Source organism: Castor canadensis, chromosome 7 (assembly GCF_047511655.1).
Source record: "Castor canadensis chromosome 7, mCasCan1.hap1v2, whole genome shotgun sequence".
Lineage (NCBI taxonomy): Eukaryota > Metazoa > Chordata > Mammalia > Rodentia > Castoridae > Castor > Castor canadensis.
The window spans coordinates 4,119,922-4,264,100 of record NC_133392.1 but is presented as its reverse complement, the minus strand read 5'-3'; positions in this window follow the sequence as shown (position 1 = coordinate 4,264,100).

Genomic DNA, 144,179 nt, shown 5'->3' with positions numbered 1-144,179 from the left:
CATGTGTTTTGTAGGAAGCAAAGACCCCATTTTTAAGCTCCAGGCTTGTGAGGGGTGTGTTATGTAAGGAGACAGAGGCATAGCACTGTCCAGCTGGTATCTACACATACAGGAGCCGAAGAGTGACAAGCTCCATCCTGCAATTCCCCGGCACAATGGTTGAGACAAAGAAGAGCCTTTCTCTAGCAGCGTATCAAAGGGAAAGCTTCCTGGTTGATGAAACGGAGTCTTGTCAAAAGAAGGAAAAGTTCCTGGATTGCAATTCCAGTTAGAGCAGCAGCCCAACTGCAAGTTCACTTGTGGACAAACACTGTTTGACTTCCTTGATTTTCTGCCTCAAGCTCAAAAGTTCACAAGAATTTTTTCTCTAGGCTGCCCAGAGCACACTGGTGTCATGCCTTGTGGCTGGCACATTTAGGACTTGGGCAGTCCATGGCTGACTTACCAGATTGAGGGAACAGTTTTTTGGGGAGGGAAGTGGTAGCAAGTAGCAGGAGACGTTAATACCAAATGAGTTCATGCAACATTTGCAGAAATAAACCAGTCAGCATGGTTCATAAAAGCAAGGGCTACCTAAGACATCAGATGGAATTGGTTCCAGGAGAGCAGGCAGAAGGCAGCGCCCACGTGGCCGTGGCCTTCTCCAGCTTGGCTTGCCTTTCCCATCCCAAGTGACATTTAGTATGGGTCTGATGAGCAAAATGACTTCCCGGTAGTCACAGACTGTCAAGCCACCTTCAGGCGGCTTGCCGGAGATGGGAGGGAACCAGCAGACTAAATCCCCTTCCCAGAGAAGCTGCAGATGGGGAGAGTAGGCTGGGCCTCAGGCTTGGGACCACTGAAGAATGGAAAAATCCAGGCCTTCATAACACCTACCAATGACCAGTGGTCAGGGATCTTGTCATGTCAGGTCACAGACACTCAAGTCAAATAACTTACGTAAAACATGAATGCATTAGTTTGTGGGCCAGGGAAGGTAGTCCTGGCTACCTTTAAAGATTTAGAATCTAGGGTCCCATGATTGGCACAAAGGACTTGGGGTCACCCTGGCCCACTCCATCTATCTTCATATGCATTTTTTCATCTCTTCTTTGGGCTCCATTTGGCTTCATTTTGCAGACATACAGACTCTGTGCAGCAGGTGAAGTGGCCAAGTAAAGGGTTGAATTCATAGCCCCAGACCTCAGCAGAGCTGGACATTTTCTTCTGTAACGCACAGGTATCAATGTCCACAGGACTCTGACTGGTCCTCTCTGTATCACATGTGCACTGTTTACATTGATTGCTTCACTCAGGGTTGGAGTGGAGATGGGGATTGATAGTCCCAAGAGAGCTAAGGATTGAAGTAAGAATAGTCCAGAGGAGGGTGGATGGGCCGAACATTGAATCACAAGAAGCATTACAAGTTCACCACCATTTTCACCGAGCCCCTGTACCAGGTTTTCCAGGTTCTGAAGGTATTCAAATTTTGAAAGTGTTCTCACGTCAATTACCAGTAAATAAACATTTAATATAAAAATGATTTAATAGGGTCTCACTTTATGCCCTGGCTGTCCTGGCCTGAGACCCTCCTCTTTAGGCATACACCACCATTCCCAAGTTTTTATTGCTTAAGATGAGATCTTGTGAACTTTTTGCCTAGGCTGGTTTTGAATTCAATCCTCCCTCTCTAGGCCACCAGAGTACCTAGGATGACAGACCTCAGCCACTGTACCCAACATAAAACAAATTCTTGCTAGACAACTTTGAGTTCACTTCTATTTTGGCTAAAAGGAGAGGAACACTGCTGTATTTTCGCTCTTGTTTTGAATTGCAGTGGCATCGCATATGAGAGCAAAGACCTCATGGACATCACCGTGGTCACTGTTGGATGATCTATATGGAGATCTCCCTTGTTTGTTAGGAAAAATGGTTCACACTGCATGGATGCTGGGCTTGGGTCAATAGTCATCAAATGCCCCACAGAGCCTTGGCAGCCAAGAGCACCAGGTGTCCTCCCTTGCTGAAAAGGACTGGAAAATGCACTGGTCACTCCAGCACTCAAGAGCCACCCTTTGCCCCAAGTTCTGGGCTGGGGGCATGTGGGGACAGGACTTCAGTTAAAGGTGTTGGGGAGTAAATGAATGAGAAATGGAGCCCGGTGGCTGACAGGACCAAGCACAGTGAGCACAGTGTTCCTGCTGAACTGTGTCTAGTCTTCACATTCTTGGTTTAAACTATCAGCAAGTCCCACGCAGAGGCCAACATATACTGATCACTGGGGACATTAGAATTGCTGTCTTCCTTGTTCTGAGGCTGGCAGGTGCATATGACTTTGTTGGATATCATTCCAGGTGGGCACCAAGAGCATGCTTTGGTAGTTTTTGTTGTCTTGTGAGCAATGACACTCTTTGAGGGCTGAAGAAGACACTTTCTTTCTTTTCTTAAGGAATTCATGCATCTCTCTAGACAGAGCTCTAGAACTGTTTATTGAATAAATGATTGAATACATAGTACTCAGGGTTATTGTCCAGAGTAGAAGCTCATTATTTTATTTGGTAAATAATTGAAATATGAATAACAAAGTATAAATCGATCACCTTCTGAGGTTGACAGTTAAAAATGTGATCTCTAAATTAGTCCCTGGAGAGAGAAGACTTAACCAAACCTCACGTGTTTCCCCCTTTTCACCCATACAGTTAAACTTCTTCCGTGAAGGATCACAGCACACATGCCTCATCAGGAAGCTGCAGACAGCAAGTTGAAAGGCAAGGGCCCATATGCTGGGGTAGCTTGCAAATGAAAATGATCAGCACCAACAATGAGCCAGTGTTGCCAACTATTTCACTCAATCAACCCATTGCACCACACTTCACTTCTGAATAAGGTCACTGCAAATGGTGGACTTTCCTTGTCTTCACCATGCAAACCCATTCGTATGGATGAATCTACTATCCTTGCCATGCATTTAAAAGTCCTGTAGATTGATATGGCTGTAGAGAGAATCATAGTCACTCTACCCATCTGGTGACAGCTGCTCACAAAGGTCAAGGTGGTTCTCAACAGGAGATGCTCAGCACACACACACGCACACACATGTGCACACACATGAGTGCAAATGTGTGCACACAAAGATCTATTCTGCAGTCAGCAAATAATCAGTCTGAGATGGCACCAAAGTCAAGAGTGAATGCCCTGATGGGATTAGCATACAAACTGCAATTAGTCTGTTGTGGAGCTATTCATCCCTCTGCACACCATGAGAAGGCTGACTGACTGAGGTCAAGGTCCCATAAGTGAGGGTATTAGCCACGGATGTGACACGGGGTGTTTTTCCAACCTGCTCACTCAAGAACTAATTGGTAGGTCAGGAAATTGCAGGCACTCGTCTGAATGAGCTAAGAAAGGAGTGCCAGGAAAGGGCAAAGTTTCAGCATGAATATAGGAATTCTCTTGCTTTAAATGCTACATTCTTGTTGCTTGACATATTTGTGTTATCCCAGAGGCCATTTTAGTTGGTCTCCAGCTGTGAAAAAGACAACATCACATCTGTGGTGTCAGGTGGAGGCAAACACAACAGGAAAAAATTAATTGAAAAATCTAGTTCAGATATTTTGTGAAGAAATTAATAATGTACTTGCCTTGTGGATAGGCAGCTCATTTCAGTGTCGTGTGAAGATATTTGGTACATATTTGAACAGCTTTTGGGTTGAGTGTACTGATAAAGAGAAGACTTAATTCATAAAGTGTGAAAAAGTAGAAATCATTCAGTAGCTTTAACAGATTCAAAGTGTCAAGTTCTGATGGACTAGAAGATCTGTTCTGATTACATAATGGATTTGTTGCACTTTACTTATATTACAGAAGTGAAATGTTTTCTGAGTGGCAAACCCACTCATCTGCTGGTAAAGGAGACAGAGCAATTCTGAGGCTGAGAGAGTGGACCTGAGGTTCAGCTCCCTGGAACTGGGGGCATCCCACCCATCAGGTGGTGTGCACTAGACTCTGGGCACTAACATATAGGTACCTTTGCTGTCTGACGCTTGGCTGATGTTGGAGAAGTGGCAGAAGAGGTAGGCAGAAAAGTCCTCTTGAGACAATTAAAATAATCAATTTTTCTATGAGACCATGTGAGTATCACATCAATTACCTTCACATTTTTGTTCAACGGACTCCAAGCCACTTGTAATACACTATTTGCCAGTCTTTTAATTGTATCAGTAAAAATGAATTTCCACCTGATATGGTAATTAAGCTAAATATGTGATAATGCATTTGATTAGGGAAGGGAAAACATAAGAGACAATTATGATGGAAGGATGCTGGTGAGTCCCTTGCCGCCTGGGGTCCCTCCCCAGGGCTCCCGCTTCCTGAAGGTCTTCACACCTTGCTTTGCAATCTGAGTCTCTTGGACACAGAAGCTCAACTAAGAAACATTTCCCATAGGCTTTGTTAACACCCAGGTGTGATTTCCAGGTAGATCCACTGAAAGAAATCTACCTTTTGACCATCTTTGGGGTGACTGGGGGAGCTTCTGAGGACCTTACTTCTCCCTGAACCCCAGAGGTGAATAGGTCAAAACCATGTGACCACTCAGGAGAGCTTCCTGTCTCCTGCCTTCTGGGGTGGGACAGCAGTCCAGGATGACCTTGGCATCCAACAGAGACTTGTCTATTTAAACTCTAACTCTGCTGCTGTCTGCCAGGATAAGATGCTTAGTTTTTCTTAGCCTCACATTTCCCAGCTCTGAAGAAGAAATAGCAATTTCCATCTCAAGATTCTTGAGCATATGGGATTACTAACAGGAGAGGCATCGCCAAGCCCTGCACCAGAAAATACAAGGCTGCTCCATTCCTCATCTTGTCATCCATAAACACTCTAGCTGATTTTTATTCAAACTTCTAGAATTACATAACTACTCATCATATTCAACACAAAGCTAACACAGATGCATCCTGAAGTTGTATGGCAATGAATTGAGAACTGGACTCCCGAATGGTAGGTTCTTGTCACAGACAAGTGGTTGAAGGAAAAGAATAGAGGCACACCTTGCTTTCCTTGTCCTGAAGATGAAATGGGCTGAGCATGCCCAGTCCAGAGAATTCCTGGTATGTATTCAAAGGCTCTAAAATTCAATCAATATTTAGGGAGTGCGATGCTCAATGAGCCAACTGGTGTTCTGGAGAGAGACCAGGGGATCATGAACTTCAGGGGTTTACATGATTCTGGATAGGTGTGAATCTGTGAGGTGCAAGATGTGCCTTGTATCAGACTTCTTCCTAAGCACCTTAGCGGATTAGAGACAATGCCCCCGATATGTGGAAGACACCACTTCCTGGAGTCTGCAAAATCAGATTAGATGGAATAGTTGGCGTCATACAAAGGCCTGTAGCCAACGGAAGGCTGCATTACAAAAGTATCTTTATGCAAGTGCATATGACAGCCACATGAATACCAAATGAATTCATTATGATCACTGCTAGTTCCATGAATACCAGCTGAATGGATAATGACTGGATTCTTACCGTGTTGCCATTTTTTTTTAGAAAAAAAAAGCTAGACATAATGGGGAATTAATCTCATTACATGCTGAAGGGGTCATGTTTTAGAAAACGTGTTTGGAAATACTTCAGTGGTTGTGACTGAGTTTTCAGATACTGCGTCAGCTCATTTATTTTTTCAGCTTTGTCCAGAATCCATTTCAATTGCAAAGCATCCTCAAAATGCCCAGCAGACAGGAGGCCGCATCTGCTCTCTGAATGAACGAGCATGGGTTTCCTTTATTCCTCTCCTTCACAGCTCTGAGCCTTCGTGACATTGGGAAGTCTGTCTCACCCGAAGAAGAAGACTCGGCCAACAAAGCCCCTTTCCAGGTGTCATTCCCTAGGTCTCCAAGGTACCGAAAGCTACCATGCAGAGGTGATGCCTGAGCTCAGCTCACGGTCAGACCCCAAAACACAACTGCTTGAAGGCCTGCTTCCTTCTGCTGAGAGCCATTTTCCAACAGCATGTTCATTGAATGTGGGTGGAGTGGAATTAGGGAAGGATCCCAAGGACTCCTCATGTACCCCCAAATAGATGCACACACTTGACAAACACACATGGACAGACATACACACACACATAGACACACATGCACATGTGCACCCATACACATGCCTACACACACACACTTAGACACACATTCTCACCTACACACAAACAGAAGCACACATGCATGCACATAGATGTTCACGCATACCACCCACACACTCCCACATAGACATCCATCCACACATCGACACGCACATAGGCACATATACACACCCTCCCCACACGCACACACACACACACACACACAGACACACATACACAAACATCCACCCGCACACTTGGAATATATACATAGGTGCAATTGTAATGTACTTATACCTACATGTTTATTTAGTCAATTTTCAATCATCTTGATGGTTAGGTGGCCTGAGCCTGCCTGGAACCTCCACAAATCAGTGTCTAAACAGTGAATTATTCAGTGACTAGGGTTTGCTGTGGAATTCTTTACTTGAACCAAAGAATACAACAAGCGGTACACTGATGGCTCTGTTGTATCTAAGTTTTACTTTCTCCCATCCTTTACTCTGTTACTTGAATGGTGTAAAATCCAGAAGTTCCCAAATGTGACCAGAGCCAAGTCTAATTCACAAGAGGGGCCTTTCACAGGCAGTACTGAACATCCCCTTGGGGCTCTGGACTCAGCAGGTGCAGAGCGCAGCTCAGGGCTGAGTGTTATGATCCCCAACCCAGAAGCTACGATGTGCAGCCTCTCCAGAAGCCACACGTTAGATGTTCTGCTCCTTTCCCACCTCATCTGGCAATTGCCAACCCCTTATCCTGCACTGGCCAGTCTGCTGGTCACACAGAGAGGAGGAGGTATAGGGAGAAACTGGTAAGTGTTCAAAATTCAAAGGAGATTTTGTCAGCATTTTCTCTCTGAAATAGTCAAAAAGAAGGGGTCAAATCCAGGCTAGTCTGCTGAGAATAACTCTGAGGGAGAAGGAAGACACTGGCAGAGTAAACGACTGGCCCACAGAGCACAGCTCACATCTCTGGAAGACTGAGAGCACCTTGGCTGCACGAGACAGAAGCTGCCCACCATTAGGCTTTACAAGGTCCAGGTTGTGCAAAGAGTGAAGGAACAGTTAAAACAACCGGAGCTCCCTGGGACCGGCATCCCAGCTCCCCCTCATCATCTGTCGATCGTGCCAGACCATCCCATGCCACATCACATAATCTTACTACCTTCTCATCTTCAGAACATAAAATCTCAAGGAATAGTCCCGAATGGCCAGGTGGAGTCACATGCCAAGGCAAAGGTGTGAGTTGGGAGAAGTGGATGGTCCCTCACCTCTCTAGAACCCCATGGTCAGGTGGAGTGAAAGTCAAGAAAGTCCCAGGAAGTCAAAAGGAATCATTACTTGTCTTTGTTCATTTAGTGATTTAATTAACTTTAATTCTGCCTGTTTCTGAGGCACATTTCTGCAGAAGCAAAGAGAATAGTTGAGTGTATACAAATGTCTTGAACTATATCCTTTGTCAGATAAAGAGACAGTGCTTTGCCACATCTTTAAGAGCAGGAGTGGGACCCTGGGCTGCCCACCTGCCCTGGAAGGAGATGGCATCTCTAGCAGTTACACACCTGGGAAGAGACTCAGACGAGTCTCTGGGCTGGCTCACCTCTCTGGGCTGGGGGCCTTGGGGCCAGTCAGGTAACACTCAAAGCCTTCAGTCTCCTTATTAATAATTTAAAAATTAACAATTTAGAACACTGAATCCAACATGTCATCCTGGGTCACAGCCTGGAACAAAAAAAGGACACTATTAGGGAAACTGGTGAAATATGAAGAAAGTTTATAGTTTAACTCATCTTACTGAACCAACATTAATTCTACATGGCTATCTCATTAACATTAGTGAAAATGGGATGATGGTATGTGGACAAGCCCTATAAGGATTTCAAATTAAAATGTTTGTAACCAAAACATTGGGATGAGAAAGGCCCTTGATTAATATTAGGATGATTGCACTTTAAGGATTAAATGAGGTTATGTCTCCAGAGTACCAGGGGGTTCTCAGTGGATGTAGTCAGCTCCTTACCAGGGTATGAAAACCCCTCTCAGTCCTGCGTCCCTCTTACCGTTCTACCTCCTAAGCCTACCACAAAATCATTTAGTCACTCCTCTATGGTTATCACTGTGCCATACAGTCCTGTGCTCTGGGACAGCACACATTGTCCCCAACAACTCTTTCCATCTTCTTGTCTGGCCCTCTCCTACTTGGCCTCACTCAGTTTAAATGCTGCTTCTTCTAAGAAGTCAGTCCTGATCCCCTAAAACCTGTAGACGATGGAGCTTTCATCTTGACACTTCCCAATCTCCATGACAATCCTTCCCTATTTGTCAATCGCCCACTGGACTAATGGCCTGGCAGTGTGCTGGCTCATGCCACACACTGGACAGATATGTGTAGAGTAAATGAGAGACTAGTAATTGTGTCTCTCCAAGTAGTGGACTGTAAGCACTCACAGGAATGGTCTTGAGTTCAGCGTTCTCTCAAAGTCTCCTTCCATGATTAGTACTACTCAAGTATGGCCACCAAAAAACCCCTAGCTTAAAGAAAGATACAGAAAAAAAATCTCAAGAAAAATGTGTTTGTGTGAAATTCAACCAGGAAACAAGTAAGCAAAAGGTCAACCATCGCCTCTAGGAAAGCCTGCTATCCTCAGCAGTGATTTAGGGATGTCCTTTGCTATTCGTTGGTATCCCAAGGGTCTACCACAGGATTTCCTTCCTAAAAATAAAACATGGGTTCCACAATCTTCATTAACCACTGAAGATTCTAACCTCTGGGAGAAAATCAGTGAAGGAATAAAGTTCATATATGCACCTAAATAAAAGAGAAAATGAAACCCAGAGAAATTAAAGAGATACAAAATAAGCCCTCAACAACACAGTTTAAAGAGACACTTGCCAAGTGAGGCCAGGAAGGCAGAAACACCTCACCTCCAACATCAGCTGTAGGTGGGTGTAAGTTGAGACAAAAGAGTAAGGAGACTGTTTTAGCAATTAACCATTCTGAGATGTATAATGACGGACACAGACTCTAAGCAAAGAACATCCAAAAAAATGAAGTACGCACGTTTCAAGATGTTTGCAGCAAGTTGTAATATTAAAATGCTGACTCTCTTACACATTGTGCTGGAAAACATGATTTATGTGTGGATGAGAATGCTCAGAAACTGACTTGCATGTCTCTTTTTGGCAACCTTTAATGAGAATACACTAAATCTTTCTAAAAAAACAGTTAATCAAAGGAAATGAGCTCAGGGGAAGACTCCCCATTATCCCACAGTCTCTCACTTTTGTTGAGACAGTCAGACAGTGTTAAAGCCTATTTATCTAAACTGGAAAGCAGCGAGGCAGAAGAGGAGCTAGCAGCTGATGCTTGGTGGCCTGGGGAGGGGACACCAGAGCTGCCACCCTCCACCTGGTCACCTGTGAGCCAGGCCTTTGGGTGAGACACAACCAGGCCCCACTCATACTTCCTGCTTCCAGAACTGAGCATACAAGCATCATGGAAGACTCTGGGGGGCTCTAAGAGTCTAGCATGACTTCTAGATGTTTCCAGAACAAGTCATGGGCATTACCATCTTATACTCAGTACATTCCACCACGTTATTTTGGTGGGACTAGGGTTTGAATTTAGGGCTTTGTGCTTGCAAGCAGGAACTCCATCACTTCTGCCACATCTCCAGTCCATTTTGGTCTGGTTATTTTGTACATGGAGTTTCATGAACTATTTGCCTGGGCTGTCCTCAAACTGTAATCCTCCTGATTTTAGCCTCCCTAGGAGCTAGGATTATAGGCATGAGCCACCAGCACCCAGCCTCAACCTTGTTTTTAACTTCTAAGAAATAGTAGTACTTGCACAATCAAATGTGTAGAAACCACAAGTAGATTTCTCAGGGCAGTCTCAAATTCAGGTATTATTACCTGTAGCCCCCAAGTCCTTTCATGTTTGCTGGGTTACAAATCTTTATTTTATCATCATTGTTACTACCGTTGCAGAGATGGTCTTTTCGTGGTACAGAAGAATTCCAACTGAATCAGAAGACTTTTCTGCCTTAGAAATGTTAGGATGAGAATTTAGCTGCTCTTGTCAGGTTCTATCCTTTGAGGTCTCAGATATGCTGTGACTTTGTGATTTGTGCTGTTCTCAACTGAAATACAGGAGGCCCTGGCTGGCCATCCAGCCTTTGCTGCCTTTTCTGTTGGCAACAGGGACCCTCCTTCCACTGGGTTAACAAGGCTGTGCCTCAGTTGCCTGTCACAGAAATAGCCCTACAGGGGCTGTTTGCAGCTCCCATCTCAAGTGACTTCTTATTCACATTATATTAAATTAATACACATATTATACCAATGAACATTTTATATTTCTTCAATTAAAATTCCCTGCTCAAATATACTGCTTTAATTGCAAGGAACACCAGTACCAAGTGAACATCTCTTTGTAACACAGGGCTAGATATTTTTCTCTCCGATTCTTTATAACCACACCTTTCACATATTTCCTGGGTGAAAAACTCTTACTTGCAAGCATAAGAGGTTAGGAAATTACCAGCCTCATGTTGTATGGGCTTTTTATGTACTATGGTTAATAACTGGCTCCTGGCTATTTTCAGAAGAAAAAAAAAAGAACCGAAAAAGTTATTGGGTACTAAGAATACTAGAACTAGAAGAGACCCCAGACTTTATCTGCTGCATCCTGGCAGGTGGTAGTTTGCCACAGGTTTCTGGTAGCAGCAGCCAGGCTCTTCTCTCTTCACCAAACATAGCATGCTTCTTTGTAGACAACTTCCTTCCCACTTGCCACCTCAGCAAGCTATTTATTCCCCTTTCTCTTTCCTGAAGATCTTGTACTTAACCCTCAGAGTCTGTTTGGCAAGCCACTGTCCTGTACTCATTCAACAAAGATGTACCCTTCCTGTGCCTTGTTCTAGCTTTGTTCTAAATGTCCATGGGAAAGAGGCAGGGAAACCAAGTCACCGCCCCTGCCCTGGGAGAGCTTGTGGTGATCTGAATCTCCTCAGGACAGAGAGGAGGCTCAGGGAGGGAGGAATAGCCCGTGAGGATGGCCTTTGCCGGGGAAGAGCAAAACTCCTCCAAACGCATCAATGAAGAAAGAAATCAAACAAGACGGAACACAAACACAGAAAAAAAAGAAAAAGCAAAAAAAAAGGCCACAGATTCTATCCAGTGGTGTCACTTTTATCTGGTTGGCAAACAGGTACTTATTTCATCAGCAGATGAAACTGGGTATCAGAAAGCAAAAACAACTGTGAGAAATACTGAGTTTCTGTCAATATGGTGCCCCAAACCCACGCAGACGCCATACCTCATATCCTGTGTGCCTTCAGCTCCTCTCCATACATAATTCAAACAGCTCACATCTTTTTACATTTTCCCATCGAATATTAGAAAGTCGATAAAATGCAAAACCCTGCTCTCCCACCACATATGCAAAATAGAAAATAAACGTTTATAAGCCAGCGAGGTAGAGTTCCATTTTGAAAAGCGAATTTGGTGCTACTGAGGCATGTGGGGTTCACAGCTTATGGGGAGAATGGCTCAGAGTCAGGGGCCTCACAGAATGGAGAGTCAGGCAGGCATGTGGGAAGGGTTGTGAGGGACAGCCCCAGCAGAGTCCTCCTCTGTGTGCAGGAATGGGTGCCACCCTGCCCCATTACAACCTCCCCAAAGTCAGACATAATGAATTCACTGCAGCCTCACAAATTGTCAAAGTCACCTACAGTTTCCTCTGCACTTCCTCTCCTGTGGGCTCACGTGGACTCTTTGAGCTGGAACCAAGCGAACATGGCAGAGATGAATGTGATATAATGAGCTGCTCAGGACTCACTTTTTTACCTGGTGGTAGGAGGATCCCAAACCACGCACAGACCATCACTCACCAGGAGCCTGGCCGTGGTGTACACCATCTGGTACAGGTGACTTCCCCAGGAAATGGGTGGGCTGAGGAGTCAGGCCAGAGTAAGCCAGAGCTCCCTGTGGTACTATGACTGTGACAGGTGTCAGAGGAACAGATCAGGGGAGCCGAGCCATCACCCTTCCAGCTCTGCAGCTCCACAGAGGCTCAGACCAGAAGAGGAGCATGGATGAATGGCTGGGCAGAGATAGGAGAGCAGAAAACCAGTCAAACAGGCCATGGCCAAGGACTGGTGAGTCCTGTGGAAGTGTTAAAGGGACCATGACAAGCCAGCGGTCCTGGTCAAGATGGGTCCCAGGGACATAGCTGTGCCAACAGGGCCTGGAGCATGGTCAGTTTTTCACACTTTAAGTCTAAGACTACACCTACCTGGCAGCACTGAGGGTTGGCTCTGTGCCAGGTACCAGGTTTGGTTCTAACACCTGCACCTTTCCAGGACCCCTGGTAGGACAGAAGCGATCTGTGGTCAACTTGGATGTATTTGTGACACACTCATGTTTTTTTTCTTAACTATGTTACAGTCGTATTTCCTCCCTGGTCAGTTCTGGTCATTTCCTCGGGGAGGAAAAATGAACACTTAGGAGTCAGTCCCAGGGACAGAAGTCACGAGATGATGTGTGGGCCACACTGACAGGTGACCTCTACTGGCCAGTGTCTTCACCTATAGCCATCCTTGGAAACATCAGCACCAGCTCCATCTCCCAGAGCATTTCCTTGGTTTTAGAAGTAACCCATAGCACCCCATACTTTAACATTTCTCAAATGAGTCTTGTGGTAAATTGCACATTTAATGTGAGGCTAGTACATTGCCATTCCCATTGACAGCTGTTAAGTCAGGGAACACACCAACATGTGTTCCATAAATGCAGACATCCTCAGATTACTTGAGGAATTCTCTCAGGAAGTAGTGAGCTGCCAGCTCTCTGGCAGAGACTACCAAGACTCTCCAGGTCCCTGGCTGTGACCTAGCTGACCTCTACTGGAGGGCCAGGGCACCAACTGGTCCTCTTGGGGAAAAAAAAAAAATCACCATTATTTCAAGTTATAGCTCTTGCCTGTTTTTTCAGACTTTCACTCTCCATGACCCCAGCTGACAAACACACTCTCTCAGCTTCCACAACTGGGGTGACCAACTCTCCTGCTGTGTCCCTTTGCTGGAAAACTGACCAGCCTGTCTGCAACCCTCAGCCCTTCTAGCCCTTCTGTATGGGCTGCTCTGATCTAAACTGTTGAGAATGTTAACTTGCTTGATTCTCTTAACAACTGTCCCAGAATGTCCCTCTCATCATTCCCATGTTACAGGTAAGGAAACTAGGTCACAAGTTGATGTGCCCAAGGTTACACAGCTCCTAACTAGTAGTCTGAGGTTGGAGAACATCGGGGTCCTCTTCTCTATTCTAGTCCTCCCAGGTCGTGAAGTGATCAGGACCACGGCTTAGGATTTTGCTTGCTTCTGAAGGCTCTGTGCTCTTGCTGCTCTGCTGTCTGCTGTCTGTCCACTTCCTCGGGTGTAGGAAGGGAGGCAGTGGGCAGAAGATGCATCACAGAAAGGTTTCCCTTTCTGTGCTGGTCTAAGAGCCCATCTGTCATGAAACTAACTCGGATTTGCATTTATATCAGGGTTCATTTCCTTCATTCTTTTGGGTTCACCATATTAAACGAGGTTAGACTATATTTGGATAAAAACTACCTTTTCACAAATGAACAGACTACACAAAACATGACATAGATGACATTTAATGTCAACACCACATCCTGTATCGAGGAGGACCTGGGCCATGCCAGAGTTCCCAGATTTGGGTTTCATATTCATTTGATTTTTAAAATTTCTCCACTCCTTTTGCAATGCCAGGAAACTCATTAATTTCTTCACCTAATATTTTAATGGGACCTTTTTAAATGTAAATTTTCTTCAGCAACTAAAATAGAAAATGTTTCTCAATTTTTGTTCTAATTTGGGAGCTGAAATTGGTGAGGCAGGTTTTAGAGTGCTTGTTGAAGATGTTTTGTATTGGCGACGGTAACCTTGGTGTTGAGGCTTTCAGTTTTCAATTGAAGGTCGCCATGGTGGCAAAGATGCTTCGTTTTGGTGAAGGTCACATCCAGGAATTCTGTATGCTCTTGATAAAGACTTGGAGGTGCTAGAGAGACACTAAACAATAAAAGACAACTTTCGCTACACAAACAGACGAAGTCCCAGGATTCATGAAAGGAGGTAAACCATGGCAAGTACTCCAAGGGCTTTTTCAAATAGACCCCATGTGAGGAGAAAAGTCACTTGCTTCTCTTCCTCATTTGCATGGAGAGGGATCCAAATAGAGACTTGCGTTTCTTGGTGACACACGGCAAAATAACGCAAGTGCTAAGATGCAACCGTGTGGCAAATTTATCAAAATAATTGCTACAGACAGATAACTTGACAGGCTCTGTGCAGACTTCCCAAACAATCCCGCCCACGGTGGGCCATTTTGGAATCCTTTTGGCTTCTGTCTTCTGCAGGGTCCCCTCTGATTATATTTTTTCATCCTAAAAGTTTCCCCCTGGGAAGCAGGGCTGTCTTGGCCAATCAAGAGTGGTTAACAACCATAGTAGAAGCTGCCTACATGTTGACAGGCGAGCCGGTCAAACATCTCGGCGCAATCTCTCAGGTAATTTGGTGTCATCCCTTTAATAATTTCTACAAATGTCTTCATGCAAGGCTGCAGGAGTTACTTTCATTTTCTGACAATATGTAAAATAAAATAGGACAATTTTAAAGATCAAGTAGGCCACATAAGTGGTCGCATCTTCTAGTTTTTGTGCCTTTATTTTAATCAAATAATTTAAGAGGATTAAAAATGACAGCATTAATAGCCAGTTGGTTTCTATTTGTTCTAGAAGCAGACACTAATTGCTCGTGTCAGTTTACCTCACCGTTACCCAGTGCTAAACTTCCTCGTCAGGCAAAGCCAGCAACCCCCAGCGTTGGGCAAAGGAGAAGCCAGATGAGCCACAGATAAGGAGTGAGGAGCTGAGAGGGAATTAATTAGCTCTCCTGTACTACACTGTAGTTTAATTAATCTGACAGAGTTTTCAAAAATGGAATTGACTTTTTGCCATCTCTTTACCATGTGAGTGCTTTTCCTTGTCACTGAACAGGTCAATTGTCCCTGTGTTTTTGGCTCTTTTCTGCATCGATCCTACATCCTTCCACTATGGTACTGTGCTCACAACGCATGGAGCCGGGACCTGTTCCCAGGCTCTGCTCACCTCCAGAACCCTCTGTCCAGAGGCCAAATGCTTGCATGTTGCCCAGCCGAACCTCAGTCCATGCCCCAGCCACCTGAACTGCTCCCAGGAGCACATTCATGCATGCTCCATGGTCACTGCAGCATTTGTCACAACAGCCAAACTATGAAATCAACCTCTTGTGGAAGCATGCACGCACACTACAGAATGTTCTCCAGTCTTAAAAAGGAAGAAAACTGCCATTTGCCACCACATGGATGAACTTGGAGGACATTTTGCTAAGTGAAATAAGCCAGATGCAGAAAAAAGTACTACATGATCTCAGAGATATGTGGAATCTAAAAAAAAAGATTAACACATAAACAAGACAGAGGTTATTGGTGGGTGGGAGGGAATGACAGAAGTAGGTCAAGGGGTACAAAGGCGCACTTTTGTGGGATGGGAAAGGCTACAGCTCTCACAGCAGGAGGACTACGTTAGAAGAATGTATTGCATACTGGACTTTTGCCAAGAGAGTGTATTTTAGGTGCTTTTGCACACACATGTAACTACATGAAGAAAAGGATATGCTAACTTACTGGGCTGTAGTAATCATTTCACTACGTACATGCATCTTAAAATATCTCATTGCATCCTAAACACAGACAATAAAAAAGAAAGATGTTCCCAGAGCCCTCACATTAGGACGCCCTTTCCCCTTCCCTGAGGCTCCCATATTATCTGGAAGCTGAAAGCTTCCTTCAATGAATGCCTATAGCATCACTGGCCACTTCAGCACTTGTTGACAGTTATAAGAAGCCTCAGAGAGGTTCTGGCATTGAGGATGACTGAAAAGCACGGCTGAGTTTCTGAACTCCACCATCTAATAATGCAGCAAATATGACCTCACTTATGTTGGCCAACCAGAGATGAGCTTTTGACTCCAAGTGCCCAAACCTCAGCAAGACAGATTTCCGTCTTCCCATCCTCTACGCTGTTCCAGGCCAAGAGCCAAGATCAGCCACAAGTCCATCTCCCTGTGAGAGGCTGGGCCAGGAATGCCAGGACTTGCTCAACCCATCAGCTTTCAGATTGCCCAAGTATAAGCTCAGCTGTGGGCCTGAGTCCTCACTGTTCTCATGGCCACCTTGCCTTAGTAGCCCAAATCAAGCTGAGCGATATGTGCTGCTTCACTGTTTCTGTCTTGAACGTGACTTGAGCCCCAGTTCTAAGGAGGATCAAGTTTTAAGGTGTAGTATCTGGGATTGCCAGACAAGCCTTGTGATCCCTTCCTCTAACCTGAAGAAATGGGCCTGTGACAAAGCACATTCCCTTCCAGACGTAGAGCAGACAGCTGGTTCACTTTCTCCAGCCAAGTGCTGGCCACTCACCCAACCAGATATAGACAGTGGGGTGGGCAGAGCAGACAGCTGCAATGCAGGGTGCAGGCCATGTCACCTGTCCCACCCACGCCCCACAGTGGAGTCCCTGATCACTCCCCTAACTCTGTTTCCTCCCTGCTGCTCCTCGTGGTGCCTCACGGCCAAGACTGTGGCCATGACTGCTGCTTCCTCTGCTCCTCATCCAGGAGGCCTGGCTTGTGGGTAACAGCCATCTTGGACAACAGTCCTTGTCTTTTGCTTTCTCAGGTTTCTGGGATGAGGTAAGAAAATGTAACACCCGGGTCACTCCATGTTACCCAAAGAGAGAACATCTTAAAATAGTGAGAAAAAAATTGTTCGTGATAAAGTGAGAAAAAAATTGTGCATGATAAAGTTACTTTCAGAAACATGCATGCTAGATTTTGAACTGAGGATTCAGCCCAAGACACAGGCCTGATGTGCTGGCTCATACTTGAAAGGATGGCTGCTCTGGAGACCACCAATTTGAGTAAGGCCAAACTGCAACCAGATGCCAGGAAAGATAAAGTAGATTAAAATGTATTGCCTGGCACTCAGCGACACCCTTCAGTCCATACATGTGTGTGACAGCCTTTGCCCTAGGCCTAGCCCACACTTCTGGTGATGCCTCATGCTGCATCACAAAAGTCACGTGTCAAATTTTCAAGAATTTTGTGAGCCCTGGCTGGTGGAGTGACTCAAGTGGTAAGAGCACCTGCTTAGAAAGAGTGAGGCCCTGAGTTCAAGCCCCAGTGCTGCCAAAAGAAAAAGAATTTCGTGAGCCGTTATTAGACACGGCCATTATCAAATACTAAATTGTATAACATTCAAATTCAATAAACTGTATTTTAAAAAAGTAATAAGTGCCCCCAAACAAATCACTTTCTAATAATTTTATAACATTTGCCTACTGTCTGTGCTCTTGAGGTAAATTATGGCAATTTTATCTGTTTAATGAAAATACTGTAGATTCGTGCGGTTCCAGGTAGGAGTTTTAACACAGTGGAAACTGGCAAACACTATAAACCAGGGCCTTCCCCCTTGATGAACTGGCTATTCAGTGTTAACTAGTATCCCACTACTCCACACCCACATCTGTTCAACAGCTTGTGTCCAGTGGATTTTTGGAAAGTTCCCAGGAGCTGTTTCATCATTCATATGCTTCATGAACTCTGTGGCCCGTCCACTTTGTCAGCTCACATTCCTTCACTCATTTGTGGGACGCAGGAGCCTCTTCTTTTTGATTTTTTTCCTCCTTAAGTATATTCAGCCATGTCCAGAATTATCCCATGTAATGGGCTTCGTCTTCATCCTGCAGTTATTAATATCAGGCAGAGGTCCTGGTCTTCTTGGCAGGTCCTACGTTCCCACGAATAAATCATGATAAAGGAGGTTAGCTCTGGAGGGTGGACTGATGTTTTCAATTTGGCCAGTGTAGAGATGGAGTTGGATTTCAACAAGGGCTTTAACAAATCTAAGTCCAGTTGTACAGACAGGACGCAAGCTGAATCCATTTGCAAGCTTCACCACCAGTGGCCATCAGTCACTGGTGGACCAACGGCAGCCACCATGCCAGCACCGGGTCCTTGCTTGCAGCTGGGATACCAGAAAGTCTGTGCTGGACATCCCTTTAAGATTTGTTATGAAGACATATCATGTCACTCAGCAGAGGGGAGCTTGCAATCCCCATCTCCCCTCAGTGAGCATGAGTCACGCATGGTTTCTCTGATTATCATTTAAGAGAAATAGCCTGACCTGAAGAAGACACTGAGTCTTCTCACTAGGATATTGCACCCCCCACACACATACCCCACTGTATGGATTTTTGGTGCTGTGTGTCAGAAAAGATTTACCAGGACAAGCAAGTAGAAGAAGCAAGAGGTTATTAGGTCACTGCTGAGAGAAGCAAAGGGTAAGCAACCACAGGGAATTGCTGCTGCATGACATGAGGCAGGTGGTTCATCAATGCAGAGCAAAACAAAAGCAAAGACAACGTGCACCCTCTTGTGGGAGGGGGTCAGACTCAAGAAGGAGCACTGCACTTGGGTCCCAAGACCTCAAGCTTTTATTGGGGTCTGCAGAGATGGGGGTGGTCAGGAAGACTTGGTTTTGAGTCATTGGCTCTCAGAGAATGGATTATATATCATCAACTCCTCCCACATGTCAGGCATGATGGGGAGGGGTTGCCTTGGGTGTTCAGACTGGGGTTGTTATTTTCTGTGGGCTTGGGGCTCCAGGTCAGCAAGACTCTGCTGTATGTCAAAGCCATTCTGGTCCAGGATGGGATTTCTTATCAACATTCAAGCTGTGGTTCTCATCCATTAGGTGTCCTGACTCCTTGCCTCACCCTACACACACCACATGTTCCAGTTTTAGGCAAGCACATTAAGGTTTGTGTCTCCCAGACATCATGTCCCACTGCTGCTCCATCCTCTGCTCCCACCTCTGTCCCAGCACCTGCTCCTCGAGGTTAGTCACAGCTTACATTTCCATGTCTCCTTCTTCATGGTTTAAGGCTCCAGAATTAAGAAAATACAAAGACCAGATGGCACCTGTCTTCTTACTCCATGGTGGGGATCTCGCAGGAACGGCCTTTGCTGTGTACCTCCAGTCCAATGTGATCAGAGAGCCAGGCTTCTTCTTGGCAACTCCCCATGTCAGGCTTTATGTACTCAGTTTCCCTTCAGTGAACATTCCTTGAGCATGTATGAGAAGCCAAAAAAAAAAAAAAAAAAAGGATGACATACAGAAAGACAAGCTGAGGGGACATCATGGAGTGCTGTGTTCCTGAAGGAGCACCTTTAGGAAACAGCAGAAAATGGGGTCCTGTGAACGTGGCCAGAGCTTTCATGAGAGGAAGGCTGTAAATGATTTGGACTCAGTGTATATAAACATATACACATGTCATGTGCACAGACAGCATATTTAAGGTTAGGAGAAACCAAAGTTGAAAGCATTTTGTGTCCACAGTCACAAAGCTGCACCCCGTCTGTATCTCTGCTAGTGAAGATTTCATGGAGGTGTCAAGCCACTCTCACAAGGTCTTCCCAGTTTGGTATTATATTTTGCTCCAAAAGCTAGCTGATGAAAAATTTCTGGTTTTGTCCATATTTAGTTCTGAGTTGACCAGAACAATACTCTGAAGTATTTTTATTCTTGGGGCTTTTCAATAAAGGGTGTTTTGTGTGTGTGTGTGTGTGTGTGTGTGTGTGTGTGTGTAACAGTCCAGCCAGCACAGTCCATCCCTGACTTAGCTGATGTGAAGACTGGCGATTGTAGGCCAGTCTGTAATCGCTGCAGGTGCACTGGTCACATGACCTGCTTGGGCCAATGAAGTGCAAGCAGACACTAAGCCTCTGGGTCCCTGGCAGATACTAATAGATAAGCAAGGTGTCCAGTGATTTTCTTTTTCCTTCTTCCAGGAGCCCAGTGGCATTGGGACACTGGCATCCCATGTGGGCTGCTCTGTTGGGCGGGGTTCTGTGGCGAAGAGAGCCTGCAGAATGCCACACAGCCCCACAAAACCTGATGGTGGTGTGAGCAGTGAAACTTTGCAATCATTGTGTCTACATTTGCTCCATCGTGTAGCTTTTTGTATCCGGATGGGATAATGTTAATTTTCTGCTTGGAGTTTCAGGCAAGCCATAGAGAATGAAAGGTTTTATTCCATGGGGAACATTGATCTCACATCTATGTATTACCACACTGAAAGGTAGCTCCCAGGGTGTGTACTGTGGACTCCAGAAATTCCAGGTGCTGGGGTGCTGGGAAGTGGGCCCAGTTTTTGCGACAATAAATGTGAGACTTGAGCTAAATACCACACGCCGTGTGATTGTGTAATGGGGAGTAACAGGACATAAATCAGCAGATGCAAGCCAGCTCAAAGTGCCCAACTCCACCTGCTTCACCCAAGCTCATCGGATTGACCCTGTTCTTTTTGGCAACTAAAGTATCATAAAAAAGCTATTGTTTATTAAGGTAACCACCAAAATTCATGCTCACTCTTTTCAGTACATTTCTCTTTGTGATCACTTCTTTTGACTTCACATTGGCCCATTGTCCTATGTAGTTTGCAAGCAGGCAGACTCCTAGCACCCCACTTTAAGCATCTGCCCCTCATTTTTAACTGAAATTCTAGCAGAGAGTTCTAGGCTGTTCTTTATTTCTCACGTATCTTTCCTTATTTTCTTATTTTCTAGTTACCAAAATTTTTAATGGACTGAAACTCATAAAAATCATATTATACAGATCATATTGAGTCAAAAATAGTTTCATTTCACTGGCTTTCCCAAATCCACATGCCCTTTCAAAGATAACTACTAAAAGCAACATGGTATGCACCATTCATCCACATGCACACACGCAAGTTTGTTCTCAGTAACTAGCCTTCGTATATGTCTGCACACTTTTTCCCCACTCGTCAATACATCGTGCATCATTTTTAGTATTACTTAATTCTAAAATTATTATTTGTATTCCAGGATAGTATTTGATAGAATGGATGCACCATAATTCAGTTAACCACAGTCCAACTGACAAACACTCAAAGTAGCTCCAGGATTTAGCTATTATGAACAACTCAGCCATTAATATCTGTGCACTCTCAGCTTTACGTAGTTGTGCAAACATTTCAAGAGGAAAGTTCTCTAGAAATGTCTTGGTGCTTTATAGCCTTGCACAGATGCTGCAGCAGACCCTTCACTAACCAACAGTGACCCTCAGTAATGGAAGGCATGTGCCCCTCCCACCCTGCCTTTGCGCTCACTCAGCATCACACTAATTTTAATTAGCAAATGTGGCATCTCTTCATTGTGGTAACATGCAATATATTCCCTACTAAAGAGCCATTTTTTTGTTCAAATGAGTTTGGGAGTTGGAGGAAGTAGCTCATTGGGAGAATGCTTGCTCAGTTATGGCCCTGGGTTTGATTCTCTGCACCACCAAAAAAAAGTATGCAGGAAATATTCAAATGTTTGTGGATGTTTGTGTACCTTCTTCCTTTTCTAAATTTTCTTTGTTTTCTTCTTTCTCTTTTCATCTCTTTTCTCTTCATTTTTGATATTTCTTACCAAGTGTATTGCAATGTATTCTTTTACTTTCAACCTTTTAATGGTCCAATTTTCTATGTTATGTTACATTCTGGGTATTTTGGTACATAGCACACTACTATTTTCTCAATCTGCTCTTTCTTCTTTAATGTGCAAAATTATTGCATGCACATGTGCTGTGTTAATTGATATGTTTGTGTTCTTACTATTTCTTGTCTCCCCTACTTTAGCTGGATGGATAACATTAGAAATGAAAGAGGCCTGGAAAAGGCAGAGAGATGCTCAAACACCAGCACAGGGTATATTGTTCGGGCAGGAGCCCTGTGGAGGGGGAACCTAGCAAGAGAGTTAGAGCCCATTGCCACTCACAGGCTTGGACTAGATAGAGGGGGCTAGTGCAAAAGTACCAGGAAGGTACTAAGGGATATTGCTGCTGGGCAACCAAGAAAGATAACTTGTAGTTAGGTTACTGTATGCTCAACTGTCCTTGGCACCCATCTGGGAGATAATTTTAAAACTCTCCCTTTTTCAGTCTTTGGGGTGGGTGGGGAGTTTCTAGTAAGCCATCTGCCAAGCAGTCTGGTCCTACCATGTCCTCACTGTTAATGAGGACATTATCATTAATGTCTTAATGATACTATAATATACTATCTGTATTTTTCTGATGCTACTACAAATGTCTTTTATATAAATTCTGAGAATTCTTAATTATGATTGATACTTTCCCCAAAATATGGCAAAAGATATTATACATGTCTTAGCTTTCTCTCCATATCCAACTTTAAATGAAACTGCCTCTATTTTTTCAAATATTATTTTACTCTACTTTCATAGTAATCAGTTATTAATAATTGCATGAAAGTTTTTGAATCATGCCAAAAATTGATTAAAATTGATGATACAGATGCCTTACAGAATTTTGCTCATTATTCGCTCTTATCTCATATTTTTGTCTATCAAAGTTATGCTTTCATTTTGCTGGAATGCATCCTTGAGGATCCTTTTCTGAATGATACACTCACACGGATGCTTCCATTCATAAATTTTTCAATGTTAGTCCATATTGGAATAAACTCAATTTGATTAGAAAACCAAAGAATGTGTAGTAACATTTTGAGTGCCTGGAAATCTAAAAAGGCATTAATGTTGCTCTCAAGTTTGAATAATAATTCAGATAAGCATGGAATTATTGTTCTAAATGACCTATTTGGAGACATTCCTCCACTAACTTTCAGTATCCTATGTTGACGTTAGTATTTTAACACCAGTCTCATCTAAATTTTGTTGGTGAGGTTGGTCTGTTTTCTCCTTCTCTGTAAGTTGTTTTGTATTTTCTCATTTTCCATGTACATCAGTTAGGGTTCTATTAGAAACCTAGATTATTTTTTAATTGTTTTATGTAGGAAGAGATTTGATGAGTGGATGTGTGTGTTCTTTAATTTACCTATATTGACTATTTCCTTAATGACCATAACTTGACTCAACTGCTTGTATGTTGGTGCTAATCTATGTGAGGTCATGCCAACAGTGTTTATCTTTTCTAAGTCTATGTTCAAAGCCAAATCATGGCATCCATTTTGCACCACTCCCTAACTTATTCAAGGAAGGTGTCTTTGGAGAGCCCTCGTCATGTTCAGTTCTGTGCTAATCTCTCTCAAACGCAACTCCTCCCCATGCCCCCAGCACCCTGGGAGACCAGCACCACCACCACCGCGCCCACTCACAGATGAGAAGACTGAATGCACAGCTGGGAGTTGATTTAAGGTTCTTTTTGACACCAAACATTTGTTCCTGTGGTTAATTTATGCATGTGGAAATGAAAAACTTTAGACTAACATTTTGTTCGAGTATATTGATGTTTGAGCAATGATCCCTTGTGCTGTCCTTCTCACAGCAAGTCTCTGAGACACAGGTGGATGATACAGTACGAGTTGCTCTCAGTTAGGTGACACTGCTCCACACCACATGTCCCATGTGGGAGGGTGGAGAGTGTGAGTGGAAGGTGCACCAGGGCCAGACACACACATGAGGTGGCTGGGCACAGCAAGAGCACCTTAACTTGGCACATCCTGTCTCACCCTTGCTGAGCTCCGGTTCCCAACATCATATTTCACCAAGCTGGGGCGAGTTCTCGGATGGCATTTCCTTTGCCAATACCACGTTTCTTTCTTTCTTAAAAATGGGTGAGACTTGCCCCAGTGGTACAGCAGTAATCATGGGATACAAAAAGAGTAGGTTTCACAGGTCAAGCCTCTGCTGTGAACTCTATAGGACTGGTCTCCACTTGTGCACCCACACAGCACTGGACACCGGCCGCACCCTGCTTCCCTCTTAGGACTGCAGTATAGCTGCAGGCTTCTGGCTTTGACATCCTTCCCCAGTATAGATGGAAGGTGGCTATTTGTGTGTGTGTGTGTGTGTGTGTGTGTGTGTGTGTGTGTGTGTATGGGGGAGCAGTGCAGGTCCTCTGAAAAACGATTTTTATTGAAGCATTTCACCACATGGATTAAAATTCAGTTTTATTACAAATAGAAAACAAAACAAAGGAATGAGGACACTAATAAAGCAAAACATATTAGTGATGATAATAACTGTGACAGGCTCACATTTTTCTATTAAAAGACTTGCAGATTATATAAACACCAACACAGTGGTTGTAGTGGTTGTGGGAGACTTTAACACCCCATTATCATCAATAGATAGGTCATCCAAACAAAAAATCAATAAAGAAATCCAAGATCTAAAATATGCAATAGATCAAATGGACCTAGTAGATGTCTACAGAACATTTCATCCAACCTCTACACAATATACATTCTTCTCAGCAGCCCATGGAACCTTCTCCAAAATAGATCATATCCTAGGGCACAAAGCAAGTCTCAGCAAATACAAGAAAATAGAAATTATACCGTGCATACTATCTGATCACAATGCAGTAAAACTAGAACTCAACAACAAAAGTAAAGACAAAAAACATGCAAACTGCTGGAAACTAAATAACTCATTACTTAATGAAGAATGGATCATTGATGAAACAAAAGAGGAAATTAAAAAGTTCCTGAAAGTCGATGAAAATGAAAACACAACCTACCGGAACCTATGGGACACAGCTAAGGCAGTCCTGGGAGGAAAGTTTATAGCCATGAGTGCATATATTAAAAAGACTGAAAGATCCCAAATCAATGACTTAATGATACATCTCAAAGTCCTAGAAAAACAAGAACAAGCAAATCCCAAAACAAATAGAAGGAGAGAAATAATAAAAATAAGAGTTGAAATCAACGAAATAGAAACCAAAAAAACCATACAAAGAATTAATGAAACAAAAAGTTGGTTCTTTGAAAAAATAAACAAGATCGATAGACCCCTGGCAAACCTGACTAAAATGAGGAGAGAAAAAACCCAAATTAGTAGAATTAGGAATGCAAAAGGGGAGATAACAACAAACACCATGGAAGTCCAGGAAATCATCAGAGACTACTTTGAGAACCTTTATTCAAATAAATTTGAAAATTTTAATGAAATGGACAGATTTCTAGATACATATGATCATCCAAAACTGAACCAAGAGGAAATTAATCACCTGAATAGATCTATAACACAAAATGAAATTGAAGCAGCAATCAAGAGTCTCCCCAAAAAGAAAAGTCCAGGGCCTGATGGATTTTCTGCTGAATTCTATCAGACCTTTAAAGAAGAACTGATACCAACCCTCCTTAAACTGTTCCACAGAATAGAAAGGGAAGGAAAACTGCCAAACACATTTTATGAAGCCAGTATTACACTTATCCCAAAACCAGGCAAAGACACCTCCAAAAAGGAAAACTATAGGCCAATCTCCTTAATGAACATTGACGCAAAAATCCTCAACAAAATAATGGCAAACCAAATTCAACAACACATCAAAAAGATTATTCACCACGACCAAGTAGGCTTCATCCCAGGGATGCAGGGGTGGTTCAACATACGAAAATCAATAAATGTAATAAACCACATTAACAGAAGCAAAGACAAAAACCACTTGATCATCTCAATAGATGCAGAAAAAGCCTTTGATAAGATCCAACACCATTTCATGATAAAAGCTTTAAGAAAACTAGGAATAGAAGGAAAGTACCTCAACATTATAAAAGCTATATATGACAAACTTACAGCCCGCATTATACTTAACGGAGAAAAACTGAAACCATTCCCTCTAAAATCAGGAACCAGACAAGGATGCCCACTCTCTCCACTCCTATTCAACATAGTACTGGAATTCCTAGCCAGAGCAATTAGGCAAGAAGAAGGAATAAAAGGAATACAAATAGGTAAAGAAACTGTCAAAATATCCCTATTTGTAGATGACATAATCCTATACCTTAAAGACCCAAAAAACTCTACTCAGAAGCTTCTAGACATCATCAATAGCTATAGCAAGGTAGCAGGATATAAAATCAACATAGAAAAATCATTAGCATTTCTTTACACTAATAATGAGCAAACTGAAAAAGAATACATGAAAATAATTCCATTTACAATAGCCTCAAAAAAAATCAAATACCTAGGTGTAAACCTAACAAAAGATGTGAAAGACCTCTACAAGGAAAACTATACACTTCTGAAGAAAGAGATTGAGGAAGACTATAGAAAGTGGAGAGATCTCCCATGCTCATGGATTGGTAGAATCAACATAGTAAAAATGTCGATACTCCCAAAAGCAATCTACATGTTTAATGCAATTCCCATCAAAATTCCAATGACATTCATTAAAGAGATTGAAAACTCTACCGTTAAATTTATATGGAAACACAAGAGGCCACGAATAGCCAAGGCAATACTCAGTCAAAAGAACAATGCAGGAGGTATCACAATACCTGACTTGAAACTATACTACAAAGCAATAACAATAAAAACAGCATGGTACTGGCACAAAAACAGACATGAAGACCAGTGGAACAGAACAGAGGACCCAGATATGAAGCCACACAACTATAACCAACTTGTCTTTGACAAAGGAGCTAAAAATATACGATGGAGAAAAAGCAGCCTCTTCAACAAAAACTGCAGGGAAAACTGGTTAGCAGTCTGCAAAAAACTGAAACTAGATCCATGTACATCACCCTATACCAAGATTAACTCAAAATGGATCAAGGATCTTAATATCAGACCCCAAACTCTAAAGTTGATACAGGAAAGAGTAGGAAATACTCTGGAGTTAGTAGGTATAGCCAAGAACTTTCTCAACGAAACCCCAGCAGCACAGCAACTAAGAGATAGCATAGATAAATGGGACCTCATAAAACTAAAAGGCTTCTGTTCATCAAAAGAAATAAATGGTCTCTAAACTGAAGAGACCATTTTCTCCACAGAGTGGAGAAAATATTTGCCAACTATACATCAGACAAAGGACTGATAACCAGAATATATAGGGAACTTAAAAAACTAAATTCTCCCAAAACTAATGAACCAATAAAGAAATGGGCAAGTGAACTAAACAGAACTTTCTCAAAAGAAGAAATCCAAATGGCCAAAAAACACATGAAAAAATGCTCACCATCTCTAGCAATAAAGGAAATGCAAATTAAAACCACGCTAAGATTCCACCTCACCCCTGTTAGAATAGCCATCATCAGCAACACCACCACCAACAAGTGTTGGCGAGGATGCAAGGAAAAATGAACCCTCTTACACTGTTGGTGGGAATGTAGACTAGTACAACCACTCTGGAAAAAAATTTGGAGGCTACTTAAAAAGCTAGACATTGATCTACCATTTGATCTAGCAATACCACTCTTGGGGATATACCCAAAAGACTGTGACACAGGTTACTCCAGAGGCACCTGCACACCATGGTTATTGTGGCACTATTCACAATAGCCAAGTTATGGAAACAGCCAAGATGCCCCACCACTGACGAATGGATTAAGAAAATGTGGTATCTGTACACAATGGAATTTTATGCAGCCATGAAGAAGAATGAAATGTTATCATTCGCTGGTAAATGGATGGAATTGGAGAACATCATTCTGAGTGAGGTTAGCCTGGCCCAAAAGACCAAAAATCGTATGTTCTCCCTCATATGTGGACATTAGATCAAGGGCAAACACAACAAGGGGATTGGACTATGAGCACATGATAAAAGCGAGAGCACACAAGGGAGGGGTGAGGATAGGTAAGACACCTAAAAAACTAGCTAGCATTTGTTGCCCTCAACGCAGAGAAACTAAAGCAGATACCTTAAAGCACCTGAGGCCAATAGGAAAAGGGGACCAGGAACTAGAGAAAAGGTTAGATCAAAAAGAATTAACCTAGAAGGTAACACCCATGCACAGGAAATCAATGTGAGTCAATGCCCTGTATAGCTATCCTTATCTCAACCAGCAAAAACCCTTGTTCCTTCCTATTATTGCTTATACTCTCTCTACAACAAAATTAGAAATAAGGGCAAAATAGTTTCTGCTGGGTATTGGGGGGGGGATAGGGGAGTGGGCGGAGTGGGTGGTAAGGGAGGGGGTGGGGGCAGGGGGGAGAAATGACCCAAGCCTTGTATGCACACATGAATAATAAAATTTTAAAAAAAAGACTTGCAGATAAGTAAATATGAACTACACACAGTTCAGCTCTACTTACACACATGTTAAAGCAAGCAATCTGGATGTTTCAGGGTCAAGAGTCAGAGATCCCAATGCCAACGAAGAGCAAGGCAAATGTAGCAGTGTGCAGGACAGACAGAGCAGGATTTGGGGCATAGTGTATAAATAGGACAACGAAGTGTATGTTTTATATTAATGAAAGCCAAAATACTCTAAGAAGAAACAGCCAGCATCATACTACATCTAGTGAACGACATAAATCAGACCGGACCCAGGAAAGTAATCATGAGTCAAAGTGTGAGTCAATAGAATCCACATCTCCAGTGTTAAGACTTAATCTACTCTCTCTGCAAGTGAAAAGTCAAATAGACAGAAAAGGATGAGCCTGCAGAATGTCTGATTCACAGATTCAGTTTAATTGATATGAACACTTACACAGGGTTTTTCTAATTATTGTGGTGTGTACATGTCTGAGAACATGTAAACATATACACACACACACAGGCACACACATTTGTACCCAGAAAGTAACACTCATTAAATATATACAAAATTGTGCACACTGGAGGCCATACAATAGGTTACCAGAAGTAGGTCTAAGCAAAATGCAATGGATTTCTAAGTGCAGAAACAGTATATGAAAAATTTTAATAGCATTAAAATTAACAAAATGATAATAAAAGAATCAAATTGCTTGAAAGTTTAAAAATTAACCTTTTCTAAGTAACTCGGAATTAAAAGATATAAGTATCCAACACAGAAAACAAATATGAATATTGTTTAAAATGATATGCTAACTTAGAAAACCCAAAAGAATCAAGCGTGAAATACAATACAAGTGCAGGAATGTGCAGCTCAAATACATAAGCATCTGTGTCTCTTCTGGATACCAGTGATGGCCAGTTCGAAGATGTGTGGGAATTGACGTCCCTCTCACATTAGAAAGTAAAACTGAAATAACCATTTGGGATCACACCTACAAGGAATGTATAGGTCCCTTAAGAAGGAAATGTTCTAATATTTCTAAAATGACATAGATAAGTAGAAATCCCCAGCTCCCGGATATGAAGATTGATATGATACAGGTGCCAAAGTGCAATCCCAAACAAAATCCCAATGGAAATTTATTTAGCTTGAAAAATGTATTCAACAATCATCTGGAGGTCTAAAGATAAAGAACAAAGCCAGCATGTCAGCGGTGCCCATTTCTCTTCACCAGCGTCCTGGAAGTTCTCGCCAGTGCATTTGGCAAAGGGTCAAAGAGACGCTGAGAGCTTGTTTAGAAAGGAAGAAACAGAACTCATTTTGAAAGTGATAAAAAATAAGTAAAAGAAAAAATAATTGTGAATACCAACTGCTCCAAAGCTTTTCAGATTAAAGAATGCATTAGTAAGTGGCTTAAAAACTTTTCTAGGAATAAAGTTAATATGCAGAACACTTCCTTTTATATATCCCCATAAAACAACGAATGAAAATTTCAAAGGTATCATTTGCAATATGATTAAAAATCAGGCAACGTATAAAAAAGAAAGGACTTTCTAAAATTCTGTAAAATAGGAAACAATTCTACCTATAGGAAACTGTGACGAGTTACATTAATTCAAAGATGAGGTAAACGGTGAAGACACAAGCCATGCTCCTGCACTGCATGGTACAACAGCAAGCGATGTGAGCCGCTAGGTCCATCCGTGTACTTTGAGCGGAGCATGGTGGATCTACAGGGGCTCCCTTGTGGACTAATTAGAAGTCACATTTCAAAACTCAGCGTAGAAATCCCAAGTGCCAAGACTAGCTCTGGTCATTTTTGAACCCAGGGCCTCAAGCATGTGGTCACCTCAAAAGAAAAGAACAAGTGGGAAGAATTGCTTTGTGAGAAATTAAAGCTTATTATAATTTTATATTACTTAATATAGTGTTAGCAAAGTGATAGACAAAAAGACCAATGCAAATGAATTAAAGGATCTGAATCCAAGTACACATTTATGGTAACCGACTAATGGCAAAGCAGTAATTGCAAAACCACAAGGGTGAGGATGGAAATTCAAAAGTAATGCTGGGGATACCTGGTGTCCATACAGGATAAAGACAAACAAGGTTACTACTTCACCCCGTGCGCAGATTTCCAGCCCAAGGGATTATACGCAGAAAAGTGACAAGCAGAAGAACACAGAGTTTAGCAGACATTCTAGAAAAACATCTTCATGACTGCAGGGCAGAAAAGATTTCTAAAACAGGACATATAGAGGGGTTGTCTGACACATTTAAAAACCTTAAAAATAAAACCCCTTTTCATCAATAGACACTATCAAGAACAGCAGACCTGTCAAGAATATCAAAGGACAGTCCCCAAATCAGAGAAGGTACTTACAACTGATATACCAGCAAAACAATCTAACCTAGAGTGTATAAAACTCTCTTTAAAGCCACAGGAAAAGGACAGTCAGCCTGACTAAAAATGGGCAAAAGACATGAACAGACACTTCACAAAGGAGAGAATCAAATTATGCAGAAGACATAGGAAAAGATGTTAAATTTATTGTTCATCAGGGAAATGCAGATTAAAAGCACATGAGTTGCTACGTCACACTCACCGGAAAGGGTAAAATGGAAAATATGATCAATACCAGGCAGTGGAGAGAACATAATGAAATTTTTATCCTCTGTGGTGGAGTGTAAATTTTCCTGGTCTGTCAATATGAAGACATGCATAAACTCAGCAGCAGGTATGTTCATGAGAACACATGTGTACATTTGCCCTGGAAGATGTGTCCAGGAGCCTACAGCAGCAGCACTACCCATAAAATACCGAACTGCCAGCAACCCAAGATTTCATCAACAGTAGAACAGAACACTGTGGGATGGCTCATAGTGATTGAGCAAAAATTATACCTTGCAATATGGATGAGTGTTAAAAATAAAATATTGAACAAAAGAAGCTAGATATAAAAGATATAGCATTCCTTTTATATAAAGTCCATTTGTATATAAATCCACTTATGTAAAGTTCAACATGTGCAAAATTACATTACAGTGTTTCAGGATGCATACTCGAGTAGAAATAGCTTTTCTGAGAGTCACCCAAGTCAGTGTGATGCCTCTCTCAGGCCTTTGAGGACTCTTGTGCAATCCAATATTACAGTTCCAGACCTGAGTGGTATTTATACAGGTGTTCATGTTTTAATAATTTGTTAAGTTCCACACACGGTTCGTGCACTTTAATACATGTATTATATTTCACAATAAAGTGTTTAAGAAAATGAGAATTTCTAGAAAAGAACAAACTTGTCAAGATGAGAGTAATGACATACATTAATGTGCATAATGAATCTACAATAATGAAAAAGGTCTCCGGGAAGAGATGGCTCCATCAGTGGGACAGACATATCATTCTGCAGCTGTGCCTTGATTGTGTGGCATTTAAGGTGTGACAAATACGTCTTTCCAAACTCAGAGCAAGAGGTTGATTATTTAATAAATGACACCAGTGGACAGTTCTATTTTTCAGCTAAATAGAAAAATGTGGAGCCCAGGTAACCCTCTTACATCCTATGTGAAAGCAAGCACTAAACTAAACACTGCGTTACAGAAAAAACAAATAATAAGCAATATGACTTGGCATTTGGATGGAGGAGAGCATTCTAAGTAAATACCAGCAAGAGAAAAATACAACATTGGGAGAACACCAACAAAATAACCATGCACGTTGTCAAGATTTCTGATGTCAAAAACTTCCAATGTAAAACATTTGAAGTATGAACCAAACTGGGAAAGCTGTATTTCAAACCAATATAACATGCAGTTTTGATAGCTTTAATACACAAAATTGTTTGCGTGCTGATGTAAAAAAAAAAAAATACAGTGCTAAGACTCATAGATTACCCAGGGAATTTGCAAAAAGATAAATACAAAGGGATAGCCCTGATTCAAAGGCCCAACTTTGCAAGTAATTAAATAACTAAAGGTTAAGAGAAGAGATCCGATTTATCACCTATGAAAATGACAGGAGTTTTTAAATGCTTACTTTCAAATACTGGCAAGGGTCCAGTGGGCTGGAATTCTCACCATGGCAATGTCATGCCCAACAGGGGAAGGGGTTTGCCAATGACTCAAGAACCTCAAATCTGTTTCTCTTACCCAGCTCTAGTCCAAGGAAATCACAAGAAATGTGCATGAAGATTCAGAGTAAGCATGCTGCTTGCTGTGTGGTTTGCAATACCAAATATTGGATGACAGAAAGTCTGACACCGAGGGAGCAAACTGATTCACTCCCCCCACCTCCTCCCCGCCCCGCCAAGCAAACCCCACAACACCGCACAAATCCTGTTCACAATGAGCTTTCAGTACCGTGGGAAAGTCGTGAATAAAGTGAGCGGGGCAGATGCAGGTTTGGGGGTCTGCAGACTGTGCAGCTTTTTGAGGCCTCAGAGAGGATACAAATCACCAGCGCCAGAAGGAGCCGTGTGCAGGTCAGGAGCCCTGAGGTTTAAGCTGAACTTGCTTCATAGAAACCAGCTTTGAATATTAAATTATGAAGCTTTAAAAAACATCGCAAAAATGCACGTACAATACAAAGGAAATTGAAATAGAAGTACAAAATGAACTTTGAATATTGAGGTAACAGTTGATAAATATTGTCTTTTTATGATTTATGCATCTTTAAAAAATTATAAGTAAGGAAGCAAAATGGGGTAAAAGGGAAATAGGAAATTTGGGGCAGAAAGAAAAGACTGAGCTAAGACACAGAGACCTGGGCTTTGGAGAGGCAGAAGTCCAAGCATGGGATGGTTACAGGAAGCATCAAGGGCTGCTGGGAGCCAGCTGTGCAGAGCCTCCCAAAATCCATGTGGAAATGTGAAAACATCCCACTTCCCAACTTACTAGAGACTTCATGTAAAAAGCTGACGGACTGCTAGCCCAACAGCAATACAGTATCTTCCATGGTACCTTCTCAAATGTTATGTCACCAGAGTGTCCAGCTCTAAACATTCCTGAAGATAGGGCTATTTTCAAGGACAGTCAACAGGAGAAGGAAGAGTAAGTTTGGAAGTAGGTAGGAAAGGAAAATTCCAGCTCATGTAGGATTGATGACCCAGGCTGACCTGGGTGGGCTTCAGACTGGAAGGACCCTGAGCAGTGCAGGACAGTGGGAGGGTGGGACCCTGGGGAGGGGACCCTAGACTGCAGCAGGGAGAGATCTTCTGACTGGGACATAACTCCTTTCTGTCCAGGTGCCTGGCCCTACCTCACCTCTGTGTAAGTCTCCTGGAAAGAGGAAGAGGATGAAAGGAAAGAACATCAAACACTGAAGGGCCAGAGAAGGCTCCCCATCCTTGGGAGGCAGATTCCAGCTGCTATGTGACTGCATTGCCAATTTGAGTATCTAAAAGTTCTAGCCTTCAACTTCTGCATGTGGGGCTGGTGTCAGGGAAAAAGACGGGGTTCCTTAGCACAGGTAGCTCTTGCCTATGAAATAATGGGAGCCCCATTTTCTTATCAGTAAGCCAAGAAGATCATAGATTTTTCTCTATGGCTTTTCCAATTCTGAAACTAAAAGTAGTCAAAGAACTCTTTGCCACATAGCCACCCACCTGCATTTCAGGGCCAAGTTTTGAGCTCATGAAATTATACAAGGAATAGGAACTTAAGAGAGGATAGGAAACAGGAACCAATTTTTTCTAGGAAATAAATCTTCCCCCATCACTTATGTCAAAGAAATCTAATTATTTTTACTTTCCCATAATCTTTACTATTCAAAAAGTAAAAATAGGAAAATAATTTAATTTTATTAGCAAAATTTACTAGATTAATATGACTAAGAATGCAACATAAATGTTAACATTAAATATTAAAATATATTAATAAAATACTAGATTATTAAAGCCTAATATTCAATATAACACATTAATTGGGGGAACTGTGTCAGTTTAAGCCTCAAAGAGAAAGTAAAAGACTCCAGTGGCCTTTACAAAGCAGGGTGACAGTGCCACCAGCTTGAGGCTGGGCTCAGTAGAAGTCAGGGAGGGTTGTCCACGGTCAGGTCCCCATGGTCACAGATGGCTCAGGCAAAAGGTTTGATTACAGGACTATTTTCTGAGACGCAGGAACAGTTGAAGCCCAGGTCCCAGCAGTAGGAAGTAGCAGCAGTTAGCACCTGAGCCTGAAGGGGATCGGGAGGGGAGGGGCAGAGGTACCTGAGCAGAGAGATCCCTGGGCACAAAGAGGACTTTAGAGGGCCACAGGGGGAGGAAGTCCCAGCCCACTCCATGCCCCTCAGGGAGGGCACATTGTCATCCCTTCCTTGGCACCATTTAGGTGGAAGCCCAAGAGCATAGGAGTCTGAGAGTGAAGGAGCCCCCATAATGCAGGTCACAGAGGCAGAGAGGTCATGGAGAGGGCCAGGTAGAAGCCAGCAGTGCTGAGTCAACTTTACAGTGCTGGCCCCCTGACTCATTGGTAACGAGTTGGCCCCCTTTGCTTTTACCCTATGGGCAAATTACCCAGCTCAGAGTTAGAGGCAGCTAGCAAGAGCAATGTGTGAACAACCTGCACCAGAAGCTCACCCTCCTAGGGTGATGAGTTGTGGGGTTGGGGTCTTCCTGGCCTCCTTGATGTTTGCCAGCTTGCCTTGGTGGATGCCCTGTTCACCAGTCTCTGCCCACGCTGTCCTCCCATGGAGTCAGTGTCATGCACAGGGAGAAGGTCAAAGCCTTGGCCTGGTATTGGCTCTGCTACCAATGTCCAGTGGCCCTTGGCAAGGCCTTTCCTGCTGGCTCTGCAACCCCAGCTGAAAATTATGAATCTGCCTGCTCATAATTTCTTTGTGTCTTTGTAGAAAACATACACCCATCGTGGGGAGACATGTTATCAATGCAAGCGGCTCTCAGCTGTTCTCCAGCATGGCCAGTCTTGTCTTCCGTTGCCACCCTAGGTGGCATTGAGAAGTGTTTGGTGACACATTTGATTGTTCTGACTGGAGCATACTCCTGGCATCCAGTAAGGGATGGCTACAGATATTCTTAAACATATAATGCAAAAGGCAGCTCCCCCCATACACACACACACACACACACACACACACACACACACATACACACACACACACACACACACGATTCAATCCCCCAATGTCAGGCGCTGAGAATCCTGCCTTCTTTGTGGAAATATAATTATGATTTCTTCTTCTTTTAAATCTTCAAAAATAGAGTGAAATAACTTTAATACGTAAAAGCAGGGTTCGTGGCTGAGCAAGTGTGGTAGTCTACCAGAGCTGCCATTAAAAACTCCCACAGAATGAGCATCTTAGACAACAGCAATTTAAGTTCTGGAGGCTGGAAGTCCAATATCAGGGTGCTATGAATAGCATGTCCTTCCAGTGTGCTCACATGGTCTTCAATGTGTGTGTTTATACGCCACAAGCCCCTCTTTTGTAATAGTTTACCAATCAGACTGGATCAGGGCCACCTTAATGATTTCACCTTACCTTAATTAAAGGTAAAGGTAATTTAAAGACTCCATCTCCAAATTCATCACACTCTGAAGTACTGAGCTTATGAATTCTATGGGAACACTATGCAGCCCATAACAGCAAGGGACATTGTGAGATTAAATAAGAGGACACAAAGCTCAGCCCAAGGGTACTGAGTATAGTGGCAACTCAGGAAACACCAGTGATGTGAATAGATTGTAGACACATGGATAAATGGATGGATGGATGAAGGATGGAAGGATGGAAGGATGCGTAGGTAGATGGAAGAATGAATAAGCAGAGGAAGAAAGGAAGGAATGGAAAGATGGATGGGTGGATGGATGGATGGATGGATGCATGGAAGGATGGAAGAATGGATGGATGGACAGATGGATGGATGAAGGGTAGAAGGATGGAAGGTTGGATGGATGGATGGATGGATGGATGGGAGGAAGGGTGGATAGGTAGATAGATGGAGGAATGAATAAAGGGAGGAATAAAGGAAGAAATGGAAAGATGGAGGGATGGAGGGGTCTCAGCAAGTCCAGGCAGTCTGAGATGCTCAGATATTGGTCCAGCAAAGAGTAACGCACCATGACATCCTCTCTTCTGAAGATCCTCTCCTTATTTTTTCTTCTTCAAGAGAGTCCATGGGATGAAAAAGTCTTACAAACGTACACTTTCCAAGGGTTACTGTTTTACAAATGATTCATCATAGACAGCATATTTTCCAATGCCACAAATGCATTGTAAACAAAATCAGTCTACAGCACTGATTACTTTTCACAAGTAACACATCCACAGTGTGAAGCACAATACATATCCATTGGATTTACTGAGGTCAACTGTGAAATTTAACTCACCTTTTGGACAACCAAGGGAAAGACTTTAAAGTCAAGAAAATTGGTCTGTGAATTCAAAATGTATTAAATATAAACTCTTGCCATGATGTTTCAAAAGTATATTTTTAAAAGATGAATTTTTAAACTATTTTTAAAAGATGTATTAAAATGCCATACCATGATGGAACAAATATTTCTGATGACATCAAAAGTATTCTTATAGCTTTTGATACAAAATGAAGAATCAAGCACCACTAAGGTTGTAGCCTTCACAAACATTGCTTTGTAGGCTGACTATCACTGTGAGCTTTTAATACATCTGCCTTGGTACACAAAACCAATAATATGTGCTTTAAAATGCTGCCAGCCCAACCTTTATGGCAGATGTGAAAAATTGAATTTAAATTAGAAATGCTAAAATTAATATTTATTGACTCCATGTTTCATTATCATTAGAAATTAGTTTGTTCTTGGGTAAACAGTTTATAGCAAGATATAAATATGTGCCATTGACCTATTAACAGGTCCAATATATTATGGAGTTATTGACAGGAGCAGTAAAATTTACTAACAGCTATTAAACCCTTTAATGTACTTGATGTGCCTGTGTCTCTGTAATACTCATGAGTTAGGTGTGGATGCTTTTTTAAGGATAAGCTGATGCTGATATTAAATTCTTCCAAGATTTTAATAAATTGTCTAAGTTTATGGGTCATAAAATAAACCTAGAGCTTACAAAAATTTACATGACAATTTTTTTTTAGAAAAGGGTATGTAAATTTTAGTACAGTATGAATGATGATATAAACCACTAGAACACATAAAAAAGTTCCCCAAACTGCATTAAAGGAGCATTTAGAGTCTTATTTCACCACACAAAGCCCACAGACTGGCTGCAGAGGCCAGCCTGCATGGGGAACTTGAGTAATTACCATGGCAGATGGCAAACTGACAAACCCAGACCAGGAGCACCGGGTGAGAACATGCCAGGGCTGAGTGTGCACCATCAGATGCTTTTCTGGAGGGGCAGACCTGAGTACGAAAGGTCCACAAATCCCTCTTCTGTGAGGGATCTGCTAGGCTGAGAACTTTTGCTTGGACATGTGAAGCACAGATAAATGTGGGCGCAACAGATGTGGTCTTGCCCCAACTGCTAGCTGGTAGACCACGCAACCTCTGTCTGTGTGGAGCTAGGCCTGGTCTCTTTGAGTTCTGCCCATCAAAGCTTGTGACACCAAGGCAGAATCATCTACTGGCCTCCAGGTAAAAATTTCTATCAAGTTCACTAACAGCTTTTGCTCCTTCAAGGTCAAACTGAGGTTCAGGTGTGTGGTCCTGCCTCATCCTATTATCTTGGGGTATGGTTCAGTGTCATATGTCTGCCATAACAAAGTGCACAAGCTGGGTGACTTATGACAACAGAAATGGATTCTCTTGCAATTCTGAGACCAGAAGTCTACAATCGAGTTTAGACAGGGCCACTCTTCCTACAGGAACCAGTTCTCTACCTCTCCCAGCTTACTTTCCTGTGTGGCTGCAGTCATCCAGTCTCAGATGCACCCTTCACACTGCCTACTTGCTCCTCTGTCTGTGTCATCTCCTGCTCTTCACATATAACAATCCTTGTTGCCGAGTTTAGGGCCTACCTGGGTAAGATGGGGCAGTAGTAAGAGTGGATTTTACCTGTCAACTTGCTAGACCAAGGGACACAGATATTTGGTCAAACATCAGTCTAGACGTTTGAAGGTATTTGTGACAGTAATTTTAGTGTCACCTTGACTGGGCTAAGGAATGCCAAACAGTTGGTAAAATATTATTTGTGGGTGTGTCTGTGGGGATGTTTGCAGAAGAGATTAACACTTGAATTGATGAGCTGAGTAAAGGAGATGAACTGCCTCCAAATGGGGTGAACATCATCTAGTCACAGGAGGGGACAGACAGAACACAAATGTGGGGGAAGGGCTCCGGCCCTTGGACACGGGAGCACCTGGTTCTTAGGCCCTCAGACCAAGACTTAGGTGGTGTGTGGGAGCCACAAGACCAGACACCACTGCTAAGCTCTTGATGGAATCACAAGATTGATTCTTCTCATTTAGAGCTTGCAAAGTGCTAATTCTGGGTCTTCTCAACCTCCATGACCATTAAGACTACTCCCATGATAAGTCAGTGTCTCTGCCCCCTCCAAACATGCTGTTCTTTCTCTCTCAGCAAAGGAAAATCTGCCATGAACAACATCTGGGTTTGACCAACGATGCTTCCTTGGATCTGCGGTTACAGATTTTGGACTTAACAGTCCCCAAAACTGTCTGAGCAAATTCCTTAAAATCCCTCTCCTTCCCATCCCCACTGCTTAGGGGGCAGAGGTAAAAAGATCATGGTTCGAAGCTCAGCTGGGGCAAAACTTACTGATACTCTCTCTCAAATACAAGCCAAGTGTCGTGATTTTGGTTGGAATCTTATCTACTGGGGAGGCAGGGATTGGAGAATTGGGTTGCTAGGCAAAAGCGTGAGACCCTATCTGAAAAACAAGCTAAAAAGCAAAAGGACTGAGAGCATGGGCCTAACAAACATGAGGCCCTGAGTTCAATTCCTGGTACTGCCATCTATGGGCTCGGTTTCTCTAGAGAATGCTGATAAATACAATAATCCTGTCACAAGATCCTCTGGTGGAAGAGTCACACTGTCCTGCAGGGACCACACCCCAAAACACAGGACTGCACCATAATGCAGCGATGCAGAGCCCCACTAGACAGAGCCTGGCCCTGAAGCTTCTAGTAGCAAAGAAAAGAGCAACCTCAGCATTGGCTCCAGTGTTTTGTACACAGTCGGGTGTTAGCTAAATAAGTGAGAAGGAGCTGGGTGTTACAGAAAGACAAAGGGTGCTTTGCTAAGTTTGTAGAGAACTTTCTGATGTTCTCCACCCATTCATGGAGGTATCAGAAGCACAGAGGTGGGTAAGACTGGGTCCCCATGGCAAAGGTGCAAAAGTCCGCTTGAAGACACCTAGTTTGAATATACAATATTATCCAGCATGCACAGGTATGTAAAATTAAGCATACATGTATGTACTATTTTGGGAGGTGTATTTTAAAAGGTTTTCATGTATTTGTACATGCATGCACATTGCAGGACGCTCCCCTAAAGAAGCCAGGCCCTAATTGCTGGGCCTGTGAATGTTGCCTTATATAGCAGACTTTGCAAATGTCATTAAGTTAAGGATCTTGAGATGCAAAGGGAAGAGTGAACCGGATTATTTGGGTGGATCCCAAATGTAGTCTCAAGGGTCTTTCTAAGAGGGAATCAGAGGGAGATGTGCACAGACAAGAAACGGGAGTGTGTGTGACCAGACAGTGGTGGGAGCTGAGTGGAAGCTGAATAAGGCAAAGCAGGGATTCTCCCCTACAGCCTTCAGAGCCGGGCCCTTGTCTTGGGACAGTGATACTGATTTCACACTTCTACCTTTCACAACCTGGTAAAATACACTTCTGTTCTAAGTTCCTTAGTTCCTTATTATTGGGTCTGTCTCAGCAGCCACAGGTGGCAAACACTCATGTGTGTACATCTCTCTGTGTTTGTGGGGTTTCATTACTGCTATTTTGTTGGTTTTGTCCTAAGGGCAGTGAGATCTCAGCAATGAGCCAAGAGGAGAAGGTGCCACAGGAGTCAAGCCCTCTCTGTCTTCTTAGCGGAGGGAATAACATGGAACAGATGTTGACGGGGAGCAGGAGTGGCCTGCAGAGCTTGGGATCAGGTGAAGAAAATGCTTCTTAGACCACGTGGCTAAGACCACTGCCCAGGCTGAGGTGATGAGTGGTATGACCCAAGAGCCTCAGCTGCCTCCTGGTCCAGCTCCAGGGACTGTGAACCTCTCCCCATCCCAGCTGTTGTCTTCCATGGTCCTGGCTGACTAAGGCCCTTAGGACAGACTTCTTGCAAAGGGTGAGCTTTGGGCCTGGCTAGGACCTGACTTCCTCCACCCTCCTGGTGTTTGTTCTCTGTTGGCAGTAATCTTGGCAGAAGTGTATCTCTAGATTTTTAGTGCACGAATGTAAACAGTGCTTGTATTTAAGTAGTGACTATCTGCCATTTTCCTTTCTTACCTTTTGCTGCAAAATGTCCCCTCCCCAAATGCTCTGATGCCATGCACATATGTACATAGGGTGGGAAATGAAATCTGTACGCTGAATTGTGCTAGCATGGGGATTCTGTGAGGTTACAGGTATCTCTGGTAACCATAGGGCAGGAGCTTGTCCCTGAAAGCAGATCCAGGGCAGGCCATAGCCTCTCCGAATCTCTAGAACTCCACACATGATCCCCGTCATGGCAATTTACTTACTGGGTGCACTGGCTCCATCTTCCTGCTGAAGCCCATGAAGACCTTGGCCAGTTTTCTCTGCACTGGATTTAGACCTCCTCCAATTATTAATGCCTCAACCACAAGCCATTCTCTAGTCAAGCAAACAAACCAATAAACAACAAAAAAATCCTCAAACATTAAAAAAAATTCCCCACTGGGTACCAGCCAGGGTCCCAGCAGGAAACAGATGGCTCACTCAAAAAGTATAATGCAAGGAGAGCTTATTTACAAAGGATCTAATTACAGGGGTGCACAGAGGGTGACTGGAATCCATGAGGGATATTGCCAGGGCTCCCACAAAGGAGCTATTACCACCACTGGGCCCAGAGGGAGAGGAACAGGGAGTCATGACCAGAACTGGGAACTCCAGAGAGAGGAGGGCAGGGAATCTTTACCTTGGGGAGAGAAGGGAGGACCTGCCTAGGGTCATAACCACCCAAAGGCACCTCAGAGAGAGAATGACTAGCCAGATACGACCTTTCAACAACCTTCATGTTCTCTTGTCTGGGCTCCAGTGGGCTGAACCCACAGACCAGAGCCAGCTGCAATAATTCCATGCTGAGAGTGAGGCTGAGCAGGGTGGCAGGAAGATACTGACAATGCCCTCATTTTCTCACAAAGATGTCCAGCCACATAGAGACAAAAAATATGTAACAATAAGGAAGGGCATCCTCCACCAGATGTGAGGCTGAGCTTTGGAGGAACCACTGCAAGAAGGTCACCAGTGGCTTTTGTGTCCTTTCCCTTAAAAGAATCGGAACACTATTGCTCTCTCATGAAGAGCCTTTAAAAGAAGACATTGAGTAAAAAAGTCATTGATGTCTGTAGCACCTAGTTGCAGAGAATCCAAAGCAATATTCGTGTGACTGTGTCATCTCTTTGAAGAAGACTGAGGGTGGCACTGAAACAGAACTTGGTCAAATTAATGCGTAAAATCTTGGGCTCCTGGATCTTTGAGTAGAATTTACCCTAAGAATAAAGTATCCAGCCACACCACTGCTACTATACTTGTTAGGTGTCATCTTGCTCCCATTGAGTTCAAGTAGGAGGGTTGAATTAATCAGAATTCTCAGAGAAAACAGAACCAATGGGATATATGTATAGCGGGATGTATTTATTATAAGGAATTGGCTCCCACAATCATGGAGGTTGGTAAGTCTGAGTCCTCAGTGAGTACAGGTGGCCAGAGACCAAGAGAGCTGACAGCAGTTTCAGCCCCAGGTCTGCTGGAGAATTCCTTCCTCCTAATGAGTCTGGTCTTGCTTGTTCTAGTCAAGCATTCACCTGATGGATGAAGTGTACCCACATTGTAGTGGACAATCAGCTTGATGTGACGTCCTTTGAACTCACATCATAGAAATGTTAACTTCATACAAAAATCCTGTCCATGTTAATGCATGGACAACCATCACAGAGGAAGAGCCAATGATCCAAGTGGACACCATGATGACATCCATCGTGGCCCCCTTCTGTGAGAATTCGGATGTGTCTATGTCCTTTGAAAAGCAGAAGAGAGGATGGGGGTGGCTGGCTAACATGACATCTAAGCAGCATGGCTCTTCTCTGGGAGTGACTGTGTCCAACCCTCAACTCTGGTCACTGCTACACTGACGCCTGGGCTTTAGATGATCTAGCCTCTGGTTGGCACAAATGCAGCAGACACTGAGTCACACTTAAATATTCCCTCAAACCTTTAGTCATAGCGACATGAACAAAGAGAAGCAAAAGTTTAGGTAATAGTCCAGAAGACTCATCCTAGTTGTCACCAATCTAGGGAATCCATGGCTGAATCCATTGTCATTGAGTTTAGCAACAAAATAAATGAGCACCTGGATGTCTCACTTTAGTCACTCAACCATTGAAATTTAAAGACAGTGACAAATCAAAAGTACTTTCCTGAAGTTGTGAAATACTATAGTTGTAAGATTTCTACAGATTGATGGAGACTATGAAGTAAGTGATTGTCATCAAAGTTGGCTTTAAGTTCTCCAACAGACAGGAGTCTTAGAGCTCATTTCATTCTTCCCTGCTCTCAAAGACCCCAAAGACCCAGGCTGGGGCATTCTGGTGACCCAAAGGTGAACAGACGCCTTGGCTGATTCTCAGGAAGGTTGGTTGTGAAGAGTCAATTAGAACCACTCATGTCCAAAGATGGCTGACTCTAAGTGCCTCCCTCTTTGCCTGTTTTTGAGGTGGCTCCTCCTGGCCCCTAGACCAGGGCTTGGAGGATGAGTGCCAACAAGTCCCTCAGCAGAGGGCACTGGCTGCCATCCCCGTAATACGCGGTTTGTAGGGAATGAAAGCGCTTTGGTTTCCTTTTGAACGAGCGCGCCCAGTTACCGACGTGACACTATGGTTCCCTCACTTGGCTTTGAAATAGCGTAAACTCACAAAAGCTACTGTCGAGTTCAGAACAAACACAGGGGGTATGTTTAGTTATTTGTTTTTGTAGTAAAATAAAATATTTATTATCTGCAGACACCCACTGTGAACAGAGGGGGAGGCCACTGTGTTTCATCTTGCCGGTGTCATGTTTGACTTCCATTAGGGATGGATTACAGACCTGTGGGTTTTCATGAATTCAGAAAGTCCACTTTGAACACTGATTTCAAAGCCTACAGGGGGTGTGAGGAATGTAAGAACACAGCTCTGGAGGAAGGAACCTGTTGCATGTAGCCAGCACCTTGTGTTTGATAAGGCAGAGTGGGGTTCCCTTCGAGAGAGAGGCCAGGACGCTTTTCCCTTAATAAGACGACTTTAAAGGAAGCCCGCCTATTGTTTCTCCCACACTTTCCTCAAGGTGCTAACAATTAATTCAGCCCTGGAATCCTGAGAAAATCACCATTGTACCAGCTCGCCTCGCCTCGCTGTCTCCACCTTATCACAGGGAATGGGAAATTACCCTCAGCCACCAGAGGCAGCTGTCTTAACTCTTCCATGTCTGCCAGGCTGGCTTCCCACGCTTGCGGACTTGCCTGTACCTAAGCCCACAACTTCAAGTTTTGAACCTACGGAGGAGGAGACCCGGATGGGAAAGATGACCACCTTTGATATGTATCTAGGGTCCAAACACATCAGGGTCTAATTCCGAGCTCCGCACTTAGGAAGGCTTTGACACCCTAGCATCTGCCTGAGGGAGGGCATCCTCCATCTGAGGGAGGAAGAATGCCCAGCGCTTGGAGATGCTTTTCCTGGAGCATCTTTTATCTATCCTTTTCCTTTTTCAAGGACAGGATAGATCAAGTTGATATCCTTAAGAAGATGAAAGTCTATCTCATGGGAGAAAGCCCAAGTTTGGCCTACACTGCCAAAGAAGGTCAAAAGTAAGCCCTGCAGGAGATAGCTCCACAGAGTTGGGTTTGGGGTCTTCAGAGAGCAAGTTCTAAGGCCCCCAGTGAGGCCAGGACCTGCATATCACTGCAAGACAGGGATGCCTCAGTGGCAGGGTGTGGAGGATAGGGAAGTTGAATCAACAAGTAAGCACATCTTTGGGCCTAGAAGCTCAGATGTCATCTCCAGGCCAACTTTTCAGTAAAAAGGGAGTGTGTCAAACCAAATATATACAAATACTCAAAGGACTGGTCTGCTTGCTTTAGGGATCCAAGAAGATCTAGGGACAGTCCAGTCCTTGCCTGCACTAGTAAATACCAAAAGGCATATACTGTTCCTTTCTTCTTTTCACCATCCTGTGCCATCTGTTAGCTGATTTATGCATGCTTAGATGTTACTGCAGTAGTCCTTCCTTTGAGTAAGACCCACAGAGAATGTCTGAAACCAGGCAACGCATCATTTCTAAGCAATGCAAAAACACCTAATGGATCTAATTCAAGTTATTTTCCAAAGTATCTTTTTAAAGACAGTCACTGGAGGAGTCTCCCATACATGGGAGCGCTATAAAGAGCAATCAGCTGGAGCTGGGGGTCCTGGAAAGGGAGAAACTCTCTGGTTGGGTATGACATGGACTATGTGTGTGCCATTGGCTCTTTTTGTCAGAAGGATGGTGTGCTTGATGTGCAGTCTGCACTGTAGGAAAAGCAGCCCCTTAGGATTTTAGGATACCCTAACTCCACCAGTCTTCCCTCTCTTCTCAGTTGCTTGAGGCCCTGCAGCCCAGGCAGCGTCAGGGAAGCTGGGCTACATCTTGAGACCCCCCCCTACAAACACACTGCTTGCAGAGTGAGAGCTGCTGCTCTGTGCAGGACTTTTGGAAGCAGTGTTGACTCTCACTCCTTCTTTCCGTCTTTCTATACCCTGGGGACTTTCCACACAGTCTTTCTGAAATCAGAAGCAAAGGGAGTCTGTGTCCACACCTCAGTTCTCACCCAAAGGCATATCCATTAGCCCCAGGCCTCCATTTTGGGCTTCCTCAAGACCAAGACTGGCTAAGATGGGTGGCACCCATAGCGGGTATTCATGGTCTTCCTATAACAGCCACCAGTGCTTTGCTGCTAAATGGAGCTATATTTCTAGGGAACCAGCTAAGCAGTGTTGACCTTGCCAAAGTACTACTCTGTACTTATGCTTACGTTTTAAATATCTTCTTTCTTATTTATTCACACTTATTCAGGCATTCCACAAACACTGAGCACAAACAAGGAGGGGTGGATCTTGACACTCTCACACTAAATCCAGCCAGACCTGCATGAGTGTGGGTGTGTCTCCACAGCTTGCCCTGCAAAAAGCCTGGCTGGCTGTGCTTCAGGGTGTGTCAGTTTCTATACCTCACTCTCCAATACCAAAGCTATCTGAAGCCTGCCGGTCCCCTCTGGACTATCCATGCACCTGCATTTGCATTTTGATGTATTGACTTTGTAGCTGCTCCTTTGGTATTGCCAGTGCACAGGGCCCCAGTACACACACCTCTATCACAGCAGGGCGCTTGGCTGTGTCTCCACAGCCTGGAGGTGATAGAAATTTGTCCAAAGGGTACCTCGTGCAGGTAAACTACCCAGGCACCTCATGAAAAATTTGTTCCTGGCTTCCAGTTCTTCTGGAATCCCTCTCTGGATGCCATGGTTTCCTCAGCCGCCAGGCTTGGCATGACTTCTGGAGCAGAAATCCCTGAAGCAGATTAATTTTGGATTTCCAAGAGGGGCTATCAATACCATTGATTTCCAGGAAAAATTCTTGTGTGGCTCCCAACCAAGCTGTAGGCAGCTGATGGGAAGAGCAAGGTGACCTCAGAACAGTTACTCTTCTGTGGGTTGGCAAGCCTGCTCATGGCCTAGCCCACTGTCCCCCACGGCAGGGATTACCAGACCACGACCAAAGGATCAGGTCAGGAAACAGCAGCTTAGAAATTGCAGGAACAACCATACTCAGTCTGGACTGTCACACTGGACTGGGACAAACTTCTGAAAAGCTACATGTGGAAGACTGAGGTATCCCTATGAAAGGAAGGAAGGACAGCTTCAGCCCACTTTTGGAGACCAGAGCTCTTCTTCCTCCAAGTCATTACTTCCTTCCCCAGAACCATGGAGAAGTGATGAGTGAAGAGTGGCCACTCTGCTCTCTTCCTCCTCCCTTTCTAAGTTGCTCCTTTCTTTTCAGAAGATTTTCAGGAAGACGGGCTGGGTCTGGACTGAGAGCTTCTGGCCGACAGGCTTGAGTCTGCTTGTGGCAGAAGTGCGCTATAAGAACTGTTCCGTAGCTGACGGTCTTTGGGCGTCACAGAAAGATGACAGGGCACTTCTCAGTCTGAAAAGAGCTTGAGAGGAGCCTCAGTGTGACACAAATCCAGTAGCTTACACATATGCGTGTGCCAGGTGATGCTGGGATCCAGTGCCCGAAAGTCAGATTGCCGATTTATCCAGAAGTCAGTGCCATGCTCCCTCAGGATGTTTTAGCAGGGCCCTCTTGAAAAAACAAGCTAGACAATGATAGTTGCACCTGTAATCCCGGCTACACAGGAGGTGGAGGTAGGAGGATCAGAGCTCAAGGCTGGCCCCAGGGGAAGACATGAAACTGTTTCTAAAAAATAATTAGAAAGTGAGAAGGGCTGGATGTGTGTGGCTGAAATGGTAGCACACTTGCTCAGCAGGCATACCCTGAGTTCAATTCCCAAGGATGCCGGAAAAGTAGAAACAGAGTCATGTTGCCCGTGGCAACTTCATTTGTTCCATTGCACAAATTTACAATGACTCTTTTATTACCTGACCCTATAATAACAGACAACATGGCACAAAACCTGCCTGACACTTAAAAGAAATTGCTAACCATATGAAGAAGTAAATACATTTCGGTACCTCACCCCACCCTAACAAGCTGCGTATCAATAGTTCTACCTCAAGGAGCAAAAGGACTTACAACCTGGGCTCTTCAACTTTTCATGCCTCCATCTGAGAACATACTAGCATCTCCTCCCCTTTGGTAGATGGAGTTTTGGGGCAGCTAGTAAACTGACTGCCCTGGCATGGCCAGAACCATGATGTCCTATTCATGAAGGTCATTTAACCTGCTTCGCACAGGCGGAAACTCCCTATGAAGCCCAACTGCACGGGGCTCCTTCCACCAGCGGAAAAGCCCGCTGGGTATGGATACAGAAGTGGGCCATGTCACTCCCTAGACCTGGCATGACCTGCAGCAGCCAAGTGGCCACCTTTCCCTGGGATTAAGTAGACATGCGAGGGGTTTAGCCCATGTGGCTGCCCTCAGGCCTCATCAGTTTCTCTGAGGATGCCAGAACACCAACTGCACACAGCAACATAAGCCTCCCACAACACATCTACCACAGACACGCTTGCAGGAAACAATAGACAAAGTTGAAAGTCAAGGTGTTGGCAGTGCTGGCTTCTTTTGGGGGTCCTAAGGGGGGGGTCTGTGCCCAGCCTCTGTCCCACCTCCAGCGCTACGTCCATCTTGCTACTCTTTGCCTTTCAGCATTCAGTGTACACCTTGGTCCACATGTGCTCTTTTTCTCTATCCTTTTGTCTTCCCCCTCCTTATAAGAACCCCTGCCACTGGGCTTACGACTCACCTTAAAACCAGTAAGAGCTCATTTCAAGATATGTAACTTAATTCAATGTGTAAAGACCCTTTTTCCAAATAAGATCAAGGTCACAGTTTGTGTGTGGTTATGTCTTTGGGGGCCACAATTCAACCCGCTGCAGATACATTTGCAACCTGAGCTACTCTGCTGAGTCTCATAAGGCTGGGGTCAACCTGACACTCACAGTTAGGTTTTCTTCTCTCTATTCCACCCCAGGTCTTCGAGGATGAAACAGGGCTTCCAGAGAGTCTCACAGCAAACCTTCTCCACTGTCACCTGCCAAACGTAATAAAGAGCTGGGCAGGAGCCAAGAGTCCAACAGCTATAAAGCAGCCATCCTCTCAGAGCCCTACCACGACAGCAATATGCAATTTGAAAACCAAGAACCCTTGAATGACTAAGAGTTTGGCGCTGAGTTTGTTCATAAACGCTATAGCCAAGACAGATTTACATGAACTCGTTAGAGTTTAAAAAAATTCAATATTATGCCTGGTATATTCAGCTTATCATTCACTTCCTCTTCGCCTTTCACTTTTCAGGTTCATCAATCATGTGTGACACTCCTTTGAAGTCATGATTTACTTTGAAAGCCACTAGAGCAGGCATCATGCATGTAACTTTGAATCCACAGGGCTGAGAGCATCTTCTTAAGAGCTCAGTGCCAATGCACAGCAGACATTTCATCTTTGAGCTGTCCCCATGGCCCAGACCTGGCTGGATCTCCCATTATAGCTGTCCTTACGGGGTTGTCCCTCTACCCCCAAGGAAATGCATAGACTGAGGAAGTCAGAAATGGAGTACCTTGGAAAAGGACAAGGATTTCTAACCCATTTTGGGGCCATGCTTACAAAATCACTATGATTTATCATCAGTGCACAATAGCATGACATAAAGAGTGGGCTAGAAAACAGGCCACCGCCCTGCTGATTCAGTGTGGAATCTAGCAGGAAATGGTTGTGACTATTAACCAAGTCCCGAAGTCCTGGGTTGGCGATGCCTTGTGGAACTGGGAGGCTGTGTGCAAAAATGATCTTTCATGTGTTCATCGAAATCGCAACATGTATGCTTCTAGTCCCAAAGAAAATGTCTGCAGCAGGATGGCGTCCCTTGAAATATCTCTCAAGAAGCCAAGTGAGAGCTGGGTGGTGATTTGTTTCCAAATCAAATGGTTTTATATGCAAAAATAGGAATTATGGCTCTGATTATAATATTATCATTAATACAATTATTTTTAATTAAGAATTTTTATTAGCCCTCATCAACTGAAGTAATGGATGTGCTGTGAAATACATTTGCTCCCCTGTATGAAAGGGCCTTCATTAGGACAAAACGCCAAGCAAAAATTATTCACTTTTACTACCGTACAGAAGACACTGTAGACATCTTCCTGAGGGGCCAGAAAGGGGGCATCCCCCAGGGGAGCCTTTTCTAAAACCCCACACTTCCCACTTTCTGACCTGAGGAGTTGAGGAATGGGGCCAGAACTGTGTCCATTGCTGGACTCTCAGGCACAGCCGTCAGCTGTTTACAGGCACTGGCTCTGGACTCAGGACTGCAGGTTTGCTGTGAGCACATCCACACTCCAGCGTGCTGTTGCCCTGAATCCCCTGTCACTCTGTATCCTGTCCCCTTAGGACAGATGTGTCCCTTGGGGGAGCTCGGAGCCATCTATGTGAACTGGGAGAGTTATTTGCAATAGATAATCCAGAGCCCAAACTACCCCCACTAAGCAACATAAAACTCACCTTAATTAATGTCAATATATTTCTTTTCATCCACAGCCTCTTGGAGGAGCTAACGCAAAACAAACCAAAGGGGGAAAAAAATTCTCAATTGGTTGGGGGATTTTAAGAGAATTCTTTAATATCAGATTAAGCCCATTTTGATTGTAAATCTATTTTCAGCTCAACATTACCAAAGAATATTACAAGAAAACTCGGTTTTATGAAGTTATTATGATTTAAACCATTCTCTCTCTGCTCTTCCTCGCTGACTTTCTCTCACACACATTCGCTCTCCAGAGGATCTAAAAATAAGCCTCCAGCTATACATGTCAGTGCTCCGGGTTTATCCCACAGACTAAGGAGTTTTTCACAAAATACCTTTATTATTTTCCAGGGTTCCACCGCAGTATCTGGAAACAAAGATGACATTAGGTCTGAGCCAGGAGGGAGCCAGAGCTTCCTAACGGATGGAAGCTTCACCATCACCATCCTCGTTCTCACTATGATCAGAATTGTGTGTTTTCCAGAAACCTACAGACCACAAGGACCCACTTTATTTATTTATATTTTTTTGAGACAGGGTCTCACTATGTAGCTCAGACTGACTTTGAACTCGAGATCCACTGCTTTTCAGTCTCCTGAGTGTTGGAATTACACATGTGTACCACCATGCCAGTTATGATGACCTAATTATAATAGCTATTTTTTGTCCCATAGGATTGCAGCACGGCAAGATGTATGCCTGTCTGAGCTGTGAGTGTGAAGCATGCCCTTGTTGGGTTCTGTGCCATGAGAGCTAGGGGAAGGGCCTCGAAAGGTGGTTTTTCAGGAGTCTCCAGGCTGCATCCTGATATAGGCCAGGGCTGCAGGTGTTTTGGAAAGATCCAGGTCTTGGGTGTATGGTGCGTGCCCTGGGTGTGTCCTGCAAGCTCTCTCTTTGGCCCGGGAAAGCTCAGTTTCCAGCTTCTAGCACGCTCACATTTTCACATCTTCTCTGAAAGACTCGGAACAAGAAGCAGAGAGGAGTGGAAAACACTCAGCAGCTGCCGGTTGTATGTGAGCCCTGTTTTGGGCTTGCCAGCAGAGGTGGAAGATGGGTCCTTCGTTGTGGCTAGGCCCCAGAAGAGGCTATGGAGCAGACCTTTTTTTACTTAAGCCAATGTCTGAGGGACCCTTAGCAAAACTGTGCATGCCACCTGCCTTTGCAAACGCCTACCTGGTGGCCAAGTTCAGTTACGTAGAAGCAAAAATACTGAGCATTTTTTATCACTGCTGTGCTCGTAGACTAGCTCAGTTAGAGAAACTTATTCTATGGGTGCAATAATTTTGGGGTATCCTCTGAAACAGGAAGCATAGGGGGTATCATTTAGTCTCTCTGCAGCTCAATAGCTCAGTGTGTAAATTCCTACCCAAGCCATGGCCCAGCTGGTGGTGACATCATCACACATCATCCCTCATTGTTCTGAGTGTGGCCACTGCTCCCAGCTCAGTGCAGACCACTGTCCTGCCCTTTTCGGCTGGTTTACACTGAGGCAGATGCTGTCAACTGTTTGGCACATTTTAGTATTTCTGAAATCCGGATCTGCTTTCTGGTTGGTTGGATATCTTCTGGCAAAAACAAATACCACCACATGAAATGCACACATCAATTTCGAAACGTATCATTGACTTAAGTACTTGTAGAGGAGACTTGTAGTGGAGAAGTAGTTTTATTGTGAAGCTTGGGTACAGATGAGGCAAGCTGAGACAGAGAGGTGGAACACTGTGGGATAGGAGGTTAATCCCCGTTCTCTGGCACACAGGAATTTGGCTTTGAGTATGAGACAGCTGAGATGAGGTGACCCATGTGCGTGCCTGGAATATCCCCATTGCTAAAGGCAAGCAGGGATGTTCGGGGCACATCCCTAGTAGTTGGAGGTTGGGGCTCCTTTGTGTCTGTCCGAGGCACAAGAACAGTGTTGTGGTCATTCATGACTGGGGGCTGGAGGTGGAGGCAAAGGTCCTGGCTCAGGACAGGAGTGAGGGAGCGTTTCATAGGCTGACTTCCTGTCTTCTTACTGCTGCCTCCTCCTCAGCCTCCTTTTCTTTTCTCCCTCCTTTCTCAAATACCTTTATGACTGTGGAAGTTTTATGGGTCTGATTAGGTGCACAAAAACCTACAAAGGTCCCCCTCTCTGCCATGCAGTCTAATGATGCCCTATGTCTAGAGTGTGTTGTTTTTGTTTGAAGCAATGATGGCACATGCTCCCTTCTGTGGTTTATATGATCTGGATGGTCAAATTGAATAGGAAGTCTTTGTCAAATGGTTCATGACAGACTAAAAAAACACTTCATCAGTGTTGTTTTATACCTAAATAAAGTGATTGAACCTTGGGACATAGCTAGTGTGAGAATGCAATTGCTTTATGGAAAAGGAAGCTTCTTCCATATGCTCTTTCAATGTCCTAATGACTCCACTGCCAGGATTCTTGTCCAGACCAGTTTATGCAGGAAGTTGAAATGCCCAGGAAACGGGAATGCTATTTATCCAGCCATACTTCTTGCAGGTTCAGATCAATGGCCTGGTTTCTCACTGCGCACAGAGCCCTCAGGCTCACATTACCAGGGCCACAGCCCACCTCCAGGGTGCAAGGTCCACTCTGCAGGTGCTGTGCAGCTTCTTGGTGGCATAAGGTCCTGCCTCTTACTTTACAAATCTTCTCATTGGGAGGATGTTAGGTCCATCTTCTGGAATCTGAAGGAACTAAAGACAGATTGCTCATGGATGGGATGCAGGGCAGGGAGCATGTAGAATGCTGTGGATCTTGCAAAGCCTGGTGCACATGACTCAGGTCACCACTTCTCCAGCCCAGGTCTGTTGCCGAGTCTGCCTCTGTGAGGAGTGGGCCAAATAGATAAGGCACATCTATTGAAAGACTGGCCACACAGGCTTTTGGCTATTTTAGGAAGAAATCCATTTATAATTCACATTTTCTCCTCAAGAGAAAGCTCTTTATCTCTGATTCACAAGCCCTTCCTCCCCTCCTTTTTATTCTCCCCTTTTTCCAACCCACCAGGACCTTCCTCTGCATCCTACAGAGTACAGCTGATATGCTCGTGAGTGGAATTTACTTGAGTATTTGCAACTGGTCATCATGGCTCTGCCCATACCGTGGGACCCTATGCGCTCACCTCCACCATCAGTGGAGCACAAAGGATGCAGTCTTGGATGGATGACAGGCAGCGTGTGCAGGCACATTTGCTCATGCACCTGCCTGATGTTTTGCTTCACACAATGGGTAAAAGTAGCGTGATCAGCTCATGACCAGGGATTGGAGGAGATCCATAATGATGAGGGAAGGTCTTTGGGGGATGCTAGGGGTTTCTGGATGTCAGTGAAGGACCAGGATGCCCCTGTGAGTTCAGGTGTCTGGGCAGCTTCTGAGTAACTCCATGCACGACCTTTGATTCCACACAGGGGGAGACACTGTTCCCATGTATCTCATATTCTATGGGGGAGTTATATTGCACAGGGTGTGATGAAAAATTCCAGATTTCCAGAGCTATTTTCAATGTTCTGGTAATATTTTACATTGGAGAAATGCTCCAAAATAAAGTGCAGGTAGTGAAAGTTACAGAGACTGTGCCAAAAAATACACAAGCTGTCATTCGGTCCTGCCTTAAGTCCGTCTGTGTCTCCTGCACAGCACAAACAACAGGCCAAGAGTAAGGACTGCTCTGCAAATTTTCCATCATCACAACTAACAGGGCTGTATGGTCTTGACTTGGGAAGGACAAGATGGCAGAGAAGAGGCAATGGGGCAAGAAGCACCAAGTGTTCCTGCAAAAAGTGAATGTTGCCCAATATTAACTCAACATGGATCAAGGATCTTAATATCAGACTCCAAACTCTAAAGTTGGTACAGGAAAGAGTAGGAAATATTTTGTAACTAATAGGTATAAACAAAGACTTTTTCATTGGAACCCCAGCAGCTCAGCAACTAAGAGATAGCATAGATAAATGGGACTTCATAAAACTAAAAAGCTTCTGCTCATCAAAAGAAATGATCTCTTAACTGAAGAGAACACCCACAGAGTGGGAGAAAATATTTGGCAGCTGCACATCGACAAAGGACTGATAACCAGAATATACAGGGAACTTAAAAAACTAAATTCTCCCAAAATTAATGAACCAATAAAGAAATGGGCAAGTGAACTAAACAGAACTTTCTCAAAAGAAGAAATTCAAATGGCCAAAAAATACATGAAAAAATGCTCACCATCTCTAGCAATAAAGGAAATGCAAATTAAAACCACACTAAGATTCTACCTCACCCCTGTTAGAATAGCCATCATCAGCAACACCACCAACAACAGGTGTTGGCGAGGATGCCGGGAAAAAGGAACCTTTTTACACTGCTGGTGGGAATGTAAACTAGTACAACCACTCTGGAAAAAAATTTGCAGGCTTCTTAAAAATCTAAACATAGATTTGCCATCTGATCCAGCAATACCACTCTTGGGGATATACCCAAAAGACTGTCACACAGGTTACTCCAGAGGCACCCGCACACCCATGTTTATTGTGGCACTATTCACAATAGCCAAGTTATGGAAACAGCCAAGATGCCCCACCACCGATGAATGGATTAAGAAAATGTGGCATCTATACACAATGGAATTTTATGCAGCCATGAAGAACAAAATGTTATCATTCGCTGGTAAATGGATGGAATTGGAGAACATCATTCTGAGTGAGGTTAGCCTGGCCCAAAAGACCAAAAATCGTATGTTCTCCCTCATGTGTGGACATTAGATCAAGGGCAAACACAACAAGGGGACTGGACTTTGATCACATGATAAAGTGAGAGCACACTTGGAAGTATGTGGGTAGGCAAGAAACCCCCCAAAACACAAGATAGCATTTGATGTCCTCAATGCAAAGGAACTAATGCAGAAACTTTAAAGTGACAGAGGCCAATAGGAGAAGGGGACAGGAACTAGAGAAAAGGTTAATTTGAGAAGAATTAACCTAGAAGGTAACACACACGCACAGGAAATAAATGTGAGTCAATGCCCTGTATAGCTATCCTTATCTCAACCAGCAAAAACCCTTGGTCCTTCCTATTACTGCTTATACTGTCTCTTCAACAAAATTAGAGATAAGGTCAATATGGTTTCTGCCTGGTTTTGAGGGGGTAGGGGGGGAGAGAGAGGGGGCGGGGGAGTAAGGGAGGGGGCGGAGGGAAGGGGGGAGAAATGACCCAAACATTGTATGCACATATGAATAAAAGAAATTTTAAAAAAGGCAAAATGTAAGAGGATCAAAATTGGGCTTGAGGGACATAGCATTTTTTTTAATAAGTAGGAGTACATCATAAAATAATGAATAAAATGCATAGCAAAAAAAAAAAGTGAATGTTGCCATAAAGACTTTTTCCAGGCCTGAGGCTTCCAGGGATGTGATGTAATGAAACATGTAGTGAGGCTTTCAAAGAGGCTGTAGCTACATAGGTAAGGTTTAGGTAGGTGAATATAGAGACATGTGCACTGGATAAATAAATGTAGGTGCATATATGGATGGATATGATCTGCATACAGACAGACCTAGAAGCAAACAGACATAAATACAGACAGTTCCATAAAAGACGGTAGATAGGTGATAGGTAAATGAATAGATAGATAATAGAGAGATGGATAGACAAGATTGATGACAGACATAGATAGTCAGGTAGGTTATTGATAGATGGTAGATAATAGATGGAGATATGCACACAGAGATGGACACAAATCAATCAGACTGTGGACATGGACACGGACGGCTGTAGAGACGGATATATACTCATTGTCCACACAGCTGCCTCTTTTTGCGATAACTGTGGTAGCTTTAGAGACAGAAGACATGTTCCTGCTTCAACCAAGCCCTAGTCTAGCAAGGGCATGAAGTTATCAGCATCTTTTTGGCAGGATGTGCCCATGATGGCAGCTGGTTCAGACTAGGGATGCCAGAGGATAGCCGGGAGGAGCCAGCTCTGGGTAGAAATCCAAGGAGGAACAAAGGGGCCTCAGGTGGTGCAACACACTGAGGACATTGGGGTGTCTGCCCCCTCACCTTCTGCCTTGGTGCTGGGTGCACCTGTAGCACCTGAGTCACTGGGGAGCATTGACATCTTCCTCAGGACTCACTGTCAGAGTTGGCTAAGTGCAGCTTCCCACAACCCTCAGAAGTGCCCAAGTCTGTGATGCAGGCCAGAAGGAGGTGAAAAAAGGTCTCCAACCTGAGATGCTCTTGCTCTCCCCAAGGACTGCATCTGGGTGAGAAAGGGTGTGAGAGAAAACTGATGCAATATTGGGAGAGAGCCCTGGAGAGATCAGAGTCAGTGCCTGGTGCTGGGTGGTCTTCCTTGTGTGGCTGGGAAGGTACAATAAGCAACAAGATACACAGAGGTCCAATGATGGATGCAGAGGGTCTGAATTGCGCCCACATTATGGGGGGGATTGTATCAGCAATCCATCCTCTCTTGATGAGGTCACTGATTTGGGACCTTTCACTAGAAGAAGCCACTTAAAAATCACCACCATTTAGGGACACTGCAGAGGACAGAGGCCCACAGAAAGGCTGGAATCCAAGACTGAAGGGGGGAAGAAAGTTGTCACCATGAAACGGCAAGGAAGGACCTAGCTTTGCTCCCATGATGGAGACCATCCACACACCTCCTGGAGGCCACCTTAGGAGAAGTTGAGTTGAAATCTGGTCTACTGACCCTTGCCACTTCCTGGGACTCCAAAACTAATATCTTTCCCTGCCCCCAACCTTCCATAGCTGTCTGGGGTACTAAACCCTCATCTTCTGGACCACTCAGCCTGCATCCCTCACTCTCCCAGGCCTATTGGCCAAGGCATCAGGGGCCTCAGGCCTGCTTTGTCCACTAGTGAGATTTCTTCCAAAACCCCATCGCCACTGAGGATTTTGAAGACCCTGTGACAGATTCTTCTTGGCAAAATTTGAACCTGTCACTTAGTCAGACGTCTAGCATCCAAGAGAGAAACACAGTCTTTTGCCCTTGCCAGAGCAAGGTGCTTCTTGAGGCATCTCATTTAACTCCATCACACCTAAACATACCTAAGACTCGGGGAGGCACATGTGGCTAAGGATCTCCTACACAACTGGGTGTCTCTGGGAGGTAGTGTTCTTGCTATGGCACAGCACAGTGAGCTAGGATTTTAGTCTGCCACCATTCTATACCTGAAAACAACAGCAAACCTGGGACTCAGGTCAAAACAGCAAAAACTGCACAGGACTGTCTGTTTTCATCTTGCTCCCCCTACCCGGTGGTCTGCCCAGGTCAGTTTGTGTTAATGGCACCTTCCTAGAACACAGGTCCAGAGCACACTTGCTTATAATTGCTACTAATTACATTCAGGTTTTTGCAAAGTGGAACAATGCAGATTTCAGACATCATCTAACTGAGTACTGTATTACATACATGCTGAGGAGACTTGGCAGGGCGAAAACCTGAGTTTAAAAACAAGCATATCAACTGTTTCCTATGTACCCAAGCCCTCCCACTGGGGTGTAGCAAGCGCATGGTAATTATAGCCACCAATGTGGATGCTTCATCCTCTGTCAATAGTGGTGGAGAGGAGATTCCAAGATGGCGGCTAGAGGGAGGAAGCAGAAAGTGAGCCTCCTATAGTGAAATCTTGGAGAGACGCTGGAGACACACTTTGCAGGCATAATCACTGAGAAAAGGCATAACTTTGACCCCTCCACATCTCCAGCCGGTGCAGAGAATCTCCACTTCACGTTAAACGGAGAACCGAGGAGGCCCCCGGGGCCACCAGTGGCCGGCGCCCATACGGCTTGGGAAGACGCGGACCAGGTGAGCTTTGCGGTACCGCGGTTCCCCACAGACAAGCCTGGGCCAGAGCAGCACAGCCCCCTGGACAGACTGACCTCCACCCGGGAAAAAAAGAGAAACTGAGTACTAAGCAATAAGAACAGTTAAGACACGCTGGAAAGAGGGTGGGGCGCCCTGAGCGCTGAAGATCGGGGGAAGGGAAGCCTTCCCAGGACTGGAAATAAACAAGCCGGGCGGGCCGGAGAGCCTCTGGCGGGAGCGGGGCGCGCCCAGCAACCAGGAGCAGGAAAGCTGGTGACAGGAGGGAAGACCCACTTCCCACGTGAACTGTAAATAAACATGCAGGCCTGACAACGCGGGGCAGTGGCACCTTTCCCAGTGCTTGGAAAGGGGAAAGCCTGTAGCAGAGGCTCCTGCACAGGAGAACTCTGAGCAAACAAAGCCTGTGGGACCAGGTGAGCGCTAGCTCACCCCAGAGATCTGCATGAATAACGCCACCAGCTACAGGCTGAGAGCAGCAGGCAGGCAAGCCACAGTTGCAGATACCACTCTCAGAACTGCCTCCAGACGCTTTTTTTTCTTTTTCTCCCTACCTTTCATGAGAGAACAACTGAATTATACCTGCAAGCCGAAAAACTTACTGAAACTGTATTGCATTTGAACTGGGGACACTTGGTGGGGCTTTTTTTTTTTTCCTTCTGTGTGTGTGTGAGTGTAGTTTTGTTCTACTTTATGCATCCCCTTTGATGAGACAACTACAGAACAACATCTGAGGCACCAACTCCAGGACTGGAGATTGAGACGGACATCCAAATTATTAAGACTGAAATTGCATTGCATATAAACTTGGAAGTTTTTTGGTTTTTTTTTTTTAATTTTCTATTTTCCATTTTATTTTAATTCATTTTTATATATAGATATTACTTTCATATACTTATTTTTTATTTTTTTTATCTTTGATTTTCAATCCTCTCTCTGTCTCTCTATTGTCTGTTCAGCTTACTGTCGATTAGTACACTAACACTCCCTGTTTATACCTTTGAAACTCTCTTGTCTGACACCTTGTTCTGCTTTCTCCCTCTTGCCTGTATATTTGTTTTCCCCTTTTCTTTAACTTCTTGCTTTCCATCTCAGCTCACTCTTCCATTCTCAATATTACCATTGTTATTATTACAAGCTAGAAAATACTTAATTACACACAGTACAGGGACAGTAACAACACCAAGGACAATGACAGGAAGACAGAAAAAACAAGGAAACCAGTTTCCCCACAGCAAAAAATTAGTACAGGAACCAGAGGGGAATGAAGAGAACAGAAACTCAGAGCCAGACTCCAACAAAATGAAGATAAACTATGCCAAAGGACCCAATGAAGCCCACAAGAATAATTTAAAAGAAGACATACTACAAGTACTCAATGAGAATTTTATAGAGATGATACTGGATAGGGTCAACCAAAATGTACAGGAGACACTCAAGAAATTCCAAGACAATAAAAATAGAGAATTTGAAAAAGCAAAAGAAGAAATAAAGGAAACCATAGAAGCACTGTATAAACACCAAAGTGAAAGAGAGAACACAATGAATAAATGGATAAATGAACTCAGGACAAAAACAGACAACAATAAAGAAGAAAACTGCCAGGATATGGAAAACCTCAGAAAAAAGAACGAAACAGAACTGCAAAACAAAACGGAAGGCCAATCCAGCAGAATAGAGCAAACAGAAGACAGAATCTCAGAACTTGAAGATGAAATGGTAATTAAAGGAAAAACTGAAGAACTATTAATTAAACAACTCAAGACCTGTGAAAAGAAAATGCAAGAACTCACTGACTCCATCAAAAGACCAAACTTGAGAATCATGGACATCGAAGAAGGAGAAGAGGTGCAAGCGAAGGGAATGCGTAATATATTCAACAAAATAATAACGGAAAATTTCCCAAATCTAGAGAAAGATATTCCCATACAGATGCAAGAGGCCTCCAGGACACCAAACAGACCAGATCAAAATAGAACTACTCCACGACATATCATCATTAAAACAACAAGTTCAGAAACTAAGCAAAGAATATTGAAGGCTGTAAGAGAGAAAAAACAAGTAACATACAAAGGTAAACCCATCAAAATCACAGCAGACTTCTCAACAGAAACATTAAAAGCAAGAAGAGCATGGGGTGAGATCTTCCGGGCACTGAATGAAAATAACTTCAACCCCAGGATACTCTACCCAGCAAAGCTATCATTCAAAATAGATGGAGCAATAAAAGTCTTCCATGATAAGCAGAAACTAAAACAATATGTGACCACAAAGCCACCATTACAAAAGATTCTGCAAGGGATCCTGCACACAGAAAGTGACACCCAACTTAACCATGAAAAGGCAGGCAGCACCAAACCACAGGATAAGAAAAAGCAAGACAGTAGAGAGTAACATCAAGTTAGGTACACACAATCAAACCTTCAAATAACTAAGACAACTAAATGGCAGGAATCACCACATACCTATCAGTACTAACACTTAATGTTAATGGACTTAATTCACCCATCAAAAGACACCGTTTGACAAAATGGATTAAAAAAGAAGATCCAACAATTTGTTGCTTACAGGAGACTCATCTCACCGACAGAAATAAGCATATGCTTAGGATGAAAGGCTGGAAGAAGATTTACCAAGCCAATGGCCCCCAAAAACAAGCAGGAGTAGCAATACTTATCTCTGACAAAGTAGACTTCAAACCTACATTGATCAAACGAGATAAAGAAGGACATTCCATACTAATAAAAGGGGAAATAGACCAAAAGGAAATAATAATCATCAATCTGTACGCACCCAATGTCAACGCACCCAATTTCATCAAACATACCCTGAAAGACCTAAAAGCATATATAAACGCCAACACAGTGGTTGTGGGAGACTTTAACACTCCATTATCATCAATAGATAGGTCATCCAAACAAAAACTCAATAAAGAAATCCAAGATCTAAAATATGCAATAGGTCAAATGGACCTAGTAGATGTCTACAGAACATTTCATCCAACCTCTACACAATATACATTCTTCTCAGCAGCCCATGGAACCTTCTCCAAAATAGATCATATCCTAGGGCACAAAGCAAGCCTCAGCAAGTATAAGAAAATAGAAATAATACCGTGCATACTATCTGACCACAATGCAGTAAAAGTAGAACTCAACAACAAAAGTAAAAACAAAAAACATGCAAACAGCTGGAAACTAAATAACTCACTACTTAATGAAGAATGGATCATCGATGAAACAAAAGAGGAAATTAAAAAGTTCCTGGAAGTCAATGAAAATGAAAACACAACCTACCGGAACCTATGGGACACAGCTAAGGCAATCTTGAGAGGAAAGTTTATAGCCATGAGTGCATATATTAAAAAGATTGAAAGATCCCAAATCAATGACCTAATGATACATCTCAAAGTCCTAGAAAAACAAGAACAAGCAAATCCCAAAACAAATAGAAGGAGAGAAATAATAAAAATAAGAGCTGAAATCAACGAAATAGAAACCAAAAAAACCATACAAAGAATTAATGAAACAAAAAGTTGGTTCTTTGAAAAAATAAACAAGATCGATAGACCCCTGGCAAACCTGACTAAAATGAGGAGAGAAAAAACCCAAATTAGTAGAATTAGGAATGCAAAAGGGGAGATAACAACAAACAACATGGAAGTCCAGGAAATCATCAGAGACTACTTTGAGAACCTTTATTCAAACAAATTTGAAAATCTAAAAGAAATGGACAGATTTCTAGATACATATGATCATCCAAAACTGAACCAAGAGGAAATTAATCATCTGAATAGACCTATAACACAAAATGAAATTGAAGCAGCAATCAAGAGTCTTCCCAAAAAGAAAAGTCCAGGACCTGATGGATTCTCTGCTGAATTCTATCAGACCTTTAAAGAAGAACTGATACCAACCCTCCTTAAACTGTTCCATGAAATAGAAAGGGAAGGAAAACTGCCAAACACATTTTATGAAGCCAGTATTACACTTATCCCAAAACCAGGCAAAGATACCTCCAAAAAGGAAAACTATAGGCCAATCTCCTTAATGAACATTGATGCAAAAATCCTCAACAAAATAATGGCAAATCGAATTCAGCAACACATCAAAAAGATTATTCACCACGACCAGGTAGGCTTCATCCCAGGGATGCAGGGGTGGTTCAACATACGAAAATCAATAAATGTAATAAACCACATTAACAGAAGCAAAGACAAAAACCACTTGATCATCTCAATAGATGCAGAAAAAGCCTTTGATAAGATCCAACATCATTTCATGATAAAAGCTCTAAGAAAACTAGGAATAGAAGGAAAGTACCTCAACATTATAAAAGCTATATATGACAAACCTACAGCCAGCATTATACTTAACGGAGAAAAACTGAAACCATTCCCTCTAAAATCAGGAACCAGACCAGGATGCCCACTATCTCCACTCCTATTCAACATAGTACTGGAATTCCTAGCCAGAGCAATTAGGCAAGAAGAAGGAATAAAAGGAATACAAATAGGTAAAGAAACTGTCAAAATATCCCTATTTGCAGACGACATGATCCTATACCTTAAAGACCCAAAAAACTCTACTCAGAAGCTTCTAGACATCATCAATAGCTATAGCAAGGTAGCAGGATATAAAATCAACATAGAAAAATCATTAGCATTTCTATACACTAACAATGAGCAAACGGAAAAAGAATGTATGAAAACAATTCCATTTACAATAGCCTCAAAAACAATCAAATACCTAGGTGTAAACCTATCAAAAGATGTGAACGACCTCTACAAGGAAAACTATACACTTCTGAAGAAAGAGATTGAGGAAGACTATAGAAAGTGGAGAGATCTCCCATGCTCATGGATTGGTAGAATCAACATAGTAAAAATGTCGATACTCCCAAAAGTAATCTACATGTTTAATGCAATTCCCATCAAAATTCCAATGACATTCATTAAAGAGATTGAAAAATCTACTGTGAAATTTATATGGAAACACAAGAGGCCACGAATAGCCAAGGCAATACTCAGTCAAAAGAACAATGCTGGAGGTATCACAATACCTGACTTCAAACTATATTACAAAGCAATAACAATAAAAACAGCATGGTACTGGCACAAAAACAGACATGAAGACCAGTGGAACAGAATAGAGGATCCAGATATGAAGCCACACAACTATGAGCAACTTATCTTTGACAATGGAGCAATAGCAGCCTCTTCAACAAAAACTGCTGGGAAAACTGGTTAGCAGTCTGCAAAAAACTGAAACTAGATCCATGTATATCATCCTATACCAAGATTAACTCAAAATGGATCAAGGATCTTAATATCAGACCCCAAACTCTTAAGTTGATACAAGAAAGAGTAGGAAATACTCTGGAGTTAGTAGGTATAGGTAAGAACTTTCTCAATGAAACCCCAGCAGCACAGCAACTAAGAGATAGCATAGATAAATGGGACCTCATAAAACTAAAAAGCTTCTGTTCATCAAAAGAAATGGTCTCTAAACTGAAGAGAACACCCACAGAGTGGGAGAAAATATTTGCCAATTATACATCAGACAAAGGACTGATAACCAGAATATATAGGGAACTTAAAAAACTAAATTCTCCCAAAACTAATGAACCAATAAAGAAATGGGCATGTGAACTAAACAGAACTTTCTCAAAAGAAGAAATTCAAATGGCCAGAAAACACATGAAAAAATGCTCACCATCTCTAGCAATAAAGGAAATGCAAATTAAAACCACACTAAGATTCCACCTCACCCCTGTTAGAATAGCCATCATCAGCAACACCACCAACAACAGGTGCTGGTGAGGATGCGGGGGAAAAAGGAACCCTCTTACACTGTTGGTGGGAATGTAGACTAGTACAACCACTCTGGAAAAAAATTTGGAGGCTACTTAAAAAGCTGGACATCGATCTACCATTTGATCCAGCAACACCACTCTTGGGGATAGACCCAAAAGACTGTTACTCCAGAGGCACCTGCACACCCATGTTTATTGCGGCACTATTCACAATAGCCAAGTTATGGAAACAGCCAAGATGTCCCAACACTGACGAATGGATTAAGAAAATGTGGTATCTATACACAATGGAATTTTATGCAGCCATGAAGAAGAACGAAATGTTATCATTCGCTGGTAAATGGATGGAATTGGAGAACATCATTCTGAGTGAGGTTAGCCTGGCCCAAAAGACCAAAAATCGTATGTTCTCCCTCATGTGTGGACATTAGATCAAGGGCAAACACAACAATGGGATTGGACTTTGTAGCACATGATAAAAGCGAGAGCACACAAGGGAGGGGTGAGGATAGGTAAGACACTTAAAAAACTAGATAGCATTTGTTGCCCTTAATGCAGAGAAACTAAAGCAGATACCTTAAAGCACCTGAGGCCAATAGGAAAAGGGGACCAGGAACTAGAGAAAAGGTTAGATCAAAAAGAATTAACCTAGAAGGTAACACACACTCACAGGAAATTAATGTGAGTCAACTCCCTGTATAGCTATCCTTATCTCAACCAGCAAAACCCCTTGTTCCTTCCTATTATTGCTTATACTCTCTCTACAACAAAATTAGAGATAAAGGCAAAATAGTTTCTGCTGGGTATTGAGGGGGTGGGGGGGAGAGGGAGGGGGCTGGAGTGGGTGGTAAGGGAGGGGGTGGGGGCAGGGGGGAGAAATGAACCAAGCCTTGTATGCACATATGAATAATAAAAGAAAAAAAAATAGTGGTGGATAAAAACCAAAGACGCGAGGATGGCGGAAGAAAAGAGAGGACCGTTCATTTTAAAATCATGCTTTCTACAAATCGACATGAAGACTGACTTGTGTCCCCTCAAAAATACATGTTTGAAAGCCAATCCCTGGTAATTCAGGATTCAACTTTATTTGGAAATAGGGTCTTTGCAGGAATAATTAAGGTAAAATGAAGTCATCAGGTGGACCCCAATTCCATAAAAAGGGGAAATGTGAACCCAGATACAGACATGGCAAGGGAGATAATGTGAAGACAGGGCACACCCCATGTGGGGTGGAGGACTGGGGAAGAGAATCTGTGGCCAAGGAATCCTGGAAGCCAAGGAATCCAGAAGCCAGAGAAAACACCTTGCTTTCGAACTTCCGGCCTCCAGAACTATAAAACACTTTCTGTGCTTAAGACTCCCAGTGTGTGGTACTTTGTTATGGTGTTCCAAGCAGTGATTTACTCCCTTTCCCCACACCTCTATGCAGCCAGGCCCTCCTCCAGTACCATGCCCTACATAGCTGTGTCCATGCCCTTACCACATCTGTGCAGCGCACCTGCCCCTTCCACAAATGTCCCCACTCTCCAGGTCTATAGAGGGAAGATGCACAAGTTGGAGCTTCTTGGAGGCTTCATGCCTTTGCGTCCCAGCACAAATATGGATGGGAGGAAACGGCCTTGATGCCCACCTCCCAGAACTCAGCTGAAGCTGCTGCCTGTAACCGGCCAATGGGGCCTAGCCTATTCTGATTTGGAGCTTGTTGATTTCCTGTGACCTATGGGAAATGAGTCGAGTGTTTCAATCAAATGATAGCCATGTGGGATCACCCCTCATCACAGGGTTTCAGGATGCCAGCCAGAGCCCTGTGTTTGTCTAAGCCCATCGTGGTGTCAGTTCCAATGAGTGGCCTTGCCACCATTCAAAGGACCATTACCTGGGAACACAAACCATGAAGGCGAGGGTGAACCACATGGCCTGAGCTCCCGGGTGGACAGAGGGGCCTGATTTTGACATTTCCCATTATCTGGGCTTTAGGGGCCTCCTGTCGTCAAGGAACTTGACAGGCAGATTGTCCTCAGCTGTGTTTTGTGCTTTCTGGAAAGGAAAGTGGTTCTCTTCTCTGGGCCAAGTCTCTGCAACCTTCCAGGCATCTGAGGTCATATCACACTTTCCTTTTTTTCTCTCCCTGCCTGTCTCAGGGTCACCTTTTGGATAACAACAGCCATGTTTCCCAAGCAACACAGTGAACGACTTCCAGGAGGGAAAGAGAGGTGGAGAAGTCCTGCTGGAAATGCCCCTGAATCCATCCTCTCAGCATCCTCTCAGAATCTCAGAAAACCTTTGGCTCCACCTGCAAAAGAGTTGTACAAGATGAACAAGAAGTGGCCACACACAAACACACACACACACACGAGCTTGGAGTACCTAATAATTACTCACTCAATCAGTTTCTGTAGAGTGCGTAGAGATTCACCTTTCTTAAACCTCTGATAAATTCAGTAGACACAGATTTTGGGTGTGTCTGTCCACACAAATGTATTAGTTCAGCATAGTGACCATGACCTTTTTCCCTCAATGCTCTGCTTCTCCTATACACACAGACACTTTTAAAAAGAGGAAGAGCATGACCTTAACATGCTCACCTCTTAGCCCCTGCCCAGGACTGGGTTTTCCTGACCCTGAGGAAGAACCCGACTCCTCTTGACCATTCTCCATGGTGTCACTGCACACAGCAGGGTGAATTTTTAGGCTCATGGGAAGAAGCAACCCCATGGCATGTTCCACTCATCATCCCACTGGGGAGATTCACTCTAATAAAAGGGATAGAGGACAATCCCCACCACCCAGGGAACAGCCACAGGTGGTTTTAATCCATCTGCTGAGGCTATTAAACTCTCAGAAGAGGCATGCCACCCAGCCGTGCTATGGTCCGAGGTCTCAGCATATCTCAGGACACCTCCACTAGGGATTTAGGGCAGGATGGCAGTTGGGTTGTGAGCAGACTTCCACCAGTTTTGCAGAAGCTATAAAACCCAATTGTATAGTGATGGATGTAAACCTCCTTGGCCCAGGGAAAGCCTGTGTCCTATGCCAGCAATTGTTTCACCCCAATCACTGGCATCCAACTCCCATTCCTGGACTCCAGCAGTACAGGTTGAGTTTTCACCCAACTAACCACACAGTCTATGATTCTATCCACCACTTGGGATTTAGGTTCAAGATGGAAGACTGGAATCTGGCCTCAGAAGATGAAGCAAAGCCAAGTGAAACCCTGGTTGTGATTCCCAAGCTATAGCCTGAGTGGCTGAGACTGCAGCCTTTGATGGAGGGACTTGGAGTCTCACTCTGTTCCTTGTCATTTCCTGGCTCTTATAACTCAGCCTGATACATAGTTGGTGGTCAGCAAACATTTGTCAGTAAGTCAGATACACAACAGTTCACCTGGCTATCTATAAGAGAACAGAATTGGAGCACATGGATTTATTATTCATGCAGGGAATAGAGTGTGCAGTCCAAGGAGTCAGCCCACCAGGGTGAGGGCCTTAGCCCTCAGGGAAGGACACCAGCAGTCAGATGCTGGACCACTGAGGCCCTGGAGCCTGCAAGGGTATGACAGTGTGAGCTGAGACTTGAGGGCATGTAGGAGCTGGCTGGCTCAGAGATAGAGAGCGATGTGCAAACTGCCAACAGAAGGAGGTAGATGCCAGTGTGGAACACCTGAGGTCTGAGCAGGATAGTCTGGGTAGGAGGAACAGTGGGGATCAGGTAGGGAAGGGCTGAGGACAAACCCCTCACTCTTGCAGAGAGTGGGGAATCCACCAAAAACTTTTCAGCCCATCAGGGGAATGTGAGGCCATGTAATGCAAATGGTAACTCTGGCTACTTTGAAAAAAAAATGGTGTAGGAAACTTGGAAGGGTGGAGAGGAGAGAAGAAATCTTTTCCCCTTCACCCAGTGACAGCACAACCATGTCAGGAACCCTGGCTGTGTGGTTGGATCAATCAATTTCTGTGCTCAGCACGTCTTTCTCTCAATGCACTTACAACCCTGAGTTTCCTTCCCACCAAATCAATAGAACGGAGTGATCAGATCGTTTGGGGCAAGTCTGTATTCCTGCAATCCTAAAATCTCACCCCAGAGTTAGTCAATTATGCGTGCTTGGATAAAGCGCTGAAGTTATTGCAGTAACTCATCATGAGATTAAGGAGCACTGAAGAAATGGGAATTTGGCACCAGCCTATGAGGAGCTTCCCCTCTAATTAGCCAGCTAACCAATTCCCGGCCACCTCCAGATGCTCTGCAGAGAGGCTGCAGCTATAGTGGCTGCTCTGTCATGGGGCAGGAGGGCGTACAAGGGCTCACAAGTGGGAGACAAGTCAACAGAGATGACAAGTTGGGCTGGCACCTTGCAGGTCGGGGCTTAAATATCTTCGTACATGGAGCATCTTTGAGTAGCCATAGGCATGTCTTGAGGAGTTTCAACTCCTGTGAAAAGTAACCCAGAAGGATCCAGGCACTTGGACTCAATATAGTTTCAAATCTTTGATGTACTGTTCTCTTTCCAAGCAGCCTTTCCTGAGACCTGTTCTGCAGCCTTTCTCTGCTACCCGCTGGCACACTTAGGTATGAGAAACCTGACTCTCACACATTTCCTTTCTGTTTGTGAAGGAAGAACAAACTGCATTTCCCCAGGTGAACAGGAACATAAATTCAGCTGAAACAGTGTGTCATTAATCAGATCCCAGGTCTGGAGAAATGATACCAGGCAGGGATCCCCATATTAAATGCATCAACTTAGGAATGATTCATTTATTTATAAGGAAAAAAATACCAAAATGGTGGAAGAGAGCCAGTTATTTTTCATCCAACTCCTGCTTGGCTTTTATGATGGAAAAATGAAATAATTTAACAGAACAGGTATACACACTGTACAAAATGCATGCGTACCTCCAGTAATGCAAATCGGTGTCTGACGATGGAGAAGGGAAGGCATGCCAGAAGGCACTTCTACATTTGGAAAGTTGAGGAGCATAAATCTGAGAGGGAGATTAAACTCAAGCTTCATAAAGCTTGCTCAGCCCCCAGTATAAGGCTATGAAATAGAGATCTGGCTTCTAACTGCATCAAATTGGATAACAGACTGATACTTTGTCACAGAGCCATCATGGAAAATCTCAGCTGACCTTCTGACTGGTACTCATCAGAGTAACACTCAAAGTGGGTTGGGAGAGGCACGGCAATCAAGCAAGACCTCACACTTCTCCCCTGTCATTGAACATTTGCATAATGTAAATAGAAGCCCCTTCCTGGACTGGAAGGCCATTGTGCCCGAGGACCTTCTTGCTCCATTAAAAAGACAATTTTATCTGTGAAATAATAGGAACCGCCAGACACAGCTACGGAAATGGACGATTTTACGTATTTCATTTTGCACAGAAATATGTTTTAAATGAAATACTACCTGACAGATAAATTACTTGGCTTCGTGCATTCAACAGATTGATTTAGCGTCCCCAGCAGCACATATGGCTGGCGACAATGTCCTAGGTGCTTAAATGTCTTAGTACATGAAGGCGATTTCTGCACTAATGCAAAACATTTGTGGGGTGACCCCAGTGTGCAATCTTTCTCTTCTAGCCTGAGAAAAGACCAGCCATTGAGCAGTAAGATCCAAATGTCGGGAGGAGACCTATACCTTTAAAAAAACACAAAAGGACGGTTATTTATGTACTGTAGTCATGGTCCCACGGTAACCCCAAACCGAAGTGCTTGCCCCAACACATTTGGAGCAACAGAAAGACCCTTCCTCAAACACACAAAGAAGACATGCTGGCGATTTGTTTTTATAATTATGGTCTTTGTCATCTCTAATTTTAAATAGTAATTGTGAGGACAGGTGGAATTTATCTAGCTGCTCTCCCAATTCCCACCAAGAACAAAATGCGCCAGCCCTGGAGGAACCTCTCTAGGCTGGTATTCGGAGAAATTAACAGTCTATGCTGAGAACATATGTCGTACAGAAGCAGTGTCTTAATACTAATAATGCCAGGCTCGGTGTCCAGACCGTGGGACCATCCTACAGGTGAGCCCATTTCATAATGAGAAACTTGTGCTACTAAATTACCTGGATGGAGGCCAACACAGATGAGCTCAATGCCAAGTTTTGCCTGGAGGAAACGGTACAGGAAACAAAACAAAGACCAGCAAGCCACTATTGAACCAGGCCTTCAGAGAAGAACAGCAACACGGTGGAGCAGCCTGCCTATCTGCAGTTAGGAAGCCTCAGAGCACGGGGCTCCAGTGTGCAGGGCAGAGCCAGCCAGGTGAGCCAGCACCTGTCTGTAAAATCACTGGCGATGGAGGAAGACAAAGATATGTGGGTCTAGATCTGGAACCAAGAGTTGAACGGAAGCTCGAAAAGGAAAAAATAAAGTAAAAAGTACATCTTTGTTCACAAGTTGTGAGTGTGTGTGTGTTTGGTTAACATCTTCCCTGGCACGGAGATAAGATGACACAATTTTAAGCATAAATAAATCCTCAGATGATACGATCATTGTAAATTATTTTGAGAAACTTAAATCTACTTGGGGACACATCTTTTTATTTGAGGATGGCTCAATAGAACTAAATCTCTCATGATTCCAGCATCAGGATCACGTCATCATATTCCTAAACTTTTTGAAGGACCTCGGAGGAGGAAACAAATGATGAGTGTATTGAGTAGTTCAAATGTTCAGTAACCAATTTCCCTGTGTGTCAATAAAAAGTTTGTTATTTCCGGTCACTGTGTGTGTGTGTGTGTGTGTGGTAATGGGGTTTGAATTGAGGGCTTTGGATTGGTTAGACAGGCATTCTACCATGTGAGCTACACCTCCAGCCTTAACACCTGGTTTTCAACAGTGAATCAAAGCCAAAGCATCTTGGATGGCTGATTACAACTTCCATACATTGACTCAGAATGTCTAAGTGGATGGGGGCTCAGCTGCTCCTGTACAAGCCTTGCTGAATGAGGAGGGAACCTGCACACAGTGTCTGTCTTTTGAGACAGCTGAAGAGGTACTAGGTAAGTTTATACATGTGCTCAGAGACTAACAAAAGTCCAACTTTCTCAAGAAGCTTTTCATCAGGTAGAAATTGGTCAGACACGGTAACATGTCTATAATCCCAGCACTTGGTAGGCTGAGCCAGAGGGATTGCAAGTTCAAGACCAGCCTGGGCTACATAGTGAGATCCTGTCACAAATACATATAGAAATTCACTTTAAATACATTAAGTCCCTGCTAAAATGCTGACACCATTTTCCCGAACTCCATCCCAGAGTGTACATCTGGTACCAATACTAGGTGATTAATCCATGCTCATGAATAACTATAAAGAGGAATGGGTGGACCTGCGTGTTTAACATGAACACGATATCATTTGGTGTAGTTTGGATATGACATGTCCCCTGAAGGCTCAGGCATTGAACGCCTGGTTCCCAGTGCAGTTTTGAGAGGTAGGGCTTTGGGGGAGTGATTGGATCACAAGGGCTCTGACCTCTTCAGGAGGTTAGTTCATTCATGAAGTCATAATTTGATGGGAGGTTGTAGAAGGTAGAAGGTGGGACCTGGCTAGAGGTGGCTAGTCTCAGGAGTCATGACTTGAAGGGTATGTCTGTGACAGGCTCCATCCCCTTTCTCTGCTTCCTGGCTGCCATGAGGTGAGCACCTCTTCCCCCTCATTCTTTCTCTGCCATGACTCCCACCCAAAGCAATGGAGCCAGATCGCCATGGACTAAAACCTATAAAACTGTGAGCCAAAGGATGTCCTTCTTCCCTTAACTTGTTTTCTCAGATATTTTATCATGGTAATGAAAAGTGCCTAACACATTGGGTATTCAGGGAAATTCTTCTAAAAACAATAGTTTCTCACCAGCCTAGAAATTAACTAGAGATTTTTTCCTAAAGCAATAAGAAAACATGAATAACCCCATGAAAAACACAGAGTTAATTCATAAAATAAGAAACACAGTGGTCAACATAACAGTGTGTTCCATTTCACTGTTAGTGAAAAAAGTGAGAATTTAACACAACAACCTACTAATGTTCTGCTTAACTGACGGCACCTCTTTTTGAAAAAGTTTGGTGAATACACTTTGAAAATTCAGTGAAAGGTGGCTTCCTCTCAGACTGGTGTTGAAACACTTGTTGTTATACAATCTGGAGAGCAATTTGCTGATAAAAAGTAAAAAGTGTGTATTCTGTGTCACAAAGTAAGTCTACTTCTGGGCTCTCCCAATTGTGCCCCAGGTCTTGTGTGTAAAGTGTGCGAGGAAGTTTTATCTGTAACGGGGAATAAGTGCAAAGCAATGTGAATGCCCACAGCAGTGAGCTACTTGAATTGGTAAAGGTAGATACAAAGGACAGAGTACTGCTTAGTAGTGGATGTGTTCTTCTCAGGCAGTCTGAAGGAGCCTGGAAATCAGAACTGCTAGGAGACGGATAAAAAACGTCTGCCCAATTTGGTCAGCACATACAAAAGAAAGCACTCCCAGGCCTTTGTGTCTCCATTTTTTGTGTTTTTTCATGCCCTCTTGAGTTTTTCAGTTTGGAACATGCATAACTGTCCTGCTAGAAATCTAAACAAGCTAACTACATTAGATAAACAAATGTGATTAATTACACCTTCCATTACCATTTTCAAACACTGCACTGAATGCACCTGAACGTTCTTCAAGGACCACAGTTTCTTCCAAGCATGTAAGTGGCCAATGACCACACAAGTTCAAATCCTGTGCAGGCCTTATGTGGACTTCAGCAGCTTCATCTCTCAAGCTTATTCAAGAGGAGCTACCTTTACATTGCATAATTCATTAGAAAACTAATTTTGTTCATATGCATCCACAGTGTCCAAGTCAGATATTATTTCATTAGTTTTTCCTTCCAACAGGATAAACCACTTGGAGAGCATCAGTTCAAATACGCTGGATGGTCAATGGTTTATAGGTCACCTGGTGAGAAACCTGTTCAGATGACAAATCAGCTTTGACATTTGCTATCTTCCCAGCTCAAGCTCCACTGAGGGTTGGCCAGGTTGAACTCACCATAGGGCCCATGGAGCGAGAAGCTAACAGAGGCACAAGATATTTACAGCTGTAGCTGCTTTCCCTTCATGGAGGCTGTGCCTTAGCAGGAGGGTGGTGACAGTGCTTCTGTGTCTGCTCATTGGGAAGTGCCTTTGCAGGATTGGCCGCATGGAACCGAAGGTATCATGGTCTCCCTCACCCACTTAACAAGAAAGCACTGTCTTCTGATTCAGAATGTCATCACCAAGCATTGCCAGTTTCATTTATAAACTTAAGCATATGCTGTCAGAATAGAGATGAAAACTCAAAGAACCATGTGCGGAGACAGAAGTAAATAACACCAATGAAATAGACAAATGGAGTCACTGCATTGGGTCCTAAATTTAGATCTGTAGAGCACCCAGCCCCTAGCAATAAAAGTTAGACATAAAATTGACATATTTCCCAGGAACTCTGTCCATGGGCTGGGTTGCCAGAAATTCTGCTAGAATTTTACATGTAGCAAAAATATCACTAGGAAAAGCAAATGAGGCATGTTGATCTATGAGCTCAAGCTTCAATGTCTAGGATATCCTGAATGTTCTCACTTGATTTGTCTTGGAGTGGAAGGAGAAAAAAATTAAACTAAAACCACGCCAACAGGAAATTTGCACTTTTTCATATTTGAGAGCTGAATGAGCTGCTGAAATATCAAATGAAGGCTCAGAATGTGTTTGCTGCAATCTGATTGCACATTTTTCAAGTGGTCGAGCAAAGTATGTGATACAGTCTAAAGAGTCAGGCGATGTTAGAGGAACTGGGAGAAGAAGAATGTAAGAGAATGAATTCCAGTTTGGACACTTTGCGACTCCATTTTGGTGAATACATGCCTTCCAGGAGACTGGAAGGAGCTTAGAACCTGAGCTTTTGAGAAAAACGTTCAGAGATCCATGTACAGATCAGCACCACCAGGGAAGCTCCAAAGTCACCCTTCAGCTGCACTTTCCTCAGCAAGCTTTTAATTTCAGCAGAAACACAAACACTGATGGAGTACTTTGGAGTTTCAACTGGTCTCAGAATTTAAAATATTAACCAAATACTCAATTCAATAATGTAGAAAAAACTAATTTTGAGTACTGACTTCAGATCAGCATGAAAGAATTCTCAAACAAGGAGAGGAGGGGGAGGGGAAGAAGAGAGGACAGAGCTGGTGATGTGTTCCCAAGTCTTTCAAAGCTGCTATTGCATGGGAGTAGACCACAGAGAGGAAAGACCCAGTGTTCAGGGTTTACCCCCAAAGAATTTTATTGCTAATTAAGAAGGCTTCTAACACTCCTTGCATCTATATGAAGGCCTACTGTACTGACTATAGCACAGATGGATAAAGCTTGTCCAACATTTCATCTCTGAGCAACGGATGAAAACACACCAAACTATACATGGAAAATGGAAACACATCCTTCAGCACCCACAGGGAAACAGTGCCCATTATTTGAAAGCAAAATTACCTCAATTCAATTTCAAATAAGAGCAAGATTTTGAGAACCATCACTTAAAAATATTAAACAATTATTAGAATTTAGAGAAAAACCTCCAAATCTTCCTTCCTGTGTGGGCCTATGATCCCAGGCAGAAAGAGGAGGCAGAAAGTGTCAGTTCCTTTTCCTTATTCCCCCTTGGCAGATTCTTCCTGTGCACTACAGTATGAAGAGCTGTGGGATCTTAGCAAGAGGCCAGTGTCCAGGCCCATCCCTCCCAGATCAAGTCCTGCCATCTTTCTTGTCTCTGTTTCACGGCAGGAGACAGCCTGGCCATCACTCCCTTACAGTGCTAACAGGCCCACTGTGCAGCCCAATGGTGCATACCTACTTGCACACTCTCTGTACCCGGCCCCTCTCTCTGGGAGCTGTAGGTCACAAGCAGACCTAAAAAACTGGGTTGTGCAAAAGTCTGCAGTCCTTCTTGGTAGGTAACAGACAGCAGCTAAATAAGTTTAAAGCCAATAAGGATTAGCTATTAATTTTCCTTCCCTATCCTGCTCCTTCCCAGAAGGCTGATGGCCATGGGACACACCAACAGGGCATCAGAAACCCCTGTGAGTTCCCTGACCGTTTGTTTAGGGATCTCCGGCAAAGTATGAGAGGGTGGAAAGTGAATTAAGTCAAAGCACATCGTCTTCTGGTACTTTTTGATGTGTATATTTTTGGCAGTAGTGGAGTTTGAACTCAGAGTTTTGCACTCGCTAGGCAAACACTCCACCACTTGAGTTCTTTTCTTCAGTTATTATTCAGATGGGTCTCATGCTTTTTTCACAAGGCCTGCCTCAGTCTGTAATCCTCTAACTTTTGCCTCCCATGTACCTGGGACCCTGGTGTCTTCTTGCAAGGTCACTTTGAGCTGCTTTTGTCCCATGGCCACAGTGGCCTTATCTACATGGATTCTTTCCTGAGTTCTTTCTGGTTCCTGCTCCTGCCCTAATATCTTTGGGCTTAAAAGTGTGACCAGGTGGCTGCTCCTAGCCTTGGGCCAACACATTTTCTCTAAATGTGTCCTCTTGCTCTCCTATTGGGGATGTTCTGTCCACGTCCTTCTGGGAGGCAGATTGATGCAGCCACAGATCTGTTTACTGGACAAACAAATGGAAGCAGACTTGTGAAAATACATAGGACTTTTCCCACAAATTCAAGATGTTCCAGTACTCTGTCTCTTAGGCAACCAGGTAGCAGTTTGTGTAAACGTTTCTCTTGAGGACAATATGGCCACATTACAAGGTTAGGACTGTATTGTCTTCACAGCTTGCATCAAGCAGCCAGACTTCCTCTTAAATGGCTTGATGGGTCCAGGAATTGCACCCATTCTGAGTAAATCTTCCTATGCATGAAGCTGAAGGTTCTTGCTGGATCCCTGTAGCCTGCCATAAAAGTAGGAAGTAAGTGAAATACTTTAACCATGCAACTGCAAACGTGAACTGTATTTCCAACATTCATCCTGACAGCTGACACCGTATTCCAGGACACCATGCTAGCAAGCCAGCATCATGCTGGACTTTGCTGAGGCATGAGAACTCTGCAGACAAATACAAACTGTGAAAATATTTGCACCTTAAATCAAAAGCAATGGGTATTTCTCCAAATGTATAAGGAATTCCTAAAGATGGAGAAAAAAGAATGACAAAAGCTAAACAGAAAAATGGCAAAAGACCTGAGCAGGCAGTTCACTGAAAAAGAAAGTGTTCCCCACACACATGTAAACGTACTCAAGTTCACCCAGTAAGTAGAAATTCAAACAACTCTAAAGTACCTTTTTACACCAATGGGATTCGAAAGCCTGATGGTCTAGTCTATTGGAAAGCCTGTGGGGAAATGTGCATTCAGTGTATTTCCTGTGTTAGCAGAAAATGGTAGAACCTCACAGGCATAGAAATGGGTCTATTTAACCAAACTATGTGTGCACTTTCCTCATCAGCCTGCCATGTTTGCAGGATGTTTCATCATGAATGTAAAACAACAGATGCACATGGTAAGTCATTGTGGCATTGCATGTGACTAAGTGGCACAGATTTGAAAAACCTATGGTATGCACTCGATGGTAATCCATGCAGTCCTTAAAAACTAACAAGGAAAAGTACAATCAATTTGCAACAACTTCTAGAATGCACGTGTATGATAAATAATGCATGTATAACAGTATCTGAATCAGAAGAAGAAGAAGCTAGAATTTTCTCTAGGGCTTGGTGTCAGTAGCCAGTAAAGGAGGTAGACATGGTTTTAAGGCATCTGTGAGTAGCCTTTTCATTTAATTTTGAACTATGCATATCTTTTACACATTTAAATATAAAATGACACAAAATAAGCAGTATTGAATAGAAACCCAAATGAATAAGCCTATGAATCACAGAGGGTAAAGAAAGATTCCACTTGAAGACAATGCTCTGAGAGAGATACACGTGAAATAACTTCCCTAAGTTGTGTTATCATTAGCAGTGATGTTCACATCGAAATTCTGAAATAATGTTAAGTAAAAAATAGGAAGAATTCTCCATGCATGAAAAAATACATATAATTATAAGATCAAAGAAGTAAAGAACATCCTGCAATGTAAAATTCAACCTGGAATAGTAACATGCATCATTACTTATCTAGTAATAGGACCTGAAGACAAGGACAATACAGCACCACTGAGCATACACAGAACACAGATTTTGGTTTCTAAATATCATTTGCCACTTTGTAAAATTAGAACCTAGTTTTAGAAACCAGGATAGAGAACCAGGTCTGGGATAAGGGAAATCTTCTTAGGGCAGAGATCAAAAAGAATAACACTTTTTGATTAAGAAAAAAGCAGCAAAGGTGAGACCCTGAGTTCTATTCCCAGTCCTGCAAAAAGAAAGGAAATGGGGGGAGAGAGGGCAACTTTGAGAAGCACTTTACTGTTTCTTTAGAAAACACTGTCATCTCTTAAGAAGGAACCAGAGGTAACTAGGTAATTCTAGAACACTTCCTTCACAGAAGAATGCCAGTTAGGAAAGATAGGATTTTGAAGGTCACCATCCTGCGATGCTTCCTTAGCATTTTTGTTCTTTTTCTTTCCACATTTGCCATTTGCCTGCCAGAGTCTCCGAATTCTGCTGCCAAGCCCTTGGTGAAGGGTAGGGTTCTTCCCTTGCATAAGGAAGACCCAGCCCCAGCCATGTTGCTGGAGGGAGACGGCATTGGATCGGGTAAAAGTTGTATCAAAGTTTTCCATTTGAATAATTGATCTCTCTTTCCAGAAATTGGCCCTAAAAGAATACAGACTGAGGTGCACAAAAAGTACCCGTGGAACGTAGCATCGTGTGTGAGAACAGAGTCTTAGACACCTACCTAACAAGCACAGGATTAGAAAAGAACTAGTAAAATGACAGTGCAGCGAATCATAAAATATAATGAATGCATATCTGCTCTTAGGAGAAACTCTATTGTGAATTCATCAAAAAACAGTTGATTCAAAGAAGGACGATCAATTGAGCTAAAATCTTCAGGCCACTCGTTTGTGGCCAAATATCACCACCGGGTACTTGCTAGTTGCTAAGGGGAAAATGTCTCTTTATCACAGAAAGCTAGAACAGTTATTATCTTAAGCAGTATCAGGAATGCTGGGGAAAGCTGTCAGGTGCCCATGAAGTCCAACGATTTTTACCAAATGCATTTAACTTGAATGAAGTCTTTAGACCTGATCTTTGTTCTTGGGAAATGCAAGGAAAGAATTCATTAAACAACACCTCAGAGAGATCATCAGATGAGCTCTACAGATAGCACTTTCCACAGACAATGAGCCTGGAAATCAATGTAATCCAAACAATTAAAAGGGGCCTTATCTAGACTGAAGAACACTAAGAAGTTATAGCAACCAACACCCATTGAGGATTCTTAGTTGGATTCTGCTGAAAGAACTCCACCAAGGTCATTTGGTGAACAATCGGGAAAGTTAACTATGTGCTAACTAGTAGTGAAGCTGGAGGACTAGTGTTAATTTTTCTACGTCAGTTAGGGTCTCTTTACTTATGAGGAAGTCCTTATCTTTGGAAGTCACATGCTGGTATGTTTAGGGAGTGGTTCTTTTTTGTGTGGGGCTGGGGTTCGAGTTCAGGGTCTGTTGCTTGGTAAGCAAGTGCTCTACTGCTTGAGCCATTTTGCTCTGGTTATTTGGGAGATGGGGTCTCAGGAACTATTTGCTAGGGCACCTCAAATCACAGTCCTTCCAATCTCAGTCTCTCAAGTAGCTAGGAGTACAGGTGTGAACCATGGGTGTCCAGCTCTACACCATTTCAAAGACTCAGCTGGAACAACAACTAGAGATAGCGCAAATGTGGAAGATACTAACAATTATCAGATGTATACGACAAGCTTATGGGTGGTCATTGGCTACACTTGTTTAAAAATGCTGGGGAATATAACCGGGTGTCCAGGTATTGGATAGGAATGAGTGGTCCAACCTACACAAACTGGACATTGCACGGTTCAGACACCGGAGGTTACCTGCTCACATTGGACTTCACACAGGGGAGAAGCAAATGTTATTACATTGATTTCAAGCATAGCCAGACTGGCACATTGTATCAGCGATTAGGTCAATGGCCGTGTATCATGACATAGGTAACAGAAATGCCAGAAGGGTCTGCTTCTGGAGTTGTGGGTCTCTTGCTAGGAGTAGCACAGACCACCTAGCTAAACATATTTCCTTCTTTGCCAATATGGAGTGAGATCTGGCATGTTACTCAGGTGTGTAACTCAGGTGTAAGAATTCTGGTATTAAAATGTTTTAACACATTGCTATACTCAGCATCAACCATTCTGTCTCCTACCTTTGTTCTCCATTGCCTACCCTAGAAAAAATTAATTACTGATAGATTTCTGTAGTTTCCCCCTCATCTGTCTCAAACCACCGTTCTGCCCTTCTTTGCTTTATTCCTGACTGTGTCCTGTGATTGGCCTTGCAGGACCACTCACCATTCCTCCAAGTTCAACTTTTGCTTCTGCACCATTGCCCATTTACTCCAGCAAGAGGCCCTCCCATGCATCTTTGCAGGGGCAAAATCCTTGAGTTAGGGCTGCCTGCGATGGAGTCAATGCTTCACCATTGATCAGCTGTGTGGGGAACTCATTCAATCTGTATAAGCTTCACTCTTCCCCACTGAATAACTGAATAATTAAATTAATTGTAGTAGCTACTTCACAGATTGGATGTAAGGATTAAAAGAGAAAAACCCTATGTGTCCAGGACTGGACCAATATATGTAGGGTTTAGTTAGTAATATCTAAATATCTATCTATCCATCTATATCCATCAGTATTTGGGAAATGTTTGTTGTTTGATTGTATAGAAAAAATAAGATAAATGACTATTTAGAGAGCCCAATTTTAAAGTAATACCGAACCAAATTCAGAAGGGTTATGTTCTAGATCCATGGCACCCCAGAATTTGGTACAGACTTATTTCCTGGGCTTGCTCCTGGGGAGCCTTGTAGAGCAGGGGGGAATGAAATGCCAGCAGATGTTCTTCAAGGGGATACTGAGGCAGTCCTGTGGAAAGGCTCCTTACAAGAAGAAAGCATCATCCTTTATCTCCCTGGCGTATATAGCAGGGACTCCCAGGCCTTGACCAGATCCCAGTTGTAATTCTGACCTAAGGCAGAAATAGAGGAGTTTCTTCCTAACCTCTGATCTTGGCCTTGTACACAAGTTTAGGTGCTCTGGGAAAACATACTGAACTTGCTTCTTCCTCTTTCCTGTTTCATCCCTCAGGACACAGTTGCTCTGAGAAGACTTCCTTCATGCCGCTTCCCAAGCTGGAACAAAGTGCTCTCCTTAGCATGCCCATAGCACACTGTCCGGCTTATTTTCTGATGTTGTTCCTCTCCTCTCTAACAGCATGGGCTCCTTAAGCCAGGATACGTGCATGGCCGTCTTCCCAGCATTGCTCAGGGACTGGCACATGACAGACAGTAAAGGACCATTAGTGGAATTGGCAACCGTTGTCAACAAGCTCATAGGAAATGTCCCCGGATGGTGATGGTGACGTTGATGATAAGCTTACGTCAGTATAGCCAAGGCAGCTTGGCCAAACTTCATTGGAAGCATCCAAACTGAAGCCATCTTGGGAAACACCAAGCACCTGGCCAGTAGTGAAAGGAGAAAGTGGATGTTAGCTTGCCATCTCTGCAGGCCAGCCTGGTAGAAACTGGTGCCACCTCCACCTCCAGAGCCTGACAACTGGCGAGTGTTCATTCATGCATCTGTGTTCTGGGAGCATCATCGTAATGCTGGGCCACTTCAGAGCCATTTGCAAACAAATTGCACTCTGGGTGCCATATTCCAAGAGAGCTGGGAGCAAGGCCACAGCTTAATTCAAGAACAACGTGTTCCTTTTGTTCTGCATTCTTCTCTCTCAAACTTACTGTTCTTCAAATCAGACATGTTTGTGGCTCTGGGGCCTGGCACAGGTTGGGAAACATAAAGTTTGCAGAAAATTGTTTAAACAGGAAAGTCAGTGAGCTTTCCAGCATGTTCTCCACATTTGCAGCACTGTGCAAAATGGGAATCTATCTGGAGCAAATTCCAGGAGTGAATTCCAAATGACCTGGAAGGAATCCTAAATGAGGAAGGGCATGAACCTTCAGAGTCCCAGCTCCTCTCAGAGAGGCAATGACAAGAGGGGAAACAAAAGGAAAAAAGGGGCTGAAAGCAAGTTCGACCTTGGAACTCAGCCCTGCCTCAGCAGCCCTGTAAGCACAAGCTATTCACAGGCCCCCTGTGCCCTCAGACATGGTGAGAGGGAGCCCAGGGCAAGGGGGCCCTGGTCTTTGTATGGGAGACTTTTGGCCACATCAGAGCTGCCTGGCAGGCAGCACATGCTCTGTCAGTATTTGTCAAGGGACTAAACATTCAGGCTTATCTCTCGTCACACTTCTCTCCATCTTCTGCTACTCCACCTGCATCTTCTGATAACACTGGAACTGCTTCACGTATTGAACTTCTGTTCCATGTAACCAAGCTTCAGATCAGTGGCAGAGGGCTCAGGTTCTCTGTATAATTACAGCTCTCAGCTACCTAAGTGGTTGTGACTAAGAAGCTGGGGCTATTTTCTCCTAAAGAAAGAACTTCACTGAGGGCTAAATTACCACCAGGAAGCCTTGATTCCTGGCCACAATAACCAGCTCCAAACAACCTGGAGGTCTGAGTCTTCTGACCCTTTGCTCACCTAGCAAGGTGGAATCTTCATGGCCCATCCAGATCCTCCTCTATGGCAGCCTGAGGTTTTTCTCCAGAGTCACCACCCTGGATGTTCAGAGGTGTAGGGGTGAGAGGCCTCTTCTCAGCTTCAACAACTAGAGACCCAAGACTGGAGACAGGCTCTCTGCGGGCCAGCTGTCACCTTCAGACCTGTCTTTCCTCAGGGATCGCCATAACCCCAGAGTCAGGTGCCTCTCATCTGGGGATGAGCACACCCCAGGCTAAGGCTGACAGCCGCCTGGATTGAGGCTGAGTGTTCTCCTGCATGTGCTGAACCCCACTGACTTTTGTCTTTTCCTAGTGCATACTTTCTAAGCTCTGGCTGTAGCTCTGTGTGATTCTGCCTTCTTGTGTTTCTTGCCTGTCCCTCAGCAGGCTAGAAGCTCCCTGAGGGCAGGAGCCATGCACCCTGCACGTGTGAGAGCCCACAGTTCCTGGCACACAGCAGAGCTCACTGAAGGTATTGATGGACTGGTAAATTGAAGTCGGCCGATAGTCACATCTGTCATTGAAAAATGATGGGCTCAAAAGGAGCTGTGAGTGTGCCTTTGACAGCTGAGAGAGGAAGAGCCCTCCAAGTCATTGCCTTGGAAATGCAGGAACAGGAGAGGAAGCCAGAACACCATATGCTATGATACATTGTTGAGTCACAAATCTTAGACAGATACCTGATGTCATAGAGAATGTCCCCTTGTCCAAAGTAAAGATTAACTCAGTGTCTTTGAATCATGAAACAATGCTTTCTACTGAGTGTGCTTCAATTAGTGGATGTGATCACAGTGTGTGTGGACAGATTTATAACACAGCAGCATCTGGTTCGTTCAGAATGACAGTTTCTGCCAGAGACAATCAAAGCACGGCAGAATGATGGAGCCCGGATGTGGTGCTGTGTATCATATCTTACGAGCATGTGAAAGAAAGATACCAGTCACATTACAGACTTCAAAATCTTGTACATAAAACTACCACTGTGATGTTACCAGGGGGCTGACACCTTAGTCGGAGCACATATTCTACCATGCAATTCTGCATATATTAAAGCTTGGACTAATTCAGTCACATCGGGCAATGTATCTGAACTTCCAGGTTTTCATCTATTTTACTTAACTGAATGCCTGTAGACATTGGGTCCAAAGCTACTTCTTCACCAGCATTTTATAAGCATAGACTCTTAGAATGTCAAACTTGGAAAAAGGCTCATAAAATACTGTTTTAAGATACTTAATGAAAATTTTTTTATGAACACAACCAAAAATTAAATTGCAGAATAGAATCTATCAAATCCACAAGGGAAGGAAGTCTTGCTCTGCCACACCTGTCAAACTTCCCTGCCAGATCTAGCCAGCACAAGTAGTTCCTAGCATTCTTCAGACATATGCCAACATGACTGTTTGTGGGTGTGTCTAGATCTTTACTCCACAACTGGTGTATATCACGCCTATTGTACTGTATCTTGACTGTTTCAATTAAAATGTAACTTGGAAATTTGTTTCAAGGACATAACTCACTCTTAAATTTTTGCATTCTGTTTTATGGGTGTATCAACAATAAATAAGTTCCTTGTTATTCAGCAATTATTTTTTTTATTTTTATTGCTCTTAAAGTAAGCATGGTTTTTTTTTAATGGGTGCTTAAGGCGAATTCCTGGATAAAAAAGGTACATAGATAATTAATACACGTGCATTATAAGCCTATAAAATGTTTATTTTTATTCGGCTTTGCCACTGCAGTGTGTTAAGATTAAAATTTTTATCAGATGAGAATGGCATCTGCTGTGGTTTCCTCCAAAGCTCATGTTACAAGATCATCCTCAGTCTCACATCAGGAGGCGGGGTCTTTGAGAATTGTTTAGTCAAAGGGTTTTGCCCTCCTGATAGATTAGAGCCCTTTTTATGGTAGTGTGCTGGTTATCATAGAAATGAACCATTTCAATAGCAAGTTCAGTTTATCCCATGTCTGGGGAGGCTGAGGACTGCAAATTTGAGGCCAGCCTGGGCTCCATAGTGAGACCTGTCCTGAAAAATGGAAATTGGGCTCCTTTAGTTTTCTCTTGCCCTTCCCATCCCATGCGTGTTTCCATGCCATACAGCACCTTCCGCCCTGTTGTGGTGCAACAAGAAGGACCTCACCAGATGCTGACACCTTGATACTGGACTTCCCAGACCCCAGAACTGTGAGGAATAATTTTTTCTTTATACATTTCCCAGTCTGTGGTATTCTGTTATAGCAGCATCAAATGGAATAAGGCAGAATCTCATTCTAACTTCCTAATTAACTAATTTAGTAGAGAGCAACTTTCAAGTTTTTACCCTCAGTTCAAAAGCCATTTGTATTTCTTTGTGTGTGAAATTTCACTAGACTTTTGCACACTTTCACTTTGCACTATGACTTTCTACCTGACTTTGTTTTTTTTTTTCTTTTATTTATTCATATGTACATACAATGTTTGGGTCATTTCTCCCCTCTTCGCCCCCACCACTTCCCTTACCCCCAACTCCCTCCCTTATGCCCCCCACCCCCTCACTACCCAGCAGAAACTATTTTGCTCTTATCTCTAATTTTGATGTAGAGAGAGTATAAGCAATAATAGGAAAGATCAAGCGTTTTTGCTGGTTGAGATAAGGATAGCTATACAGGGAGTTGACTCACATTGATTTCCTGTGCATGTGTGTTACCTTCTAGGTTAATTCTTTTTGATCTAACCTTTTCTCTACTTCCTGGTCCCCTTCTCCTATTGGCCTCAGTTGCTTTTAAGGTATCTGCTTTAGTTTCTCTGTGTTGAGGGCAACAAATGCTATCTAGTTTTTTAGGTGTCTTACCTATCCTCATACCTCCCTGTGAGTTCTCGCTTTTATCATGTGATCAAAGTCCAATCCCCTTGTTGTGTTTGCCCTTGATCTAATGTCCACATATGAGGGAGAACATATGATTTTTGGTGTTTTGGGCCAGGCTAACCTCACTCAGAATGATGTTCTCCAATTCCATGCATTTACCAGCGAATGATAACATTTCGTTCTTCTTCATGGCTGCATAAAATTCCATTGTGTATAGATACCACATTTTCTTGATCCATTCGTCTTTGGTGGGGCATCTTGGCTGTTTCCATAACTTGGCTATTGTGAATAGTGCTGCAATAAACATGGGTGTGCAGGTGCCTCTGGAGTAACCTGTGTCACAGTCTTGGGTATATCCCCAAGAGTGTCTACCTGACTTTCAAGAGCACTTTACAAATCAGGAAAGGGAGATGTATATTTATCAGGTTAGAGGCCAAATTCTGTTTTTTTTCTTCAACTTATCTTTTTACTTTGAGCAATTTTTTATGTTAAAAAAGAGAAGGTTGTACAATATTTTTAAATGAATGAGAATGGAAATCCTTTTGTCCTGTTTATTAAGCTCTCCCCACTCTGAGATTATATGAATACAGCTCTTCAACAGACTCTTCTTCAGATGCATCTGGAATTTACGTCAGTGTCGTTGTCTAAATTAGCCAAACAACGAGGTTGAATATTTTGACAAATAACTAGTCATTTATTTCAACAGAGTTTCTAAAGTAAGCCTGACATCCTCACTTATTCTTAATGCCTTATTTGTTAGAAACTAAACTTATATATGTATTAAAGTTTATTTTTGTATACTGTGCTTATTTATTCCTGTGTCAGCCCCCAATTTCCTTGATATATTCCAGTTTCAAATCGCATATAAGATATTGATAGATTCTTCTTCACTACATTTATTTTTTGTCTTCAGATGTTTTTCTTGTGATTTATGCAAGAATAACATGTTTACAAAATTTAGAATTGTGTAAGGTAAAAAATCTGTTGGCATTTTTATTGGGATTACATTTAATTTACACTGTCGAAGTATTTATTCATTCTAAAAACAGGATATGCTTTTGTTCTAAAGTCTGTCAACAAGAGTTTCATATTAGTTTTCTTTAAATGGATAGTGAAGTATCCTTTTGCTTGGATTATTCTTAATTATTTTAGTCATTGCTAAAATTTCAAATAAGAATTTTTCCCCACTAGGGAAAAATATAGAAGTACACACATAGACACAGCTACAGTTTTCCTTGCTGTAGTTTCTGGTACCCATGGTGAACCATGTTGCACAAATATTAAGTGCAATGATTCCACAAAATCATTCCAGAGTCTGAAATTGCACACCGTTTTGAGCAGCACAGTGAAACCTTGCACCACCTTCCCTGTCCCACCCAGGACGCACCTCGACCCTATATCCAGCATATCCAGGCTGTGGGAACCACCCACCCATCAGCCACTTGGTAACTTTTCTGTTGTCTGGTTGACCATCCAGGAATCGTAGTGCTCACACCCAGGTAACCTTACTTTTACTTAGCGGTGGCCTGAAAGCTCAGGAGTAGAGATGTTTTATTACAGAATACTTTTATTACTGTTATTATTTTTAATATATTACCAAGCTCAATTTATAAATTAAAAAGCTTCATCATAGATACGCATGTAGAGGAAAAGACTGTATACATAGGGTTCACTACTATTTAAGGTTTCAGGTATTGGACTATATCTCCTGCAGATAAGGAGGGGCTATCATGTGCTTGTACCTTAGATTAAGATTCATATCCAGGACTAGGATCAAAACCAACATAGATACACCCTAAAGGCAAGATAATAAGACCATGAGGACCTATCTCCAATCCCACTACCTCCCAGCACAAAGCCTAACTAACACCTGCTAAGGGCAGCCTAAAAACCTCATTCCTACATGCCATAAACAATGTTTGCAAACAACCAAACATATGAGGCAAAGCATAACAGTGAGGGAGAGCAGCTGATGGAAACACAGGTGGAGGATTTAAGGCGAAGATGTACACAGGCAGTGAGGAGAGGAGGAAGGCTATGACCAAAGAGACCACAGACAACTTCTAAACCTGAAGAGAAAAATATCCAAAAAGAAAAATTCACTCAAGTATCCAATCAGAAGGTTAGAGAGTGGAGAAGAGAGCCCCCTCAAACTGGAAAACAGGCCATGAGAAATTCTATAAATCGAATAGCACAGAGAACAGAATCTTAGTGACCTGTGGGACAAACACAAGCAATGGCATAAACATACAATTAAGTTCCAAGAATGAGAGAAGAGACGGATGGGTCAGGGAAAGGTGAAGAATCAGTGCTGAACATTTTTCAAGTTTAGGCAAAAACATTGCCTTTAGACGCACAAAATTCCCTAACTGGGTCAAGTGGATTGAAAGTCACACCAGCAGCAAAACTGCCCAAGCCAATGATGAAGTCATGGAAAAATGACACACTAGATACTGACCTCTCATCAGAAAAACAACACAAAACATAACCCAGAAGAGGCCGAAGACAAAGAAGTGGCTTCTCTAAAGTGCTTACAAACAAAACCAGTCCAACCTCTTCTTTTCTATCCACTGAATGAATTAAAACGTGTGGCAATCAGCAAGAGAAATGTATGTAGAAATTGACAGCATGTAATTCGTACTCTCATTTAAAGGGTATAGAAGCAATATTAATTTCCTCAAGAAGGTAGAAAATGAAGAGCAAACAAAAAACAAAGATCAGTGATGTCAACGAAGTAAAAAAAGAATAAAAAGGAGAATTTAAAGTTTAATTCATGTATTAGAAAATATTAATAAGATCAGTATTTTACCAACCCTGAGTAAGAGTGATCTGGGATAAAAGGAGGAGGAAAGTCACAGTTGCCACAGTCGTGAACACAGAGAGGATGCAGCAGTCACTCAGACCACAGCTGTTCAAAGAAAGAGACAAATATTGTGAGCAATGCCTTGCCAATATATGCTACAAGCTGGAACAAATGCAAAGAGATTCCCTGAAACATGGAACATCAAAACTGATACCACAATTTTTAAGTTGGAAGGTAAATGTGGCCTGTATTTATGTGCCTAACACGAGGATGGGAAGCATGTCTTCCTGTGGAGTGGCTGCACTGAGTGAGCAACCTATGAATTACCCCACCATTTCAATGTGGCGAGATCACTTAAAACCTACTCATTAAAAAAATTATAAATTTATTTATGTTTGTTAAAGCAATTAAACTTATGCAAAACCTTGCGCTTACACACACTTGCACACAGGCCAGGTGGTTTCAGTGGTACATGGTCTCAAACTTTTAAGGACAAAACAGTCCAGTGACACATAAACCCTCTCAGGAAACAGAGTAGCAGGGCCACTTCCCAATTATTTTTGAGACCAGAGTAACTCTGCTATCAACAATTGAAACAGATAATGCAAAATGCGTCAATAAAAATCAGTGTTCCTCATAAAACACATGTGTGAAGTAATTAATAGACCATTAATACATCAGATTCAGCTATTAATGAAAATGGTAAATACATCCTGAGCTAGTGATTGCAAGGTAGATTCAATCTTTAAAAATCAGGGGCTGAAAGTGTGGGTCAAGTCATAGAATGAGGCCCTGGGCTCAATCCTCAGGACAGAAAAAAAAAAAAATCAGTCAGTATAACTTTCCCCAAATTTCCAAAATGAAGAAATAATGATGGCTTCAGTATATGCAGAAAAAGCATTTGTTGAAATTCAACACCAACCAATTGTAAGAATGAGATTAGAGCTGGCGGAGTGGCTCAAGCGGCAGAGCACTTGCCTAGCAAGTGTGAGGTTCTGAGTTCAAACCTCAACACCACAAAAAAAAGAATGAATTTATAGCTTAAAGGGGACTTGCACATAACGTTTGAGTAGCCATAAAAGCACTCCCTCCACCACCACATCTGCTGGTGAGGTGGCCAATGTTTCCCTGTAAGATTTGGATAAGGTGAAGTCATTCTCAGCAGTTACTTCAAGTCAACAGAGCAATAAAGTAAAAAAAAAAAGAAATGCCATAAAAGTTGGAAAAGGAGTAAAATATTTTTATTTTCAGACCTGATTGTATTATAAGAAATCTTAAGAGAGTCCAAGTACTGTAAGAACTGGTCAGCAGGTTGAGCAAGACCACAGTTATGCACACCAGCTATGCACAAATGGAAACCCACTTGAAGAAACAGCACTGTTTATAGTAGCATCTAAAGACATAAAATATTTAAGAATAACTTTAATCAAAGCCCTGCAAGATGTCTATATGGAAAATGAAAAGACAGTTTGTCTAAGAAATTTTTTATAGACTAAGTAAATGGAAAGATATATTTCATGCATTAGAAAATTCAATATTCTGAGGCCTTCAATTTCCCCCAAATTCTTAAAGACATTCAATACAATCCCAATTAAAATTCCTGCAAATATTCCTGAAAAATGAATGTGCTGATTCTAAAATTTACATGGTGATCAAATTAACTCTGATAGCCAAAACAATCTTAAAGACATGAATAGAGAATTTCCACTCCCTGAAATTCAGACTTCTGATAAAGCTTTAGTGACATAGGACACTGTGGCCTTGACATATGGGTTGATGCAAGATCAAAGGAGCAAAAAAGGCCAGAAGCAGCCCTATATATATATAGTCAAGTAACAGGATAAAGGCCCAATGTCATTTCACAGACAAGTATGATTTTTCATCTATCAGTGTTGAAGAAACCAGGTAAGTATAATGTTAAAAAAGTGAACTTTAATCCTTGCTTTGTAAACCAAAAATATTTATCTGAGATGGATTACAGACCTAAATATAAAAGCTAAAACTATAAAATTTCAGGAAGAAATGATAAAATAGTTTTGCAACTCTGAGTCAAGAGAACGATTTCAGGTAGGGAGTGTGCCAAAAGCATGCAGTAAAAACAATTAATAAATTGTGCACTCTTCATTAGGAAATTCTTTTTTATAGTGACAGTGACAGCAAAGTTTATCAGGACAGAAGTACACTTTCAACAGACTGAAAGTAGGTCATCTCTATAGTGAGAAAAATGACAAGGAGTTCTATTAAGAAAAGGAAAAAGCCAGTGCCAGACTGGGAAAAAGTATTTTTCACCACATATCCACAAATAAAGATCGGTCAAGATCTTGTATCCAGAGTATATAAAGAATTCCTAAAATTCCCTAATAAAAAGACAACCAAGTTTTTTAAATAGGGGAAAAGTTAAAGGAAATACCTCAGAAACTACAAGAATAGAAGAGGATATAAGAATGGCTAACACCTCATAAAAAGGTATCATTTGTCACCAAGCTTCTAAAAAATTAAATCCATGAAAACTGCCATCTCAAATCCATCAGAACAGCTGAAGTTAGAAAGATTAACAACAATAAATGTTGGTGAAGAAGTGGACAGAGTTAGTCATCTCTATGGGAGCATAAAACGATGCAATTTCAATTAATTATTTTTTTGCCAAGCTGGGGAATGAACCCAGGGCCATGCACCTGCTAGGCAAGCACTCTATCACTGAGCTACATCCCCAACCCAGAGTGGTACAGTTTTAAAAGTGATACAATCACTGTGGAAAACTGACAATAGTAGATAAGTTGAACATACACTTGCCTTGTGACCTGGAACTTCTGCTCCTAGGTGTTTATCAAAAAACAGTGAAAATATGACCACAAGCACATTTGTTCATGGATGTTTATAGCAGCTTTATTCACGATAGCCCCAAACTGGATATAGAAGAAATGTCAACAAGCTAATGGTGGCATATTTTTATAATGGAATATTACCAAGCATTAAAACACAGCTGTGTGTCACGACATGAATGCATCTCGGAAACATTGTGCTGAAGCACAAGAGCTAAACACAAAAAAGTACATTTTGAATCATTGGGTTTGCATGAAGTTCAGAAAATTTAACCAATAACAATAGAAATTCAGCAGTCGAATGTGGGAGGTAGAGGTTAGCTGTAAGGAGGGAGATGGAAGAATTTTATCTGTGTTCTGGTTACATGGATAAGCAAAGTTATTGAATTGTACACTGAAGAACTGTGCATTCAACAGTCTGCAAGCTTACTTTAATTTCAAAATACTGGACATCCTTGTTTTATTATTGTTTCACCATTTGGTCTGATACTTACATATTTTTATATATTTTAGCATGTTAAGGAAGCACACATATAATCGAAAAAGTAGATAGATAGATGATAGACGAATAAATAGATAGGTAGATGTACATAGGTGTAGATATATAGATACCTCTCAACCATAGACTAGAGATGGTCTTCAAGTCATCACAAAACAATGGCCCAGTATTTCGCATTTGACCATCACATGCTGGAACCTCTCCAAGAGAGCGCTGGGAGCCTCTGTCCAGCTCCACTCTTCAGGGCAGGGGCAGCTGTGTGAGCATGGGTGACCGTGTGCAATGCAGGATTCACTCAAAACACCTGGGAACCGCATCCTGACTCAGACTGTACAGCACTCCTCCAGCAGAGCCTAGGGGAAGCCTTGCTGGGTAGTAATGAGCTGCTCTTGGGTGCAGGGCCCCTGCATTGACCCCCAACTGCTTTCCCCAAACACCAGTGTCACCGGTGTCTTTCAGAGGGGCCTGGTGTTCTGCCATTACTAAGTGGCCTTTTCACTAACTGCTGGTTAACCAGATGATAAAGCATGCTGCCCGATGTGCTTGTTTGACTCACTGGACAGGTATTAGAAGTTTCCCATGAAGACTTAAGGATGAAATCATTTTTAATTTACCAAAATGATTTTAATTAATCACTTTAGTTCATATTATTTTTAATTTACATCATTGCTAATTTGCATCCTATGGAAAATTATCCAAAGCAAGATATCTGTACAAACACACTTGTAAATTAAAAATGCACATCTTCAGGAAAGGAAAGGACTAAGCAAAATACCTTCCACAGCTCAAGGTTACAGACTTCTGTTAATGCCCAGCAGAACCTTTGGAGAGTCACCCCTCCCACACTCACCCAGGTGCCACGTGGCCACAGCCTGGCCCATCATATTCACTCAGCCATGGGGACTGGTCAAGCAGCAGCCTCAGGGTCCTGGTGGTCCAGCAGGAGTGAGAACTGGCCTCTCACTGGACTTGGTTCTCATTCATCCATGGTGGACAACCATTATCCTCACTGCCATGGGGTCGGAGTGAGCACGCGAGCCCAGGGCCACGCAGGTGCAGCAGAATGAAAGGGAGACTTTCTTTTGGAGCCCACACATCCCTGAGCATCTACAGCCAGCTGTAGATCATGACTGGGTCTGTCCACTCCCTCTTCTTCTGAGTGAGCCATTTTGAGTTCTTGCAACCCAAAGATTCCTGGGTGAAAGAACATCTGGGGAGAGTTCTGTTTCAAGTTGCTTCTCATTTGCCACACTCAGTGCTAAACAGAGGGCAAACCAGATGACAAGGTTTCTACCCAACCTTGTCCATGGAGGACATTTGCCAGCAGGTGAGGACATGGGTCACAGCCTTCTTCTCCTCCTCCTCCTCCTTTTCCTTCTTCTTCTTTGACATTCTGGTTCTATGTTTTTATTTGTTTCTTTTCTTTTTTGGTTTTTGAAGACAAGGTCTTGCTACGTAGCCCCGGCTGGCCTCAAACAATCCTCCTGCCTCTAACTCTTAGAGCTGGGATTACAGGCATGAACCATCAAGCCTGACTCATGATTCCTTCTTCAGTCAAGTCAAGTCAAACAATAGGAATACTTGACAGCCTCATTCAGCCAGCAAGCAGTAACTAAGTAAAGGACTTGGCTGCATATAGAAGTGGATGTCTGCTCTCATGTCCAAGCCTTTCTCAAAGACTTATTTTGAAAACTAAAATCCATGGGAAGTATGGATGCAGAACAGAATGTCCTGGTTTTATTGCTCATTCCCTGTTGACATTTACAGCAGACTCAAGAGTTGGCCCAATCAGATCCTAACAGCTATTACCCCACATGTGTGTGCTTTGGATATAAATTACTGGGTGTCGTGTAGACGGCAGGTACAATGTGAACCAGCCTCAGAGTCTGCTTTTCCATTGTTTTGTTGATGTTTGATTTGTTCTGCTTTGGCTTTTAGCTGGTTTTTACTTAATAATGTGCCAGGAAGCCAGTAACCCATATACTAAGCAGAGGTGGATAACAATCTAACGTAATCCCCAAAGCTCTAGATGGGGACAAAGGTCTTCAAGAAAGCCCCAGAGCTCCCACACTGCATTAGGAGGAACTAGGTCTAACCAAGGCCACCTGCCCACAGGACAACACCAGTTCAGCTCGAGCAGTTATCAGCTGCCAGGTGACTTCCCAAGAAAGTCCTGTGCACATCATACATCCACTCAACTCCCCAGAGGGCTTTCTGTTAGTCAGAGTATGAATGTAATCTGTGTGCTTGTGTGGTTGGTGCCACATTTTCCCTGTACGGCGACTCATTTCAAGACCTCCAGTTAATGAGGAGACATGGAGTGTTGACTCCATTGCATAAACTCCATGAATCTCAGTGTATCATCCCAAAATATGGCCAGAAAGGCTTTTCCCTCGAAGGCCCAACGATGCCGTGCCCTGTGTTCAGTGAGTTCCTACAGGTGCTGCATCTGGACTAGTGGTTTCCTTGGGACATTGGCGTCCATCCTCCCACCTCTCTCTGGTTTATAACACGCTCTTCCTATCATTCCCAGGCTGAGTTTAAGTCTTAATATTTAAACGCCTCCAAAGCAAAGTCCACATGTTCTGTGATTTTGGAAACTTTCCTTGCACTGTGCTAACGGAGTGTCTAAAAACAAATGAAGCCCAAATCCATCCAGCTCAAGTCAATTTCCTTTCCCTGCCTTCTGATCCAGAAAACCAAACCGGGGAAGTTTCCATGCTGACTTCACACTACAAATTAAAGCCGGGGAACAGTGTGGGAAAATGTGGCTTATGCTGAGACCTTGGAGAAGGCCCAATGGCAAGGCGTCCCTGGGGAACCAGGCTTGGAAATGTGCTGAATGAGCTGATGGGGGAGGCCGGCCTCCTCCCCGCATATGGTTTTGTACATTCTTCTTAATATATTGCAGGATTATTGCTAAGGCGTGAACAGCACTGGAGCTCCTCCTTGTCCCTTAAGACACAATCAGGCCACCCCATGTTTTACTTTAAACATAAGCTACTTGGGAAGACGAGGCCGGCATGACCATTGCAGAGCTCAGATCATCAGCCACAAAGGTACACCTGTGCTTCATCTGGTGCTCTCAAAGTCGCAATGAGCCTCACATCTTCGGGGGAGAGAGTCACGCGATGCTTTACGGATGGGGCAGACCCAGCATGTGTAAGAGCATGAGTACTTGCACGGAGAACCATGTCAGGATTCCTTTAGAAAGAGCTTCCTGTTCCCTACCACCACCACCAACTGAATGTGGTCAATGTCATCCTTATTCTGAGTTCTGAATGACAATATCAAAATGGTGCTTGCAGTATTTTTGTGAGTTTCCAGATTTGTGAAGCTTTGTGATAAATCAGTTGATTTTTTTTTCCTTCTTACAAACAAAAAGTTACATTTTCCAAAGTGATGGTCCAAAGTGCAAAGCACTAAAAAGTCCAAGAGCCTGTGTTTCTGTTTAGATCAGTACAAGATTCGTGTTGGCCCATATGGGAAAGCAGAGAGAGGAGGGAAGACCTGATCACTGAAATTCTGATTTTTTTTTTTGTAGTACTGGAGTTTGAAGTCAGGGCTCTGAGCTTGCTAGGGAGGTGCTTTACCACTTGGGCTGCTCCACCAGCCATTTTTACTTCTAGTTATTTTTGCATTGGTCTGTGTTTATGCCCAGATTGACCTGGAGCACAGTCCTCCTCTGTGCTTCTTCCATAGCTGATATGATGGCTGTGAGTCACTATGTCCTGATCGAAATGCTGTTATTGAGATTCAAAATCTTCAAAAGTTAAATGTTTAGCATTTCTTTTAGGCAACAAGGTCACATGCAGCCACTCCTGAAGTTGTTTTGGGCCCCTGCTGTGTGCACGTGCTGGAGCAGGGTATGGGGCCGTGTGGTCAGCCCCAGCCCAGCCTCCCCAACACATGCACCAGGGCAGGTGAGGGAGAAAAGCCCTCTGGACACATCAGATGCCTTGACTCTAAGGAAGAGAATAGAAAAACTGAAGAGCCTGCTAACCAAAGATGCCCAAAGATACTGACCTAATGGTTGGCCCCCAGTTCTTTACATTCCTTTTCACAGTTAAGACTGTGGAAACTTCTGGGGGTCCTCTCCCCCTTCTCAGGCCACCTGCTCTAATGTCTCTCTCAAATTCTAATGATGCATTTGATGATTGTCACTTCAGGTCCCTGCCTCGCCTCCTTGAAGCCCAGAGAGTCTGGCAGGCTTTCCTGGGAATTACTGAGAGGCCATTCAAGGCACTCTAGGCATAGGTTCCAGTCTATTTTGCTTTTCCTATTTCTGCCTTTGTTCTTTTTCGTTGTTCCTGAACCTCAAATAGAGAAGCAAATAGAAACTAGAACTTGGAGTTTAAATTGGAGGGAAGGAAGGGAAATGGAGAGTGAAGAGAAGGAGATGGTCCAAAAATAAACACATTTTCCCTCCAAGCATATCTCTCTTGTTTCTGCCCACTCTCAATCATTTCTACTAATTCTTATCCCATTGACAATTAATTTCTTTTTAGCAATGGTGAGAGATATATTTTATTTCAATTTGACACCCATAATCTAAAATTTTCCAGCTGATACAGAAAAAGATAGGCTCACACAAATCACCACAGGAATGAGTGGATTTGCCTCCATTTGCTGGAACAGTGGAATTTGGCAGACCCCTGCTGGGACTGGGCTTAGACTTCTCTCCCAACCTGGAGCCCTGACTAAGTGCACTGTGTCTGTGTCCTCAACTAGGGAGCAAAGGTAATGCAGCTGTCCATCAGGCAGGTGACTGCCGGAGGTCAAAGGGTAACCTCCCAAAGCCCAGGTGTCCCATGGATGTGGTTGGGCCTCTCCACCTTTGGCACTCATGTACTCCTCTGTGTGACATGCAGAGCGCCGTATGGCCAGGGTAAAAACAACTTCATTGCCTTTAGGTGCCCAGGACTGAGAGTGGGTGGGACTGGAAGGCCCACAGCTTTCCCTCCCCAGGCAGCCACCTAGAAGGAGTGATTAACCCAGAGAAGGCCGTGGCTGAGGCTGACAGACATCCCCGTTCCAATGACACTGGGCTATGAGAAAGAGATGTTCTGTTAAGCAATCTCTGCCTCCACTATAAACTCAGGGATGGACATCCAAGAAAACACCAACCAAAGCCACTTAACTGTGTGGCCAGCCCAGAGCTGTGGGCCACTGACACCAAAGAAACTCCCAGCCATTCATTTAGTTTTTCCCTATGGTGCTGCAGGAAGTCTAGAATTCTCCTGTTCTAAAGCAAGTGTTCCTGCTTCCATGCTCTACCATCTTCCTTCTGTGGCACCCAAAAGGAGCAAGTAAGCTCTCATGTCAAACCAGAGCACATCAGAGAGTTTCTGATTGCTGCCCTGCCCCCCGCAGAGGACACTGCTTCCTGGTCCCTAGAGAGTGAGGGCATAAAGAGCAGAACCGCAGAGACAGAGAACATCTGGGGGACCATCAGTACCTCTTCTACAAGGAATTGTTCTAAAAGGCATGAGGCTCAGGTGGAGAAGCCCCCACTCCAGCTCTGGGCACCAGGATGGAGCTTTGGGGTTCCCAAGGAAAGGTTCCACGCGCAGCCCCCAGAGACAAGAACAGGAAGGGTTATTCTTGAATAGATTTCTGGACCAGGACTGGATCTAGATTTTGAAGTGACTTATTGGTAAAAATAGGAACGATTGCTCAGATCCTAGATCTTGTTTATATTAACAAGACATCCCTCACTTCTGAATTGAGAAGGGGATCATTACCTAAATAGTGAGGCGTGGCTCTAAACCAGGCAATCCTTTGCATTGCGGTGTCAAAAGCAAATCTACTCCAGAAACAACCCAGGGTTTCCAGATGCCTGTGGCAAAAAGCACAGCCCCAATTCCATTTTAAAAAACTTCAGTGCTCCCTCCCCTCCCCTACAAATGTTTATCTTCTCTGTTTTAGACTTTAAAAGGCCAACACAGCAGTGATTATCTTTAGAGAAATGGGAAGGAGGAGGAGCCAGGGAGAATGAGTCATGTGTCTGTTTTTCTCCTCCTGTAACTGTTTCTTTTGGAAGGCACTGGAATTGTGGTTATTAATTTATCTTTATGTGATTTCCAGCTGTTGATCACAGTTAAGCCAGATAGGAAGGGAGCGAGGTGATGTCTTGGAACAAGGTCATTCTCTGGGTAGAAAGTGGGTTTTTAAGTTCCTGCCTGAGCCCTGGTACCCACTTCTTCCATTTAGTGCAGAATGTGACCAGCCAGAAGATGGAATTTGTTTATACACAGGAGAGGGCCTGGGATGCTGAATGCTGTGGGACCAGAGGAATCCATGGGTGGTGGGTGCCTGTCCCTCTGTTGGCATAGCCCAGTTTGAGGAATGAGGACAACACAAGTCTAGATACAGGTATGGACTCATCAAAGCTCCTCAGACACCTTAACCAAGAAGCACAGAGTGCTCCAACAGCTAAGAGCTACCATCTGGGGACCCAAGAGCCACCCTTCTTAGCCAGTGACCACCTCCCACGTTTTCTCCTGAGTCAACCTCTTGACAAAATCCAAGTGCACAGAGTCAGTCAGGAAGGGGATAAGGATGCCCACATTGCCTTGCCAGGTGAAAGAAATTAGTATGCAAATGCCCTTTCTGAAATATCCACACTAGCCAAGGGTTAACCCTGTGTCTACGGGAAAGGTAGTCTGAGGTCTACCTCTACTACAACTAGAGGTCAAGGTCAGTGAGGAGTCTAGAAACCTGATGAAGGGCAGATTGCTTTTGGATTTGGGGGGTGGGAGGAATGAGCCAAGAAGATCTCTGGAAGAGAAAGTCCACATCTGAAGGCTGGACGAAGGAGCAGGACTACCACTGGGGACAGCTGGAGTAATGGCACCCAAACCACAATTAACTCGCAGAGGGGTTGACCAGTGTGTGCAACCATCCAGCACAGAAAGGAGAATCAGGGGGCTCTGGACATGCCTGGGAGGCAACGGAGGTCACTGGGAAAGGACTGATCCCACAGAGGGTACCAGGTGGGGTGACTATTACCCACAAGGCAGGAATGGGCCGCCAAGAAACAGAACTCCTGGCTAATTGCCTCTTAACGTACAATTTAACACAAAGGCACTCACTTATCAATGTGGTGTGTAGGACATGGACCATCTTGGCTTATAGTAAATGATATTACAAAGCTTCCCAGCTAAACATGACATCCAGGAAAACAAAGAGATTGTGCCAAGCCACGAACTCCTGGGCAGACCCTTCTTTCATTTCCTTTGCCAGGTGCCCAGAAAGTGTCCCTGGGCGGCAGGGGGGGTGGTTAAAGGCATAGCATTCTCTCTCCTGTGCACATTAATGAAGGACATAGGCTTAGAGTGACCTGAGTTTCAGAGGGACTTCACCCTTCTGTGCCACCCAGGCTGCACACAAGTGTCAGGGTCCAGCAATCATGCCACATTTCTCTCTGTAAACACACACACAGACAACAGTCCAGCACCTCGATAAGCCACACGGAAAGCCAGGTCCTGGGGCAAGGGCTGTTTGTGACAAGTGAGGTCCACATCCAGACAAGGAACAGTCCAGTCTCAGGCAGGACAAGCGACAGCCACATGGCCACAAGGCTGCAGGGGGAATATGGTAATGTTCTGAAATGGCAATTCTCCTAAATAAATAGCACATCAACTTACTTAAACCTAATCATAAATGGTACAAATTGGGCCCATGTGCAAACAGAAACCTGAGCCGAGGCCGGAGTTAAAGCAGCCATTGTTTCTCGCCTGACCTGGGCTGGAGAAAGCCTTGCGTGTCCGATTACATCTGTTAAAACCATTCGAATGCCAGTCCCGTATTTTAATTATAAATATATAAAAAATTTTAATAAGACGGCATTCTGGGCTCGCTAAGCTTTTAAAATGCTCGTTGGGGTGGAGTAGGTAGAAGAGAATTCCATGTGCCCCAGATCCAGTGCCAGCATATAACGACTGAATGTTTTCCTGTAATAAATTCAAAAAATCTGGTTTGTAAGGATGGATCCAAATCACTTGGCATTAGGAAGGCAATTTGTTACCTGGCTTCCAGTGTGTTGGAACTTGGTGAGGAGCTGTGATCGCCAAAGAAAGGGAAAGGCACAAGCAGGAGGCTCCTGAGCTGCCCCAGCCCTGCGCATTTTCTGCACAGGCCCCCTCTCTCCCTTCCTCCCCGTTTCGGCACTTTCTCCCAGCTCAGGAACCTGAGGGTCTGCTGCCAAATGGAAAAGGGGTGTCTCAGGACCCAAGCCAGCTAGCTCTCAGCCACCTTCTCTGTACCTCTCCAAACCTCGGGCCTGCTTAATTATGATCAATTGCCACATAGACAATCAGATACAGTTTCAAAAGGTTGGAAATGACATTCCAAGGACACCAGGGAAGATACAAGGTACGCCTTTGTTCACAGGAAGAAAAGGCAGGTCCCTTCCTCAGCCCTGTAACCTTTTCTTATTTTAATAATTCCAAACAGAATTAATACCATCAGTATATTGTTCCCACTCCAGGGAATTGAACTTCAACTGCACAATTTCTGCAGCTGTCAGTGTTTTCAGACCTCCTGTCAATAACCCGATGTTGGGGTGCCCTTCTGCTCAAATGAAAGCACTCTCGGGTTTCTGCTTTATGTCTGTGCTTTCTGGGTGGTGGGGCATGAAGAGAACGTACAAAAAAAAAATAATAACAGCAGTTAAAAAGCCTCGCTCTTGACTCAAGTGGATCAAATGCAATAGGTTCAGTCTTTTCTCCTGATTTCCTTGGCTTGTTTTAGAAAACACGGGGAAAAGTGCAGGAGATTTTGTCTTGCCAGCTCTTCCCTCCATGTAAAATCCCCTTGGCTAAGTCACGGATCACAGTATGTCATTTCCAGTCTAACAGAAGTGCTGGGCCGCGCTCAGCTCCTATTACCAGGAGGCAAATCCCTGGGTTCCCGGCGCCAGTGTTGCTGGGCTTGGCTCTTATCCCAGCACTGTTGCCTTCATTACATTCCAGAGGGCCTCTCAGTCAGTTAATGTTTGCCCTGGGAGGTCCAAATATCCAGCAATCAGCACTGAACTTTTCTCTTTTTGTTGAGAATTGCAGGTTTCAAATGCAATCACTGGCTTTGGAGGGAAACTTACAGGTGAACACAAAAGCACTAATTTACATTTTATTCACAAACAATAATATTTGCAGCAGTTTCACCATGTGTGCTCATAAAAGAGTTTTAGAAGACGTCTGGCTTTTTAAGACTTTATGGTGGCTGGAATTGGTTTACCAATTTAAGGGCAGTCATTTCATTTATTTACTTTTTAAAATCCTAAATAGCATAAAAGTATTTCATCCTAGCATGGTAGCAGCTCATACATTCTGCATTGTTAGTTCATGTACTCACGTGGGAAACGACCGTCAGAAATGGATAAACTAATTTGAATCCGTTTCAAGCACACGGCGTTTAATTAAATCACATCTCAGAGTGGATTTTAAAGGTTGGGATTTTCGGGACACGTGGACTGTACACAGTGTCTTGGCCCTGGCCCTGGTGTGCTCTGCCAAGGTGGCCACAACTGACGAGCTGTGACCGAGATCAACGTTGTGTGGGGTTTGCTCCAGATCTCATGCCAGTCAGAATACAGAGGCTGCGAGCTTCTGGCCCTGGGGAGGGACGGGGCATGCTCCCTGGATCTGCTGCTTCTTCTAGAAGGGGCTTTGCAGGGGTGATTCCTGTCCTCCCTACAGCCGCAGATGGAGCCATGTCCATGGCCTGTGAACCGAGGCTGCAGCCTCTCCATCCCCACCCGACAGACACTCAGAACTCCAGAGCGTCAAGCAGGGTGGTGATGAGGGACTAAGCCTGGAAGGCCCAGTGTTTCTTTAGGATGTTGTCCTGGGGGCTGAGATACCGATGGCCTGGGCTTCCTGGGGAAAAGATGAGGCAGCACTACCCTCTGCAGACCTGAGGGCCAGGCTAGCTCTTCCAGACAGTCTCCCAAGATTTCTAGGCTGACTCCATGAGGCAGAGCCTACCAGCAGGGAGGTGCTTCCTCTGGCCTCCCTCCTCCACTCTGGCTGCCCCTCCAGCAATCTTTCTCCTCTCAGATCACTGCTTGTCTGGGGCTCAAAGGGTAAACAGGGAAACCCTCTTATTCTCAGCTGTCATAGACTTAAAAATGAAAGGACCCTCTGCTGGGGGGATCACCCTCATATTGATTTCACCCCCTTCCTTTGAAAACCATAACTTTAGAAGGATGACAGCAATGCTATTCTAACTCTTCTCCCTGAGGTGATGGTCCAGATGTAGGAGAACGAAGCAGAGCCAGGGTCCATCCTTCCAGACACTGCTCACTCACCATGACACAGGAAGGCTCCCAGACACCCAGGAGAGAGAACAATACCTGGAACTGGGCATGTCCCATTTGCACTCCTCCCCCAGGTTTGGACGGTCCCCATAGGGTCAGGACTGGAGTCTCAGACATCTCCTCTTCTCTTCTCCCTATTTCCAGTCCAGTACTAGAGGAGAAATCTAGACCAGACATACACCTCAGTAGTGTGCAGATGTGAAAGCAAGATCTGCCCTTCGCCCTGCAAGGGTTCCCTGAAATTAATCAGCAAGAGGCAGATTCCTAGGAGAGAAAGGTATTGGAGCTCACTGCCATGCCCAGAGAGACCTGCGGCACAGGTGTCAGACACAAGGCATGAGTGTCTGCAAAGGGCCAGTGGAGGCTGCTCAAATACTGTCCTGAGAGGTGAAAAAGAGTAATGATTTGGAGAAGGGGGACACAGAGGGAATCCAGAAAGGTTGAAGTCACTGTGGGAAGGAGAGGTGACAAATAACCACAGAACAAAAGCCATCTCACTCTGAAGATGACGTCCCTCAAGTGAACTCTCCAAGCTGCCTCAGTGGAACAGAGGGAGTCTGTCCTGGAGGACCTGGTGTTCTGGGTGCAGAGAGTCGTTAATCTCCTTCCTTCCTCTGTGCTCTTTGATGAGATTCTTAGAGAAAGGATCAAGACAATTGCATCCTTCCCCTTGGTGAGATAAGGGAGTTCCAGGGAGCCTCCCCTGTCCTTATTGGGGCGAAACTGGACAAGGTCAGAGAGACCTTGACTCTGAGAGAGCTTCTCTGGCATGTTCAAGCCAGTCTTTGGGGTATCATTTGCTCAGCTCCAACACATGGTTGAGTAAAAGAACTGCATAGTCCAGCTGTGTGTGAACCATTTACACATTTCTTCTAGTTGATTGCTGAAAAATACTTTTTTTCCACAGCATTTGTTATTCCACTCTTCATTAATCCATTGTGGATCATTGCTCTACAAATCATTCTTCTTTCCTTAATCTTTTTGCTCTGCCATCTTTTATGAGCCCCGTTCCCTGCCAGGTGCCCAGAAGGCTGGGAGAAGAGTGGCCAGAGGAACCATCAGGACTCGGGGGCTGTGTGAAGATCATCGAGCTCAGTTTGGGGAGTCTGCCTGGCAGTAAGGAGCAGGTTCTCCACTGTGATCTCGACAGCTTATTGATCTGCTGGTAAGCTCCACTGGACCAAAGAAAACCTACCAGGGGAATGCTCTGGGGCAAAGGAGCTGCTGGAGAGGCCAGGGCCTCTCCAGGGTAGATGTCGGGGTGGTGCTGAGACCTTGGAGAAGGCCTGATGCCTTCTCTTGCCCTCATGGCCTCTCAGTGCTGCAGCCACACACTCTGATCTAATACCCACAGTTTGCAATATTTTTGGACATCCTCTGTTGGCTTCAGGACTCTGTGAAGCAGTGGTCCTGGTGCTGTCCTGTGGGTGACAAGGCTGAGGTCCCTGTATCCTGCTTCTCTCAGAACGTCATCAAGGCTGCCCTCAGGCACAGAGCAGCTTTGCTCTTAACCTGCAAAAGATCTGATTCCTCCACTGCCCCAATGCCAGGACACAGACATACTGGATCCCTCCCCAAGACATTTATCTTCACTTAAATGGCCCAGAGTCCACTTCCCCAGCATAAGATGAAGGAAACAAGGCATACTGTATGACATAACAATACGTGTGGACTTGCTTGGTCAGGGACTATGCAGATAGGAGGGATTGAAGACGTGCTCTTGTTCACTGGACATGTCTCCCATACATCACACGTCACCGTGCCACTGAAGATAGAAGTAAGATTTACTTTCTTCTCCCACAGAAAGAAAGGGGACAGCAAGAGCCACTCACACAAAGTTAAGCAACACAAGAAGAAAGTGGTCCAATGAGAAAGAGGTGGTGTGACAGGTGACCAGGGAAGGCATAGTGGATGCTGGGCTCCTTGACTTGTCATAAAAAAGGTAGAATGAGGTGGGTGGAAGCAGAGACAAAACAGACCTCTCAGTGGAGCTCTTCTGAGCATGAACTGAGCCCCACCACAGCCCATTCCAGGGACAAGGGTGCAACACCCAGAGCCCAAAGGGACCCAGCTTTTTAGTCAGAAATGCCAGACAGGCGAATGTCCCCTCAACTTCATCCAGAGGTAGAACCTGAGCCAGAAAGTCTTAACCTGGGGAGTGAAGGTAGAGGCTGTCTTAGGAGGGCGGGGAACACTGGCTGTAGCTATGCCCTCAGGTGAGGTTTGACTTCTTTGCAAATGCACATATTAGTTTTTCAATTAAAAAGAGTAATCGGTTCTACTTGTGACTGGTGACAGAACAAGAAAGTGGACATAAACCATTTAGGAAATTGTCTCAGAAATTCATGGCAAAAGAATAACGACATTATAAGGATTATTATTCATAACAAATGCAACCGAACCCACAGCAGAATTCTGGTGATGAGTGTGGAAAGAGAAAGTTCAGTGTGAAAGGACAGAGTCAGCCCTTTGTCCTTGCTCCATCTTCCAAGATAATGGGGACATTTTGAGGGGAAGAAGCAGGAAGAAAAACAGAGAACAGTGGAGTTGAGGGGTCCCTTTGACTGAGGAGGCAACAGATTTGATTTTAGGTTGAAAGAGTTTGAGGTCCAAGTTTAGGTCTAGGCATTGCAAGGTGATGAGTATGCAAGTGGAGTGGTCAGAGAAGATCAAGGAGGACAGTGGCAGGAGCCCAGGTCATCAGAGAGTAGTGTCACTTCTGGCCCTTGCTCTCAGCCTCACCCAATTTTCAATTCTTTTCCTAGTTTCTCCAAGCAAGAAGCAGCCATCAGGGCCTGCCAGAGCCCTCCAATGGCAGGTGAGGTTGCTTCCTAAGCATCTACTACTCACATTGCTGGTTCCTTAAGGTAGTGAGCGTCTCTTCCTTCTTTGCATAGAGCCCTGCCTCCTTTCCATGTCTGTCTATCCCTTCTGATTGTGCCATTGGGCACAAGGAGCGCACCCATGTATCCAGCAGTCTTCTTACACTCTGGCTCCCCTCTACTACACACTTTCTGCCTTACTAATAAGACAATTGATGTATGCCCCAAACCTCCACAACAAGGCCTTGCCCTTCCAGGGAGGACTCAGTGTGGGGAGGACGCTGGAAGATGGGAAACAAATGGTTCAGGGGAGAAGAAAGGGCTGCAAATGCAGGCAAGGAGAGACCATTCATAGACCCTGCACCCTACAGAGAAGGCGGAACACAAGTCAACGATAGAGACTTGATAAGACTTCAGGGCTAAACTGTTCCACTACCTCAGCACTGGTGGCTTGTAGAGAGGGTCTTTAAAAAGGTAGTTAGGTAAAACTAAGGTCACTATGGTGGGTCCTAATCCAGTATGACTGATGTCAATCTAAGATGAGGTGATTCAGGAACAGACCATGTTGAAGGAAACGTTTATCTAAAACCTTGTTAAAGAGTGAGGACAGACTTCATGCAAGGGAACTGCTCTGCTAGGCTGGGTATACAGACCACTACAGTGGGAGAGAGGTTGAACTTGTATTTGATTCTTATAAGATAAGTAAGGAATTTAGATCCAAAGAGTAAGGTATAGATCAATGGATTAGAAAATGACTAAGAAGAAATATCATACTGACTTGATAAAATTATTGCTTGAAGTCAGGTTAGGGTGACAAGATAATCAAGGTTCCGCAGATACCAAGGGCAGAACTTTGCTAAACCGACTTAGCAGAATTCCCACTGAAAGTGGATTCCACAAGGACAAAGAGGGAACTCAGGGGAGGAGAACCAAGGATTATAATCTGGCACTGATTTTCATGGGAAGCCCTTCAAGCTCACGGGAAGCACAATGCCTGCCTTCATTCTCCTCTTTGGACTCTCAGTTTTGAGACGAGCTATGATCTTCGTACCAACTAAGGCAAAATGCAAAATATAATTTTCATAGCTTTTTATTAATAATGAAGATAAAATATTGCAAAGTAAAATGCTGTAGGTTCTGTGATGCTTCTTTCACTCTAAAGAGAAGAAAGTCAAGACCATTAACTAAATATGAAATTTAAATGGGTTAAAGTGGATGAACAGAGTTACCGTATGTGGAATTGGGAGGCAGTCAATAATTGAACATGTCCTTCTTTCTGCCGCATTTTTTCCACTTAGAGAAAATTGAAGTGTTTCTAAAGATCTTTCTTCCAAACACTAATGAGGCCTAGATAAGAAAGTGTCTTGCAGAAAAACCCTACTTAACTCTGATGACTACTAGTCACTTACCACTAAATCAACTCATAGCTTCAAGACTGTATTTCTGCAATAAAAGTGTGTTTCCACAGCAAATTCTAGGGAGGAAACTATCAGCATGAACTTGTCCTTTGCCCAACTGGATACCACCCCCCCACACACTCACACACTGACATCTTGACTCTAACATGGTAGGCGAAGATCAGAGATAGCCATGCCTTCCCATAAAATATTTCCCCACAACTTGGTGGTGAGTGCTAGCCAGATGCCTGCTCTGCTCCTTGTAGGAGGGTTTCTTGCCAGCCTTGTCAGAGGAGAGCTTCTGCCAGCTCTTTCTAGATCTGCTTCACTTGCCACCTCACCCAGGACAAGTCTATCCTGCTGAAGGTGGGATAACAGCCTGTCTTGTGCCAGTCTGGCCCTTTCAGTTTAGGGCAGAGCAACATTCTCCAACAGCTCAGCATGGTTTGCCAAGCTTTTCATTGGATGTGGCCAATGGTGGCTTCTCCCTCCCTCTATCCTTACTCTTCCCCTTCTCAAATACACTGATCTCCAGTTAATAACCTGCTCATCAAACCCTATCTTAGTGTCTGCTTCCAAGAACCCAAATTACAGTGGTCCAAGGAAAGACATGAAGTTTAAGACATTGTAGATTCTGCCCTCCTGAGGGGATTGGGGAGGCATGCACAGACTGACCCAGCTTGCTAATGGTTCAGATTCTCAGGGGTAGCACATCACTACTGAACCAAAGGGATAGCTAGTTGGCACAAAGTGCTCTGCTGGTGTCAGAAAGGAAATAATAACTAGACAATGAGTTCTTGCTAAGTCCCGTGGTAGTCTAGGTATAGAATGAGTACCCATGATTACCAGTCAAATGGAAAAGAGATGTGAAGACCAAAGGCTGAAGGACAGAGGAAACCAAGGACCAAGCAGGACTGACTGGGCAGAGTAGCACAAGCTATCCAACCTGGGCATTTGGGTCAGGCAAGTCTTGGTGGTGGGGTGCTCTGACAGTGTCCTCTTAGGTACCAGTAGGACCCCCAGCTGGGACAATGAGAAATGCCTCCAAACATTGCCCATGTTCCCTGGGGTGCAAAGCTTCCTTGGTTGAGAATCAGCATCCACTACAGAGAAGGTTCAATGGACAAGAAAGTAGGTCTGCCAAGGTCAGGGTCCTAGCTGGCAAAAAAAATATCCCTGATACCTGTGATGGGGGGGGCTTGTGGGTAGATGTCTTGAGTAGTTTGAACTTCTGGATCCCTCCAAGCCCCCTTATCCTCCAGAAGCAGTATATGTGCTAGAGAGAGTCAGTGCCATCCCTGGAGGAGAGCCAACAAATGTGACTCACAGCAGAACTGACCTGGGGGAACCTAAAGAAGGCTGGACATTTCAGGGGCAGCCTTGGTCCCTGACAAAACATCTCTCTGAATAAGTTCTCCTGGTTACTTTGTGGGACGTTTATGGCACTGGTGCCTTAACTGTGGAAAGGCACCAGATGTGTCTAGTCTCATAGAAATGAGCACATACTCCAAGTAAAGGTGGGTTTGCTTTATCTATAGTCAGGGCCTGGGCTGGCCCACTATCTGAGAGCTCAAGACTCACAGGATGTCACATCGTGTCACAGAGGATTGACTTTACATCTCTGGGAGGCACTGGTAGGTTACATCTAGCAAGGCCACCTAGGAACTGGCTCCCTGATGCCTGGTGGAAAGAAGGTCTATGGAGGCTGCTCTGGAGATGATGCTCTCTGAAGAAGGGCGCCCCTTCAGGAGAAAGAAGTAAAGACTTCTGCAAAGTGCTGGGTCTCACAGGAATGATGCATGGATCTGGTGACTATAGAGTGGAAGAGGAGGGGTCCTGTGACCTCACCCTCAGTGACCCACTCAGTGAGTGGCACTTATTCTATCCCCTGACCTCTGAACTCTGTAGGGTCTTGGACTCCAAAGGAGGTATAATGTACTGAAGAAATAAAAGAAGAGTCCCATGAGTGCTGGAGATAATCACCATCCTGGCAGAGGAACTTAGCCCTGTCTCTGGAGGAGACACATGGGTGGGAAGATCGCACCCAGGCACCTATTGGTTCTCCCTTGCCCATCTGTGAGGCCCAGTGGATGAGTGCATCAACCCTGCTGGAGAAGGGCCTAAAGACCAGGGCTTGACCCTTTAGGGAAGGTGTGTGAGCTGAGGACAGGGGGTCCGATGGATATGAGGACTTAACTATGAGCCTGTCTCCCCTCAAATTTCTCTAGAAAAGAGTTCCCTGGGATCCTGCAAGGGTTGCTCTTTGGTTGGTTGTAAAGAGTAGATCAGAGCCCCATGAGGGTACACAGAAATACTTGGTTCCCCAAGCCCCAGAGGAGTCATCCAGATTCAGGTGTCAGCTGCTTAGGGTTTGAGTTAGTGCAGGGAGCAGCCCCACCCAAGGGACTCCCTTTCCTGCAACAGTTCATATACAATGACCCATGGTAGTGGGAGGAAGGCCTGGCCACTGGGTTTGGCACAAGACAATTGCCTCAGTCCCCATGCCCAGAGACCCCCCCCAGAGGTGCCTGAAGCTTCTCCAGCCTACCCTTCCCCAATTCATCTCTCCCTCTCCTCTCCCCTGTCCAGCTTCCTCTCCATACTACTAGAGGAGTTGGCCCCCAGTCAATACCCCACCTTCCCAACTCTGTCTCAGTGCGGCCTTCCAGGGAGCCCAGGCTGCAGATGGATCTAAAAGACCAGTTTCAAAGCAAGCTGATGCCTCTGAGTGGTGTTCCTGCTAAGTGAGAAGGTGAACTTGTACATGGTATTGTTACTAAGGAAATGAAAGTCAAGGACAAAGAAGAAGTCTCACCCAGTTGGGCTCTGGAGTCTATCCACATCACATAGTTGCGAAGGGGAGCAGGCCAGGAGTCTCAGCACATATCTGATTTGGGGCCTTTGGATTTCTAAGGGCTGCATCTTGGGGCCTCTGCGTGAGAAGTTGGGTGAGATGGGAGGGTGACCTCTCTATGTCTGGTGGCATTTGTCCAGTCAGGCTGGCCCTCTCCTTTAGTGTACAAAGTCAAACAGAAAAACAAAAAATAAAAAATTGTTCACCTGAGATGTCAGTGTACGTTGTTCAGAAGAGAATGCTTGGTTTACCTGGGCTATTCCCTCAACTCCCCTTCCAAGAGCACCTGCTTCGTTTCTGTCTTCCTCTCTCATTTGCAAAGCTGAAGTCACACACACACACGCACACACGCACACACTCACGCACTCACGCTCACAAACATGTGCGCACACAATTTTCTGTGAATCCAAAAAACAAGAAAGCAAACAAAAAGCTGGCAGATGCTGACTTTTCCGCTTAACTGCACATATTTTATAGTATTTCACTGTGTTTTTTCTCCCAAGACACCCACCTGACCTCACTCGCTCTCCAAATTCTCTCCATGGTGGCCAAATGTCACAGATCATGGGAGGCTGTTGCAACCCATGAAAATCTGCTATAAATGAGTGCATCCGCCCTTTGATCCTAACCCTTCTCTGCCGTCTGCAGCAATCTCCTTTCCCTAAATGAAAAGCCCTTTCATTAGCCTGGTCTTCCTGAAGTACAGGGAGAAAAAAACTCTCACACACTCTCACTGCAGGGCTAAAGGAAAATGATGTGAGTTATGGTTTGCATTTGCATACAAAAGTCTTGGCACTTCAAGTAGTGTTTTCCAGAGCTGGTAAAACAAAAACAACAACAAAAAACATCCAGCTGCGCCTCCCACAAACAGTGAATACAAAGAACACGTAGTGGTTTTCAGAGCCCTGAAAACCTTTGAATAAAATTTTTAAAAAGAAAAAGGAAAGGTAATGCCGTGACAAAAACTCAATTATTTCAGCATCCAATTGAATGGAAAGACAAGTACTTTGGTGTCCAAAGTACACACTGAGCTGTGATTTTGTTTGCATGAAAGGCACCCATTCATTGTTGAGGCATTCACGCAACTACAAATACACATCTGGCTAGGCACAGTCATAGTCCAAGCTCAAACATGACTACAGTAGGGTTTATACCTAAAATATTTCTACCAGACATCCAAATAGATGTCCCAATTTTAACCTAATTTGGAAGGAATGTTAGGCTGATGGTGCGCAAGCTCCAACTCTACAGAGCCTTCTGCTTCTCATGACACCAGGATTCGGCTGGAGGGAAGAATTCATAATTGTGGTTCTTATGAAACTCGTGAATTATCCAGGTTTCTCTACCACCTGTAACTTTGCTGATTTTCTGTTAGCTGTTTTAAGTTTGTGTTCAGAGTTTCTAAATGAGAAAACTGCTGTGAACATGAAAAATATCCTTGGGAAAGTCTTCTGCTTGCTATCTAGTACTGGGACCAACTGCCGGTTTTAATCTTATGCCCACCGGGACCGTGTAGAACTGTCTAAAATTGCAGCGCATACAATTCTCCACATTTTTAACTATGTGGAAGACATACTAAGGATAACTTAAGAGTTCTTGACTTCCCCCACCTCCCATTTCAAAGACACCTATAGGAGCATCAGGGCGGAGTGGCACTGGGGCAGATGCAGAGCAGATGGCAGGAGGACGGGATGTTCTGGCAGCCATGGTCTCAGCTGCAGGCCATGCGTGTTTGCCCCTATTATCGCTTCTTCAGTCAGTAGGACACTTGTGTTCTCATCCTGCAGTTCCACGACGATCCCTGAGATGACGCCATCAAAGTGTCAGGCAACCTGGAGCTGTGGCTGTGTGCTGTGTGCTTGGAAGTCTATTGCTATGCATTGGGCCTTAATTAACTCTATGCAAGCTGACTCTGTGGCTTCCTCAGGGATATTGAAACTGTCTGAAATGTAAGAATGAGTGGTTACCTGGAACACATGTGCACACATTGGCACATGTCTTTCTGCTTGTTGGATTTTTTTTTTCCTTGGAAAATGTCCTATCGTGTAGAATATGACACAACTGTGGTGACTCGTTATTTCTTCACTTCACCATCAGATGTTGAGTTCCTGGGGCTGCATTACAGGACCAACCCACTCTTATTTTCCTCCTTCTGGCCACCATCTTCCTGAACCTCAGGGCAGATTCTCTGGAAGGCAACAAATTCATGTTTACTGTGGTCCAACAAACATATCATACAATATAACATTTGAATCATATCTAAGTGCACAATTCAGAATGTTCACGAAGAACATTCAGTCATAACATGTCTTGATGGTTTTAATGCCTATAACACACACAGTCATTGAGTCCCCTGGCCTGACTGGAGCCCAGCCACAAAGCAGGCACACCCTTGTCTTCTTATGCATCAACAGAGTTAGATGGATTTCTTTAAAAAAAAAAATTATTTACTTAAATTCTCTTTTGGTACTGGGGATCAAACCCAGGCCCCATTGCGTGTTAGTCAAGTGCTCTACGCTGAGCTAAACCCCAAGCCCTAAGATAGGTTGGTTTCTGCAATGATCTTTTTCATTATTATTTTACTGAGACACAGTAATTACACATATACAAGGTGAAATTTGATAATTCTGCACAGGGATCATTGTGTGACAGTGGCATGGGGTAATTAGCATACTCAACGCCATCAGCATTTCTTTGTTGTGAGAATGTTGAAAATCCTCTCTAGCTATTTGAAACATGTAATGCATCATTGTTAGCTATATCACCTCACTCTGCAGGACTTACTCTTCCTATTTAACTGTAATGTTGTACACATTCGCAAACCTCTCTTCTCCACTTCCCTCCATCCTCCCGTCCTCTGGGAACCACCACTCCACTCTCAACTCCCATGAGAACAGCTTTCCTAAACTCCACCTGTGAGTGAGCTCATGAGGCAGTGTCTTTCTGTGCTTGCTTATCTCACTTGACGTGTTGTCCTCCAGACTCATCTATGTTGTCATAGACGACAGGATCTCACTCTTCTGACAGCATTCCGCCGTGTGTGTGCACATCTCTAATAGCTCACCTCCAGGTAGACATTCAGATTGATCCCATATCTTGGTGATTATGAGCAGTTCTAATGATCTTGAGAAGAAGAGAGGCCCAGGCCATGTGAGCAGAGTGCATGAAGTGTCCAGGTTGGATCCCCTTGGGCGATGCCATCTGTCCCAGACATGAATAGTGAAGAAGAGTTAGCCCCAGCCCAACAAGATCCAGAAAGAAGTTCTGTGAACACAAAAAACACCAACGGAACACCTGAACATGAGAGAAAAAACATGGTGGGTATGTGTGAAGGAGAGAGAGAGGCAGCCTGGAGGTAGCAGCAGGAGAACCCAGGGGAGGTGGCTCTGCCCAGTCAAAAGTGTCCAGGACTGGGCTCGGGCCATTGTTTCTGAAACAGCCACAGGGCTGAGCAGAAAAGAGCAGGAGCTTACAGAAAGTGCTTTGTGCTACAGATAGATTACTCTGGCTTTAGTGATAGCAAGGGGTCAAGAGGGAAGACGGAGCAGTTCAGAGGCTTTGAGGTCTAGGGAACACTCCTGGCTGTGGACAGGGCAGAGTTTGGAATGTGCACAGTGAGCTCAAGACTTGCTGTTGGGTAGGAACTAAAGCAGAACTGTGGTGCCTTCAGGTTTTAGGCCTGAACAGCAGAATAAAGGGCCTGATGGCACCATTTATTCATTGGGAAAGAGTGAAAGAAAAAAAGTATTTTTGTGGGGAGAGAAGCAAAAGTCAAGATTTCTGATTGGGACAGGTTGAATTGGACAGGCTTTTAGACACTCGGTTGGTGAGTTTGGGTCAGCAGGTGAGCCTACAAGTTTCATGTTGGAGGGAGAACCAAGACTGGATGAACAGCCTGGCAGTCATGGAGTAGAGTATTTGCAACCTTAGAGCAGATAAGACTTCTTTTGGAAAGGATCCATGTGTTTGCAAAGGGTAGGGAATCGTGGTGCCTCGGCCTGTGACCCTGGGTAAGTCCCTGCTCTGCATCTGAAGAGCAAGGAGGCTGTCCTCAGATGCTGCCTAGGCTCCTCTCCAGCTGTAGCAGTCACAGGCTTCTCTTTAATTCCCTTCCAACAGCCTCATCCTTCACATGCACAAAGACGCCTCTGAGCCATCCACGGTCACCAAGAAGGCCACCATCGCTCTTGAAATTCTCCACTGACAGAGCTCATCACTGGTAAGGGGAGAAAGCCAGTTTTCTTGTAGGAAAATGGTTTCTCTGTCTTGTTCACAGAAAATATTGAGGCTATGGTAGACAGCAGCAGGGAGGGTGGGGGCAGGGAGGGGCAGAAGAAGTTGAACAAGGCAGGGTCACGAAGTATAACTTCTTGAAAATGTTTTTAGTGGCTTAAGGTCTGGGTCATCATTGTCTCCCTCTAAAACTTCCCCTCTGCCTCCTACATCCACTGCTATTCTCCAATCTCTCTCGGTTCTCTGGGGACTATTAACAGTGAACCAGTAAGATAAGCAGGGAACGAGTTGGAAGCAAATCAATCTCAGAGTTTATTAAAAAACTGGCTATTGCAGAATATTTTTAACTCCTCAGGGAAAATACTTCCAACAACCATATAAATCCCCTTGGCCTTTGGCTCCGAGCAAACATACCACAGATTCAAAAAATGAACTTGGTTTTAAGCTCACCAGACTTCCCTGCCATCACAGTGATGAGTGTTCAATCCACAGAAGGTTTACAAAAGTGAGAAGATAAAGCTGACCCAGAACCTAAGTGCTTTTTTTTTATTTAAAGACCATTTCCTTCAGTATTGCTTGATGTTTCTTGAATTACACCTATGTGGGCAGAGGGAGAGTGGTGGAGTCACTTCAGGTGATGCGACTTCAGGTCCCAGCTCTGGCCCTTCCATTTGGGTTGCCTTGAGCAAGTCCCCTTGCCTCTCTGAGCCTGATGGCTGGTCTCTGAAGTGAAGATAATGTCTCAGAGTTCTTGAGAATGTGATTATTCCCATGATTCTTGGATTTATCATTATTATTATTATTATTTTATGGCTGCTTGTAGTGGCCAGAACCCTCAGAAATTCCCAGTCTCCCCAACTGAAATCAAAAGGTCCATTTGTTCATGAGATACAGTTATTGTTTTTTCAGACTACTGACTCCTTACAGTTAGTTTTCTTGCAGCTAATCTTGTTCCAAGAGCGATGTTTGGTAAGGAGGATGAGTTGATACTGGTAGGACAGTGTGGTGCATCATTGAGACCTGACATCACAAGGCGTCACAGTCCTCATTCAGAGACGAATGAGAAGCGAGGAACAGGAGTGACAAATGCACACATACAGCTGTAAGGGAAGTGTTTTTTACTTCATTACTGAGGGAGTAGACAACTAATCAATGTGGAGAGAGGGGTCCACAGAGAGGCTGGCAGGAAGACGTGGAATGGGCAAGCTCTCAATGAGTGTAGGCAATGGCTGACACTCTGTGAGCCCCGATCTCTGACACCTACCAACACACAGGTACACCAAGAGAATGCATGGAGGGTCACACTGGTCCCCGACTAGGCAAAAAATTTCAGGTTCAAAGCCCTTCCCACATGACAAGTCAGGACCTCCCTCTTCTACCCCATGCAGAATTGTGGGCTCTGGTTCTGGGGAGGATACCCTGGTTCCTACTGTGGCTAAGTCTCAAGGAGAGCTCATGCACACACAGGATAAACAGCAGGCACAGTCCATGTCCTAGACCAGTTCCCATAAGCAGTTTAGGAACAATGAATGACTGGTGACAAAATGCCGCCTGTGCCACAGCTAAGCAAAGAAGAAGCACCATCTTCAGCAGAGGCCCCTGAGCAACTCTGGATGCTTCTTAGAAGGGAGACCTACACTGGTTTTGCAGGCATATAGGTCCCATGGGAGGGGGAAACTATGGAGGGTACATGGGGCCTGTGTGTGACAAATGGTCATGTAAATCCAGAAAATCAGAGAACCCTCCCTATGTACTGCTCCAAATGTTATGGATAAGGTGGAGAATAAGACAGCCAGGGTCCCCTTGGGCCAGATTGGGTGTGGCGGAAAGCCTGGAGACATGCCAAGTACCGAAATAGGTCAACCAAGTATCCCTTAGTCTCCAGTGTTAGGATGGCCATAAAACTAAGCAGTGTGACGTAGACCACAGAAAGCACTGTGCAATGTGTGTGTGTGTGGAGGGGGGGTTCTCTGAAGACAGAGTGGCCAGGGTTCCGCCTCTGTGGTAGGGAAGGGATAGCAGCACAGCTTGGCTTGCTTGAGGAGCAAGAACAGAACAGGTGAAGGAGCTTATGGGGTGCTAGGTGGCCAATGATGTGAGGTGGGACAAAGGGAAAAGAGTTGTGTGGGCATACGCTCTTACTAAAAGCATGAGAGATGCCAGGAAAAGTTTTGAGTTGAGCATTGATGTGACAAGAGTGGATGGCATTTGAAAGAAAGGGTCTTTGTACTTGAAGAGGGAACTATGGGAGGACACTGGAGTCTGGTTAGGGAGTCGTATGGCTGATCTTCAGAGAGAAGCTTGGGACTGGCAACTTCAAGGAGGCAAAGTCAGATAAGGTCTCCAGAGGATGCCTTAGGGGTGCAGGCCCCGAGCTACCCTGTCTGCACTGGCAGGAGCTCTGGCGCATCTCTGGTTAAGTCCCTGGAGTTGTTTCATTACAGCCTTTGACGGGGAGTTTGGGAGTGGTTGGGCCCCCTAATTACTGAGCTCGTGAGATGGGGCATTGTGGGAGGATCGTAAGTAGGACAGCATTTTGCCAGGTTCAGGGGTTCTTCAGGAGGGTCGCTAACTCTGAGCCATGAGGGACTGCTCAGCATCCTTGGGAAACAATCTCCCAAATCGGACTCTGGCTAAGGTCATGAGCTTGATCTTGCTCTAATTTATCCTAGAGGAGTAATCTTGCTGGATTCCCAACAGAGTTAGTGAATGCTAAGCTCTAACTTGTTCTAGAATATTCCATTTGAATTTCATTTCAGGCTAGTGTAAGCACAGGTGGGATGATACTCTTAAAAACAATGGCCACATTCCTCCGAAGACCACTTCGTTCATGTTAGGATGGTTTCCAAGTGGTGAAGGCTCTCTGCAGATCACCAAGCTAAAAAAAATATGCCATTGAAGATGCTCTTTGATATTAGTACTGAACGTTTTGTTGTTAGAATTTAATTTAAATCACATGCCAGTAGTGTGCCTGGACTTAATCACTGTTTTTATAGATCTACGCTGAGAAAAAATGAGCCTTTACAGTCACTTATCAGTTTACTTAAGAGAAAAAAATTCACATCTACTATAAAAGAGAGAAAAAGCCTAGGTATTTCTCTGCCGTTCACTTTTCAAAAATAGACTATTTCTCAGGAAAATTTAGAAAGATTTATTTTTTGAAGTACCAGAATTATGGTAGAAATCCCAATTAGGTTTTATTTGGATTAAGTGACAGCAAGTCTTTGTTTCCAAGTGGAACAGACTTCAGAGAAGTCTGTTTTGCTGGTCCACAAAATATTGCAGAAAAAAGAAAAATGAAAAGGCAGATCAATACAAATCTCTCCCCACATCAAAAACCTAGAATAATGCTGAAATCCCAACAAAAATAAATAAAAAGGTTTTAATTCATGTGCCACTCACAATCTGCCACTACAAAAAATATATAAAACCTCTAGATAAATTATAACAGACTTGTGGAAGTCACATGTATTGATTAAAACATCAAGCAGTTACATACAAACCAATAATGAATTACTTCATTCTGGAAGATAAAACTTTGTGATATTTAAAATTACAGACTTGAAAGTAAGTAAAATTACCCCTAATTATGCAGAAGGGAGCAACACCTTAGCAGTAAACAAGATAAGCACCTCAAACAGCACTAATAATTTTAATTAACATTTGCCAGTTCCTTTGACCTCTCTTCAAGGTCACCTACTCGCGCTTCCAGGAGCAGCACTGCAGCTGCTGTATTGCAACCTCCATCACACTCATTCTTATCAGGATTAAGCAACTAGAATGTTTTATAAGACTGACTTTTAAGAATTAGTAATTGTGCACAGAGTAAATATTGAATCATGGTAGCTTGTTAGCAACGCTTTAAAAGTGAACTGCAAATCTAATTTTCTATTCCTATTATGATTGTAACCTTGTCTTTACATAGTCCCTCAATTTCAATTATGAAATATGCCTGAACTGTTGAATATTCAGATTATAATCCAAGTTGAGAAGAGTTTAGCTATCGATGCTAGTTTGAACCTCATGCATAACACAGCCCATCTACATACAATTTGAATTCTCTGTTGAGTGCCGATTAATACATTCATTTGTTCAAGATTTATGATTTTGCTAAACTGTTTTCTCTCTTTTGTAAATTAAGAAACCAGTAAGAATCGGGCTTTGTTATATCAATGGGTTTGTTCCATGCCACAAATTTAATGCACGGGGTCACTCAGAATATAATGTGTAGTGAAAGAATCTCATTAGGCTAAAATGAATGTAAAATGTGTCAATTTGATCCAAATGAGAGCTGTAGTAAAACCATGTTTGATGTTCATGTGTAATAAATCTTTAACATTTGTCTGTAAAGTAGTAGAGAACCCGCAGGGAAATCTGTGTTTGTGATAGCAGCTCCTTTCCCAGGGTTTTTCTTGATTATTCTTTGCTGGCACTAAGAATCTGGAAGTAAAAGGTGAAAGCCTAAGATAGGGGTTGTTAACGATGATCCCAAAGCAAATAGAAAATATGGCTTAGTGCTAGTCAAAGCACTTTGGAAAAATATGGATAATTTTTGTAAAAATAGGAAAGCAAAAGTCTTGGAAGACACCTTTGCTGTACTTTTGGACGAACACCACAGAGAGCCCTTGGGCTGCAAACCGGAGAAGAGTGACAGATTTCAACTGCTTTTGCCTTCACAGTCTTTTACTTTTCGATTTGATTCTGAGAATGAATGTTTTAATGTTTTCAATGTATGTTGAATGTGTGATGACCATTATCTTTCCAGTTCATTTTTATTTTGACATATTTGTATTGTTAATTACTGTTGTATTTCAATTTTCTCCCTAGTATTTTTGTTCCTTCATAATGGCTTCATGGTTCATTGGACTGAAATGACTAAAGTGAAGGAGTTCCAAGATTTCTTCTGGGAGTAATTTACAAAAGACCACCATTTTAAATCGCTCCTCATGTTTGGTATTGGATGTATGCTACCGAAAGAATCAATCTCCATCTTTTAGGTGTCGTAGTGAGAACATTGTCGTCTTTTTTAGAAATCTTGATAATTAAATCTCTTTTTCCCTTACGTTATTTAAACATTTTCCTTCTCTGTCTGATGTCTTCAGCTGTTTAGGGCACAATAAGTCATCCGCTATTTCTGTTTAGGTTATTTTAATTCGTTTTTGGCAAGAACTTATTTTGCTCTTTAATGCAGTGAAAAAGAAGAATAATAATAGTTATGTTGAAAATAATTATGAGGAATAGCAAGGTTTTCTCACTAAGAGAATTCTTCTGGTAGAAGAAAGAAAGCAAATTAGTTTCCCAAGATTACCACAGTTAAAATCATCTGCAGAAGCCCAACGTAAAAGGAAAGAGTTAAAAATCGGTATGTCCTCAATAAAAAGCAGCCCATAAATATTGGTATGTTAAAGACTTCATAGGATCATTGATAAGACTGGGGGAATCATTCTGTCAAAAACCAACTTCTTGTGAGGAGCCATGCAGGAGTCTCTTAAAAGGCACTGTTCCTTGTTTGCAGAAATATCAACACACAGTCACCAGAAATATGCTGATTTCAATGTCAAATGAGGATGTGGCCAGAAAGGGGAGACTCCCGTCACTACCTGCAGGTGTCTTCTGCTGATTGAGCCTGGGTAGGTGTCCCAGGGGTGCATTGCCTATAACTATTTTCCTTGTAAAGGAAATTATCCACAGTGATTACTATTCTTGCTTTCTTGTACAAAACTCTATTGTCAATGTTCACCCTGATTAAAAATGTCTGTGTTTAAAAAAACAATACCTACATCAACTATTGTGCTCATGCCCAGACAGAGCATTGAGTTACGGGCTAATGTCCAGAAAAAGGAAATTTGTTCAGGGCCAGATCATGTAGCCTAAAACCCACAACTATTCAGTTGTTGGGTGATTCTGCGTGTGCTTTCCATCTGAGCTTAGAATACATTACACAACACTGTCCATATCAGATTTATTTCCCTAATTATGTTTGACTTTGAGTAATGTTAAACTCAGTCATCATGTCCTGAGCATATATGGTGTTGGAAGGAGGCCCGGAAGCACACTGGAGTCAAAGGAAAGCTCGCCCGTATTTTCCTGGGAGGTTCAAACACAGGAGTAGTTGCTATTTGTGGCCATCCTGTTTGAGGATTGCGGGTTCCAGAGGAAGCCTGCTCCACTCACTGCTCCCACTTGGGCAGCCTCCAGCTGACCCTGGAGAACAGCCTCCACCCATTCATCCACCATAGGAGGAAGACTGGCTGTCAAGTTGAGAAGTCCCCTGCTCCAGGGCCTCTCACCTGCATGGGGACATGGACTCTGGGAGCTTTCGTAGTAGATTTTCTTGGCAATTTTGAGGGCCTTAATAATTTCATACTTTCTACTTCCCCCCAAATTGTATTCATCCTCTCTTCCATGGCAGTCACAGAATTTGTTTTTTAGTTTTCATTTAACATTGCCTATATATTGGACAGGAATTAAAAGCAGCCTATTAACTCAATGAAGGCAAGTGAGGGAGGACAGCACTTGTCTCTCTAGTGGCCCAGTTGACTCTTAAACTACGAGGTGGCTGGTGATGGAATTCTGGAAGAGAACCAGCCAGTCCCCAGGGGTCATGCCCTCACTACCATCCTCGTCATATCTGTACACCAGGCCTTTTTTCCCTACAGTAGCCCCGATGTGGGACCAGTAGAGACATTGTCAGCCACCTCCCTGTCCTCACCTGCCTTCCCTAGCTCCATTCCCCACCTCCTCTCCACCCATGACCTTTGCATACTGCATGACTAATATTTCTACTAAACGTGTCACTCGTCAGGTTAGAGCTCAGCTGGCACTGAAGACCTTCTGCAGCCTTGCTTCAGCTCTCTCCTGCAGACTGTTCTTCCTCTTTGTATATATTCCATTTTTCCAGGCAAATCAGAGATAAGTGAACTTCATGATTAAACCCAACCAGAAAGACCTCAGGGTGAATTCTCCCCAATCCCTTCCCAGCCGTGTGAATTTGGGAGACTTCTGTTTCTGCCACCATACAACTGTGATAAAAAACAGTCCCTACCTCATGGGTTCGCTGTGAACACTTAGCAAGATAAAATATATAAAGCCCATGGCACAATGCCTGGGACACACAATAGGTGCCCAGTAAAAATTCTTGCCTTTTCTTCATATTGACACTTTCCTACATGTCCAAGCTATTCTCCCTTGGTCACTCCTCCTGTGTCAATTTACACAATACTTTCCCCCACCCGCACTTACCTGTCAGAATCCTCCCCGTTCTCAGTACCTATCTATTAAGTCTCCCACACTTGACTTTGTCCTCATCTGGGCAAGGCTGGATCTCAGTCACCTCTCCATCCCCAGGGCCAGCACAGCACCTGAACAGTATGTGTGGTCCACAAATTAGCATTCAGTGAATAAACGAAATGAGATATTATTCCTTTGACCATGCTTACCTCTCCCACCCATAAGAGACATAGGTCCACTCCACACTTGGGGAGAAGGTTTTCCTGCTTCTTTAAGGTGGTGTCTAATACTTCCGTCTCATAATTGGAGAGACAAGCTACACACAAACCCAGCCATAATAATAGTGAGCTCCTTGGGGGCAAAGGCTGTCTCAGCTGCTGTGATGGAAACATCCATGACATTCACTGCAGACCCTAAAGGATTATTTTGATGGAAGGTGTTCCTTGCTCCATGTAGTGGATCCAATTTAGCCAAGTGCTCCATCAAGCAAGTTTCCGATTCTCTCATTGACTTAATTATAGACTCATAAAATTTGGCATGGGTTACATGAGTGACTATTTAACCCCTAGATAAATTATTGACATTGTTTTGGAAATAATTCCTAAAACTTGAGTTATTTTTTTTTCTTCCCACCAGCACAAAGTTTAGAGCTCAGGCGGTGTTTCTTTACGAGCTCCCCTCCCCCCACATTGTTTCACTCCTTATTCTTGCAGGTCTCTTTCCAGACATCTTTGCCCAGTAATAATTACAGTGTGTTCCCAACCTCGCTGATGGCTGGTGTCCTCATTAAGGACCATTACCCTGAAAAGGGTGTTTATTGAACCTGGCAGAGTTGCTGATATTTGTTAGACCCTGTCATATGGTTGATGGCGGTGAGTCAGAACTCATTGGGAGACAGGAGTGAGCCGTTCTAACTGGCGCCGGCAGCAGGGATGCTAGATAGGCTCAAGATGGCCGCGTGAGGCTCCATGGCGCCCGCGGGCCAAGGAAGGAGGCTCTGCCAGGTGGCCTGATTCCCTAGCACCCCCTCAGCATTCTGTTAACTGAATTTCTGTTAACTGAGAGGTGCTCATACCAGTTGATGGAAATTAGAGAAACAATGGCACATTTGGATTTCACAATACTTTTGTCCTGCACATTCTAGGATTATTTTATAAGGATACTGACTAATTGGAGAATTGGTACCACTGGGAAAAGGTAGGTTTTGGATAAAGCAGTAATTTGATCCTTTACATAATTACAAAGGATTGAGGTCACTGAGAGGCAAAAATCCCATTATCTCTTGGGAGATAGTACAAAGAGGGTGATTTTTTTGTGTGAACTTCTACAATTGCCATGTGTTGATCATTAGATTCCTTAAAAAGATGGCCGTTGTGAAGACGAGACAAAAACCAGAGCCTTAAGTCAATGCTCTTGAGCTGAATTTGTCTCCATCACTTCCCACCCTGCTGTGTGTAGACTTGGAACTCCATAGTTTCAAGCTACAGTCTTTTATTGGCCAAACTCATTGATTCTAATGATTTCAAAACATTTTTTGATGTGCTGAGGATTGTATGGTGCATCCACTTTTAGAGTGGTTCACTGTCCAGGGAAAGGATGGAGGGCATGCTTCTGTCAACATTTCTTAACCATCCTACAGATATGTCTACGGACCAGAAATCATACAAACACAAAAACTGAAAGACCAAACTCTGCTCACAGAGAATGTGCTTAGTGGAAGGCAATGGCCCCATCAGCAGTGAGTATTGGTTAAGATTTTGCCATGTTGGACCTGCACCAAACGGTACTGGCATTATCTTATTAGATCTGTTGAAATGGTACATATCAGTTCTTTGGGACTTCAAGGATGGGTCTTAGATCCTTCAGAAGAAGAAAGACACTAGCAGCAAAGGGAAGAGCCTACGGGAGGAGTCAAAGCATGTGTTAGCTCAGTTGTCCATTTCTACTACAAATGTTTTCGGGGCTGGGAGATGTGCTGAGTTCTGAGATTACAATAGGAGACCCAGACATTCAAACGATCAAATAGTCACTCAAGCAAAGGCAAAGAGACTCTGTGAGGATATAGTGTGAGATACCAGACAGTTAACCCGGCCAGACAGACCATGGGGCCTGGGAGTGAATAATGCTCACATCTAACAAAAGGGGAAGGATTGGGATGTCACTGAGAGGGAAGAAGAAAGAAGGGTGGGAACCAAGGCAAGTAGGGAGCAGGGGAAGAAGCTGAGAGGGATGGTGGCTGAGAGAAAGTGAGTTGAGCGTGATGAGGAAGAGCGCAGGGGCAGAAGCCAGCTCTGCAGAGCCCTGCAGACCTCAGGAGGGGGCTGGTTCTTGTGTTAACACCTGCAGAAGGTGTGGAAAACCAGCAAGTGAGCATTTTGGACTGGTTTCTCTTAGGGCAGTGTGACTGATGGCAAAGGCCAGGCTGGATGATGGTTCAACAGCCAGAAGCCAAGAGTGTTGGGCTGGTGATGTGGGGAAGGAAAACAAAGACAGATCTCATGGAGATTGATCCAGAAGGTGCCTTCCTGCCCCACTAGGGGTGACCTTTGGGTACAAGTAATAGGGTGTCATGATAGAGGCTTCACCAAATGGGAGCGGGGCAATTCTTCTTGCAAGCAAGACAAATGGAAGCTGTGTCAGGGCAGGCACTGTGGATCTGGAACTCACAGCATTCATGTCTCCCTTCACCTCTGCCTCCCTGGACTGGGATTGTCACCCTGTTGGCTACTCATGGCTAATTGAGGGTATACAAAGCCTATTGCTTACCTTCCAGAAAGAGGATGGAGGAAGCAGAAGGGGTTGGAGGCACCTGGAAAGAAGACTCCTCCCAGATACCCCCAGCCCCTCCTCTTCATGTCATCAATCAGAATTGTCACATGACCATCCCTAGAAACTAAGAAGAGAAATGTACATTGTATACTGTGTCCGTTTTCTTTTTAAGCTGGGCACTTTGTTTCCTCAAATAAGCTGAGGTTTTATCAGTAAAGAAGACAGAGAGAAGATACTTGGAGAGCAATTAAGAGTTTTTACCACTTTGTTCTTCTCCATTCCAATTCCTCATCATACTTTACGCCTCTATCATGACGCCCTGTTACCTATACCCAAAGGCCACCCCTAGTGGGGCAAGAAGACACCTTCTAGACCAATCTCCATGAGCTCCATCTGCATTTTCCTTCTCCATGTCACCAGCACAGCATTCTTGGCTTCTGGCTGTTGAACCATCATCCAGCCTGGTCTTTGCCATCAGTCACACTGCCCTAAGAAAAGCCACTTCATCACTACCTAGTTGTGTGTGTATTTATTGGTTGTTTTCTCCCTCACGTCAACTCCAGGAGATGAGGGAGCCAGCTTGTCTAGTTCACCTGAGGCCAGTAGGAGAACTTGACTCATAACTGGTGCCCAGTAAATATCTGCTGGGTGTAAAAATGAGAGAATTCTTCCAGCCGTGGTGATGGACTGGAAACAGGTAGAGGGTGGAGAAAGGTCCACAGAATGGCTCGTATTTGTACTTGCTCTTGGAACAGATGCTATTACTAATAAGGGGACATGAAAGAGGGACAGTTTAGGGGTGAAGCTTGGAGGCATGATCACTTGTAGCTAGCAATGAGAACTCCAAGCTGACACTGGAGGGAAAAGCTGTGCAGCTCTGAGGAGAAGAGTTAGAGGGAGATGCACCTTTGAGACTTGTTCAAGAATGGCTGGAGACCAAAGCCAAGGCTGGATGAGATTCCCGAAAAAGAGCAGATGAGATAAGTGGCCACACAATAAACATGGAGAGTTGTGTATGATGAGCTCGACCTGTAAGCAGTGACCAAGTCCATGTGGCTTTGCTCCCTGTGTTAAAGCACGCAGGTTGTCCAAGTTTGGAAGCTGTCTCATGTTCACTCATTTATTCAGTGGATCTTTACTGATATTTCCTAAATGCCAAGTACTGATTTGGGCCTTAATATTCTGAAATGATTAAATAACTGTTCACACACACACACCCCAACATAGCTGAGGTGGCAGGGATGGGAAGAAATAGCCATGATTCAGTGTGGTGGGTAGGGCGACTGAGACATGCTCTAGACCATACATGGTGCAGGGGGCAGGGTGGGTATCAGGGTGGCATCATAGCTGCTGTAAATGGTGACAGGGAGTTAACCATATAGTGAATTATGTAACAAAGACAACCCAAGCCTGGGAGACAGTGTGGAAGGTAGCATGGTTTGGACAAAGAACTACGGGGTGCTTGGTGTTGTTAAAGACAACATGCAGCGAAAATGGAGGATGGAGAATGGAGAAAAGGTCAGAGTTGCTGGGGAAAGGAAGTAGGTTATGAGCAGTTGACCACATTTCCACTAAATGGTGCCAAGCTGTCATCAAAAGGTTTCAAAGAAAGCTGTGTTGTGTATTATGGTTTGGATGTGCATACCAGAGTTCACATGCTGGAACTCTGCCCATGTGCAACCATGTCTGTCAGGCAGGCTCTGCTCCAGTGAGCAGATTAACCTGGATAGGAGAAGAAGGTTAGTTATGGGGAGGGTAGATGTGTAACACAAGCTGGTTGTGCCCTCTCTTGCTCACTCGCTGAAATTATCTCTTGTCCTTCCATTTCTGCCTTCCTCCATAGGACAACTCATCATGAAGGCCTTTGACATGTGCCAGTGACAGGTTCTTGGACTTCTCAGTCTCCAGAACCATGAGCCAAGCAAATCTCTACTCTCTCTAAATCAGTTAGCCTTGAGTGTTTTGTTACAGCAGCATAAGGCAGTGTGTTAGAACTCCATGTCAGCCAGACACCTGTCAGCTGTGGGCCGTGATTACAGGAGCTAGGAAGGAGCATGGAGGACAAGCACTTGGGCTGAGAGTGGCCCTGGCAGACACTAGTGACATCGGAAGTTGCAGTTTGGGAGGTAACTTGTGGAGAGTGTAGACAAAATTGAAGTTGGACATCACTGCAGAGGAGAGGTCAAGGGCTTTTTAGAGACAAGTGGAAGTGATTTAACTAACTTGGAGGATGGAAGTGTGAAGGAGCGATGGTGCATATGTGGGTGAGGTATCTACTGCCATAGGGTCAGAGGCTGGAGATTGGGAAGTAAAGATCTTTGAGGCCAAGGGCAAAGGTTAGCTCACCCATGGGAAGGGGGCTGGGCAAAACTGACCTAAAATTTGGGGGGTGGAAAAGTTGTGTGGTGCAAGTGATAAGAAGACACCACAGAAACTCAAGGGACTATATCATAACATTAAAGACACTCAACGCGTTGTCAGTCAGCCATGTCAATCTGTAAGTACTCACAGGTCATAATTATAAAAGGGTGTAATGACAAAAATAATATGAATTTCATGTGTCTTCTCCACTCATATGTCATTTCATTTATGTTTTAATGTCCAAAGCCACCTTGACGTGGGCTACTAAGGAATTCAGGAGCCTGTGCAAAAATGACAAAGGAAGCTTGGGGAGAGTGGGGACACGTCAGGAATGACCAGAAACACTGGTTCCTGGCTCACCCCACAATAGCTCACCAGAATGTTGCTGGGGCAGGAGAAGCAGAGAGACTGGGAGGCCATTCCTCATGACCCCTCCTTCCCACAAGTAGACATGTTCAACCAAAACACAGGGAGAGGCATGTTGGGGTTTGTTTTGCCGGAGCCCACTGCAGCCTTCTCAGTTCAACTAACGCCCTGTCTCTGAATTGCCTCAGGACCAGCACTCAGTTCGTAGCTTTGGGAATAAAGTCCGGTCCTTTGACTCAAAATTACATTTTGGGTGGAATCAAAGCGTTTCCCCTCAGAACAGCAGCCTCAGCCTCTCACCTACCAGGACAAAGGCCACTGCAAGACCATGGTAGGTACAGAGCTGGGGGCTGCGTGTGAGCTGAGGACCCTTGTGATAAGCCAGGGACCTTTGTAAATCTCTCTTTAAGTGGTTCCTTCATCTAAACAAAAAGATTAATGTAGCTGAGGGTCACCACTGCCCCCAGGTGTCACATGTGGTCTGATTTGATTGAAAGAGAAAATACACGCAGCTTGTCCCAGAGCTGCAGATCTTTGGTGATTGGATGAAAAAACTCTTACACCCAAGGTGTGTTTCTCTGGAAAGGAGGGCAACCCGGGGCCATGAAAAATTCCATCATCAGGGTCATGGAAAATTCCATCGGAGCAGATGTATAATGGAGTGGAAGATGAGCTACTCTGAACGAGAGCCTAGACCTACCCCCTCCTCATTTCTCTGCCACAAATAGGCATTCTTTGAACATTGAACTTCGCCTCCCGCGGTACGAGTGTTTTCCCCTCTGATGGTCTCAGGTGGCCTTGTAAATGTCTTCCAAGGCCTCATGAGGTCATCTTGACAAACGCAGGCGTTTTCCCAAGGGCTCCGACCATCCTCCATTTCCACTTGGTTCCCGTTGTTAATTATATTACATGGAGCCCAACAGATGTCTCTTCTTACAGCCAAAGTGCATTTTCTCGCCATTCCTGGACTCTATGTTTTTGATTTACAGTGTACCTCATTTCTTGGCTGATGTAGGCTGTGCTGGGGCTGCAACATGGAAGAAGCTGGAGTGAAGTAAGGGGCCCTGTGCTCAGGAGCCCCGAGTGACGCTGGGCTGCTTGCTCATGGGGACACCAGGCACGTGCTGGTCTCCAGTCAGTTTTACTCTGCTACTAATTTGTATTCCTTTGTATCTGTGTCTAGGCCTCGATCACAAAGGCACAAAGGGACAGCTCGCCCTGCCCTCCAGCTGCTGCCCAGCCTGGGGTGGCACCTGCTGTCGGACGCCAGCTGGCTTTGCTGCACTGCAGGCAGTTCCTTCTGGCCTGAGACTTACCTCGGCGAGGTGTGCGGGCCCTCCGAGGACGAGAGCTGCTGTAACTCGTCCTTTCTCCCCTTTGACTAATGAGGGACACACTGACTGGTGTGAGTGTGGCTGCAATCTGCGTGGGTTCCTGTTAAGGCTGAGAGCACTTCAGTGATGTCATTGGACCAGCCGTCATGTCTCTGCACCTGGAAGTCCTGGCCTGAGCCACACAGCTGTCCCAGTTTCTGCCCTTGTCCCACTCAGGCTTATATTATCCTGCAGTGACAGAGCGTGGGGGCTCAGGGAGGGGCTGGAGGACCACGCTTGGGCCTTGGCTCTGACCTCCTCCTTTGTTCTACAGAGACAGGCTTTGGGAGATTTTTTTTACCTTCCTCTCTGCCACACCAGCTTGGTTCCCACCATCCAGAATGGATTTTGCTGAGCTCTTTCCTCAGCTCTGGGTCCTTCGCTCAGTGCATACTCCATGGAACACAATTACCAAATGCCCTAGTGAGTCCCTGCTGCTGACCCCACTCTCCTCTCTTTTTCTTTCTGCCACTACAATCCAAGGCATTTTAGGCTAGAGGTTTGAAAGCCACAGATGTCTCCAGCCTTGGCTGCTTTCCTGAATTCCAGACCCTCAGAATTAAGCACACCTCACCATTCTCTTCATGTCAGATTTCAAATGTTTCGAGCAGAACTTCTAGTCATCTGAGCCAGGCATGATGGCACGCACCTGTAATTCCCTCTACTCAGGAGGCAAAGGAAGGATAAGCACAAGTTCAAAACCAGTCCAAGCAAAGGTAGTGAGACCCTGTCTCAAAAACAAAATAAAGGCGAGGTACAGTGGCTCACAGCTGTAATTCCAGCTACTCAGGAGGTGGAGATCAGGAAGACTGCAGTTCAAGGCCAGCCCAGGGGAAAAGTTAGCAAGACCCTCACCTCAATGAGCAGGCTAGACACTGTGGAACTTGCCTGTCATCCCAAAGGTAGGATGATTGTGATCTGAAGCCAGACCCAACAAGACCCTATCTGAAAAATAACTAAAGCAAAAAAGGCTTGGGGGTATAGCTCAAGAGGCAGAGCACTTACCTCAAAAGCATGAGGCCCTGAGTTCGAACTCTAGTACCTCCAAAAATAAATAAATGAATAAATAAAATAAACCTAAAAGGCCTGGGGATATAGCTCCCTGATAGAGCCCTAGGTTCAATCTCTAGTAGCACAAATAAATGAATAAATGAAGCTTCTCCTCTGCCCCGTACTTGACTCCAGCATTCATATCAATCCCAACCTCCCCCCATCATTTCCCTCTCCTCTACTACTTTTATTCAGCCAATGCTGAATGGGGTCTCACCTGTCTGGGGGGAAATGAGCTCCCATCTCGAGATGTCTTCTCACTCAGCCCTGAGGCCCCGCGTGACTGTCCATCATCCCCTCCCACTACGCTGATGCTCTCAGATGTCCATATGGATTCCTGTCTCTTCCGAACCCCGACTCCTCAAAACATCCTGATTTAGGTTTTATAAATACAACCTGACCCTGATATCCTGCTTGCCGGTGATATCCGTCACCCTTCAGTGATGGCCCCCTCCCCTGCCTGGAGCATTCACAAGCCATGGCCTGGATCACACAGTCTACATGGTTACCCCTGTCTGCACGTCCAGCTCATCTTTGCTCGGGTCCCTCCTTGTTCCATCCAGCCCATCAATGTCACCTGTGCTTCCCACAAGTCAGGAGCGCTTTGTGCACAGCTCCGGCCACAGGGAGTTGTGTGCATCCCTTTCTCTTGCTTGGTGACTTCCCTTCAGCAGTGTTCTCATACTGGAATACCCAACCACACCTGTGCACATACATGCATGTCCCTTCTTCATTCCACTTGTTTTTCACTGCTCCCTGCCAGGTGGCTTTGGGAGTGGGACCAAGGGCCTCATGGCCTTACCACCCAAGTAGATCATCCTCTTCCATGCTTACCCTGGCTTGCTGCCCTGAGGGTCCCCCAACTGGATCTGTGCAGTGGCCAGTGCATCAGCTGGAGGACCCTGATCCAACCACAGCCTCCCACGCCCAGATGGCTCCCTGAGGCTGACTTGACCTGGTTGCTGGCTCCATTTGGCATTCCCCAGGGTCTTGTGAAGTAGCCTTTGGTATGAGGGAACAGGTGAGGAATGAAGGCTGCTGGACAACTGTGGAATCCATGGATGCTGCCTACAGTGTAGGAAGACCCCTCAACTGGAGCTTAAAGGACAATGGCAAGGCATTCCATTATAATATGTTCATAAAAACACAGGGTAACAGCCAGCCACACCACATTCTTTGCAGAGGATTTTTAGTGACCTGGGAGAATGATAACATGTTGAGGAAAGAAACCAAAATAAAGAACAAATTGCTCGGAGCATCACATTTATGATGTAAATGCAGATGTAGGATTAGCTCAATAAGTGTGACAAGTAAAATAGTACCTCATGGATGCTGAGCATACAGATTTCACAAGATAGTCAATACTCTTTATTTTCTTTATACTCCTTGGTATCATTCAAATGTTTTCTAATGATCATGTATTATTTCCATCGTAAGAAAACATTAAAGATGAAAAGGAAATGAATATTTAAGAAAACCCTACGCCCTTCCTAATTCCTGACCAGAGACAGCATGTCATCTCACTTTTATAATCTCCAATTCTCTCCTAACACCCACACCTCCACCCACATCCAAAGCTCTGTGCATGCTGATATCTGTTCCTGCCTCCATACTTGTACCCACACCTGCAGCACAGGTCCACAGTTGCACTCACACCTATACCTACACACATATTCCTATCCACATCCGTGCCCACACCCACACCAGATGGGTGGGAGAAAAAAAAAATCTGTCAATGCACCAATGCAGCTTTATTTAAACATGTTGATAAAGCATCCTTTCTTCTAAGAAATCTATCCCAAAGTGTGGATAAAATTTTAAATAAAATGTAATTGAGCTAGAGTTATTTATAATTGAAAAGGTTAAATAATGAAATAAGAGTAGCAGTTAAATAAGTATTAAAATATAGCAAAATATCCTGTAGTCATTAAAAATTGTGACTCTGCTATTTGGGAGGCTATGGCAGAAGATTTGCAAGTCCAAGACCAACTGGGAGCCTGGGGGCATAGCTCAGTGGTACAGCTTGTCTTCCATGCACAAAACCCTGGGATCAATCCCTAGCACCACAAAAAAGTGATTAAAGAAAAGAAAGAGCAAAATGGGCAATGCAGGAAGACCCTGCCTCAAAATAATTTTTTTAAAGAGATGGGGATGTAGTTCAGTGGTAGGGTGCTTGCTTTGCATGTGCGAGGCTCTGAGTTCAATCCTCAGTATGGCCAAGAAAAAGAAAAGAAAAACGAAATTGTGCTTTTGCACTATAGCACAGCAAGTGGTCCATTTCAGCCCCCTCCATCCCAAACACATAGTTATAACATAAAATCAGGGTGGAGGTGGGGAAACAAAAAAGACACAGACACACATAAAAAACAAGGTAGTCCTCTACCTGTGCCCAAAAGAGCAGCAAAATGGTTTGGCAAAGGATCCTGTGCTGGGGCCAGTGGGAGCCACTGCCAGTGGCCTACAACCATGTTCACTGGACCCAGAGGCCACTGTGGATCCCCCCAGGACTATAGGGTCCTGTTTTCCAGCTACTATTGCTGACAATCCATGAGAAGCCACCACTCAATGGGGACAGAAAATCCACATAGCCTTGTGCCCAGTACTGAGGCCCCTCCCCCACCCCCAGGGCAGTGATGGAAACTTCAGGGTCCCCAGGGACTCCATGTGATGGGCCTCAAGCTGGTTGTGCTCCAGGAGAGCTGAATGGTGACAGCAGACAAGCTACTGGTCAGGATGGGAAGCAGGGATGGGGACCGAGAGTCTTGTCTCCCTCAAGACCCAGGAACACAACATGCCAAGCAGCATGCAGAGACCAGGCATGAGGCATGCTGGCACCCAGCCGCCACCCTGAGGATGCATTTGCTCCAAGTGAAATCAAAGCAATCACACCTAGAAAATCCTCAAAGATGGAAAGGTTAAAATAACATCTATCTTGAAAGACAGGCAAATAGGAAATAAAAAGAGACAAAATAGGACTAAGTTACCTTCAAAAAAAGAGCCTGTTGGAAAATTTGAAAATGTAGACTAGTAATAGGAAATGTTAAAAATGCCTGTAAAGACACTTGCTGGAATGCACAAAGAGAAGTAATTATGTAAAATAGTCAGGAGAATGTCACCAGGTACAGCACAAGAAATAAAAGTTAAAAATCTAAAGGGAAAAAAACAGTTTAAAAGACATGGAGTATGTTGGAAACATGTACATCACTTGAAATTCCAAAAGCAAAGAACAGGGAATCTTGTGCACAATCACTATGGAGACGGAATGGTCAGTAATTATCCAAAATTGAAGGAACAGATAAGTCCTCAGATTTAGAGAGGGGGTTGAGAGTGTACCAGGAAACAAATGAACAATGCACTCTAGGAAAACTGCAAACCATCAGGAAGGTCAGAATTACCTGAAAATTCTCCAGGAGGCATGGATTTCTCTTTCAAGAGGTTATCTACCAAGAGAAGAAAACTGAGGGGAGAGAAAACAAGTCCAGGAATGACGGGGATCTATCTTCAAAGTTCTGAGAAAAAAAGATATTTCTCAACCTTGAATTGTACCCTCAACTAAATACTATTCAGGAGTAGAAGAATTTAAAACAAGAGAGAAAGAGAGAGAGAGAGAGAGAAACCAAAAAGAAAGGAATGGAATGAAATGGAGCTATTTTTAAAATAAAGGCTAAAACTGTGAAAGAATTGCTAGAAGTCTTACTTCAGTGAGAATAAAAGCAAGCCCAAGGGGAGAGAAGGTACAAGAAATATTGATAACATGCATTGATAGATTTAGTTAACTATTGAATGAGAAATAATGATCAATTGTATGTGTTTTGCACAGTGAACTCAACTTTAGAGCGCAGTAACAAGGATGAGGCAGGAGGCTGGGGGTCTGGCTGATTAAAAGGCGCTCAAGTCCAGTCTTGCTCAGAAGTCAGGTGTGTAGGATGTAACTCTCTTGGGCTGGTGCAGTGGCTCAAGTGGTAGAGCACCTGCCTAGCAAGTGTGAGGTCCTGAGTTCAACCAGAAATAAAAAGAGAAGTAACTCTAACATACATGTTTATATTACTTTAAAACAAAATTTAATCGTTGCAGATCATCACAGGAATAAAGAATACAATCTAAATCTTTTAGACCAGCAAAAAAAAAAAAAAAAGGAAAAAAGAAAAAACTTAAATCTCTCCCAGAACACGGAAAGAGAAGAAAATATGCAAAGATCCATGTTGACAAACAGTCTAGGAAGTGAGATAGTCATTATTCTAAATGTGTCCATTATTTCAAGGAATATAATACAGATATATGAAAATCAGAAAAGCTACATGCTTCTTAGAAGTAAACCCAAGCAGAATGAACCAAAACTGTTTTCAATAAAGATATGCAAAAAGATATCAGAGAAAATATCATCTGAATGAAAATTGTAGTTGTTATAGAATATATAAAACTTAAAGATAAAAGGATATCTTACATTATAATAAGAACAATTCATCAAGAAGATATTTAGATCAATTTAATTAGAGAGCAATCATAAAATATATTTTGAAAACTAACACAATTACCAAACAAGTTTACATTAAGAAGAAAATCATAACACAGCAATTAAAATTGTAAAACGTTTATAATGAGAGGCCATAGCAGTGGAACAGACACATACTTTTTGGGTATATCTAAAGCGGTACTCAGAGGTAAATTTATAGTCTTAAATACATTTAGAAAAGAAATGTTACCATACATGAAAAGAAAAGAGGAAAGGAATGTAGTATCAAGAGCAAAACAAACTGAAATGAAGTAAACGTAGAGATTAAAAATGGTTCTTTAAAAAGACTAATTAAATAGAACAAACAACAAACTCCCCAATATAAGCAGGAGGAAAAAAATATAAAATTTAGTGACACTGAGACCAGAAAAAAGACTTAATTACAGACTCAAAATACTTTCATAACAATGTCAATTAATCTGAAAAGTTAGACAAAAGGTACATCTTTCTGAAAAACATTAGCACTATATCAATAAAAATGTTTTATTAGTAAAGTACATAAAATATGAATAAACTTGTAATCACTAAATAAATTGATAGTCAAAAATCTAATGCCCCAAATAGTTTTAGAGCAAAGACAGCTTTACATGTGAATTTTTTCAAACCTTCAGGAGCAGGTAATCCCTACTTTGTAAGTGATGGAGGATAAAATAACTGAAACCTCATCTCAACTCAGGTTTCCTTTAGGGATGCAAAAACTGTGTCCTATCAATACATGTCACATTCCACACTAACATATTAGCAGGAAAAAGAAGGACTTTTACGTGTGATCAGTAGAGTGGATTCTGAAAAGCACAGAATAAAACCACCACTCAAGCAGCTAACAGCTCTTATCCAACCAACTGCACCGCCAGAATGGTCCTTAGTGAGGAAATGTCACATTTTCCTCACAGTTGTAGGGAAAGGGTAGCCCAGATCTTCAGCACTGTGCTGGGTGCCTTAGCCAACACAAGGAGACACTAAAATAGAGGTTAGAAATGCAAAGAATACTCAAAGTGCCATTGTTTTCGAATAATCCTTTATACGTGAAATGGGAGAAACACCAGTGAGCAGTAATCATGAGGAATCACTCGTAATCTAGTAAGTGTGAACGGAAGATGTTATTTTTGTTGTAAATGTTTCTCCCAGTGTGATTTGGTCTTGGATGACCAATGGAAGGCAAAGATAAGGAGGCAGAAATGGGATGTTTAGGGCAGAGACACTCTTCCATGTGATACTGTGATGGTGGATACATGTCCTCATGCCTTTGTCAAAGCCCAGATAACGTGCCCTGCAAACAGGGACCTCTAGTTAAGCTATAGATCTTAGTTAATAATCGCGCATGAATATTGGTTCATCAATTATAGTTGCTGTCCCCTGCTCCAGAAAGCTGTCAATAACAGAAACTGTGGGATGGTGGCGGGGAGGGTACTAGTGGAACATATTGGAACCCTTCACACTTGTCAATCATTTTTTTGTCAAGCTGATACTGTTTGAAAAAACATAAAACCTCAATATTTTTAAAAAATATTAATTTTTAAAAATCCTTGTGGCAAAGGAGAGGCTGATGGGATGTTGGGGAAGGCAGTGGTGGCATCACCACGCCTTATGCCCTGGTCCCTTCAAGCTCATCAGCCTTTGTCCCAGGGAAGCAGAGATACTTCTGCTCTGAGTGTCTGTGGGTGGAGGCAGGGGAAGGGCCTGCCAGCTCTTCCTGGTGCTCTGCCTGGGAAATTGAGGAGTTGCCCAGCTGCGGATGGGGTCCTTGCTAAGTGTGAGGCTTAGCCACACCTAGGTGTGGGAGTCCATGCTCTGAGTGCGGCTTTGTGCATGAGTTTGACCCTGAGAGATGGGCTAAGATGGTTTTGGTAAGAACCTGCTTGGTGCGGCATTTACAAGCACGTACGGTCCATTGGAACTTTGTCCTAAATACTGAAAGAGATGAAGGAGCTCTGAGTCGCTTGACCCATGGGATGCATCCCTCCCAAAAGATAAAGACCTAGTAGCAGATTTCTTCAACCTTCCAGAGATCGTGAAGAAAATGCACGAGGCATTGCCAGAGGACCTCAAATTACCTTCCTTCCAAGCTTGAAGCACAGTGTCTCCTATGAAGTGCTGGCCCTGGATTTCCAGCTCCTCGTGTTCCCGGAGGACACCTCAGAAAACTTTCCATTAAGTTGTTTACACTTTTCATACTTTAAGAAATGGGGGCGGGTGGGTATTTGTACATTCCATGTCATTCGTTATTCCAAATGTAATTTTAATCAGTCTGACATGAAAGCATCTTCATCTTCTCAATAATGGCACTGGTAACTTTAAATATTAAAATCCACATTAGGAATTCCCCTGTCTATGAGGAAACTGCTGTATTTGCATTATGGATTGGGACTTTGACCCAGTCTCTACTTTCTGAACTCAATTTTAGACGATCCTCCTGCTCCCTCCCAGGCCCACAGCAAATGCCAGGGAGATTAGTGGTAAACAGGGCCTAACACATCAAAATTAAATGTTCCTAATTACCAACTTTAAGCAAATCCTCATTGTGCAGCAGGGCTAATTCCTTGCCACGTGTTTGTGACACTCAGAGAAGGTTTTAGGACACACAGCATTACCATAATTTTTTCGACTGGGGTTCTCCTAGGACATCAGATGAAGTCCCTACCCTTAATTTTAATTGCAGAGGCTGCATTCTTAATTAAAAACTGTACAAATGGATTTTATGCCATGTCAAAAGAAATCCAAGTTCATTAGTTATAAAACCTTTTAAAAATTGATGCAAATATGTGAGTTGCTTAAAAGTTTGAACTCAAAGTTCTCATTTTATGTTGAGTTGCTATTAATCTAGAGAATAATGCAGTCAACATAAATTAAGGGGTTTTTCCCTTTTATGAGGGGGTTTGGTTTCTGTCTTTCTGATTTTACATTTTCCCTGGTAGAATGAGATTCATTTTAAATTCAAATACTTTGGAGATTTGTCGGGGGAAATCCGTATTGACCTTTTCTCCCTGAGTTTTACCAATGAAAGCTCCTAAACCCTTTAATAATTTTTCTTATTAAGCCATAATTACATCATCTTCAATGACAATCAAAATCAAACTTGCCAGCCTACAAAAGTAAGAAGAGCACGATTTACTTATTGTTATAAATTCACAATTTTTGAATGTAAATCATGTTATTCAAGCCTTTTTTAAGCAGTGAAGAGCTGAGCTCAAAGAAGTTGCATGACTGTTCTCTGTTGTTTTTACACGGTTTGGCAAAGCAAGATTCCCTGCACACAGTGGGCACTGAATAAAGACCTAGTTTTGCTGGACGTGAAGGGGTGGTTCTCACCGAGTGTAAGGAAGCTTATTTCTTACACAGGGGATAAATTTGGGTACTTGGGGTTTAACACTTAGTTGTGACTAAATTACTGCCCAGCATGTACCTGGAAAACAATGGCCCTGCGATTTTTGTTACAATTTAAAATATGTGCATCTACTTGTCACCCAGTTCCGCCCTCTCGTCTGTGCTAGCACATGTCACATGTGACTATCGAAGTTTAAGTTACAATTAGTTAGAAGCAAGTGTGATTTCAGTTTTGGTGCCTGTGTCATGCTAGCCCACCTCCAATGCTCGGGAGCCACCCTACACATACTTTCCTCCACACTTCTGGGATCTCAGTAGCCAGGGCAGAAGTTTCCGATGGGCAGTGTCCCCACAGGACACCTTCACACATTTATGCTCTTCTCATTCTTACCTGTTCCTGGATCCTGGTGTATGTCCTGTCTACAGTTGTCCTTTCCCCAGTACCCAGGGGATTTTTTTCCAAGAACCCTGAGATACCAAAGCCCATGAGTTCTCAAGTCCCTTATATAAAACGGCATGGTGTTTGTATGTAAGTGATGTTCATTCTTCCTACACTTTCATTCATCTCTAATCATTTCTAATACCTAGAACAATGTGTCTGCTATGTAAGTAGCTGTTCTACGACACAACAAAGTTCTCTGTGCGTGTGCAATACAGATGCAGTCATCACAGACCTGACTCGAAATTACATGTCAGCAATGACATGACATTTTTCCAAATATATTTTGCACACACAGATGTAGAGGGCCAACTGTACTTTACTCCCTCACAAAGCTTAAAAGTCACTCAGCTCCTTTGCAGCATGTCATTTCCTGCTGCTCACGAGGGAAACCTCTGATCTCTCTGGCAGATGCTAGCTCCTCTTTCCTTGTCTGCCTTCATCCCTTTCCCCACCTCTGTCCCTTGTTCTGGTCTCTGCTAGGATTCACCAGGGTTTGCCTCTTGTCCCACCACGGGGAGAGGGCTTACCTAACACAGCTCTTGGCAGGCGGTAGTCCCAAACCTAATTTACATTTATCTAAGATTGTTTCCCCTGGTACCCAAGAGTGAGCTATGGTACACACACCAGGATTCTACAGGTGTAACCCACAAGTGGCAAAAAAGCTAGTCCTACTCTTCTGACAAAACACTTCCCAGCCCACCACTTCCAAGAAGGTCCTGGAATGTCAGTGCAAGGTTTGTGCCATGACCACCAGCTCTTACCCAAGTGTGAATTTCATCACTGCTTCAGGGAAGAAAGAGTTTATGAGGCAAAATGGGATGGGAGAGTCCTGGTCAGAGGCTGATAATCCAAGCAAAGTTATTGGCCTTGTGAGTAACAAGCAATCCATGCACATACTTGTCTCCACTTCTGGGATCTCCAAGAAATTGACCTATGTATCAGTTAGACGCTGCTGCAGAACAAATAGCCTCAGCACTAAGTATCCAACAACAGCCACTCTCAGTGTCTAGTGAGTTTATAGCATAGATGCATGGCTATTGTCTGGGCTCAGCTGCTCTGGGCTGGACTGATGGCAGCTGGTCCCCTCATGCACATGAAGGGAGTCATCGGGTGGGCAAGAACGTCTTTACAGGATGGCTCTGCTTTGCAGCATAGGTCTCTCATTGTTAACAGTTTTACGCGGTGAAGGAAGAGCTAGCAGAACACTGAAGGCCTCTTGAGAACCAAGGTTCAAAAATGGCCTGCAGTTATTTCTGCACCTTCCATGTGCACCTTCCAAGGTCACAGGACAGCTCAGTGGGGAGGTGGCCTCCAGTCATCAGGGGAAGAGCTGCAAAGTCACATTGAGAAGGCACTCACATAGAGGGGAGTGAAGCCAATGGTTGATTTTTTTTCCCTCCAATATAACAGCTTAATTGAGATCTAATTCACATGCCCCGTAATTCACCCATTTGGAGTTTTTGATATATTCACAGAGTTGTGCGACCATCACTACAGTCAATTTCAGAATATTTTCTTAACCCCAGAAAGAAACTCTATACCAATTAGCAATCGCTCCCTATTCCCCTCCACCTCCCACACATCCCTTCCTTCCCCAGTCCTCAGCGACCACTAATCTACTTTCTAACTCCACAGACTTGAGGATTGTGGCTATTTTTGCAATCCTAGCCACATATCCCCTTCCAAAAGACAGACATGACATGCACTGTTCCACAGCAGCACAAATGATTGCATTTCTGCTTCTTTCATATTGGTGAAAGGGGAAGGCTAATTAAGGGTGTTGCAGGGCCAAAGCATGGGTTTTCTGGACATGATTCAAGATGGCTACCATCCACCAGGAGCTCCATGTAGGCAATACTGTGGCTGGGTGGTTTCCTAGGACCAGGCAATTGGCCTCTGCTAAGGAAGTTCTGCCCTGAAATTTCATGTAAAAACTGCAATAACTTCTAGGTTAAGAAAAGTTCAACTGTGTTTTTCTCCCATTCCTTTCTGTTCCCTCTGCTTTTGCCCATCGGCAAGTGAAGCCAGGAGTGTTGAAATGTGTGGGAGGCGGGGGGGGGAGAATGGTGCTGTCATGGTATTTCTGATCCAAGCGGAAGCAGAAAGTGCCAAGGAATCTCTTGGGAGAACCTCTTCTCAATGATTCTCCATTGAATTTTTACAGGCCTGGAGGTTAGGGTGGTTAAACAAACTTTTTACTCGTTTATGAGGTAACCCTTCGATTCTTTTGAGGTTCAACCATCAGCACTTTCTACAGAGCCTGAAAACAAAATGGTCCAATATGATTGGAATACACAGTGTTCAGAAAATGCAATAAAATGGGAAATAAAAACCTGGCGTTTCACTTAATAGAATTATTCAAAGACTTCTTCATAAATGTTGTTTATACAGAAATTCATTTGGGTCAAGTTGAGCAAATCAGCCAATTAGATAGGCTGGTCCCTGACTTAATTCAGCAGCCCTGCAGCATTCTAAACTTTTTGCCCAGTTGGCTCGGTCCGCCTGAGGATTTCAAATGTCTCACCATGAACAACAGCCAGAAGAAAACTGTAAATTTGATCCTCCAAGCAAGGGAAACGGTTGAAGATTTGCACAATCGTGAGTCCAACAAAGCTGCTGGAACGAAATGGAGTCTTATGAATAATGTCAAGTTCGCCTTCGTGAACTTACCCGCACTTTCTTTCTGCTTCAAGGGGAGGACAGCTGGAGCCAGACAAGCTCAGAACATTACATCAGAACATTACAAGGGCAGAAAGGGAGGGAGGAAGGATGGAGATGAGGGGAAGAGGGACAGAGACACAGAGACAGCAGACGCTAAACTGAGTAGGCACAGAAATTGTTTGTAACTGTGCTCGCCAGCCTGCAGAGCTACTAAAGAAACAGAGGAGAGAAGCAAGGAGAGAGGAAAGAAAAGTGGGTGAAACCTCTATGCAGCACCTTTTAGTGCTTTGTTTGTCTAAAAACAGCGAACAGCAGAACACAGGCAACGGAGCTGAGGAGGGGCCGCAGCAGTGCCAAACCAGCCTCTTCTCTGTAAAGCTTTTGTTTCTTCCAAGGTGCCAGCAAGCATGAAAGGGAAAGAAATGATGAGCTAGAATGTCATTCTTTTCAGATCATTCTTTTGCTCTTGACTTTGCTTTGGGGCTCTACAGCCTGCCTACTTTGGCTCTGAGCTCCTTCTCCACCTTGTTTTGGTGCCATGAATGGAGTTTATCAGGCAGTAACGGGCTTGTAGTGAGCAGTCCAGGTAGCAGCTTACACGGCATGCATTTGTAAGGATTCCTTCACACCTTGAAAAGCGACATCTTGTCTTGGACTTCTCTATTTCAAAGGCTTACTCTGGATGATTTCACAGGATCTTGGAACTGCAAAAGTCCTCCAGGACTCACAGAGTGTGATTGTTAAGCCATGTGCCAGAAAAAAAATGCATGTGGTGCACAAACCTTCTTGATTTGCCCTAGTATCATAAAATTCACCAAGAAACTTTAGATTCCTCTAAATATACCTTGGCTCCTTTCCCAGGAGAGGATAACTTAAAAAAAGGTGAATAGTTATGGAGCATATTTTCTTTTTTACCCCTTCTCCCAGAGTTTTATTATCAAAAACAAATAAACACCACAACGTGAGCTCTGTTCATGTGGTCTGCACTTTCTCTTCCTAACCATCCAGCCCATTTCTCTCTGCAGCTGCCATCCCCAGTGCCTTTGATCTTTCTAATTCACGCAGGAGTTCAGATATTCGAGTACCTGTGATTTCCAGGCTTTGTGCAAGGCACCAAGGGTACCCAGGTGAGCAAGACACAGTCCCTGTCTCCAGGCATCTCCTGGGCCAGGAGAGAAATTGCAGTAATGTGTTATAAATGTGCACCGGTGGTCTATACTCATGTTACCTGGTACCTACAGAAGAAAAACTCTTACTTGAACTGGAGGGGTGCTGTTTGACAGGATATTCAATGCTATTAAGAGCCTCCAAGGCAGCAAAATGAGAAGAAAGGCTTGTGGAAACACGGCATTGTACACCAAGTACAGAGAATGGTCTTGGCTCAGGAGAAAGAATCCAGTGCTGCCCTGCTCAGTGTCTGCTACAAAGAAGCATGGAAAGCCAACCCACCTAGGAAGGACCTCAGATGCCATGGTAAGAGCCTAGACTTTATGTACCTTGTATGGTGCTGAAGGAAGGTGGGGAGTGACCCCCCAAATGGGAACGCAGTGCCAAGAACACCTGCTACAAAGCTGCTGTGATCATCCTGGCAAGGAAACAGCAGGTCTGCGATGTCCCCAGGGGGTGGGCACAGCTTAGGTACTGGCTGATGATAGAGAAGTGCTCAAAGGAATGAGTCAAGAATGTTTGAGAAGCTGGGAGTCAGTGACTCACACCTGTAATCCTAGCTACTTGAGAGGCTGAGATCAGGAGCATCACAGTTCAAGGTCAGCTATGGCAAAATGTTTGTGCGATCCCATTTCAACCAATAGCTGGGCACGGTGGTATGGTCCTGTCACTCCAGGTACATAGGTGACTGAGATCTGGAGGGTTATAGTACCAACCCTGGCTAAAAATAAAATGTTCCCCAAGTCCCGTCTTAACGGAAAAAAGCTAGGCATGGTGGTCATCCCAGCTAAGACTGGAGGCATAAATAGGAGGATCAAGGTCCAGTCAAGCCTGGGCAAAAATGAGACCCTCTCTTCAAAATATCCAGAGCAAAAAGGGATGGGGTCATGGCTCAAGCAGTAGAATACCTGCCTAGAAAATATGAAGCCCAAGTTCAAACCCTCTATCCCCCAAAAAAGAATGTCTGAAAGTCCAGATGGTATCAGGAAATTAATATGGTGGCATCATTCCAGGGGCAGAAGTCATGGGGACCCTGAAAGGGCAGGGGAAGGAAAAGGAAGAGAGAAGTTTCAGTTTGGAATGCTCTTAGTTAGGTGCCTGAATGATGGGTACACGTTGAATTGGCTAGAGAGGCACCGGAAATACAGGAATGATTCTAAGGAAAGACTGGATTGGAGGGAGATGTGTGGGATTCTTGAGCAGGCCAGCCACAGCTGAAAGTCTTGGGAAGAGAGGGATGATCTAGAGACATCCCATAAAGTAAGGGACATGAGCACGAGGCCATAAAGATGATTGGGGGCAGTATTGGCCCATTCTACTTCAAGGACTCATGAAGGTGAACTACTCGCTTCACTCTGACCATGAAATGCTGGAGAAAGCTCTGCCAGCTTACATATGTCACATCTACTCCTCATCTCATCAAAAACTTTCCAAAGAGCCACCTGTCTGTCCTCTGCTGCTGTGATATCAGGCTGTGTGTTCCATCGAGCCATGCACACTCATATAAGAGACACTGGCTCACTCCTATATGCATGAAGTGTTGTGTTAGTTGGGAATAGAAGATACAAAATGAGCTGCACCTTGTCCCCACCCCACTTCCCTACCATGTGCAAAACAGCAAAATATTTTGTGCATCTCAGAAGAAATGACCTTCAAGCCAATAAATGCAGCAAATCACTCTGAGCCATTGATAAAGGTGCACATTACTGATTATGTTGATGACTCACAGAGAAGTTTGAGAGTAGAAGATGGGAGAGAAAGAGGAGCAAACAGGAAGTACTTTTTGAGGAAATAAATCTCAAGTCCTTCACTGATAGCAATAGGAATTCAATAGGCAGATGACAGGAGTAATCTCAGGAGAGTAGGACCAGAGGACCAGACGCAAGACCAGAGCGAGGAGCAAGAGGTCCCAGTGAGAGGAAAGTTTGGGGTGTGTCAGGACCAGTTAAGGGGTGCATTTTGCCAAGAGAAGCAATTTTCTCTCCATCTTGTACAGAAGGGGACAATAACAATGAAATAGTCAAGAGGGTGGTATGATCTAGATTGTAGGTGTGAGAGGCCATTTTGGCAACCAGTGGGGGAAATGTGGAGGAATCTGAGACTGAAGAGGACAGAATATCAGGAGGCCACTGAACTAGTCCAGATGACAGCAACTACAACATGACCTATGACCATGTGGAGAAGAGAAAACGGTGACCAGCACAGCTACTAAGGAAAGAGCAGTGAAGGAGAGCAGAAGATTTCCACCATGGTTCTGGTGGATACTGAAGGGCAGAGGTGTCACTGATCAAGGTGTCACCTCCAGACTGGGGAGGAAGGGACTTGAGGAGAAGAGAACTCTCACCAAACACTGCTGTGATCTGATGTACCCCTCCACGCCCCAGTTCCAGGTCATGTCAGCTGTCCATGCTATCACTGTCATTGGGCTCTGTGTTGAGCACTTCCAATAATAGTTTCACTATTGGAATGTTCAAATACTAATTGTTCCATTAACTGTATGTTTGTATGTGTGTTTATACACACACGCAGAGAAAATATTATATATCTATATATATAAGATTATTACATGTATCAAATATTTATCTACTCACATTAACCCAATCCCAACTTCTTTCAAATTTATGATAAGGAATTCTACTGCTAGATAAAGCTAAATTCCCTGAAGAACAAAACTAATGACAGTTTCAGCATGTTGGTGTCTAGCAAGCTACTTCTCCCATCTATAAGTGAAACCCAATTTCTCTCAGTCTTCTTGGAAGGTTTTTCGTTGGAATTTCTATCATTCTGGATTCTCTGTCTTCAGGTGTGAAATAATGCAATAGGCAAAAAGCACAAAATTTACACAAATAGTAAGTACAGATAGTCTAAAACTGTTCTGAGTATAATAATATGTTCCAGAGATGGAAATAAAAATTATCTGCAAGTAATTATCCAACAATATTGTGTAATGCTATTACTCATCTATTTTCTGGGATAATATCATTGAAGACTACCATGTGTTGGCTAGTATTATTAACAGAGTAAGAAGTACCACCACAAACAAAAAAAATGAAAAGAATTGTTTAATATACAATTTGAATGTTTTACATTTGGAAAAATTCATTCTTCGATATTGATGCTTCTTGATCTAGTGATCCCACTTTCAGTGAAGTCCCGTCATTTCCAGAAGGACCCTAAGAAGGGGAAGCAAAGACAGTTTGGAGGAAGCCAAATCAGAGGGGGCAGAAACAGCCACTGAATATGCTCCACCAAGGCATTGCCACTGTTTGCTGACTTCAAAGCTGAGGAAAGGCCAGGGAAGACATCCTCTAGTTCCCTCTACCTGTAGGTTCTGCTTCTGTCAAGGGGAAGGCATGCCACCCTGTCAACTTCCCCATAATGATGAGAGAAAGGATAGGACAACTAAAAATCTTACATTTCCTGAGCTGAGGTCACAGGCCACCCAGTAACATGACTTCCAAAAGGTGACAAACTCTGCAGGAGACACAGATGCTCCAGGCAGCATTTGTCACATTGGTAGCGTATGAGGAAGAGACACCAGAAAAGCAAGCAAGAGGAAAAACTGAAATTTTATGAACTCTTAACTGCTAAGCTTGGGCCACAATGAGAATCTTGAATCTCTGGGTATCCCAGACATAAACAGATATGTCTCTCATGGACCCAGTGTCAATATAATCTGCTCACTGGTGTGCAAGCACAGACTCTGCTTTCCATGGTTCTCTCATGTTAGTGAAAAGTCTTAAAACCATTGGGGAATGGACAGAAAATCTTTACTGGTAGCCCAGGACACAGGCAAAGGTCTACTGCCCCACAGAAAAGGCTTCCTGAGGAAATGCCAGGAAAAGCTTGCTGCCCCACACCACAGGGGCAGAAGTCCAGCCCCAGAAGGGAGATTTTACTTTTCCCCACCAAAGACACTCTTTCTTACACATGCACACCATATCTGGCTGAACAGTGGGACTAAGAACACTAAAAACATTCCTCTCAAGCTGCATACACACAGGGCCAGCACTAGGCTAAGTCTGGGCCAGAAGAGCTAAGGCTGTCCCTAGCCCACCCTGCACCCCACACCAAGCATGAGTGATAGCATTCTGTACACCAGGGAAGCTCAGATCCCATTGTGCATGTGATCAGGAATGCTGAAAGTTAAAGACAGAGCAGGAACACCGGAAACCCTCAGGCAGCCCAGGCCAGACAGAAGTGGCCACTGCTGTGGATATTTTAAGCCTGTGGAACACCAACTACAAGATCCAAACACAACTCAGCTAATGACTCAAATGGGAAGAAGCAGGCCCATTGTAAGCGCAAAGCTCTTCCTCGGTATCCATGATTCTGCTACACTTAGTATCCTTCATTCAATTGAAACTTTCAAGCACACATACAATCAAAATGGCGGTGATGGGGAACTCTTCAAGAGTCATACAGTCAACAGAAACAGACCCAGACAGACACAGACACTGAAACTAACAGAGGAGCTTCAAAATAACACAATATTTTAAAAGACCTAGTGGGAAGGTGGTCAATTTGCATAAGCAAACAGGAAGAGTTCAGTTAAATAATGGAGACTATAAAATAAAGCCAAATGGGAATTCTAGAAATAGGAAACCTGATATCATGGATAAAGTATTCCATCAAATGACACATTAACACACCACACAAGATGAACAAGAAAATGTATTTGATGCTAAATGAATATAAATTATCTCTGTAGGCTGGGTACAGTGACTCAACCCTGTAGCCCCAGCTACTTGGGAGGCTAGGATCAGGAGGATCACTGTTCAAGGCTAGCCTGGAGAAAAAGTTAGTGAGACCACATCTCAACAAATAATTCAGGCATGTCATTTCAATTATCTGGGAGCTTCATGGTCTGAGGCAGACCTTGGGCAAAACCATGAGAACTTACATGAAAAATAACTAAAGATAGAAAGGTCTGGGGTGTGACTGAAGTGGTAGAGCACCTGCTTAGCAAGCAGGCTCTGAGTTCAAGCCACAGTACTGCAGAAGGAAGGAAAGGAGGGAGGGACAGAGGAGGGAGGGAAAGAGAGAGAGAAAAAGCAAAAGAGAGAGAGTGAGAGAGAAAGAAAGAAAGGAAGGAAGGAAGGAAGGAAGGAAGGAAGGAAGGAAGAAAGAAAGAAAGAAAGACAAAAGGAGAAAAGGATGGTGGTAAACAGAACACCTGAGAGAAGTACAGCAAGATCAGATGATATAATTTGCTTGAAAAACAGTTCCAGAAGAATGAGAGAGGGAAGCAATCAAAAGAAAT